The following is a 124,638-nucleotide window of genomic DNA, read 5'->3' on the forward strand; positions in this document are numbered from 1 at the left end:
AACAGACCAACAGATTTGGATGAAATTTTCAGGAAAGGTCAGAAATGACTCAAGGACCAAGTAATTAGATTCTGGCAGTGATGCAGCTTATAGTCTGGATCCATGGATTAGTTAAAGATTTCTGTATCATGACCAGATAGCAGCACGGCGTCACTGTAACCATGACAACCAATGAACACTACATCAGCTGATTGTGATCCTACTACAAATCCACCTCTGAGGACTTATCAGGACTTATCCATCAGAAATGATCCAAGGAACAGCTGATTAAACTGTGGGGGTGTTTCTGAGTCGCCCGTTACATATTTAGGTCACGTGATCCGGTATCCGTACATAACGTACACATGCAGAACACACGCCTGTGCTCAAATCATTTACTGGGTACATCTAGATTAAATGGAGCCATGATTTCTGATCATTAATAACTAATAAATAGATGCTGTATTTCTGCCATATGAGGGAATGAGCAGCCTTGGAGGAGGACTGATCTCTGAGGGCTCTTACAGTTATTATTATTACCTCCACCAAGGAGGGTATATTTTTGCCGCCGTTTGTTTCCGAGTGCTTTTCTAGTTGTGATTATTGTTTATAAATGGATTTGTTAAAGATTTCTGTTAGGTTTTTGTCGTTTTGGCAATGATGCGGCCTTGGAGGAGGTCTGCTCTCTGAGTTTGGTGCCTGATTATTAACTGTAGAAACTGGGAGAATATTTCCCTGAACTACTCATCTGTGACGTACTGTTCTGTTCACAAACCACATCTACTCTTAGCTTCCTTTCACTTTATTAGAATCGCTTTGTTCTGCGTGTCCTCCCTAAAATGAAGTCATCAGTGACTCGGCTCTGACCAGCAGTCACCTGAACAGTCCTCGGAAGAACAGCAGTTTGATCCAGTTGTTGGAGGATCCAGTCAGCATGGTGAAACATCTGTGGTGGTAGCGGCTGTTAAACATGCCTGTAGTTCTCTATACACGGCTTCAACGCACACAGCGCGACTCACATTTCCGGGTTCATTATTACACACAGAAAAAAATATTCCACAAAAAACGGCCATAATCCAACCTTTTACATCCAGATGACACAAGCCAGGAAACTATTTTGTCCAAAACATGTCCTGAAGTCGGTATAAAATCCACGAATCGGTCATTTTCAAGGAAATGCACCTCGCGACGTGCGTCCAATATTCCCTGTATTTTTCGTAATTTTTTTAATTTAAAAATAGAATATTAGCGATTTTTTTTTTGTACTGAAAACGGCTGGAATTGACTGAAGCTTAAAGGGTTAAATCATACAGTACACATGTGCAGCGTTAGAATCCACTGGCTGGTTTACTGGTGTCTGAGTGGAGCTAAATGCATTTAGCATGACAGTGATGGCAGAGATGTTCTTCACACATGTTGGTTTTTATGTAGAAGTTATTCAGTATAGAATAAGATTAGTATGAAGTCTGTTTAGGTTTTCAACATCAGGATGTTCTGGACCGATGTCATGGTAACAACAGAGAGGTGTTTGTACAGAGCTGTACATGGAAGTACTACTGAAGGGAACCTGCAGTATGGCTTCATAGCAACTGATCTCAGTGATTATAAATTAATTACAGTTAATAATTTGAAAATGTATCAACCAATAAGACGGAAGAAGAAGGTTGTGATGTCCGTGAATGTAGATCAGCTGTAGTTCCTGGTTGTTCCACAAGATTTTATGTCTCGTTTTTGTCATTTTGTGTCTCATTTTTGTCATTTTGTGTCTCGGTTTTGTCAGTTTATGTCTCATTTTTGTCATTTTTTGTCTCATTTTTGTCATTTTTTGTCTCATTTTTGTCATTTTTTTGTCTCGTTTTTGTCAGTTTCTGTCTCATCTTTGTTGTTTTGTTTCTCATTTTTGTCTTTTTATGTCTCGTTTTTGTCATTTTGTCAAATTTTTGTCTTTTTTTATTTTGTGCCTCGTTTTTGTCATTTCTCATTTTTGTCATTTTGTTTCTCATTTTTGTCTTTTTTTGGTGTCTCATTTTTATCGTTCTTAGTCTCATTTTTTTGTCATTTTATGTCTCGTCTTTGTTGTTTTGTGTCTCGTTTTCTGTCTTGATTTGGCGTTTTGTGTCTCGTTTTTGACGTTATCTGTCATTAATAAGTTGAAGCTGAAGAAGAAGGTCATGCATGTTATTAAATGTACATCAGCTGTAGTTCCTGTAGCAACAAGCTAATGCTGATGTTGGCTAACTTGTATGGTAACCACTGAAGCTAAAGTCACGTGGCACAATGACATCACAAAAACGACAACAAATGAGACCGACACAAAACAAAACTAAAAGAGAGCAAAAATTAGACGAAAATGAGACACAAAGTGACAAAAACCTGAGTCTGTGAAATGAAACGTTTCTATCAGAGGAACCTGAGCAGATGTTTGACAGAACATCTGTAATCAAACACCACAGCTCAGATGCTTTCAGATAAACCACTGTTTCCTCTCTCAGGGTCCATGTTGATTGTTGGGAATCGAGAAAGGCCGATAATCAATATTTGGAACCGATATTTGTTATTAAAGGTTTGTATTGATAGGATGTGATCATTTATATCGAGGTTTATTGATTGTTCTGGTTCCATTCTCTGTTTCCCGTTGAGGTCCAGATCTTACAGCATTCTTAGTTGTTGTTTATCAGACCCAACTAACTGCCTGTTAATCTAGCTGCTAGCTATTAGCATAGCATTAGCCTCTGTGTAAGCAGCTAGTGTCCTGATTTGTGGAGATGTTTGATCTTTTCGTTCAGTTTTTGCAGGTTGTTCTTTTCAATCAAGAGTGTTAAAGTTAACCGGACTTTGGAAACATGCTACACTACTCCAGATAGCGTTAGCTGCAGGCTAGGGGGCACAGCTAACCTCTTAGCAGTAGCCATAGCCTAGCACTGTCAGCGCAATCTGTTCAAACTGCACTACTTAACACCTAAAAATGAACTCACAGTGAGTCAAAATGAATCGAAATGGGTCCACAGTGAGTCAAAATGAGTCCACAGCTTTTGGTTTAGTGTTAAAAAGGAAAGCCGTGTTGTAAAGATGGAGGTTGTTCTGTGGAAACGTACGTTAGTGATTCTACCCGGTCAGTGAAAGCACAGCTGGCTGCTCCAGCTGTTGGTAATTTATTCCTGCATCCGATAGCTGGGAGGTTTAACAGTCTTTGTAGAAAACAGCAGCAGCAGCAGCAGCAGCGTGGTTAATGGAGGACTGAGGGAACAGGAACAGGTCTACATCAGAGTTTTATAGTCTCTGGATAAAATAAATCAATACCAGAAGCTGCTATCAGGATATTTGTCTTCATTTAGATTTATTTTCAGTCAGAAACACTGAAATTTAACTTTCCTGACGGTCTGTATAAACACAGAACAGGTTCCTGATGTCCTTCATCTGTTTGAGTCCAACAGAAACCCTAAAGAACAAGAACAACACGCAAAGATGCACAATGACACAAAACGTTGTAAACAAGTCACACAAAGACACAAAACTGACACAATAGATGCCCTGACTAGTGGTACTATGACTCCTTCTGTGACTCCTGATTAGTGGAACTATGACTCCTTCTAGACCTCCTTATTAGTGGTACTATGACTTCTTCTAGACCTCTGATTAGTGGAACTATGACTCCTTCTAGACCTCCTGATTAGTGGAACTATGACTCCTTCTAGACCTCCTGATTAGTGGAACTATGACTCCTTCTAGACCTCCTGATTAGTGGAACTATGACTCCTTCTAGACCTCCTGATTAGTGGAACTATGACTCCTTCTAGACCTCCTGATTAGTGGTACTATGACTCCTTCTTGACCTCCAGATTAGTGGTACTATGACTCCTTCTAGACTTCCTGATTAGTGGAAGTATGACTCCTTCTAGACCTCCTGATTAGTGCTACTATGACTCCTAGATTTCCTGATTAGTGGAACTATGACTCCTTCTAGACCTCTTGATTAGTGGACCTATGACTCCTTCTCGACCTCCTGATTAGTGGAACTATGACTCCTTCTAGACCTCCTGATTAGTGGACCTATGACTCCTTCTAGACCTCCTGATTAGTGCTACTATGACTCCTAGATTTCCTGATTAGTGGAACTATGACTCCTTCTAGACCTCTTGATTAGTGGACCTATGACTCCTTCTCGACCTCTTGATTAGTGGTACTATGACTCCTTCTAGACCTCCTGATTAGTGGAACTATGACTCCTTCTAGACCTCCTGATTAGTGGACCTATGACTCCTTCTAGACCTCTTGATTAGTGGTACTATGACTCCTTCTAGACCTCCTGATTAGTGGAACTATGACTCCTTCTAGACCTCCTGATTAGTGGAACTATGACTCCTTCTAGACCTCCTGATTAGTGGACCTATGACTCCTTCTAGACCTCTTGATTAGTGGACCTATGACTCCTTCTCGACCTCCTGATTAGTGGAACTATGACTCCTTCTAGACCTCTTGATTAGTGGTACTATGACTCCTTCTAGACCTCCTGATTAGTGGATCTATGACTCCTTCTAGACCTCCTGATTAGTGGAACTATGACTCCTTCTCGACCTCCTGATTAGTGGAACTATGACTCCTTCTAGACCTCCTGATTAGTGGTACTATGACTCCTTCTAGACCTCCTGATTAGTGGACCTATGACTCCTTCTCGACCTCCTGATTAGTGGAACTATGACTCCTTCTAGACCTCCTGATTAGTGGTACTATGACTCCTTCTAGACCTCCTGATTAGTGGAACTATGACTCCTTCTCGACCTCCTGATTAGTGGACCTATGACTCCTTCTAGACCTCTTGATTAGTGGTACTATGACTCCTTCTAGACCTCCTGATTAGTGGACCTATGACTCCTTCTCGACCTCCTGATTAGTGGAACTATGACTCCTTCTAGACCTCCTGATTAGTGGTACTATGACTCCTTCTAGACCTCCTGATTAGTGGACCTATGACTCCTTCTAGACCTCCTGATTAGTGGAACTATGACTCCTTCTAGACCTCCTGATTAGTGGACCTATGACTCCTTCTAGACCTCTTGATTAGTGGTACTATGACTCCTTCTAGACCTCCTGATTAGTGGTACTATATTTTCACATTGTGTAGTCGTTGTGGTACTGATGGTTGTGCATCAGTGTCTGGTTTTGCTGCTGTGTTGCATACTTAATTGTGAGTGCTGAATACTTTATTTGCTGTTTTCCCAATTTTTGAGTTACTCTCTGTAAAGACGTCTGAGTCGAGCTTGACGATTATTTCGTTTGTTTGTGGTCTGATATCCGCTTCTGAGCAGAATGTGTCATCTCAGCTGGAGAACAGTGGAACATGAAGACGCTCTGGAACTTTTCATTAAGTTCTGAAAATCAGAAAAGGTTGTTTGTAGCTGTATGGACACTGGCAGTATTTAGTTTGGACTCACCTTCTCATTTATTTCTTTATCTTCATGACTATTTCTATTGTAGATTCTCATTGAATGAATGAACACATCTGGAATTACGTAGTAAAAAAACCTAAAACAAGTCAGAACATGTTTGATATTTTAGATTCTTTGCTTTGGTTCCTGCTTTGGACACTCTTATTCCCTGGATGAGCTTCATGAGGTAGAACCTGAAATGGTTCCACTTCACAGGTGTTCCTTGTCCAGGTTCATTAGTGGAACTTCTTCCTACTTAATGGAGATGGGACCATCAGAAGTCAGGTTGGTCCACAGCTGACAGCCCTATTGGACAACTGTTAGAATCCATATTATGTCAGCAACCAATCAGATTTTTGAGTCATCATTGTTAATTTTTTTCCCAATTGAATAATTTTGAAAAAACTTTGAGTTTCTTGGGCTTTGTTTAGGATTATCTGGGACTCATTTGGGACAAGATTTAATTCATTTTTGACCATTATTAACAAGTTCTGTAAAATTTGTAAGTAGTTTTGAGCAGGTTTCAAGTTATTTTGACTTAATTTCAAGGCATTGTCATTTTTTATTCAAATTGAATCATTTGAAGAATCTAAAATATAAAGCACGTACATAATACGTAATTCCTGATGTGTTCATTCATAATTTTGATGCCTTCATTGAGAATCTACACTAGAAGCTGTCGTGAAGACAAAGAATTAAATGAGAACCCAAACTAAGGAAAGGTAGTGTAGGTGTAGAACATGAACTACAGGGTGGATGATAATCATGATGTTGGTGTTTTTATCTCCCATCGTCCTGCTTTGTGTGTCTGCTGCATCAAATCAGACGCTCCCTAACAGACCAATCAGAGGCTTTGTGTCAGCTGATTAACTGCACGGCTGCAGCTGATGAAAAATAAACAGAACCTTTATTATAATATCTGAGGTGGAAAATCACAGACGAAGGACGTCTCTACCTAATTATGGTCTGCTGGTTCTCTGCTGCTCCTCTGGGATGTTCCGCTGGAGAAGCTGCAGTAAAAACCTCATCGGTTTCCGTTCGTTGATTCTAACGGGGCTGTGATTGCAGGTCGCCAGCTGCTTCCTGCAGAGCCAAACACTCCACCAATCAGGGCAGCCGGGATTAGCCTCCAAGCTACAATCAGGAAAAACGCTGCTGATGAAGTGGCGACTGAAATGATGAAGAAGGGAGTGAGATGGAAGCAGCTGCAGGAAACTGAAAGGAAAAAACAGTCCTAGGAGCTTCAGTGGACGTCAGCTGGACATCTTTGATAGGTTCTTGAAGACGTTCCAAATCTCATCCAAGGTGAGAGGTGGAACGTCTTCAAGAACCTACCAGAGAAGTCCAGTTGATTACCCCTATGATCACCATGACCTGGATGACTGGAGAATCTAACTGAGCGTGAGCAGAGTGGAATTATCTAAACAAGAAAAGCGAGAGCAGTCCTCCTCCAAGGCTTTATTAGTTATTGATGATCTGAGATCACAGCACCATAGAATGTGTCCATTTAACAAAGATGTTCACACAAACAAAATGACATTACTCTGAACACAGGCGTGTGCACGTTATGTACGGATACCAAATCACGTGACCTAAATATGTAGCAGGAATCGGGAATTGATGGGACTCAGAAACACATCTACAATTTTATCAGTTGTTGCTGGTATCATTTCCGCCAGATAAGTCCCGATAACAAAAACAAGACACAAAACAACACAAATGAGATGTAAGATGACAAAAATGAGATGCAAGACCTCAAAAACGAGAGGCAAGATGACAAAAACGAGAGGCAAGATGACAAAAACGAGAGGCAAGATGACAAAAACGAGAGGCAAGACGACAAAAACGAGACGCAAGACGACAAAAACGAGACGCAAGACGTCAAAAATGAGACGCAAGACGTCAAAAATGAGACAGAATACAACCAACACAAGCTGCAAGACGACAAAAACGAGGCAGAAGACGACAAAAACGACAGAAGACCAAAATGAGACAGAAGACGCATAACAAGACAGAAAGCAACAAAACGAGACGCAAGACAACAGAAACGAGACGGAAGATGACAATGAGACAGAAGACAACCAACACAAGACAGAAGACGACAAAAACGAGACAGAAAACTAAAAAAACGAGACGCAAGACGACAGCAATGAGACAGAACACAACCAACACGAGACCACAAAAAAAAGAGAAGATGACAAAAACGAGACAAAAGACAACCAAAACAAGATGCAAGACAACAAAAATGACAGATGACAAAAACGAGACAGAAGACGACCAAAACGAGATTCAAGACGACAGACAACCAACACGAGATACAAGACGACAAAAACAAGAAACAAGACGACAAATGAAACACAAGACAACAAAAACAAGAAGTACGATGACAAGTGAGGGTTTTATATTTAAAATGTTCTTGCACTTAAATTTTTCATGTTAGATAAAAAGATTAGAAGCATTTGTGGAGTAAGTTGAATTCTAATATTTTACCTGATAATTGTTATTTATCATAATCATTACTATTGAAGGTCAGCGTTTTGCCATGAAACAGGAAGTCCTGTCTAACTCTCCTGAACATGCTCCAATCTGCCTCAAACTTTACATGTATGATCAGACTCTGGCCTCCATCACATCTTTTGGCCAATATTCACTCTGTTGCAGCGCCACCTGATGGACATGCTTGGATTCACCGACCAGCAATGATGTGAGAACCCGTTCAACGCGCTTGCAGCTTTAATTAGGATCTGAAGACCCCATTGAAACCCATGGGTTTTTTAATTTTTATTGTTTTGCCCGACAAAACAATCTCAAATTTTGCAACCTAAATATATTCAAACGCGTGACAATTGCCACACGTCAGGTGAAAAATTTTATATTTCGGGTGCTGCTTGCAGCTTTAATTTAATTTGTGTCTCATCATAGTGGTTCAATAATGAAACGTCTTTCTCTTGATTCTGGTTTGTGATAAATGTTGTTTATTTCTGTAGAAAAAGTTTCTCAGGTTGTTTCCGTGTCTGTTTCCAGCTGCAGCAGCTAACGAGGTTGGTTCGATGGAGGTGTGGAGGTTCAGGTGTGAAGGTCGCTATGCTTCTGTTGCCGTCAGCTTCAGTATTTCTGCTGTTCCTGTCTGGCAGTAAACCAGCTTCTCCCCGGAGCTTTCATCCACCTTTTAAACCTCCATCTGTGTTCACAGCTGCAGCTTTGCCTTCATGTTCACGTCTTCTTATCCAAGCATCTCACTGCCAGCTCAGCTGCACAGCTTCAATTCATAGTGGAGAACATCACCAGAACGTGTTTGGAAACATCTTTGATTTCCAAATTCAGTTAGTGCTGAGTAAGAAACAGAAATATTAAAATTTGTGTTAAAAGTAGTTTGAACAACTTTGGGATTAACTTTGTCAGGACACGTCTGGAGTTGTCCAGGAAGTCCATCCATTCTCTATGCACTTCTTTATCATCTTTTTTGTGTTGGCCTGGGAGGGCTTAGCCCTGTTAGCCCATTTATACCAGCCTTCCCTGAATCCATCCATTCTCTATCCACCACTTTATCCTCACTCGGGTCATGGGGGGTGCTGGAGTCTATCCCAGCTGACTCGGGCGAAGGCAGGGGACACCCTGGACAGGTCACCAGTCTGTCACAGGGCTACATATACAGACACACAATCACACCTACGGACAATTTAGAGTAACCAATTAACCTCAGCAGATTTTTGGACTGTGGGAGGAAGCCGGAGTACCCGGAGAAAACCCACGCATGCACAGGGAGAACATGCAAACTCCATGCAGAAAGATCCCAGGCCGGGATTTGAACCGGGGATCTTCTTGCTGCAAGGCGAAAGTGCTAACCACTACTCCACTGTGCAGCCCTCCAGGAAGTCTTACATCCTTAAAATGGAGAAGGAAGGAAGCACGCCCAAATATGGAAACACCATAGCAAGAAGGAAACATTTCCTCGATTTATTTTACAAAACAGTAAAAACAACACAAACTGAACTCAGCATGTCCCAAATTTTTTTAAACCGTTTAATTTTACCAATATTTAGTCTCATTTATGTTGTTTCTCCTCATCCTGTAGATGTTTTTCTACCTCTACTCTCTCAGTCATCCAGGTCCTGGTAGTTGTAGGAGCTTCAGGAGAAACCAGCTGGAGGTTCTGGAAGATATTTCTAGAAATGTCTTCCAGAACCTTCAGCTGGCTCCTCCTGAAGCTCCTACCATCTCCTCATCCTGTAGATGTTTTTCTATCTCCAAGTTTCCTGTCTACTCTGCTCATCATCTGTAGACGATGTGTCACCATGCAGGATGGATCTCCAAAAACTAGATCCTCTGTTCTGTTTCTCAGCCATCCTAACTTTATTTTATTGATCCAGTAGCTGTGGTTTTCCTGATCATTTTGAGCACATTTTGTTCTCTGGGGTTGTTCTTGTTTTCCTCAGTTACAGATTAATATTAAATCAGTTCTTGTCCGACCAAATGTTGCTCATTTCGTGGTCAGATATCAGCATAAGGACATATCTTTCCTGTACTCTAACATCTAGAAGTGTGATTCCATCTGACTGAATCCTTTCCATTTTTCCTGCAGGACTACAAACATGGCTGACACGGCACGAGGTCCCGTGGTCAGCCGGCCATCGGCGTTCACCAACGAGGAGCGGAGGGCGATTCACTCCTGGTCCCGGATCTCATCAGCGGGACACAACGTCCTCCTGGACGCGATGAAGATCCTCAGCCCCATGTCCCGGGACCTGTCCAGCACCGAGGAGCTGGTGAGCTTCCTGCAGGAGCTGAGCGAGGAAGGACATAAGCCCACCGTGCTGCGCAGCAAAGACGTCTACGCCTACCGATCCTGCACCAACCAGCCGCTGACCCAGGACATGCTGAAGCCGCTCAGCAGGAACGTCAGACCCACCGCCAAGAGGAAGGGCAGGCGGCCACTGGCCAAGAAGAGGGAGGTCCACCCGTCCTGGATCACCTCCGACAGGACCAGCCCCCGGATCCAGGGGGTCCGACCGCCAGAGCTGCTGGTGGATCACCGCGCCATCATCTGCAGCCGGACGGCCAGCTGGACGGCGGACAGGTCGCCGGTGGAGCAGCCGTGCCTCAGACTGACCAACATCGAAGGTCTGTCCGGCTTCCACACAGCCAGACTGCAGATTCACACCACCTGGGACTCGGAGGCCTCTGCTGCCTTTTCGCAGCAGCAGCAGCAGCAGCATCCTTCAACGCTTTCAGGAATACCTTCACAGCCTTCTCAGAACGGTGGCGGGACGCCCACCAAAGCCGTGGCCTTGTTCAGCCAGAAGAGCCTGTCCTGCCCCATCCGGCTGGACGGTGCCCTCATCGGAGACTCGGCGCCGGTGTTCTACGCCAACGGCCGGGCATTCCCTCAGACTCTCACAGAGCTGCCCAGCAACGGCTGGAGGAGCAACGGTCTCCACCGGGACGCCCGAGGCCCCAAGGACCTGAGCCCGCCGACCCGGCAGAGAAGCAGCTGGAAGGACAAGAACAGTTTTAGGTGGAAGGTGATAAAGGTGGACGACTCGCGCTCAGTGACCGAGGCTTGCAGGAAGGCCCAGAAGATCCTGCAGGTCAACCTGTCTCCAGTGATTCAGATCCAACCTCTCAACCATGTGCTCAGAGACTTCAGATACCAGAACAAGTGATGCCTCCACCACTCCTTTAGTGTTAGCTTTTCCATTCATTAGCCTCCACCGGCTGAGTCCCGTTCGTGTCCGAGGGTTCTGTGACAGCTGCTGATGGCTGATGGAGGTCGGTGGAGGTTCTGGTTCTGACAGGGAAACCCGGCTGAAAGACGTTTGAAGTGACGTGATGTTTTCCTAGCAGGCTGGGAAATGACTGCCGATATGAGTTCACGCTTCACCTTGTTTCAACCCAAAAGGATTCTGCTGTGAGCTGTTTGATCAGGAAGCAGAATCTGAACCAACCAGTCCAAGAACTCCAGCATAGTTAATGACTTTCTACCTTCATGCTATGAATATTTGAAGACTTCCAGATCCTTGGAGGACATAGAGGCGGGTCCAGTCCAGCAGATAGACACACAACATTCAAGAGGAAATGATAAAAACTTCTGATTAAAAACTGACACCAGATCAGTTTTACATCCATCCAGTCATCACAGTCTGAACAGGATAAATCTGGACCCACCTCCATGGACTTCAAGGACCTGGAATGTTCTAAGTGAGACTAAACTTAGAGACTGGAAGCAGGAAAGGAGAATGTCCCCTGTAGAAAGTTCTAGAGTAGACCTACCGACAAATGTTAAGATCGCTGATTAATATCTCCGATCTTGTTTTCTTTTAAGCCTGAGCTATTGTCGGTAGGTCTATTCTAGAACTTTCTCCGGGGGACGTTTCTCCTCTATGGACTTCAAGGGCCTCAAACTCTGGAAATATTCCCACCATAAAGGTAAAACTGTGATCGTTGAGTAAGTTACTGGAGATGAAGAACCAGATGTTCTGAGGAGGTCAGAGTTGGTTTATCTTCCTGGGTTGAGCTTGTTGGGAATATTTGATGTCTTCTGGTGACAAACATGTATTTGAGATCATCTGAAGGAGGAACCGCTCTGGGTTTAGTCTTTCAATCTAAATGTTCTAAGAGGCCCTCAGACCATCTCTGACTTGGATCTCCAAAGTTTAGTCCTAATTAAAATTGAATCTGAATAATGTTCTGCTGGTTTGTTTAAGTTCAACACATTAATTTGGCTGATTTTCAAAAGTTTTTCCTCCCAGCAGAACAGATTTGAGTTTATTTGGAGGAAAAATCCCCAGACTGGGTTTTTGTTTGCTTCAGGTGCTAATCTTTCGGTGCTGAATGAAAAGAATGTCGAGCAGTTCTTCTTCTTCTGGTCCAGACTGTTTCAGAGCTGCAGGTCAAACCGAACCTCCTGTTCTGTCTGAAGGTTCTGAGAGGAACCGAGTCAATGTTCATGTCGTCATCTGTGACCAACGTCTGTCTCTGTCAGCTGAACCAAACCCACTCCAGCTGTTTGAATCTGGTTTTCTGGAGGTTTTACTCCCATCAAATCCAGAAAAGCTCCAGAAAAAAACAGTCTGTCAACCTTTAGCTAGCTTAAAAAAAGTCAGAACACGTCTTCTACAGCAGAACTGAACATCTCATCATGTTTCTGTTATGAAACGTCTGGTAGAACCGATGAGATCTCCTGTTGGAACCAGCATTTGTTGGTTCCACGTCTCCTTCTGTGAATTTCTTTTGGTTCTGGGAGTTTGTTCTCCGTCGGTCTGTTGGCGGTCATCACCTTTTCTAGATCTTCTTTCTGTTAGTCTTGTTTGTGCAACACTTGTATGATATTGTATTTCCTACATGATCTTTGAAAATGTTTTTGTTCAATAAAACTGATCTGAAAACAGCTGGATGTTCTCCGAGTCTAAGATGTCTTTGGGAAGTTTTTTTCTTATATAGCAGCAAAAATAACTCCTAGTCACTCCACTAAGCTAAGCGCTAGGCTAACAGCCTACCTACCATCTCCTCCCAGCAGAACAGATTTGAGTTTATTGGGAGGAAAAATCCCCAGACTGGGTTTTTGTTTGCTTCAGGTGCTAATCTTTCAGTGCTGAATGAAAAGTGAAACAGATTTCTATAATGTTAATGAAAGAAAATTATATAAATGAAAATAATTGTATAATTATTCACCCCCTTTTTAATTTAATGGTCTAATTCAATAGAGGTCCATCAAATTGTTGCCAATAGTCTCACAATTAGTGAAATGAAGATCACCTGAGTGGTGTGGGTGTGTTTCAAGTGATTGATTTGTAAAACAGCTGTCTGAAGGGTCCAGAGAGTGGTTGATCAGTATTCCTGGCTACCATTACACCATGAATTCAATTCAATTCAATTTTATTTATATAGCGTCAATTACAGTCAAATCGTCTCAAGACGCTTTACAGAACCCAAATGCCTGACCCCCAGAGCAGCCCAAAGGAGACAGTGGCAGGAAAACACCCTTTTAACAGGGAAGAAACCTGGAGCAGAACCCGGCTCTATATAGGGGGGACCCATCTGCCTGCTGGCCGGGGGGTTGAGAGGGACAGAGGAGGGCAAGGGGGAGGGATGGGAGAAGAGGGAGGGGTGGGAAAGCAAGGAAAACACAACACACATTTGGATACATGCATGACAGGATATGTGACACAGACAAAGTATAAGCTAACATTGAAAACTGACTCATAGTTTACTCTGATGATGTACGGCTCTGACATTAAACATACTCCATATATAGCTAGCAGTAAAATTCAAACAGTATGTAAGTTAGCATAACAGTATAGTGAAGGCAATGCAGAGTTGACTGGTGGAAAAAGGGAGCTGGAAGCAGAGGGCTGGAAGAAGGTCAGCAGCAGCATCCCACAGTGGACATGGTGGAGACTGGACCAGCTGGTGGAACATCAACCACAGATCTGAAGCATCCAGCTCTGGGACCAGGGACACTCGGAGAAATAGCACAGGGGGAAACAGAGTGAATGTACTGCAATAACGGTATACATATTAAATGTAAAGGTAGATAGAGAAGGGCTCAGTGCGTCAAGAAAAGTCCCCCAGCAGCCTATAGGCCTATAGCAGCATGACTAGAGGCAGAACGAAGGGACGTCCAAGAGGGAGTCAGCTGTGCAATGAAGACACAAGCCGAACCCCTGTGGGTCACCCAGTCAGCCCCAACTATAAGATTTGTCATAAAGGAACGTTTTAAGCCTGGTCTTAAAAATAGAGAGGGTGTCTGCCTCCCGAACCCAAACTGGGAGCAGGTTCCACAGGAGAGGCGCCTGATAACTGAAGGCTCTGCCTCCCATTCTACTTTTAGAAATTCTAGGAACAACAAGTAAGCCTGCAGCTTGAGAGCGAAGAGTTCTACTAGGATAATATGGTACTATCAGATCTTTAAGATATGATGGAGATTGGTTATTAAGAGCTTTATATGTCAGAAGAAGGATTTTAAATTCTATTCTGGATTTAACAGGAAGCCAGTGAAGAGAAGCAAGTATAGGGGAAATATGATCTCTTTTGCTAACTCCTGTCAGTACTCTCGCAGCAGCGTTTTGGATCAACTGTAGATGTTTGAGAGAGCTATTTGGACAACCCGATAATAAGGAATTGCAATAGTCAAGCCTGGAAGTAACAAAAGCATGAACTAATTTTTCTGCATCACTCTGAGACAGAATGTTCCTGATTTTTACAATATTACGCAGGTGAAAAAAGGAAGTCCTACAGACTTGCTTTATGTGTGAGTTAAAGGACATGTCCTGGTCAAAAATAACTCCAAGATTCCTCACAGTAGTACTGGAGGCCAATGTGATGCCATCCAGAGTAACTATTTGCTTTGAAAGCGAGTTTCTAAGATGTTTGGGGCCAAATACAATGACTTCAGTTTTGTCTGAATTTAGCAGTAGGAAGTTAAAAGTCATCCAGGTTTTAATGTCCTTAAGACAATCTTGCAGTCTAGCTAACTGATCAGTTTCATCTGGCTTCATAGATAAATACAATTGTGTGTCATCTGCATAACAATGGAAGTTAATACAATGCTTCCTAATAATATTGCCTAAAGGAAGCATGTATAATGTGAAAAGTATCGGTCCTAAGACAGAACCCTGAGGAACTCCATGATTAACTTTAGTATGCTCAGAAGAGTTATTGTTGACATGCACAAACTGGAACCTATCTGATAAGTAGGATTTAAACCAGTCCAGTGCTGTCCCTTTAATGTCAATTGAATGTTCTAGACGCTGTAATAAAATTTTGTGGTCGATTGTGTCAAACGCTGCACTAAGATCTAACAAAACAAGTATATATATATATATATATATATATATATATAAAGACAGAAGAACACTCTAAGCAACTCAGGGAAAGGGTTATTGAGAAGTACAATTCAGGGGATGGTTACAAAAACATTTCCAAGGCACCGAACATCCCCGGAGTTCAGTGAAATCAATTATCAAGAAATGGAAGGAATATGGCACTTGTGTGAATCTGCCTAGATCAGGACGCCCTCGTAAACTGAGTGACCGTGCAAGTAGGAGACTAGTGAGAGAAGCCACCAAGACCCTACAACTACTCTGAAGGAGTTACAAGCTTCAGCTGCTGAGATGGGAGAGACTGTGCATGTAGCAACTGCTGCCCGGGTTCTTCACCGCTCAAAGCTTTATGGGAGAGTGGCAATGAGAAAGCCACTGTTGAAGAAAAGTCATATTAGATCTGGACTAGAGTTTGCCAAAAAGCACGTGGAAGACTCCATGGTCAAGTGGAAGAAGATTCTTTGGTCTGATGAGACCAAAATTGAGCTTTTTGGCCATCAGACAAGACGTCATGTTTGGAGGAAACCAAACACTGCACATCACCAAAAACACACCATCCCCACTGTGAAGCATGGTGGTGGCAGCATCATGCTGTGGGGATGTTTCTCAGCAACTGGACCTGGAAGGCTTGTAAAGATAGAGGGCAGAATGAATGCTGTAAAATACACTGAAATCCTGGGGGACAATCTTTTTCAGTCTGCAAGAGAACTACGTCTTGGGAGAAGATTTATTTTCCAGCAAGACAATGATCCAAAACATACTGCAAAAGCTACACAGGAATGGTTAAAAAAGAACCAGGTAAATGTTCTGGAGTGGCCGAGTCAAAGCCCAGACCTCAATCCTATAGAGAATTTGTGGCTGGACTTGAAAAGGGCTGTTCATGCCCGATACCAGCACAACCTGACAGAGCTTGAGCAGTTTTGCAAAGAAGAATGGAGCAAAATTGCAGTGGGCAGATGTGCAGACTGATTGAGACCTATCCACACAGACTCACTGCTGTGATTGCAGCCAAAGGTGCAGCTACTAAATACTGACTTGAAGGGGGGTGAATAATTATGCAAACAATTATTTTCATTTATATAATTTTCTTTCATTAACATTACTTTATAGAAATCTGTTTTCACTTTGACATTAAAGAGATTTTCCAATATTTTTTTTTGTTAAAAAAGTTAAATTTTATTGACCATGATTGATTTATGAAAGCAATAAAAGAGTAAAACATCAAAGGGGGTGAATACTTTTGATAGGCACTGCATATCTCAGTGTGTGTGTTGTAAAATGTGGATGATTTTCCATCTAGACTGAGTCACAGTTGATCAGTTAAAGGTCTGGAAGGTGAAAGATTCTTCCAGTTTTTCACTTTGTGTCTGATGAAAGATTGAAGCTGAAATGTTATCTGGGGAAGCAGCAGAAAGCAGCGTCTGATGAGGCTGTTTTTACCACTGAGGTCGTCTCTCTGCTCTTTTCTTCATGACGTCCGTTTAAATGGAGTCTTGCTGATGTGAGATGTTGCTGCCATGGCGATGGCTTCCCTCTGTCCTGCAGTTTATTGACCTGCAGTCAGAACACAGCAGTTGTTTAGAGACGTGTTGTTGTCTTTAGGGGTTCCAGGGAAGTTCTCCAGAACCAGGTCAGGAACATCCAAGGATCCGTCAGCTTGAACTCTCAAACACTTATTTTGAGAAGAGTCCAGTCGGTCGTGAAGACTTTGCGTGAACAGCACAAACTAGCTGGAGCTGCTTCCAGGAACAGATTACCTGGAGATGATACATCACCTGCTATTATTCTGGCGAGACTGGGGAAACACTTCCTCGTTTGGGCCAAACCAGTGGGTCCAGTTAATCTGGGATTCATTCATTCTGTTAATCAGCCTGAAATTGAGTAGTTTCTGAATCTCAGTAACAGAAGGATCGTGAAGTCAGTAAATGGACCATAGGTCAGCTGTAGTACCTAGGTGTTCCACCATGCATAACCTGTTTAAATATTCATGGTTTACTCTGGGGGGCTGCACAGTGGAGTAGTGGTTAGCACTTTCAACTTGCAGCAAGAAGATCCCCGGTTCAAATCCCGGCCTGGGATCTTTCTGCATGGAGTCTGCATGTTCTCCCTGTACATGCGTGGGTTTTCTCCGGGTACTCCGGCTTCCTCCCACAGTCCAAAAATCTGCTGAGGTTAATTGGTTACTCTAAATTGTCCGTAGGTGTGATTGTGTGTCTGTATATGTAGCCCTGTGACAGACTGGTGACCTGTCCAGGGTGTCCCCTGCCTTCACCTGAGTCAGCTGGGATAGACTCCAGCACCCCCCATGACCCTAGTGAGGATAAAGTGGTGGATAGAGAATGGATGGATTCAGGGAAGGCTGGTATAAATGGGCTAACAGGGCTAAGCCCTCCCAGGCCAACACAAAAAAGATGAGAAAATTATTTTTTAAATAACTTACAACAGATTGTTTTAGGTTTAAGTGAAAACAAAGGCATCAACAGCACCAATGAGTGAAAAGAAAAACATAGAATATCTCTAAATGGGCTTATTTTTTACAGTCCCAGCAGATACAGTCTGCTTTCATTCATTTCATTCTTGTAAGTGATTGACAGGTGTCATGTCCCGCCTCCATGATTTACTGATCATTTGGGCTAACTTCAGTCAGCCCACAGGCCTTTGACGCAGCGAGAAAAGGTTAAGCTATGGCGGGCGTTAGCATGAACGAGGTGGATTATTTGCTTTCATGTTCATTTCCCTCAATGTCTTTGGAGGAAAAGCTGGAAGTTAAGAGACTGGGATCATATCGGCCGTTGATGTGAGCTTCTTTTCAAATAAGGTAGGCCCATGTTGACCTGTTAAAGGACTGTGACACCTTGTCGCCAAACAGTTGTAAAAAGACAGTTGTAGCATGCTATCTGTGGGCAGTCGTTATATGGTCTGTATGGTTGTATTTATATAGCACTTTTATCCAAAGCGCTTTACATGATACATCACATTCACCCATTCACACACTGATGGTTAACCATGACCCACCAGGAACAATTAGGGGTTCAGTGTCTTGCTCAGGGACACCTCGACGTGAGCTTGACGAGCCAAGGATCAAACCGGCAACCTTCCAGTTACAAGACAGCCACTCTACCCACTGAGACATGCCGCCCCTCAGTCGTTCAGTCGTTGCAGTTGGAACACGTTTTGTAGTGGTGTGTGTGAGTGACTGAGTGAGAGAGAGAGAGTGTTGATGTAGAGTACTAATAAGTACAGTGCAGCTGTAATTGATGTAACTGTGTGTATCATAGGTGATGCTGCTTTTGCAGCTGTGTTAACCATTTAATTGGTATTATGCATTTGTTAGCCCACCCAACAAATTTCACCACCAGCCGCCACTGGATGGATTTACTTTGATTTAAGTTTCATCAGAACTTTATTTAAAGCCAGTTTGTTGATATTCAGGAACAGGAGAGAAATTCTGAAAAGAAGACTTTGTTGAAACAGAAATCATCTGGACTTCTCTGGTAGGTTCTTGAGATGTTCACTTCTGAGGTCAAACCTCTGAAGAACCTACCAGAGAAGTCCAGATGATTTCTACTGATGCTCCTATGACTACCATGACCCGATGACTGAGAATCTCCACATTCGGTCCAAATATAAATTCACAACATTTGCTGTTTAGTTTATGGTCAAAAAATCGTCATAGTATATAGAATGTGGCTAAAAAAAATCATAGTATAGCATGTAGTTTTCAGTTCAGTAATTCAGTCCTTCGGCTAATTAGACCAAGAGACACTGAAGGACTAATAAAATAATAAATGATCATTAAATGATCGGTGCTGGTTTTAATGAACTTTATGTTCAACTTCAGAGTCAGATATAATGTGAGCAGTGAACCCTAAGAATTGGTGGAGTTTATTTGTGTGTGTTGACCAGAGAAGTGCCGCCAGATGAAGGAGCCTGGCAGCTGGCATCGTGATTGGACGGTACTTTGGTCTGATCCAATCCAGCTTCAGCTCCAGAGACGGCAGGAGGGACGAGTCAACGGAGGCCGGGTGGACGAAGGCATGAAGCTGAGAACAATCCAGAAAACACCAGAGGAGGAGAGCAGGGCCCAGAGAACTTACTTCAGCAGAGTTTGAAGCTGTCCCACCTGATTATCCTGGAGAACTTCAAACGTCTTTTAAACACTATGGAAAAATCATCTTTGAGGACTTATTCTTGTTCTTAGTGTTTTTACATTTCAGCTTCATTGCTCGGCACTTTGCACATCCATTTTAAAGTCTATGTTGTGTTTTGTCATGACCCTGTTTGTCTGGAACTCAGTGTTTTATTGTGTTGTTATATTGTCTAGTATAGGTCCCTTAGTGTTGTTTGTCAGTGACTCAGTGTTGTCTTGCAATGTTATCTAAAGACAGGTCTCTCTTGATAATGACACTCAGTGTCTCAATGAGATTACCTGTATAAATAAAGGCTACATAAAATCAAATCAAAACAGAGTAACATACTATGTCTCTGAGAAAACATCATAGCATAGCCTTTGGTATGAAAAACACCATCAACTCCAAGATTTTAGATACTTTCATTCACTGCAAATGAATATCTCCTCCAGATGTCTCACTAATAATCATTATCAGCCTTAAAAACCCACAAACACCCCCCTCTATAACATTTTGGACGACATACTAAACTATAACGTTTTGGTCAAATTTTGGACAACATACTAAACTATGATGTTTTTGTCACATTTTGGACAACATACTAAACTATGACTTTTTTGTAATGTTTTGGACGACAAACTAAACTATGACGTTTTTGTCACATTTTGGACGACACACTAAACTATGACTTTTTTGTAATGTGGACGACATACTAAACTATAACGTTTTTGTCAAATTTTGGAAGACATACTAAACTATGACTTTATTGTAATTTTTTGGACGACATACTAAACTATGACTTTTTTGTAACGTTTTGGACGACAAACTAAACTATGACATTTTTGTCACATTTTGGACGACATACTAAACTATGACTTTTTTGTAATGTTTTGGACGACATACTAAACGATGACGTTTTTGTCACATTTTGGACGACATACTAAACTATGACTTTTTTGTAATGTTTTGGACGACATACTAAACTATGATGTTATTGTCAAATTTTGGACGACATACTAAACTATGACATTTTTGTCAAATTTTGGATGACATACTAAAGTATGTCATTTTTGTCACATTTTGGACGACATACTAAATTGTGACGTTTTTGTCACATTTTGGACGACATACTAAACTATGACTTTTTTGTAATGTTGTGGACGACATACTAAACTATGACTTTTTTGTAATTTTTGGACGACATACTAAACTATGACGTTTTTGTCACAATTTTGGACGACATACTGAACTATGACTTTTTTGTCACATTGTGGACGACATACTAAACTATAACGTTTTGGTCACAATTTGGACGACATACTAAATTGTGACGTTTTTGTCACATTTTGGACAACATACTAAACTATGACTTTTTTGTAATGTTTTGGACGACAAACTAAACTATGACGTTTTTGTCACATTTTGGACGACACACTAAACTATGACTTTTTTGTAATGTTGTGGACGACATACTAAACTATAACGTTTTTGTCAAATTTTGGAAGACATACTAAACTATGACTTTATTGTAATTTTTTGGACGACATACTAAACTATGACTTTTTTGTAACGTTTTGGACGACAAACTAAACTATGACATTTTTGTAATGTTGTGGACGACATACTAAACTATGATGTTTTTGTCAAATTTTGGACGACATACTAAACTATGACGTTTTTGTCACATTTTGGACGACATACTAAACTATGACGTTTTTGTCACATTTTGGATGACATACTAAACTATGACGTTTTTGTCAAATTTTGGATGACAATCTAAACTATACGTTTTAGTCACAATTTAGACGACATTCTAAATTATGACGCTTTTGTCACAATTTGGACAACATACTAAACTATGATGTTTTTGTCACAATTTTGGACAACATACTAAACTATGTCCTTTTTGTCACATTTTGGATGACAAACTAAACTAGGACGTCCTTGTCATTTTTTGGACGACAAACTAAACTATGACGTTCTTGTCACATTTTGGACGACATACTAAACTATGACTTTTTTGTCACATTTTGGATGACATACTAAACTATGATGTTTTTGTCACATTTTGGACGACAAACGAAACTATGACGTGTTTGTCAAATTTTGGACGACACACTAAACTATGACTTTTTGTCACATTTTGGATGACATACTAAACTATGACCTTTTCATCACATTTTGGACAACAAACTAAACTATGACGTTTTAGTTACAATTTGGACGACATACTAAACTATGACGTTTTTGTCACAATTTTGGACAACATACTAAACTATGTCCTTTTTGTCACATTTTGGATGACATACTAAACTGTAACGTTTTTGTCACATTTTGGACGACATACTAAACTATGACGTTTTTGTCACATTTTGGATGACATACTAAACTATGACGTTTTTGTCACATTTTGGACGACATACTAAATTGTGACGTTTTTGTCACATTTTGGACGACATACTAAACTATGACTTTTTAGTCATTTTTTGGATGACAAACTAAACTATGTCCTTTTTGTCACATTTTGGATGACATACTAAACTGTAACGTTTTTGTCACATTTTGGATGACATACTAAACTATGACGTTTTTGTCACATTTTGGACGACAAACTAAACTATGATGTTTTTGTCACATTTTGGACGACACATTAAACTATGACTTTTTTGTCATTTTTTAGATGACAAACTAAACTATGACGTTTTTGTCACATTTTGGACGACATACTAATCTATGACTTTTTAGTCATTTTTTGGATGACAAACTAAACTATGACGTTTTTGTCACATTTTGGACGAAATGCTAGACTATGGTGTTTTTGTCAAATTTTGGATGACATTCTAAACTATGACGTTTTAGTCACAATTTGGACGACATACTAAACTATGTCGTTTTTGTCACATTTTGGACGACACACTAAATTCTGATGTTTATGTCACATTTTGGATGACATACTAAACTATGACGTTTTTGTCACAATTTTAACGACATTCTAAAATATGACGTTTTTGTCACATTTTGGACGACATACTAAAATATGTCCTTTTTGTCACATTTTGGATGACATACTAAACTATGACGTTTTTGTCACATTTTGGACGACATACTAAACAATGACGTTTTTGTCAAATTTTGGACGACATACTAAACTATGATGTTTTTGTCACATTTTGGACCACATACTAAACTATGACGTTATTGTCACAATTTTGACGACATTCTAAAATATGACGTTTTTGTCACATTTTGGACAACAAACTAAACTATGTCCTTCTTGTCACATTTTGGACGACATACTAAACTATGACGTTTTTGTCACAATTTTAACGACATTCTAAAATATGACGTTTTTGTCACATTTTGGACGACATACTAAAATATGTCCTTTTTGTCACATTTTGGATGACATACTAAACTATGACGTTTTTGTCACATTTTGGACGACATACTAAACAATGACGTTTTTGTCAAATTTTGGACGACATACTAAACTATGACGTTTTTGTCACATTTTGGACGACATACTAAACTATGATGTTTTTGTCACATTTTGGACGACATACTAAACTATGACGTTTTTGTCACAATTTTGACGACATTCTAAAATATGACGTTTTTGTCACATTTTGGACAACAAACTAAACTATGTCCTTCTTGTCACATTTTGGACGACATACTAAACTATGACGTTTTTGTCACAATTTTGACGACATCTTAAACTATGGCGGTTTTGTCACATTTTGGACAACATACTAAACTATGTCCTTTTTGTCACATTTTGGACGACATACTAAACTATGACGTTTTTGTCACATTTTGGACGACATACTAAACTATAATGTTTTTGTCACATTTTGGACGACATACTAAACTATGTCGTTTTTGTCACATTTTGGACGACACACTAAATTCTGATGTTTATGTCACATTTTGGATGACATACTAAAGTATGACGTTTTTGTCACATTTTGGACGACATACTAAACTATGACGTTTTTGTCACATTTTGGACGACATACTAAACTATGGCGTTTTTGTCACAATTTGGACGACATATTAAAGTGTGACATTTTTGTCACATTTTGGACGACATACTAAACTATGACGTTTTAGTCACAATTTGGACGACATACTAAACTATGTCGTTTTTGTCACATTTTGGACGACACACTAAATTCTGATGTTTATGTCACATTTTGGATGACATACTAAACTATGACGTTTTTGTCACAATTTTAACGACATTCTAAAATATGTCCTTTTTGTCACATTTTGGATGACATACTAAACTATGACGTTTTTGTCACATTTTGGACGACATACTAAACTATGATGTTTTTGTCACATTTTGGACGACATACTAAACTATGACGTTTTTGTCACAATTTTGACGACATTCTAAAATATGACGTTTTTGTCACATTTTGGACAACAAACTAAACTATGTCCTTCTTGTCACATTTTGGACGACATACTAAACTATGTCGTTTTTGTCACAATTTTGACGACATATTAAACTATGGCGGTTTTGTCACATTTTGGACAACATACTAAACTATGTCGTTTTTGTCACATTTTGGACGACACACTAAATTCTGATGTTTATGTCACATTTTGGATGACATACTAAACTATGACTTTTTTGGATGACATACTAAACTATGACGTTTTTGTCACATTTTGGACGACATACTAAACTATGTCGTTTTGCTCACATTTTGGATGACATACCCAACTATCACATTTTAGTCACATTTTGGACGACATACTAAACTAGACAAGCACTCAGAGAGTGCAAACCTCTGCTAAGGATAGAAAGGAAAACAGGAACCCCATGCAGTAAAGGATGGTGAACTGGACTCGAACTCTGACACAGTTCTATTAACGAATCACCTTCTTAACCAATTGACCTATCTGGACACCTTATCCCAATTTGTTGGACGACATACTAAAGTATGACATTTTTATAATTTTTTTGGACGACATACTAAACTATGATGGTTTTGTCACATTTTGCATGACATACTAAACTATGACATTTTTGTCACATTTTGGACGACATAATGAACAAGACAAGCACTCAGAGAGTGGAAACCTCCACCAAGGATAGAGAGGAAAACAGGAAACCCATGCAGTAAAGGATCATGAGCTGGGCTCGAACCTGCGTCTCTGACACAGTTCAGTTTACGAATTACCTTCTTAACCAATTGACCTATCTGGACAACTTGTCCCAATTTGTTGGATGACATACTAACCTCTGACGTTTTTGTCACATTTTGGACCACATACTAAAAAATTCAAAGTGATCCAGAATCCAGGATCCTTTCTGGATTGCCACCAAAATTACATCAGCTCTTCCTCTTACCACAGTGTCCATCCCCTCAAAATTTCATCTGAATTTGCCCAGGTGTTTTTGAGTTATCTTGCTAAGAGACAGAAAGACAGACAGACAGACAGACACACAAACGCCGGGTGTCACATAACCTCCTTGGTGGAGGTAATAACTATGTCGTTTTTGTCACATTTTGGATGACATACTAAACTATAATGTTTTTGTCACATTTTGGACGTCATACTAAACTATGACGTTTTTGTCACATTTTGGATGACATACTAAACTATGACGTTTTTGTCACATTTTGGACAACAAACTAAACTATGTCCTTCTTGTCACATTTTGGACGACATACTAAACTATGACGTTTTTGTCACAATTTTGACGACATCTTAAACTATGGCGGTTTTGTCACATTTTGGACAACATACTAAACTATGTCCTTTTTGTCACATTTTGGACGACATACTAAACTATGACGTTTTTGTCACATTTTGGACGACATACTGAACTATAATGTTTTTGTCACATTTTGGACGACATACTAAACTATGTCGTTTTTGTCACATTTTGGACGACACACTAAATTCTGATGTTTATGTCACATTTTGGATGACATACTAAAGTATGACGTTTTTGTCACATTTTGGACGACATACTAAACTATGACGTTTTTGTCACATTTTGGACGACATACTAAACTATGGTGTTTTTGTCACAATTTGGACGACATATTAAAGTGTGACATTTTTGTCACATTTTGGATGACATACTAAACTATGACGTTTTAGTCACAATTTGGACGACATACTAAACTATGTCGTTTTTGTCACATTTTGGACGACACACTAAATTCTGATGTTTATGTCACATTTTGGATGACATACTAAACTATGACGTTTTTGTCACAATTTTAACGACATTCTAAAATATGACGTTTTTGTCACATTTTGGACGACATACTAAAATATGTCCTTTTTGTCACATTTTGGATGACATACTAAAGTATGACGTTTTTGTCACATTTTGGACGACATACTAAACTATGACGTTTTTGTCAAATTTTGGACGACATACTAAACTATGACGTTTTTGTCACATTTTGGACGACATACTAAACTATGGCGTTTTTGTCACAATTTGGACGACATATTAAAGTGTGACATTTTTGTCACATTTTGGATGACATACTAAACTATGACGTTTTAGTCACAATTTGGACGACATACTAAACTATGTCGTTTTTGTCCCATTTTGGACGACACACTAAATTCTGATGTTTATGTCACATTTTGGATGACATACTAAACTATGACGTTTTTGTCACAATTTTAACGACATTCTAAAATATGACGTTTTTGTCACATTTTGGACGACATACTAAAATATGTCCTTTTTGTCACATTTTGGACGACATACTAAACAATGACGTTTTTGTCAAATTTTGGACGACATACTAAACTATGACGTTTTTGTCACAATTTTGACGACATTCTAAAATATGACGTTTTTGTCACATTTTGGACAACAAACTAAACTATGTCCTTCTTGTCACATTTTGGACGACATACTAAACTATGACGTTTTTGTCACAATTTTGACGACATATTAAACTATGGCATTTTTGTCACATTTTGGACAACATACTAAACTATGTCCTTTTTGTCACATTTTGGATGACATACTAAACTATGATGTTTTTGTCACATTTTGGACGACACACTAAATTCTGATGTTTATGTCACATTTTGGATGACATACTAAACTATGACGTTTTTGTCACATTTTGGACGACATACTAAACTATGGCGTTTTTGTCACAATTTGGACGACATACTAAACTATGTTGTTTTTGTCAAATTTTGGACGACATATTAAAGTGTGACATTTTTGTCACATTTTGGACCACATACTAAACTATGTCGTTTTGCTCACATTTTGGATGACATACCCAACTATCACATTTTAGTCACATTTTGGACGACATACTAAACTAGACAAGCACTCAGAGAGTGCAAACCTCTGCTAAGGATAGAAAGGAAAACAGGAACCCCATGCAGTAAAGGATGGTGAACTGGACTCGAACTCTGACACAGTTCTATTAACGAATCACCATCTTAACCAATTGACCTATCTGGACACCTTATCCCAATTTGTTGGACGACATACTAACGTATGACATTTTTATCATTTTTTTGGACGACATACTAAACTATGATGGTTTTGTCACATTTTGCATGACATACTAAACTATGACATTTTTGTCACATTTTGGACGACATAATGAACAAGACAAGCACTCAGAGAGTGGAAACCTCCACCAAGGATAGAGAGGAAAACAGGAAACCCATGCAGTAAAGGATCATGAGCTGGGCTCGAACCTGCGTCTCTGACACAGTTCAGTTTACGAATTACCTTCTTAACCAATTGACCTATCTGGACAACTTGTCCCAATTTCTTGGATGACATACTAACCTCTGACGTTTTTGTCACATTTTGGACCACATACTAAAAAATTCAAAGTGATCCAGAATCCAGGATCCTTTCTGGATTGCCACCAAAATTACATCAGCTCTTCCTCTTACCACAGTGTCCATCCCCTCAAAATTTCATCTGAATTTGCCCAGGTGTTTTTGAGTTATCTTGCTAAGAGACAGAAAGACAGACAGACAGACAGACACACAAACGCCGGGTGTCACATAACCTCCTTGGTGGAGGTAATAACTATGTCGTTTTTGTCACATTTTGGATGACATACTAAACTATAATGTTTTTGTCACATTTTGGACGTCATACTAAACTATGACGTTTTTGTCACATTTTGGATGACATACTAAACTATGACGTTTTTGTCACATTTTGGACGACATACTAAACTGTGACATTTTTGTCATTTTTTGGACAACATACTAAACTATGTCCTTTTTGTCACATTTTGGATGACATACTAAACTTTGACGTTTTTGTCACAATTTTGATGACATACTAAACTATGTCCTTTTTGTCACATTTTGGATGACATACTAAACTATGACGTTTTTGTCACATTTTGGACGACAAACTAAATTCTGATGTTAATGTCACATTTTGGATGACATACTAAACTATGATGTTTTTGTCACAATTTTGACGACATTCTAAAATATGACGTTTTTGGCACATTTTGGACAACATACTAAACTATGACGTTTTTGTCACATTTTGGACGACATACTAAACTGTGACATTTTTGTCATTTTTTGGACGACATACTAAACTATGTCCTTTTTGTCACATTTTGGACGACATACTAAACTTTGACGTTTTTGTCACAATTTTGACGACATACTAAACTATGTCCTTTTTGTCACATTTTGGATGACATACTAAACTGTGATATTTTTGTCATTTTTTGGACGACATACTAAACTATGTCCTTTTTGTCACATTTTGGATGACATACTAAACTATGATGTTTTTGTCAAATTTTGGACGACATGCTAAACTGTGACGTTTTTGTCACAATTTGTTGGACGACATACTAAACTATGACGTTTTTGTCACATTTTGGACGACATACTAAACTATGACGTTTTTGTCACATTTTGGACGACATACTAAACTATGACTTTTTTGTAATGTTTTGGACGACATACTAAACTATGACGTTTTTGTCACATTTTGGACGACATACTAAACTATGACGTTTTTGTCACATTTTGGACGACATACTAAACTATGACTTTTTTGTAATGTTTTGGACGACATACTAAACTATGACGTTTTTGTCACAATTTTGACGACATTCTAAACTTTGATGTTTTTGTCAAATTTTGGACGACATGCTAAACTGTGATGTTTTTGTCACAATTTGTTGGACGACATACTAAACTATGACGTTTTTGTCACATTTTGGACGACATACTAAACTATGACGTTTTTGTCACATTTTGGACGACATACTAAACTATGACGTTTTTGTCACATTTTGGATGACATACTAAACAATGACGTTTTTGTCACAATTTTGACGACATTCTAAACTATGATGTTTTTGTCAAATTTTGGACGACATGCTAAACTGTGATGTTTTTGTCACAATTTGTTGGACGACATACTAAACTATGACGTTTTTGTCACATTTTGGACGACATACTAAACTATGACGTTTTTGTCACAATTTTGGACGACATACTAAACTATGATGTTTTTGTCACAATTTGATGGACGACATACTAAACTATGACGTTTTTGTCACATTTTGGACGACATACGAAACTATGACTTTTTTTAATGTTTTGGACGACATACTAAACTATGACGTTTTTGTCACATTTTGGACGACAAACTAAATTCTGATGTTAATGTCACATTTTGGATGACATACTAAACTATGACGTTTTTGTCACAATTTTGACGACATTCTAAACTATGATGTTTTTTTCAAATTTTGGACGACATACTAAACTGTGATGTTTTTGTCACAATTTGTTGGATGACGTACTCAACTATGACGTTTTTGTCACATTTTGGACGACATGCTAAACTATGACCTTTTCATCACATTTTGGACAACAAACTAAACTATGGCGTTTTTGTCACAATTTGGACGACATACTAAAGTATGTCGTTTTTGTCACATTTTGGACGACACACTAAATTCTGACGTTTATGTCACATTTTGGATGACATACTAAACTATGTCCTTTTTGTCACATTTTGGATGACATACTAAACTATGACGTTTTTGTCACATTTTGGACGACATACTAAACTATGACGTTTTTGTCACCATTTTTGACGACATTCTAAAATATGACGTTTTTGGCACATTTTGGACAACATACTAAACTATGTCCTTTTTGTCACATTTTGGACGACATACTAAACTATGACGTTTTTGTCACATTTTGGACGACATACTAAACTATGACGTTTTTGTCACAATTTTTGACGACATTCTAAAATATGACGTTTTTGGCACATTTTGGACAACATACTAAACTATGTCCTTTTTGTCACATTTTGGACGACATACTAAACTATGACGTTTTTGTCACATTTTGGACGACATACTAAACTATGACGTTTTTGTCACCATTTTTGACGACATTCTAAAATATGACGTTTTTGGCACATTTTGGACAACATACTAAACTATGTCCTTTTTGTCACATTTTGGACGACATACTAAACTATGTCCTTTTTGTCACATTTTGGACGACATACTAAACTATGACGTTTTTGTCACATTTTGGACGACATACTAAATTATTACTTTTTTGTATAGTTTTGGACGACATACTAAACTATGACGTTTTTGTCACAATTTTGGACGACATACTAAACTATGATGTTTTTGTCACATTTTGGACGACATACTAAACTATGACTTTATTGTAATTTTTTGGACGACATACTAAACTATGACTTTTTTGTCACATTTTTGACGACATACTAAACTATGACGTTTTTGTCACATTTTGGACGACATACTAAACTATGGCGTTTTTGTCACAATTTGGACGACATACTAAACTATGACGTTTTGTCACAATTTTGACGACATTCTAAAATATGGCATTTTTGTCACATTTTGTACAACAAACTTAACTATGTCCTTTTTGTCACATTTTGGATGACACATTAAATTGTGACGTTTTTGTCACATTTTGGACGACATACTAAACTATGACGTTTTTGTCACATTTTGGACGACATACTAAACTATGACGTTTTTGTCACAATTTTGACGACATATTAAACTATGGCATTTTTGTCACATTTTGGACAACATCCTAAACTATGTCCTTTTTGTCACATTTTGGATGACATACTAAACTATGATGTTTTTCTCACATTTTGGACGACACACTAAATTCTGATGTTTATGTCACATTTTGGATGACATACTAAACTATGACGTTTTTGTCACATTTTGGACGACATACTAAACTATGTTGTTTTTGTCAAATTTTGGACGACATATTAAAGTGTGACATTTTGTCACATTTTGGACCACATACTAAACTATGTCGTTTTGGTCACATTTTGGATGACATACCCAACTATCACATTTTAGTCACATTTTGGACGACATAATAAACTAGACAAGCACTCAGAGAGTGCAAACCTCCACTAAGGATAGAAAGGAAAACAGGAACCCCATGCAGTAAAGGATGGTGAACTGGACTCGAACTCTGACACAGTTCTGTTAACGAATCACCTTCTTAATCAATTGACCTATCTGGACACCTTATCCCAATTTGTTGGACGACATACTAAAGTATGACATTTTTATCATTTTTTTGGACGACATACTAAACTATGATGGTTTTGTCACATTTTGCATGACATACTAAACTATGACGTTTTAGTCACATTTTGGACGACATAATGAACAAGACAAGCACTCAGAGAGTGGAAACCTCCACCAAGGATAGAGAGGAAAACAGGAAACCCATGCAGTAAAGGATCATGAGCTGGGCTCGAACCTGCGTCTCTGACACAGTTCTGTTTACGAATTACCTTCTTAACCAATTGACCTATCTGGACAACTTGTCCCAATTTGTTGGATGACATACTAACCTCTGCTGTTTTTGTCACATTTTGGACCACATGCTCAAAAATTCAAAGTGATCCAGAATCCAGGATCCTTTCTGAATTGCCACCAAAATTACATCAGCTCTTCCTCTTACCACAGTGTCCATCCCCTCAAAATTTCATCTGAATTTGCCCAGGTGTTTTTGAGTTATCTTGCTAAGAGACAGACAGACAGACAGACAGACAGACACACAAACGCCGGGTGTCACATTACCTCCTTGGTGGAGGTAATAACTATGTCGTTTTTGTCACATTTTGGATGACATACTAAACTATAATGTTTTTGTCACATTTTGGACGTCATACTAAACTATGACGTTTTTGTCACATTTTGGACGACATACTAAACTATGACGTTTTCGTCACATTCTGGACGACATACTAAACTATGTCCTTTTTGTGACATTTTGTACGACAAACTAAACTATGACGTTTTTGTCATTTTTGGGACGACGTACTAAACTATGATGTTTTTATAAAATTTTGGACGACATACTAAAGTGTGACATTTTTGTCACATTTTGGACGACATAATAAACAAGACATGTACTCAGAGAGTGCAGACCTCCGCCAAGGATAGAGAGGAAAACAGGAAACCCATGCAGTCAAGGATCGTGAGCTGGATTCAAACCTGCATCTCTGACAGACTTCTGTTCACGAATAACCTTCTAAACCAATTGACCTATATGGACACCTTGTCCCAAATTGTTGGACGACATACTAAACTATGATGTTTTCGTCATATTTTGGACAACAGACTAAACTATGTCCTTTTTGTCACATTTTGGATGACATACGAAATTACGACGTTTATGTCACATTTTGGACAACATACCACGAGTATACGAGTCCAAATAGAGCACTTCAAACGTGGAGTCCTTGTCTGCCGGTGTGGAGATCGGCACCAACACTATGACGTTTGTGTAAGATTGTGGACGACATTCTAAAATATGATTTTTTTGTCATTTTTTGGATGACAAACTGAACTATGACTTTTTTGTCATTTTTTGGATGACAAACTGAACTATGACTTTTTTGTCATTTTTTGGATGACAAACTCAACTGTGACGTTTTTGTCAAATTTTGGACGACATACTAAATTATGACGTTTTGTCACAATTTGGATGACATACTAAACTATGACGTTTTTGTCAAATTTTGGATGACAAACTAAACTATACGTTTTAGTCACATTTTGGACGACATGCTAGACTATGATGTTTTTGTCACAATTTTGGACGACATTCTAAAATATGACATTTTGGTCACAATTTGGACGACATTCTAAACTATGATGTTTTGTGACATTTTGGACGACATACTAAATTGTTACATTTTTGTCACATTTTGGACGACATACTAAACTATGTCCTTTTTGTCACATTTTGGACGACATACTAAATTGTGACAATTTGTCACATTTTGGACAACATACTAAACTATGACGTTTTTGTCACAATTTTGACGACATATTAAACTATGGCATTTTTGTCACATTTTGGACAACATCCTAAACTATGTCCTTTTTGTCACATTTTGGATGACATACTAAACTATGATGTTTTTCTCACATTTTGGACGACACACTAAATTCTGATGTTTATGTCACATTTTGGATGACATACTAAACTATGACGTTTTTGTCACATTTTGGACGACATACTAAACTATGTTGTTTTTGTCAAATTTTGGACGACATATTAAAGTGTGACATTTTTGTCACATTTTGGACCACATACTAAACTATGTCGTTTTGGTCACATTTTGGATGACATACCCAACTATCACATTTTAGTCACATTTTGGACGACATAATAAACTAGACAAGCACTCAGAGAGTGCAAACCTCCACTAAGGATAGAAAGGAAAACAGGAACCCCATGCAGTAAAGGATGGTGAACTGGACTCGAACTCTGACACAGTTCTGTTAACGAATCACCTTCTTAATCAATTGACCTATCTGGACACCTTATCCCAATTTGTTGGACGACATACTAAAGTATGACATTTTTATCATTTTTTGGACGACATACTAAACTATGATGGTTTTGTCACATTTTGCATGACATACTAAACTATGACGTTTTAGTCACATTTTGGACGACATAATGAACAAGACAAGCACTCAGAGAGTGGAAACCTCCACCAAGGATAGAGAGGAAAACAGGAAACCCATGCAGTAAAGGATCATGAGCTGGGCTCGAACCTGCGTCTCTGACACAGTTCTGTTTACGAATTACCTTCTTAACCAATTGACCTATCTGGACAACTTGTCCCAATTTGTTGGATGACATACTAACCTCTGCTGTTTTTGTCACATTTTGGACCACATGCTCAAAAATTCAAAGTGATCCAGAATCCAGGATCCTTTCTGAATTGCCACCAAAATTACATCAGCTCTTCCTCTTACCACAGTGTCCATCCCCTCAAAATTTCATCTGAATTTGCCCAGGTGTTTTTGAGTTATCTTGCTAAGAGACAGACAGACAGACAGACAGACAGACACACAAACGCCGGGTGTCACATTACCTCCTTGGTGGAGGTAATAACTATGTCGTTTTTGTCACATTTTGGATGACATACTAAACTATAATGTTTTTGTCACATTTTGGACGTCATACTAAACTATGACGTTTTTGTCACATTTTGGACGACATACTAAACTATGACGTTTTCGTCACATTCTGGACGACATACTAAACTATGTCCTTTTTGTGACATTTTGTACGACAAACTAAACTATGACGTTTTTGTCATTTTTGGGACGACGTACTAAACTATGATGTTTTTATAAAATTTTGGACGACATACTAAAGTGTGACATTTTTGTCACATTTTGGACGACATAATAAACAAGACATGTACTCAGAGAGTGCAGACCTCCGCCAAGGATAGAGAGGAAAACAGGAAACCCATGCAGTCAAGGATCGTGAGCTGGATTCAAACCTGCATCTCTGACAGACTTCTGTTCACGAATAACCTTCTAAACCAATTGACCTATATGGACACCTTGTCCCAAATTGTTGGACGACATACTAAACTATGATGTTTTCGTCATATTTTGGACAACAGACTAAACTATGTCCTTTTTGTCACATTTTGGATGACATACGAAATTACGACGTTTATGTCACATTTTGGACAACATACCACGAGTATACGAGTCCAAATAGAGCACTTCAAACGTGGAGTCCTTGTCTGCCGGTGTGGAGATCGGCACCAACACTATGACGTTTGTGTAAGATTGTGGACGACATTCTAAAATATGATTTTTTTGTCATTTTTTGGATGACAAACTGAACTATGACTTTTTTGTCATTTTTTGGATGACAAACTGAACTATGACTTTTTTGTCATTTTTTGGATGACAAACTCAACTGTGACGTTTTTGTCAAATTTTGGACGACATACTAAATTATGACGTTTTGTCACAATTTGGATGACATACTAAACTATGACGTTTTTGTCAAATTTTGGATGACAAACTAAACTATACGTTTTAGTCACATTTTGGACGACATGCTAGACTATGATGTTTTTGTCACAATTTTGGACGACATTCTAAAATATGACATTTTGGTCACAATTTGGACGACATACTAAACTATGATGTTTTGTGACATTTTGGACGACATACTAAATTGTTACATTTTTGTCACATTTTGGACGACATACTAAACTATGTCCTTTTTGTCACATTTTGGACGACATACTAAATTGTGACAATTTGTCACATTTTGGACAACATACTAAACTATGACGTTTTTGTCAAATTTTGGACGACATACTAAACTATGATGTTTTTGTCAAATTTTGGATGACAAACTAAACTATGACGTTTTTGTCACATTTTGGACGACATACTAAACTATGACGTTTTTGTCAAATTTTGGATGACAAACTAAACTATGTCATTTTTGTCACATTTTGGATGACATACTAAACTATGACGTTTTTTTTCAAATTTTGGATGACATAATAAACTATGTCGTTTCTGTCACAATTTTGGACAACATACTAGACTATGTCCTTTTTGTCACATTTTGGATGACATACTAAATTGTGACAATTTGTCACATTTTGGACAACAAACTAAACTATGACGTTTTTCTCACATTTTGGACGACATGCTAGAGTATGACGTTTTTGTCACATTTTGGACAACATACTAAACTATGTCCTTTCTGTCACATTTTGGATGACATACTAAACTATGACTTTTTGGATGACAAGCTGAACTATGACGTTTTTGTCACATTTTGGATGACATACTAAACTGTGATGTTTTTGTCACAATTTTGGACAACATACTAAAGTATGTCCTTTTTGTCACATTTTGGACGACATACTAAACTATGACGTTTTTGTCACATTTTGGACTACATACTAAACTATGATGTTTTCGTCAAATTTTGGACGACATATTAAAGTGTGACATTTTTGTCACATTTTGGATGACATGCCCAACTATCACATTTTAGTCACATTTTGGACAACATAATAAACTAGACAAGCACTCAGAGAGTGCAAACCTCCACCAAGGATAGAAAGGAAAACAGGAACCCCATGCAGTAAAGGATGGTGAACTGGACTCGAACTTGCGTCTCTGACACAGTTCTGTTCACAAATCACCTTCTTAACCCATTGACCTATCTGGATACTTTGTCCCAAATTGTTGGACGACATTCTAACCTCTGATGTTTTTGTCATATTTTGGACCACATACTAAAAATTCAAAGCGATATAGAATCAAGGATCCTTTCCGGATTGCCATCAAAATTAAATCAGCTCTTCCTCTTACCATAGTGTACATTCCCTCAAAATTTCATCTGAATCTGCCAAGGCGTTTTTGAGTTATCTTGGTCAGAGACAGACAGACAGACAGAGACACAAACGCCGGGTGTCACATAACCTCCATGGCGGAGGTAATAACTATGTCGTTTTAGTCACATTTTGGACGACATACTAAACTATGTCGTTTTGGTCACAATTTGGACGACATACTAAACTATGGCGTTTTTGTCACATTTTGGACGACATACTAAACTATGACGTTTTCGTCACATTCTGGACGACATACTAAACTATGTCCTTTTTGTGACATTTTGTACGACAAACTAAACTATGACGTTTTTGTCATTTTTGGGACGACGTACTAAACTATGATGTTTTTATAAAATTTTGGACGACATACTAAAGTGTGACATTTTTGTCACATTTTGGACGACATACTAAACTATGACGTTTTTGTCAAATTTTGGATGACAAACTAAACTATACGTTTTAGTCACATTTTGGACGACATGCTAGACTATGATGTTTTTGTCACAATTTTGGACGACATTCTAAAATATGACATTTTGGTCACAATTTGGACGACATACTAAACTATGATGTTTTGTGACATTTTGGACGACATACTAAATTGTTACATTTTTGTCACATTTTGGACGACATACTAAACTATGTCCTTTTTGTCACATTTTGGACGACATACTAAATTGTGACAATTTGTCACATTTTGGACAACATACTAAACTATGACGTTTTTGTCAAATTTTGGACGACATACTAAACTATGATGTTTTTGTCAAATTTTGGATGACAAACTAAACTATGACGTTTTTGTCACATTTTGGACGACATACTAAACTATGACGTTTTTGTCAAATTTTGGATGACAAACTAAACTATGTCATTTTTGTCACATTTTGGATGACATACTAAACTATGACGTTTTTTTTCAAATTTTGGATGACATAATAAACTATGTCGTTTCTGTCACAATTTTGGACAACATACTAGACTATGTCCTTTTTGTCACATTTTGGATGACATACTAAATTGTGACAATTTGTCACATTTTGGACAACAAACTAAACTATGACGTTTTTCTCACATTTTGGACGACATGCTAGAGTATGACGTTTTTGTCACATTTTGGACAACATACTAAACTATGTCCTTTCTGTCACATTTTGGATGACATACTAAACTATGACTTTTTTGGATGACAAGCTGAACTATGACGTTTTTGTCACATTTTGGATGACATACTAAACTGTGATGTTTTTGTCACAATTTTGGACAACATACTAAAGTATGTCCTTTTTGTCACATTTTGGACGACATACTAAACTATGACGTTTTTGTCACATTTTGGACTACATACTAAACTATGATGTTTTCGTCAAATTTTGGACGACATATTAAAGTGTGACATTTTTGTCACATTTTGGATGACATGCCCAACTATCACATTTTAGTCACATTTTGGACAACATAATAAACTAGACAAGCACTCAGAGAGTGCAAACCTCCACCAAGGATAGAAAGGAAAACAGGAACCCCATGCAGTAAAGGATGGTGAACTGGACTCGAACTTGCGTCTCTGACACAGTTCTGTTCACAAATCACCTTCTTAACCCATTGACCTATCTGGATACTTTGTCCCAAATTGTTGGACGACATTCTAACCTCTGATGTTTTTGTCATATTTTGGACCACATACTAAAAAATTCAAAGCGATATAGAATCAAGGATCCTTTCCGGATTGCCATCAAAATTAAATCAGCTCTTCCTCTTACCATAGTGTACATTCCCTCAAAATTTCATCTGAATCTGCCAAGGCGTTTTTGAGTTATCTTGGTCAGAGACAGACAGACAGACAGAGACACAAACGCCGGGTGTCACATAACCTCCATGGCGGAGGTAATAACTATGTCGTTTTAGTCACATTTTGGACGACATACTAAACTATGTCGTTTTGGTCACAATTTGGACGACATACTAAACTATGGCGTTTTTGTCACATTTTGGACGACATAGTAAACTATGATGTTTTTGTCAAATTTTGGACGACATACTAAACTATGATGTTTTTCTCACATTTTGGACGACATACTAAATTGTGACGCTTTTGTCACATTTTGGACAACATACTAAACTATGACGTTTTCGTCACATTTTGGACGACATACTAAACTATGACGTTTTTGTCACATTTTGGACAACATACTAAACTATGATGTTTTTCTCACATTTTGGACGACATACTAAACTATGTCCTTTTTGTCACATTTTGGATGACATACTAAATTGTGACGTTTTTGTTACATTTTGGACGACATACTAAACTATGATGTTTTTGTCACATTTTGGACAACATACTAAACTATGACGTTTTGTCACATTTTGGACAACATACTAAACTATGACGTTTTTCTCACATTTTGGACGACATACTAAATTGTGACGTTTTTGTCACATTTTGGACGACATACTCAAGTATGACTTTTTTTAATTTTTTGGATGACATACTAAATTGTGATGTTTTTGTCACATTTTGGACGACATACTAAACTATGATGTTTATGTCACATTTTGGACAACATACTAAACTATGACGTTTTTGTCACGTTTTGGACGACATACTGAATTGTGACGTTTTTGTCACATTTTGGACGACATACTAAAGTATGACTTTTTTGTAATTTTTTGGATGACATACTAAACTATGATGTTTTTGTCAAATTTTGTGACAATTTTGTTTTTGTCACAATTTTCAACAACATACTAAACTATGTCCTTTTTGTCACATTTTGGATGACATACTAAATTGTGACGTTTTTGTCACATTTTGGACGACATACTAAACTATGACGTTTTTGTCACATTTTGGACAACATACTAAACTATGATGTTTTTGTCACATTTTGGACGACATACTAAATTGTGACGTTTTTGTCACATTTTGGACGACATACTAAAGTATGACATTTTTGTAATTTTTTGGACGACATCCTAAACTATGATGTTTTTGTCACAATTTGGACGACATACTAAACTATGACGTTTTTGTCAAATTTTGGACGACATACTAAACTATGACGTTTTTGTCAAATTTTGGATGACAAACTAAACTATATGTTTTAGTCAATTTAGACGACATTCTAAACTATGACGTTTTTGTCACATTTTGGACAACATTCTAAACTATGATGTTTTTGTCACATTTTGGAGGACATACTAAATTGTGACATTTTTGTCACATTTTGGACGACATACTAAACTATGACTTTTTCTCACAATTTTTGACGACATAGTAACCTCTGATGTTTTTGTCACATTTTGGACGACATACTAAATTGTGACGTTTTTGTCACATTTTGGACGACATACTAAACTATGACGTTTTTGTCACATTTTGGACGACATACTAAATTGTGACGTTTTTGTCACATTTTGGACGACATACTAAAGTTTGACTTTTTTGTAATTTTTTGGATGACATACTAAACTATGATGTTTTTGTCAAATTTTGTGACAATTTTGTTTTTGTCACAATTTTCAACAACATAATAAACTATGTCCTTTTTGTCACATTTTGGATGACATACTAAATTGTGACGTTTTTGTCACATTTTGGACGACATACTAAACTATGACGTTTTTGTCACATTTTGGACAACATACTAAACTATGATGTTTTTGTCACATTTTGGACGACATACTAAATTGTGACGTTTTTGTCACATTTTGGACGACATACTAAAGTATGACATTTTTGTAATTTTTTGGACGACATCCTAAACTATGATGTTTTTGTCACATTTTGGACGACATACTAAACTATGACGTTTTTGTCAAATTTTGGATGACAAACTAAACTATATGTTTTAGTCAATTTAGACGACATTCTAAACTATGACGTTTTTGTCACATTTTGGACAACATTCTAAACTATGATGTTTTTGTCACATTTTGGAGGACATACTAAATTGTGACATTTTTGTCACATTTTGGACGACATACTAAACTATGACTTTTTCTCACAATTTTTGACGACATAGTAACCTCTGATGTTTTTGTCACATTTTGGACGACATACTAAATTGTGACGTTTTTGTCACATTTTGGACGACATACTAAATTGTGACGTTTTTGTCACATTTTGGACGACATACTAAAGTATGACTTTTTTGTAATTTTTTGGATGACATACTAAACTATGATGTTTTTGTCAAATTTTGTGACAATTTTGTTTTTGTCACAATTTTCAACAACATAATAAACTATGTCCTTTTTGTCACATTTTGGATGACATACTAAATTGTGACGTTTTTGTCACATTTTGGACGACATACTAAACTATGACGTTTTTGTCACATTTTGGACAACATGCTAAACTATGATGTTTTTGTCACATTTTGGACGACATACTAAATTGTGACGTTTTTGTCACATTTTGGACGACATACTAAAGTATGACATTTTTGTACTTTTTTGGACGACATCCTAAACTATGATGTTTTTGTCACATTTTGGACGACATACTAAATTGTGACGTTTTTGTCAAATTTTGGACGACATACTAAACTATGACGTTTTTGTCACATTTTGGACAACATTCTAAACTATGATGTTTTTGTCACATTTTGGAGGACATACTAAATTGTGACATTTTTCTCACATTTTGGACGACATACTAAACTATGACTTTTTCTCACAATTTTTGACGACATAGTAACCTCTGATGTTTTTGTCACATTTTGGACGACATACTAAATTGTGACGTTTTTGTCACATTTTGGACGACACACTAAACTATGACGTTTTTGTCACATTTTGGACAACATTCTAAACTATGACGTTTTTGTCACATTTTGGACGACATACTAAAGTTTGACTTTTTTGTAATTTTTTGGATGACATCCTAAACTATGATGTTTATGTCACATTTTGGACAACATACTAAACTATGACGTTTTTGTCACATTTTGGACGACATACTAAATTGTGACGTTTTTGTCACATTTTGGACGACATACTAAAGTATGACTTTTTTGTAATTTTTTGGATGACATACTAAACTATGATGTTTTTGTCAAATTTTGTGACAATTTTGTTTTTGTCACAATTTTCAACAACATAATAAACTATGTCCGTTTTGTCACATTTTGGATGACATACTAAACTGTGATGTTTTTGTCACATTTTGGACGACATACTAAACTATGACGTTTTTGTCACATTTTGGACAACATACTAAACTATGATGTTTTTGTCACATTTTGGACGACATACTAAATTGTGACGTTTTTGTCACATTTTGGACGACATACTAAAGTATGACATTTTTGTAATTTTTTGGACGACATCCTAAACTATGATGTTTTTGTCACATTTTGGACGACATACTAAACTATGACGTTTTTGTCAAATTTTGGACGACATACTAAACTATGACGTTTTTGTCAAATTTTGGATGACAAACTAAACTATATGTTTTAGTCAATTTAGACGACATTCTAAACTATGACGTTTTTGTCACATTTTGGACAACATTCTAAACTGTGATGTTTTTGTCACATTTTGGACGACATACTAAACTATGACTTTTTCTCACAATTTTTGACGACATAGTAACCTCTGATGTTTTTGTCACATTTTGGACGACATACTAAATTGTGACGTTTTTGTCACATTTTGGACGACATACTAAACTATGATGTTTTTGTCACATTTTGGAGGACATACTAAATTGTGACATTTTTGTCAAATTTTGGATGACAAACTAAACTATACGTTTTAGTCAATTTAGACGACATTCTAACCTATGACGTTTTTGTCACATTTTGGACAACATTCTAAACTATGATGTTTTTGTCACATTTTGGAGGACATACTAACCTATGACTTTTTCTCACAATTTTTGACGACATAGTAACCTCTGATGTTTTTGTCACATTTTGGACGACATACTAAACTATGACGTTTTTCTCACATTTTGGAGGACATACTAAGTTGTGACATTTTTGTCACATTTTGGACGACATACTAAACTATGACTTTTTCTCACAATTTTTGACGACATAGTAACCTCTGATGTTTTTGTCACATTTTGGACGACATACTAAACTATGATGTTTTTGTCACATTTTGGACGACATACTAAATTGTGACATTTTTGTCACATTTTGGACGACATACTAAACAATGACTTTTTTGTAATTTTTTGGACGACATACTAAACTATGGAGTTTTTGTCACATTTTGGACGACATAGTAAACTATGATGTTTTTGTCAAATTTTGGACGACATACTAAACTATGATGTTTTTGTCACAATTTTCGACAACATACTAAACTATGTCCTTTTTGTCACATTTTGGATGACATACTAAATTGTGACGTTTTTGTGACATTTTGGACGACATACTAAACTATGACGTTTTTGTCACATTTTGGACAACATACTAAACTATGATGTTTTTGTCACATTTTGGACAACATACTAAACTATGATGTTTTTCTCACATTTTGGACGACATACTAAATTGTGACGTTTTTGTCACATTTTGGACGACATACTAAAGTATGACGTTTTTGTCACATTTTGGACGACATACTAAATTGTGACGTTTTTGTCACATTTTGGACAACATACTAAACTATGATGTTTTTCTCACATTTTGGACGACATACTAAACTATGATGTTTTTGTCACATTTTGGACAACATACTAAACTACGTCCTTTTTGTCACATTTTGGATGACATACTAAATTGTGACGTTTTTGTCACATTTTGGACGACATACTAAACTATGATGTTTTTGTCACATTTTGGACAACATACTAAACTATGACGTTTTGTCACATTTTGGACGACATACTAAACAATGACTTTTTTGTAATTTTTTGGACGACATACTAAACTATGGCGTTTTTGTCACATTTTGGATGACATAGTAAACTATGATGTTTTTGTCAAATTTTGGACGACATACTAAACTATGATGTTTTTGTCACAATTTTCGACAACATACTAAACTATGACGTTTTTGTCACATTTTGGACGACATACTAAACTATGATGTTTTTGTCACACTTTGGACAACATACTAAACTATGACGTTTTGTCACATTTTGGACAACATACTAAACTATGACGTTTTTCTCACATTTTGGACGACATACTAAATTGTGACGTTTTTGTCACATTTTGGACGACATACTCAAGTATGACGTTTTTGTCACATTTTGGACAACATACTAAACTATGACGTTTTTGTCACATTTTGGACGACATACTAAATTGTGACGTTTTTGTCACATTTTGGACGACATACTAAACTATGATGTTTATGTCACCTTTTGGACAACATACTAAACTATGACGTTTTTGTCACATTTTGGACGACATACTAAATTGTGACGTTTTTGTCACATTTTGGACGACATACTAAAGTATGACTTTTTTGTAATTTTTTGGATGACATACTAAACTATGATGTTTTTGTCACATTTTGGACAACATACTAAACTATGACGTTTTTGTCACATTTTGGACGACATACTAAATTGTGACGTTTTTGTCACATTTTGGACGACATACTAAAGTATGACTTTTTTGTAATTTTTTGGATGACATCCTAAACTATGATGTTTATGTCACATTTTGGACAACATACTAAAATATGACGTTTTTTTCACATTTTGGACGACATACTAAATTGTGACGTTTTTGTCACATTTTGGACGACATACTAAAGTATGACTTTTTTGTAATTTTTTGGATGACATACTAAACTATGATGTTTTTGTCAAATTTTGTGACAATTTTGTTTTTGTCACAATTTTCAACAACATCCTAAACTATGTCCTTTTTGTCACATTTTGGATGACATACTAAATTGTGACGTTTTTGTCACATTTTGGACGACATACTAAACTATGACGTTTTTGTCACATTTTGGACAACATACTAAACTATGATGTTTTTGTCACATTTTGGACGACATACTAAATTGTGACGTTTTTGTCACATTTTGGACGACATACTAAACTATGACGTTTTTGTCAAATTTTGGACGACATACTAAACTATGACGTTTTTGTCAAATTTTGGACGACATACTAAACTATGACGTTTTTGTCAAATTTTGGATGACAAACTAAACTATATGTTTTAGTCAATTTAGACGACATTCTAAACTATGACGTTTTTGTCACATTTTGGACAACATTCTCAACTATGATGTTTTTGTCACATTTTGGAGGACATACTAAATTGTGACATTTTTGTCACATTTTGGACGACATACTAAACTATGACTTTTTCTCACAATTTTTGACGACATAGTAACCTCTGATGTTTTTGTCACATTTTGGACGACATACTAAATTGTGACGTTTTTGTCACATTTTGGACGACATACTAAACTATGACGTTTTTGTCACATTTTGGACAACATTCTAAACTATGATGTTTTTGTCACATTTTGGAGGACATACTAAATTGTGACATTTTTGTCACATTTTGGACGACATACTAATCTATGACTTTTTCTCACAATTTTTGACGACATAGTAACCTCTGATGTTTTTGTCACATTTTGGACGACATACTAAATTGTGACGTTTTTGTCACATTTTGGACGACATACTAAACTATGATGTTTTTGTCACATTTTGGAGGACATACTAAATTGTGACATTTTTGTCACATTTTGGACGACATACTAAACTATGACTTTTTCTCACAATTTTTGACGACATAGTAACCTCTGATGTTTTTGTCACATTTTGGACAACATACTAAACTATGACGTTTTTCTCACATTTTGGACGACACACTAAACTATGACGTTTTTGTCACATTTTGGACGACATACTAAAGTATGACTTTTTTGTAATTTTTGGACGACATACTAAACTATGGAGTTTTTGTCACATTTTGGACGACATAGTAAACTATGATGTTTTTGTCAAATTTTGGACGACATACTAAACTATGATGTTTTTGTCACAATTTTCGACAACATACTAAACTATGTCCTTTTTGTCACATTTTGGATGACATACTAAATTGTGACGTTTTTGTGACATTTTGGACGACATACTAAACTATGACGTTTTTGTCACATGTTGGACAACATACTAAACTATGATGTTTTTGTCACATTTTGGACAACATACTAAACTATGATGTTTTTCTCACATTTTGGACGACATACTAAATTGTGACGTTTTTGTCACATTTTGGACGACATACTAAAGTATGACGTTTTTGTCACATTTTGGACGACATACTAAATTGTGACGTTTTTGTCACATTTTGGACAACATACTAAACTATGATGTTTTTCTCACATTTTGGACGACATACTAAACTATGATGTTTTTGTCACATTTTGGACAACATACTAAACTACGTCCTTTTTGTCACATTTTGGATGACATACTAAATTGTGACGTTTTTGTCACATTTTGGACGACATACTAAACTATGATGTTTTTGTCACATTTTGGACAACATACTAAACTATGACGTTTTTGTCACATTTTGGACGACATACTAAACTATGACGTTTTTCTCACATTTTGGACGACATACTAAATTGTGACATTTTTGTCACATTTTGGACGACATACTAAACAATGACTTTTTTGTAATTTTTTGGACGACATACTAAACTATGGCGTTTTTGTCACATTTTGGACGACATAGTAAACTATGATGTTTTTGTCAAATTTTGGACGACATACTAAACTATGATGTTTTTGTCACAATTTTCGACAACATACTAAACTATGACGTTTTTGTCACATTTTGGACGACATACTAAACTATGATGTTTTTGTCACATTTTGGACAACATACTAAACTATGACGTTTTGTCACATTTTGGACAACATACTAAACTATGACGTTTTTCTCACATTTTGGACGACATACTAAATTGTGACGTTTTTGTCACATTTTGGACGACATACTCAAGTATGACGTTTTTGTCACATTTTGGACAACATACTAAACTATGACGTTTTTGTCACATTTTGGACGACATACTAAATTGTGACGTTTTTGTCACATTTTGGACGACATACTAAACTATGACTTTTTTGTAATTTTTTGGATGACATGCTAAATTGTGATGTTTTTGTCACATTTTGGACGACATACTAAACTATGATGTTTATGTCACCTTTTGGACAACATACTAAACTATGACGTTTTTGTCACATTTTGGACGACATACTAAATTGTGACGTTTTTGTCACATTTTGGACGACATACTAAAGTATGACTTTTTTGTAATTTTTTGGATGACATACTAAACTATGATGTTTTTGTCACATTTTGGACAACATACTAAACTATGACGTTTTTGTCACATTTTGGACGACATACTAAATTGTGACGTTTTTGTCACATTTTGGACGACATACTAAAGTATGACTTTTTTGTAATTTTTTGGATGACATCCTAAACTATGATGTTTATGTCACATTTTGGACAACATACTAAAATATGACGTTTTTGTCACATTTTGGACGACATACTAAATTGTGACGTTTTTGTCACATTTTGGACGACATACTAAAGTATGACTTTTTTGTAATTTTTTGGATGACATACTAAACTATGATGTTTTTGTCAAATTTTGTGACAATTTTGTTTTTGTCACAATTTTCAACAACATCCTAAACTATGTCCTTTTTCTCACATTTTGGATGACATACTAAATTGTGACGTTTTTGTCACATTTTGGACGACATACTAAACTATGACGTTTTTGTCACATTTTGGACAACATACTAAACTATGATGTTTTTGTCACATTTTGGACGACATACTAAATTGTGACGTTTTTGTCACATTTTGGACGACATACTAAACTATGACGTTTTTGTCAAATTTTGGACGACATACTAAACTATGACGTTTTTGTCAAATTTTGGATGACAAACTAAACTATATGTTTTAGTCAATTTAGACGACATTCTAAACTATGACGTTTTTGTCACATTTTGGACAACATTCTAAACTATGATGTTTTTGTCACATTTTGGAGGACATACTAAATTGTGACATTTTTGTCACATTTTGGACGACATACTAAACTATGACTTTTTCTCACAATTTTTGACGACATAGTAACCTCTGATGTTTTTGTCACATTTTGGACGACATACTAAATTGTGACGTTTTTGTCACATTTTGGACGACATACTAAACTATGACGTTTTTGTCACATTTTGGACAACATTCTAAACTATGATGTTTTTGTCACATTTTGGAGGACATACTAAATTGTGACATTTTTGTCACATTTTGGACGACATACTAATCTATGACTTTTTCTCACAATTTTTGACGACATAGTAACCTCTGATGTTTTTCTCACATTTTGGACGACATACTAAATTGTGACGTTTTTGTCACATTTTGGACGACATACTAAACTATGATGTTTTTGTCACATTTTGGAGGACATACTAAATTGTGACATTTTTGTCACATTTTGGACGACATACTAAACTATGACTTTTTCTCACAATTTTTGACGACATACTAACCTCTGATGTTTTTGTCACATTTTGGACAACATACTAAACTATGACGTTTTTCTCACATTTTGGACGACACACTAAACTATGACGTTTTTGTCACATTTTGGACGACATACTAAAGTATGACTTTTTTGTAATTTTTTGGATGACATACTAAACTATGATGTTTTTGTCACATTTTGGACAACATACTAAACTATGACGTTTTTGTCAAATTTTGTGACAATTTTGTTTTTGTCACAATTTTCAACAACATACTAAACTATGTCCTTTTTGTCACATTTTGGATGCCATACTAAATTGTGACGTTTTTGTCACATTTTGGACGACATACTAAACTATGACGTTTTTCTCACATTTTGGACGACATACTAAATTGTGACGTTTTTGTCACATTTTGGACGACATACTAAAGTATGACTTTTTTGTAATTTTTTGGATGACATACTAAACTATGATGTTTTTGTCACATTTTGGACAACATACTAAACTATGACGTTTTTGTCAAATTTTGTGACAATTTTGTTTTTGTCACAATTTTCAGCAACATACTAAACTATGTCCTTTTTGTCACATTTTGGATGACATACTAAATTGTGACGTTTTTGTCACATTTTGGACGACATACTAAACTATGACGTTTTTGTCACATTTTGGACAACATACTAAACTATGATGTTTTTGTCACATTTTGGACGACATACTAAATTGTGACGTTTTTGTCACATTTTGGACGACATACTAAAGTATGACATTTTTGTAATTTTTCGGACGACATCCTAAACTATGATGTTTTTGTCACATTTTGGACGACATACTAAACTATGACGTTTTTGTCAAATTTTGGACGACATACTAAACTATGACCTTTTTGTCAAATTTTGGATGACAAACTAAACTATACGTTTTAGTCAATTTAGACGACATTCTAACCTATGACGTTTTTGTCACATTTTGGACAACATTCTAAACTATGATGTTTTTGTCACATTTTGGAGGACATACTAAACTAAGACTTTTTCTCACAATTTTTGACGACATAGTAACCTCTGATGTTTTTGTCACATTTTGGACGACATACTAAACTATGACGTTTTTGTCACATTTTGGAGGACATACTAAGTTGTGACATTTTTGTCACATTTTGGACGACATACTAAACTATGACTTTTTCTCACAATTTTTGACGACATAGTAACCTCTGATGTTTTTTTCACATTTTGGACGACATACTAAACTATGATGTTTTTGTCACATTTTGGACGACATACTAAATTGTGACATTTTTGTCACATTTTGGACGACATACTAAACAATGACTTTTTGTCACAATTTTTGATGACATCGTAACCTATGATGTTTTGTCACATTTTGGACGACATACTAAACTATGTCCTTTTTGTCATTTTTTGGATGACATACTAAACTATGACGTTTTTGTCAAATTTTGGATGACAAACTAAACTATACGTTTTAGTCACAATTTAGACGACATTCTAAACTATTTCCTTTTTGTGATATTTTGTACGACATACTAAACTATGATGTTTTTGTCACATTTCTGACGACATATTAAAGTGTGTCGTTTTGGTCAAAATACTAAACTATGACGTTTTTGTCACATTTTGGATGACATTCTAGCAGGAATCGAAACCAGGCCGCCGCGTCAGAGACGAGCTCCGATGAGTGGTTCACCCGCTTAACCCATTGAGCTATACGGGCAGCCAATTATGCCGTTTTTGTCACATTTTGGACGACATACTAAACTATGACTTTTTTTAGTGAGATTTTGGACAACATACTAACCTCTGATGTTTTTCTCATTTTTTCAATGACATACTAAACTATGACGTATGTGTCACATTTTGGACGACTAAACTGTGACATTTTAGCATGGTAAATGGTTGCATTTATATTGCGCCTTTTACCCAAAGTGCTTTACACCAGGAGCAATTAAGGATTTTGTGTCTTATTCAGGGATACCTCATCATGAGTTCGACAGGCCAAAGATCGAACCAGCAACCTTCCAGTTACAAGACGGCCACTCTACTCACTGAGCCTTGCTACCCTTAGTATGTTATCCAAAATGTGACAAAAATGTCATAGTTTAGTATGTCGTCCAAAATGTGGCAAAAACGACATAACCAGGGCACCCGTGTAGCTCAATGGGTTAAGCAGTTGAACCATGTATAGGAGCTGATCTCTGACGCAGCAGTCAGGGTTCAATTTCAGCCTGTGGCCCTTTGATGCATGTCTTCAACCGCTCTTCTGCCCCATTTCCTGTCACTTTCTCACTTAGCCTGTCAAATAAAGCCGAAAAAGGAAAAAAAAAATGTCATGGTATAGTATGTCATCCAAAATGTGAAAAAAAAGTCATAGTTTCGTGTGTTGTCCAAAATGTGACAAAAATGTTAAACTCTCCACAAGGATCCAAAAGAAGTTGGACTTCTACATGAGAGCTTTAATTATTCTTCATCTACTTCCTGAAAAGTTTGGTCAATTAAAAAGAAAAACTAATATTTTCAGCTGAACTCAAGACAGACTTTGTGATTTTTCTGCTCAAATGTTGCAAACTTACTCTTTCAACCCCCTGGAAACCAGCATTTGTCCTGTTTTTGTGTCGCTCCTTGACAGCCGGTTGTATTGTTTTTTGAGCAACACATCATGCTGTGAGGTTTTTACAGTGAAGGTTCTACTATGGAACCAGTTTGACATGTTCAGGTGTTCTTTGTGTGAAAACTCAGAGATTTCAGGGATCAGAAGGTGGTTTTCAACTTTCTCTGTTAACTTTCTGTTTCAACTTTAAACTAAATTTCCTTCACTAAGCAGCCCTCTGGACTTCCAGTAAGCTGTGTTCCTATTGGCTGTCCAGGTGGCTGCTTGGTGTTATCAGGAACACCTGAGCAGCTCAGTGTCTTCCTGCTTTATGTCTGCAGTCAAACATTTCCTCTGCTTCTCTTCACTGAACCTTGTTTGGCTCCGTTGCTTTAGTTTGTTCTTTAGGCGTTGGCTTGCAGCTTCCAGCAGTAAAATCCTCTTTAATGTGTTTCTTGGTGTGTTTTAGGTAGTGATGGTGAGATGAAGCCTCATGAGGCATTTAACCACTTGAGCCAATTGGTTCGAGAAAAGGTTCATTTTTTGAAGCTTCTTGAGCACATGAAACCCCCTACTGGTCAAGTGTATAATCACAGGCAGCTGTGTCTGAACCACATGATGCATTGAGTCATTGTTCATTATAGCTGTTGGGAATGACTGAAAAACACAAAAATGTGTGATCAAATAATTTCTATAGATAAATGATCACATATGTGTATAATAAAATATATTTTCATGTATTCTGTGTGTGTAGATTTTCCCCAAAATGTTAGTATCACATAATGTAGCAGGTTGTGTAATAATGTCTGTCTCCTTAGGAAAATGGCATGGCCTTATGCAGGCAGAGGACAGTGGAAGGGTTTGTGGAACTAGGAAGATTGTACTGAATATGCTTGTGTAACTTAGACAAGGATGTACAGGAAAGGGGAGATTTTATTCAGTAACAGGTTTTCTACAGCTTCTGGTTTTAAACAATTCCTTTTTTTGACACACAATAAACACCTCACCTTTGAATTAAACAAGAAATGGTGAAAAATACAGTTATTAATATGCAAACCTAATGTGTCTGTAATAATGTTAGATTTAGCTTACCTTATTAGGAGTTATAAAATCAAAATGTTCCTCACAGGGGAAATTTTCCACTTCCTGGTTGGCTCTAATCCTATACACCGATCTTTCTCTCCTCACTCTCCTAAATCTCCAAACTATCTCTCTCTCTCTCTCTATCTCTCTCTCTCTCTCTAAACTCTCCAAACTATATAAACACTATCCAAACTCTAGTATCCAGACTATCAAAACTCTATCCAAACTGTTGACTGACCACAACTCTCTATCAAAAACCCACATTTTGAACGGAGTCTGAGGGGTTTATTCTGCTGTTTGACCTCGCGGCAAAATCTGAGCCACTTTCTGAAGCAGTCACGTGTTCAGCCAGGCAGCAAAGCTTCGGACGTCATCATTTTTGGCTCCTCCCCTAAATGAAGCAAGCCTCGATATGCACTTTGTGGAAACGCCCCCTCCATTACTCAACACACGCTTCGAAGCCTCAGCACATCTCGTAACATCAATAGTTTTAGGGCTTTGTACTGGATAGTTGTCTTGGTAAATGTGGTTCTTTAGCCACAGTTAGCACATGGTGCTAATGTGTGCAGTGATTAGTGGGTTTGGTGCAGCTGAGTTGTGTCTTTATCTTGGCTGTAGTGAGTCTTTAGAGGTTTTTGGTTGTTTGTGAACCAACGTTGGTTGTCCAGAAGGTAAGAGTTCCTGTCCTGATTCTCTGCTTAAAGAGCTTCTCTGGTAGGCTGCAGGAGACTTTAGCGTTTGGGTTGTGCTAGTTTGGTTTTTGTACGGTTTCATCTGGACGACTATCTTGAGGCCCCTCCATGTGGTTTAGTGAGGTTTTCTGGAACAGTTCTACAAAGCAACCTGCAGCAGAAGAGACTTTGAGAGTTTTTAGGAAGTTCTGGAGACCAGACTGTAGAGCAGCACAAACATTTGTCAGCAGTTTGAGCAGGAGAAGGTGAGCTTCAGAGTAGAAATGAGAAGGAAACCTTGTTGACCCGTGTGGTGAGGTCCTGTACCAAGAGTTTGAGCAGGTTGTGAAGAGTCTGTAGTTCTTTGGTCTGAAAGCAGCAGAAGAGTCGACTCATTAAAGGAGAAAACAGGAGATATTGTTGGTTCTTCTGTCGCTCTGCAAAGTTTGATCAGGATTTCTGAAGAACCCACAGGTGAAGGTCTGAGAAGAACTCAGATGGATGGTCTAAATGTGAAATCAAGACTCATGGTCACAAGTTTTAAGGCTTCTGTTCACCACAAAGTTCAAACTAACACAGAAGTACTGAGAAACTTTTAGAACTTCAGTCCTCAGACTGTCTGAAAGTTAAATCTAACAGAGATCTACTGTGGGACTTAGAAAAATTCAGTCCTCAGACTGTGTGAAAGCTCAGGTCCTGAGGACTCGGGAGGTGTGGAGGCTTTGGAAAGTCTTGGAACTGAGGGTTCAACCCTCCAGCACAAAGGCTGAAGTCCAACCTCCTGAGAAAAACGGTCGAGACGAGACTCGAGTTAAAAAAAAACAAAAAAACTTGAAAACGACAAAAAATCGATGATAAATGCGCAAAAAAAAGAAGACTTAATATCTGAGTGAATAGCTCAGGGGGTAAAAAGAGAGACTACAAAGTGAAAGGTAGCTGGATCAAGACCTACCACTGGTGTTTTTCTTTCTTTCTTTGTCAAAATTTTTCAGAAATTTAAAAAGGGTCTGGTGTTGAACCAGCAACCTGCAGCTCCATAGACAAACCCTTAACTCACTGAGCTACAGATCAGATAAAAAGAAATAAACTCGTCGTTCCTTTGACATCATAGTTTCCAAGTGACCACGTGGGTGGAGCCAAGGCAGAGTCTGGGTGGAGTCAGGGTGGAGAGTAGGCGGGGAAGTGAGTGGCGGCCTTCCCCTTCTACCCCCAACCTTCCCCCACTGCCCCCTCTACCCCCCCACCGCCCACCACACCTTCCCCCGCCCAACGAGTTTTTCGAAAATCCGAGTCTCGACGGTTTTCCCGAGTTTCTTGAGTTTCCACCAGGTCAGAGGCAGAACAAGTTGTCATGAAGAGGTGTTGAAGTCGGCGAGGATGGAGTGACTTTTTACAGCGACTAGAAGGAAGATGACTAGAAGAGCAGGTCTTTAAGCAGCATCCCTAAAATCCATGGAGTCGCTCCAGAGAAATGAAGGGAGGTCAACTTTTATCAGCCTCCATCCAGATGTTCAACTTGATATCTTTACTTTGACATTTTTAGCACCACAAACCTTTAGCATCACACTTTATGATCATTTATCAGGACTTTAATGGAATCCAGCAGCAGATTTAGTTTTTGTTCACAAACTTTATTCTTGTCGTCGTGGGACTGCAGGATTTAAAACTGTTCCTTCTATTTGACCTCATGTTATTAGTTTTAGTGCAGAAAGTTATTTTAATTGTTGATTAGTCTCTTAAAAACCAAATAATAAATTGGATTAGTCAAGAGGTTTAAATTTCTTACTTTGTCATATTTTAAATGACAAAAAATATAAAAATAAAGCGTCTTGAGACAGTTTGACCTGTAATTGGTGTTCTATAAATAAAATAGAATTTAAATTGTATGTATCTTGTAATGTTGAAGGAATTCAGCCATATATGTTGGAAAACACATTTTCTTTGTCCATTAACCTGTTGATTGTTTTCTCCACTAATTCATTTCTTGTTTTGGTTTATAAAATGTCAAACCCAAATATATTCAGTTTACTGTCATAAAAACCAAAAAGATTTACATTCATGATGCAGGAATCAGACAGTTTTTCTCTTTTTATCTTAGTTTAGTCACAAAGATAGACTATATTGCCAAAAGTATTCGCCCACCAGCCTTGTCTCTCATATGAACATCAGTGACATCCCATTCCTAATCCATAGGGTTCAATGTGACGTCGGTTCACCCTTTGCAGCTAGAACAGCTTCAACTCTTCTGGGAAGGCTGTCCACAAAGTTTAGGAGTGTGTTTATGGGAATTTTTGACCATTCTTCTTGAAGCACATTTTTGAGGTCACACACTGATGCTGGACCAGAAGGCCTGGTCAGCTGAGGTGCATAGACCCATTTACTGTTGGTAAACAAAGAGGGCTGCTCAGGCACCCTGGCAATGGAAGTATGGCGGCTAGCAGTGGCTTGTCAAGCAACATGGGTGCATTATTAGTAAAAGATTGCGAACAATACTTTAAGAAGCTCACTTCAACAAATAGCAAGAGGCTCCCAGATCCCTGTACACTTACCAAATGGGACTATGACGTTAGTAAGTGGCCCAGTATTCAGTGGCCTGATATTTATTTGTATTTAGTTGAAAAACCTAGCATGTACACTAGAGAGAAGCTGTGAGCATACAAATCTATGGATGCCTATGATTACACAATTTGTGGACAGGTACAGGAGGCGAGAAACAAGGACGTTGATGAAGAGTTTTGTGTTTTGATGTCTGAAATCCTACCCAGCCAAAGGCAAGGGCGGACGACTACGATGTATGAGGTGTGGGTGATCGTCAACAAAGTAGAGAACTACATACACACAGCAAACTGCATCTGTATGGCAGGGTAAGTGTATTTTGCACTGATTTCACTTTGTTTGCCACAACAGAGCACACGCGTGCATTGTTGATGGTATCCTCTGTCCAATCCACTCGCTTGATAGCCTGGAGCCACAGCCGAGAGCCCCTTGGCATGCGGTAGAACTTAAGTCCTTCTTGAGTTTTTCGGTTTGTACAACCAAAAACAACCTGATATTATGATGCCGACAGTTCAGCGGTAGCTTTTAGTTTTGCTACTCCGTGTGGTGCGAACAATGCCAGGTAAATGATATGAAGCGGTACTTCCGTTGCCTTGATGCACACACAGCTTGTTGATGACGTAGGCTCTGATGGTGTCTATACGACTGCGAGGCTAAGCTAGTGGGGTAAAGTGTCAGAGCATTCTGTTGATGTAGACGGAGTGAAAACAGAAACAAGAAGTTTGCCGTGTCACTGTGCTGCATACATTTACACACTATAATGTACGACTGAGAAAAGGAAACCTGGAATAAATTTTCATAACTAAGAATAGTTTTTGGCTCTTTTCTCATCAAGAAATCTTGTTGAGAGCTTCCAGTCTATGAGCGCTAATTAGTTAGCCACTTGCAAAACACTAACCCGAGCTAACAGCTGGACAACCAAATACCAGAGGATTAATAGCAGCTGTAGTATAGCTGTACAAGCAGGAGTAGTATAAATAGCTGTTAGACTCGTAGAAGCATGTGTACTAGTATTAAAAGTTGTAGTAGCAGTGACAGTATCAGCAGCAGTAGTTGGTGTATTACCCCTACTACCAGTAGTAGTCACATTACTATTAATACCACCAATACTGTTGTAATGTTCATGGAATGAAAACTGAAGAACCTGCACATGAAAAATCAGCTGATTTTTATTACAACATGTTGAGATCCACAAACAGAATGGTTCCATTCACGGCTCATAAAAACTTTAGATTTCTTTCTTCATTAACTGTGAGCAGAGGAGGAGCTGAAGCTCCTGTAGATAGACAGACTGGTTCTACTGGTCCAGGTCCAAGTCCAGAACGTTTGGAGGTTCTTCTGGTTCTGCCAGTTCCTCCTCTGGACTGGACTCCTGCAGGACAGACAGGAAATGAGTTCTCCATTCGAGACATCTCTGAGTTCTCTCCTTCATTCTGGTTCCTCAGAGCTGGAGGACTTTAGATTGAAACATGAAGAAGAGTGAGTTAAAGCAATCAGTGAGGGTTCTTAAGGTGTTCCAGACTCAGCCCAAAGAGTGCAGTGAAAGCTAACATTAGCCACATTACTACTACTACCATCGAAGCTAACGTTAGCCACATTACTACTATTACTTCTTCTTCTTCTTCTTCTTTTCCTTTCAGCTTTTCCCTTCAGGGGTCGCCACAGTGAATCAATTGCCTCCATCTAACCCTGTCTGCTGCATCCTCTTCTCTCACACCAACTACCTTCATGTCCTCTTTAACCACATCCATAAACCTCCTCTTTGGTCTTCCTCTAGGCCTCCTGCCTGGCAGTGGGAAACTCAGCATCCTTCTACCAATATATTCACTCTCTCTCCTCTGGACATGTCTGAACCATCTCAGTCTGGCCTCTCTGACTTTATCTCCAAAGCCTCTAACATGTGCTGTCCCTCTGATGGACTCATTCCTGATCCTATCCATCCTGGTCACTCCCAAAGAGAACCTCAGCATCTTCAGTTCTGCTACCTCCAGCTCTGCCTCCTGTCTTTTCCTCAGGGACACTGTCTCCAGACCAAACAACATGGCTGGTCTCACCACAGTTTTGTAAACCTTTCCTTTCATTTTAGCTGAAACTCTTCTATCACACATCACACCTGACACTTTTCTCCAGCCGTTCCAGCCTGCCTGTACACGCTTCTTCACTTCTTTTCCACACTCTCCATTGCTCTGGACTGTTGATCCTAAGTACTTACTACTATTACTATTACCGTCAAAGCTAACATTAGCCACATTACTACTACTACCATCGAAGCTAACGTTAGAAAAATGTAAAATGGTCCACAGTGGGTTAAAATGATCAGTGAGGGTTCTCAAGGCATTCCGGACTCACCCCAAAGGGTTCTGTGAAGGCTCTGGATCCGCTGTAAAGAGGGTTTGGGATCGACACCAGCGTCGGCTTCATCCTTCCACTACCGTCCTCATCATCGTTCTGTCACCATGGAAACAAGGAATCAACTGTTAGAACCTCTGATCATCATCTGGTGGTTTTAGACGTCGGCGACGCCAACGTTTTATTCATATCAACAGAATATGAAACATTTTTAGTTTCATTTTAAATATATCTGAGCTTCCTGTTTGCTACATTCTAACAGCAGTTTCTCATGTTTATTGTCATTAATTATACATTCATTTTAAATTTACAAGTTTAAACAGCAGCTGAATTTATTCAACATTATTGTGTAGCTTAGATTAATTTTAGTGTCAAGTTTCTTGAGAATAATCTAGAAAGACTATTTAATACGTAAATAAAGAGTATTTAATACATAAATAAAGACAATTCAATACATAAATAAAGACTATTTACAGTTTTTTTATTGCTAACACACATTGGTCCAAACTGAATTGACATGTTCAAAACTCTTAACAGTCTGCAAACAGCAGTCCATGTGGACCGAACTGTGAATCACTTTCACACAAAATGCATTCAGTGACCACAGTCACCAAAATTCATGAACTCTTTTCTCAGTTACTAGTTCACCACCTGCAGAACATTAGACTTTTACAGCACATTTACAAACGCTAACACACTGTTTTCAAAGCAGTTAAAACACAATCAACAAAGAATGATGGAGGAGAACCATGAGGAACCTCTGCTGCAGATACACTGAAACCTATGGAAAATCATATCAAAGTATTGACAATAAAAATATGTAAAAAGATGATGTAATTCCAAACACAGCTAAGTGTAGCTGTCAGCGTAAAACTGATTCAGGTGATCTGTGTTTGGCCTCATCACAAACCATATAAAAGGAGTGGCTTCTGATTGTTTTCCCTTTGGAAATATGGAACAAAGAGCACCGGCTCAGGTTGGTAGAGAGAGAAGAGTAGCCAGGAGAGGAGGAAGGAGAGGAAGAGCAAGAGCTGTGGTCTCTGATGGAATTCGGGCCACAGTGACTGAACATGTGGTAAATCATGGGTGCAGCCAAACTTGCATTGTTCACTGCACATCCCAGGATGTCTGAGCTGTTTTTACCTCCATATTCATACTTTTTCAGCATGGAGGTGGAACGTTTATGATCACTCTCCTTGCTGGATGCAATGAATGCTGGGTGTGGAGATATTTCTCCTAAAGCCTGTTAGGGGTGGATCAGACACTCAGAGAGGTTCTACCCACAATGCATCTCCAGAGAAGACATCAGATGTAATGGATGGAAACATGAGGCCAAATGCAGACGGCAGGGTGTGAATGTTACAGTTTACATGTGTGGTTGGTTTTTGAGTTTCATCTCCAGATTTCTATTCTGCCCCTGAATTCTGCATTTCTTTTGTTTACAGTAAACTTTTTATTTTTTGTAGGGTCCCAAAGCACCGATGCAAAGGCACAGAGAAGATACGTACATGTTGAAGTAAACTGCTGCGTTCCTGATTCATTCAATAATTTAGAGCAGTCAAATGCAAAGATCTTATTTTACAATAACATACTGATGAATCTAAGAAGAAATCATTCAAACTTGAAACAATAAACTTTATTTCCTGTCATGCTCTCTGTTGTTGGTATCTGTGTGCTCAGAGTGACAGCGTTTGTTTCCAAAGTGAGACTGTTTGCTGGTGTTGATGTTCAATGAGCTTATTGTGAGACATGAATGTGTGTTTCTGTTAGAAGAATTATGTTTAGAATGCTTATAGTACTTATGTTAGGAGAAATATACTTATAGGATACTTAGAATACAATACGTGCTTTTAGATGATCATTAATTTATCACTGAGTGACTGTGAAACATATGTGCCTTTTAAACCATGATTCTACGTGAACTTTATGGCAGAAACATGTAGACACAGCACACACCGAGAGGCGACCAGAACTAGGCCTTCTAGGTGATGAAGATAACAAAGAAAGCAGACACAAATACCACATGTCTGCCTCTGAAGGTCTTTCTGTTCGTGAAGAAGGTTTTTCCATTGTCATCTCATGCTGAGTCATGGTTCCACCCTCTGTGTTACATTCCTGTCTGAAACAAATACAAAGACGCAGAGGAGACTCAGGCTCTTTGGAGTTGGGCGGCTGATGCTACGGTGTGTACAGCCGGTCTCTCCTTCCCTCTGCTGTCTCTGTGTTTTTCAGGGTTTGAACCCAACAGTTTTATTGGTGAGAAACAGTTTTGGGGATGAGATTAACTGTTTAGCTGAGATGCATGATGGAAATACAGGCTGTGTGAAGAGCTTTGAACATGTGACTTCAGTTCGACCAGCGCTTGCTAGCAAATGAAAAAACTGTAATACATAAAGACTATTCAATACATAAATAAATACGATTCAATACATATTTACTATCTACATTTACCTGCTGCCTCAGCTGAATATGAAGCCTAACACCCTGAAATAATAAATTCATACGAGTTTAATTTGAATATTCCAGCTGAAGCCCTTTAATTACAAATATGCATCGTTAAATATTAACAATTAGACTCTGTAAACATTCTGGACTCATTTAAACATTAACTTTAATTACCTTAACCATATGTATGTGATTCTGAAATAAAATCCTTTCCTGTATTGAGCCAAATCCACAGCTGTGTTTGTTTATGTCCAGGTGTGTTTGTTTATGTCCAGGTGTGTTTGTTTATGTCCTCATGTGTTTATGCCCAGGTGTGTTTGTGTCTCACTCTGAAGTAGTGGAAGCGGAAGGCGTCGGTCTTGTGTTTGAAGACGTAATATCCGAGTGCCGCCAGCAGAAAGGCCAGAAACACCGACACCAAGATGGCCGACACCGGGCCGCTGGAGTGGGCGTGGCCACGGGAGGCGTGATGGGACACCTGGAGACAACAGGTACGACACGGTAAACAATGGTTATCTGTACGCCCGCGATCACCATGGCAACACCCTCAGCTCCACTGTAACCGTGGAGACATGGCCAGCAGTCGATGACTCACCGGAGGGGGCGGAGCCTTCAGCGGCGCCTCGATGACATGGATGATGCCGTTAACGGCGGGAATGTCCCAGTCGAGCAGCAGCAGCCTGTTCACCAGTTTACAGCTCTGAAACACACCAGTTAGACCAGTTAATAAACCAGTTCATAAACCACATAAACCAGTTAAAAACAATTAATAAACCAGTTAACAAACTAAATAAACCAGTTAATAAACCAGTTAACAAACCAAATAAACCAGTTAATCAACCAGTTAACAAATCAAATAAACCAGTTAGTTTTTGATGGCGCCGCCCTCTAGTGGCAGCCAGTTACAGCAGCTCTTGCTCATTGAGTAATCTTTTTCTGTTTTTACTTTCTTTCTCTTGCTTTTTTCTTTTTCAGAAGTTGCACTAGTAATCAGTGTCAATAATGGGCACGGAATTAGCGCAGTTTGCTCTGATTTTTCTTCTGTTTTTGAATCTGCTGTCCGCATCGGTGACTGCAGATCCAGTACACAGTGGTGACCTCGTTGTTTACTCTGGAGACCAGCTGTTAGCCCTCCATAGCCCTGTGAGGCTAACCGGTGAGAGGCCTGATGTCCCCCACGAGCTTAAGAGGGGGAGAAGGGGAAGCTGTGCAGGGGCAGAATGCCAAAACAGGAGGAGACGGTACAAACCCGTCCTCCCCTCAGTCATCACTGGGAACGTAAGATCCATCTGCAACAAGATGGATGAACTTACGGTGCTGACACGACACCAGCGGGAATACCGGCAGTGCAGCATCATGCTATTCACTGAGACCTGGCTAACGGAGGTAACAGCGGACTCTAGCGCTGTGTTGGACGGCTTTCAGCTGCTGCAGGCAGACAGGACTAAGGAGAGCGGTAAGAGGAAAGGAGGGGGACTGGCTGTGAATGTTAATGATAGATGGTGTAACCCTGGACACATCACTATCAAGGAAAAACTTTGCAGCAACAACATTGAACTGTTAGCATGAGACCATACTACCTGCCGAGGGAATTCTCGCATGTTATCGCGATAGCTGCGTACATTCCTCCCTCTGCTAACGCTAATTCTGCTTGTGAGGTCCTTCACTCAGTAACAAGCAAGCTGCAGACAGCACCCACAGGCCCTCTTCCTTATTACTGGGGACTTTAACCTCTCTGTCGTCCACACTACCCACCTTCACACAATATATCACCTGCCACACCAGAGACAATAAAATACTAGACCTTTTCTATGCCAACACCGAGGAGGCATACACATCATCTCCTCTTCCACCACTTGGTAAATCTGACCATAACCTGGTTCACCTCCTTCCTGTGTACAAACCTCTGATACACAGACAGCCAGCTGTCACCCGCATGGTCAAGAGATGGTCTGAGGAAGCTGAGGAGCCTCTCAAGGACTGTTTTGACACGACTATGTGGGAAGTGTTCTGTGAGGATCATGGGGAGGACATAGACAACCTCACTCACTGCATCACAGACTACATCAACTTCTGTGTGGATTACACTGTGCCCACCAGGACTGTACACTGTTTTGCCAACAGCAAACCCTGGATTACTCCTGATATAAAGGCTCTCCTAAAGAACAAACGGAGGACTTTTAGGTCAGAAGACAAGGAGGAGATGAGATCTGCACAGAGAGAACTGAGGAGAAAGATCAGAGAGGGGAAATGCAGCTACAGGAAGAGGATGGAGGACCAGCTGCTGCAGAACAATGTCAGCGAGGTCTGGAGGGGCCTGAAAACCATCTCTGGCCACAAGGATCCCAAGACAGAACTGAGACGGGACCAGGAGTGGGTGAATGATCTGAACACCTTCTTTAACAGGTTTGAACAGTCAGCCACCCCTCCCCCGGACCAGTCCACCCTGCAGCAGCCACCTCTGCATCTGTCTGCACCCCCCGCTGACTGTACCACCCCCTGCTGACTGTACCACCCCCTGCTGACTGTACCACCCCCGCTGTATTCCCCCTCCCTACAGCTCCACAGTTCTCCTACCATCACACCTCCCCTCCTCCACAGGGCCCCACACTCACAACCAGCACACAGCCCCCCTGCCCCAGCTTGTCCCTATCAACATCCCAGGTGAAGAAAGAACTGAGCAGACTGAAGATCAGGAAGACTACGGGTCCTGATGGCATCAGCTCCAGGATCCTCAAGTCCTGCGCAGATCAGCTGAGCAGGATTGTGGAACATATTTTCAACTTGATCTTGAAGCTGGGGAGAGTACCACAGCTGTGGAAGACATCCTGCGTGGAACCGGTGCCGAAGATATCGCACCCCAAGGACCTCAACCACTTCAGGCCGGTGGCACTAACATCCCACCTGATGAAGACCCTGGAGAGGTTGGTCCTTTGTCATCTGCGACCCCTGGTGAGCTCATCATTGGACCCACTGCAGTTTGCCTACCAGCCCGGCATCGGGGTTGATGATGCAGTGATCTACCTCCTGCACAGATGTCTCTCTCACCTGGAGAAGACAAAGAGCACTCTGAGAATCATGTTCTATGATTTCTCCAGTGCCTTAACCACCATCAAGCCTGCGCTTCTGGGGGACAAGCTGGAGCAGACAGGAGTGGACTCTCACCTCACAATGCTGCTCGGCCACAGCTTGTGAGGGCAGGAGACTGTGTGTCCGACACTGTGGTCTGCTGTACGGGGGCCCACAGGGGACTGTCCTTGCCCCCTTTCTTTTCATCCTCTACACTGCACACTTCTCCCATCACACCACAAACTGCCACCTTCAGAAGTTCTCTGACGACTCTGCCATCGTCGGCCTCATCACAGACGGAGATGAGGAGGAGTACAGAGAACTTAACCGGGACTTTGTGGACTGGTTCCTGATGAACAGCCTCCAGATCAATGCGGTGAAAACCAAGGAACCGGTGGTGGACTTTAGCAGGAACAGACACACTTCTCCTACACCAGTGAACATCCAGAGAACGGACATTGAGATTGTGGACTCCTACAGGTACCTGGGTGTTCACTTAAACAAGAACCTGGACTGGACTACTAACACCAGCGCACTTTACAAGAAAGGTCAGAGCAGACTCCACTGCTCAGAAAACTGAGGTCCTTCGGGGTGCAGGGAGCACTTCTGAAGACCTTTTATGACTCTGTGGTGGCATCAGCCATCATGTATGGAGTGGTCTGCTGGAGCAGCAGCATCACGGCTGCAGACAGGAGGAGACTAAACAAACTGGTAAAGAAAGCCAGTTCTGTCCTGGGCTGCCCCCTTGATCCTGTGGAGGTGGTGGAGACAGGAGGATGATGACAAAGCTGTTGTCTATCATGGAGGACACCTCCCACCCCTGCAGGAAACAGTAAGATCAGTGGGCAGCTCCTTCAGTGACAGACTGCTTCACCCGCGGTGTCTAAAGCAGAGATACTGCAGCTCCTTCCTTCCTGCTGCAGTCACACTTTACAATCAAACTCCCAGTAGTTTCTGTTCACCCATTTACAAACTGCAATAAAAATGTAAATACTGATGCTGTGCAATTACATGAAAATCTTGCTGTAAATAAGTGTTCTATTTGCTGCTGTACACTGTAAATTTCCCTGCTGTGGCATTAATAAAGGTTTAATCTATCTATCTATCTATTTATCTATCTATCTAATAAACCAGTTAACTAACCAGTGTGTGTGTGTGTTTGTTTTAGTGTGTGTGTTTTGTACCTGGTTGTTACCGTGGGTAACCGTCAGATTGACTCCCAGCTGTGATGTGATCACTTCCTGGTGTCTCAGATCCTTATAAGGTCGCATGCTGTGATTGGCTGAGACGTGGTACTGAAGGTCTCTGAGGGACAGAGTCTGAACAGGACAGAACAGGATCGGGTTCAGAATCAGAACCAGAACTACTGGGACAGAAATGAGCGCTTTGGGTGGAATAAACCTTTAAATTAAAGGTCCCTGTAAAGCTTTGCTGACCGTCCTGGCCAGTAGGTGGCACTGCAGCGACAAACCCAGCAGCCTCACATAGGAAAAGTTAAATAATCACGTTTGGATGAAAATGTAAAAATCTGTGTCTTCTAGTGGACCTTCACAATAAGAGTCTTCAGAAACGAGGATCTGCTTCAATAATTCTGTTACTAGCTTATTATCTTTATGATGAGAAAATGAAAGTATCAATCTATAAACCTGATTAGTTTGATGAATAGACCAGTCCTACCCGGTAACAGATGATGGCGTTTGACGGCGACCAACCACTGGGACTCTGATTTTTTATTTTTTCTGTTTTCATTGGTTAGTTTAAAACACTTTGTTCTGACAGACTAGAACCTTTTAAAATGTTTCTGTTCCACTGGTGCAGAGCCTCACCTGGTTCTGGGAGAATCCAGCGTTATGAGGAACAAACAGAGTCACTTCAGACGTCCTGTGAGACAGAAAGTCCAGCAGCTCTCGGCCCTCAGAGGAAGAACCGCTGGAGTCCAAGAGAAGCTGCAGAGAAACAAGATGGATGGAAGTCCAAAGAGGAAGACACTTCAGTTGAGCTTCTGCTCCTTCACGATGTTGGTGTTTCTAACATCTGATCCTCAATGTTCTCCATGGTGTTGGTGTTTCTATCAGGTCAATAAAGTTTCTCAGTTTCATCCTCGTTCTGCTGTCTGACAACAGAGACATATGTAAATGAGAGCAGCTTTACCGCAGTTCAGCTGTATTAAAATGCAGTTTAATGAGCACAGAGAGCAGGAGAGAAGCTAACAGATGCTAACATGAAAACATCAAAGCTAATGTTAGCCACATTACTACTACAACTACTACCATCAAAGCTAACATTAGCCACATTACTACTACTACCATTGAAGTAAGCTAAAGTTAGCCATATCACTACTACTACAACTACTACTATCAAAGCAAGCTAATGTTAGAAATATTACTATACAACTACTACCATCAAAGCTAACATTAGCCACATTACTACTGCTACCATCGAAGTAAGCTAGAGTTAGCCACATTACTACTACCACTGCTTCTATCAAAGCAGGCTAATGTTAGCCACATTGCTACTATAGCTGCTACCATCGAAGCAAGCTAACATTAGCCACATTACTACTACAATTACTACCATCAAAGCTAACATTAGTCACATCACTACTACTACTATCAAAATAAGCTAATATTAGAAACAATACTACTACAACTGCAACTCTCAAAGTAAGCTAATGTTAGTCACATTACTGCTATAGCTACTACAATTGAAGCAACCTAACATTAGCCATATTACTGCTACTACCATCAAAGCTAATGTTAGCCACATTACTACTACAACTACTATACCATCAAAGCAAGCTAATGTTAGCCACATTATTAGTACAATTACTACCATCAAAGCTTACATTATAAATATTACTACTACCTTCAAAGCTAACACTAGCCACATTACTACTACAACTACTACTGTCAAAGTAGGCTAATGTTAACCACATTACTACTATAGCTACTACCATCGAAGCCAGCTAAGGTTAGCCTCATTACTACTACTACATCAAAGCTAGCATTAGCCACATTACTACTACAACAACTACCACAAAAGTTGAAGTTAGCCACATCGCTACTACAACTACTACTATCAAAGTAAGCTACCATTAGCCACATTACTACTACAACAACTACCACAAAAGTTGAAGTTAGCCACATCGCTACTACAACTACTACTATCAAAGTAAGCTACCATTAGCCACATTACTGATACAACTACTAATATCAAAACAAGTTAACATTAGCCACATTACCACTACAACTACGAACATCGAAGTAAGCTACTGTTAGCCACATTACTGCTACAGCTGCTACCTTCTAATCAAGCTAATGTTAGCCACATTACTACTACAACCACCAACATTGAAGCAAGCCAACATTAGCCACATTACAACCACTACTATCATCAAAGCTAATGGTAGCCTCTTTGTTACTACAAATATTGCTACTACCACTGCAGCCGCGACTGCTACTGCTACTACCACTGCTACTACTACTACTACCATTGTGACTTCTACTACTGCTACAACTACGACTATCAAAGCTGTTGTTAGCCATATTAGCTACATGATACTCTAACACTAAGGATTCTCCTATAGTTATGGCTAACTTTCTGGTGCTAACATTAGCTACAACTATTGGAGGATCCTTAGAGTTAGCATGCTCTAGGCTACTGTGGCTAACATTAGCATTGTCTACAACAATAAGAGGATACTTAGAAGCAGAGCATTATGCGGCTAATGTAGCTAACATTAGCATTAGCCACAAGAATAAAAGAATCCTTAATGCTAGTGCACTGTACGGCTAATGTGGCTAACGTTAGCTTTGATGATCAGGTCTCTGAATAAACTGTAGCACTGAAGGACATTCAGAGACTGGACTGGGTTCCTGGGTGGGTTACTGTGTTTTCATGTTAGCATCTGTTAGCTTCTGCTAGCTTCTCTCCTGCTCTCTCTGCTCATTAAACTGCATTTTAATCCAGCTGAACTACAGTAAAGCTGCTCTCATTTCTAGATGTTTCTGTTGTCAGACAGCAGAACGAGGACGAAACTGAGATTTTATTGACCTGATGGAAACGCCAACACCATGGAGAACGTTGAGGATCAGATGTTAGGAATTCTCACCTTGTAGAACACGGAGAAGTTGCTGTACATCGCCAGAATGTCGGTGAGAACGCCGTGACAGAAATCTCCGTTTCCGATGTAACCATCAGGACACGAACACGAAACATCTGCAGAACAGCAGCAGCACAGTTATATGTTATTTTGTTTGTTTACAGGTTTTACGTCAGTATTTCTGCAATGGATTCTACAATTCCACAATTTCATTTAGCAGACGCTTTTGTCCAAAGCGACGTACAACACAAGCAAGAATTCAGACATAAGGAAAAACCTGTAGTAAGAGCAAAAAGTGCTTCAAGTGCGATTGGTCAAAGGTGTTGCCATCAAGTTGCAGAAAAATTGCCAACCACCTCCCCCCCCCCTTTTTTTTTTACTTTGTCAGCTCTAAATAAGTGCTGGGTTTTGGACCACCTGACTTATTCTACCCCTAAGGTGGAGTCAGATTAAGTGCTTAGGTGTTCTCTGAACAACTGAGTCTTCAATGGATGAACTGATCAGTGGTTCAAGTAACAACTAAAAGCTGCGGTTCTGTTGGGTTTTATTTTTCTAATCCAGTTGTTCGCTTCCGGATAATCTGGTGTTTCTTCACTTGATACCCGGGGTTCTGGGTTTATGGGTAAATTAAAGTCAGAGAACAACATAAGCCCGTTTTTAGTCCTCTGAAGGAAGAAACCAGACAAAAATGTAAAAAAAAATAAATCTGTCTGGATGACTGGACTTCACCTGCAGCTTCCATTTCTACATGAATCAACCAATCCAGGATTTAATTGATCATCTGGCTTCACTAAACCCACTCAGTTGGTTATTAAATGTTATTAACGCGTTATTAACTGTTATTAGCTGTTAGTAACTGTTTTTGACTAGTTATTGACTAGGTATTATGATAAACAGGTGCTAAACAGGTCTTGGACAGGTATAAACTGGTCTTGGACAGGTGTTGGATTGGTATCAACTGGTGTTGGACAGGTTTTAAACAGATGTTGGAAAGGTGTTAAACAGATGTTGGACAGGTGTTGGACAGATGTTGGAAAGGTGTTAAACAGATGTTGGACAGGTGTTGGACAGGTGTTGGACAGGTATTAACTAGTGTTGGCTAGGTGTTAAATAGGTGTTGGACAGGTGTTAAACAGGTGAGCTGCTGTAGTACCTCTGAGCCTGTAGCAGTAGGCGTCGTACAGGTTGTTCTGATCCACTGGATCTTTGTACATGACCAGACCTACATGGTTGTCTCCACACCTGACTGAAGGGAAGCGGGTCGGATATCCAACCTTTCCCCCGTCCAGCCAGCCGGCTACACACAGATGCATGCCCAGCTGAGAGGAAGAAAACAATGGAGTAATGAAATAATACAATAATAGAGTAATAAAAAAATAGAACAATACAGTAATACCATAATTACAAAAAATAGAATAATAAAATAATTGAATACTAAAACAAGAAAAGCACTCGGAGATCAGTTCTCCTCCAAGGCTGCTCAGTCATCAATGACAAAAATAAGACACAAAATGACAAAAACGAGACACAAAACAACAGACAAAACAACAAAAACAAGATGCAAAATGACAAAAATAAGAAACAAAATGACAAAAACGAGACACAAAAGGACAAAAACGAGACAGAAATCTTGAGCAAACAGGACGTGGACTCAACTGGACTTAGATCTTGAAGATGTTTCACCTCTCATCCAAGCCTTGTGCCATTACTGATCTTGCAGAACATTGAGGATCGTCACTAACGCCGCCTTCCTCAGCAGAGTAAAACAAAATAATAAAATGTATGTGTGCATGTTTACCTGCTGAGCGTGTCCCAGCTGTGTGACAGTCGCCAGCGTAGCGCCATCCTCCTGACAGGAAGCTGCTGCTCTGCTGAAGTTCATCTTGTATTTTCCCTCCGGAGAGCGAAGATGGAAAACTCCAGCTGTGTTCTCTGAGAGACCAGAACAGGTTAGCATCACCTACACACACTCACCTGGTGACACCAGACAGACTAACTAGTTCTTATGTGTCTGTTTGCGCTCATTCAGTGTTTCAAAGGTGTTAAATGGAGTTATTATTGTTGTCGTTGTTGTTGTTGTTATCATTGTTATCATATGGATGTGATGACCTGAGGCTGATTATTGTACAGCTGCTCTTTGATTGGCTGTCAGACTTAACGAGGTCTGTTAACGAGCTCATCTGATCTCAGGCTTATCACGGTTCAAACCCAGAAACCAACAGACACCGTCCTCAAGGTGTTGCCGTGGTAACGGGGATGCAGTAAAGGTCAGCTGCTGTGTATTCCGCAGTTACCGTGACAACAGTGGATCAGCAGCGTGACGCCAACATGGCTGTCAGCTTGTGGCTTCTGGTGTGTTGCCACGGTAACATGAGATAGGCTACATTACATGGTGGGTGTTATGGGATGTCTGACATGCTCAGTCTGTTACAGATGTGTTGCCATGGTAACAGTGATTATTATGGATGTGATAAAGTACCACCGGAAATAAACACAGGCAGGTGCGTTACCATGGAAACAAGTCAATACAGATCAGACGATCTGAAAATCTGTGAAAATGTGCAAATAACAGACACTACAGACGTGTTACCATCTAACAACAGACACTATAGATGTGTTACCATGGTAATAACAGACATGTTACAGTGGTAAAAACAGACACTACAGACGTGTTACCGTGGTAATAACAGACGTGTTACAGTGGTAATAACAGACGTGTTACAGAGGTAATAATAGACGTGTTACAGTGGTAATAACAGACGTGTTACAGTGGTAATAACAGACGTGTTACCGTGGTAATAATAGACGTGTTACCATGGTAATGCAGGTCCTTGCAGGAAGCCACAGCAGCACAGCCGCCGTTGGCTTCCAGGCAGCGGTCAACAGGGGGCACCACCTTCTGCAGACACTGGACTCCATTACCCACGTACCCCGGCAGGCACTCACACTCACGCTCATTCTGGAGTAATCAGATTACCAGAATTAGACTCATTAAGCAGCAGGAAACAGGAACGGCATCATGTTGAAGTAATCAGATTACTTCTAAGTACAGCAGAGGAGTTCCTTTAATGAATAACAATAAACCATGAAATAAAAAAACAAACTGTTCATAAAGACAATAGTTAAAATCCAGGCTCCCAATTAGAAACTCAAACCGAGTCCAGCTGTGATTCCAGTCAGTCTAACTGATGAACATGGTTCTAAATGAGCTGAGAACAGCAGAACCTTCTTAGTTTTGGACCTATGGACTGGGTCTATCTATGTCTGCATCATGGCTCCACATGGAGAAGAACTGAGCAGAGGAAGAGAAACATCTGAGGAGTCATAGTTCCACTATTAAGGAGGTCTAGACGAAGTCATAGTACAACTAATCAGGAGGTCTAGAAGGAGTCATAGTTCCACTAATCAGGAGGTCTAGAAGAAGTCATAGTTCCACTAATCAGGAGGTCTAGAAGGAGTCATAGTTCCACTAATCAGAAGGTCTAGAAGGAGTCATAGTACCACTAATCAGAGCTCCTAAAATGACTTCACAGACAGTGAACTACTTTCTCCATCCAGCTGTAAAAACAGACATCAGCTGCTTCAGACTTGGTTCAGGGGTTCTCCATGGAAACCAGAGTTAGTGTGAAGCTCAGACAGTGTGAAGGAACCTTCAGAACATCAACCTCTATGGACGGAGGACCAGAACTAAACTTCCACATGAAAGTTTGTTGAAGAACATGAGAAGAAGCCTGATGGATGATGGAGAACATTCTTTGGTCAGATGAAGATCAATGAGTTGGGCTCAGACGGAGTCCAGATGTTTGGTGAGAACCTGACCAGGAAATACTCTGATATTGCACTCACAAGTAATCAGATTACTGTACACTTACAGGCAATTCTGCTGTAAACAGAATATTTCAGGTTTGGACTCACCGGTCCGGTGAACTTGCAGGAAGCAAAGTCGCTGCAGCCTCCATTGTTCTCCTCAACACACCTGGAGAACAGAAGAACATCAGATCAGAACCAGAACATCGGCTCAACAGTTGACCTACTGACAACTTTACTCTAGAACTTTCTCCAGGGAACGTTCTCCTTTCCCGCTTCCAGTCTTTAAGTTTAGTTTCACTTCCATAGAGGTGGGTGCAGATTTATCACTTTTTAATCGACTTTTTCCATCAACAGCTCTAAAACAGGAAGTGGGGCTTCAAACCCACCTGTTGATTGGCTCGCAGGAGTATCCGTCTCCTTGGTAACTGCTGTGACAGGTGCAGTTCACCTGCAGGTCCGTCTGGTTGCAGTCGGCGTTCAGGTGGCAGCCGCCGTTATACTCGGAGCAGAGATCTGGAGCTGCAGACGGATCAGAGAACTGGATCAGAACTCCAACATTCAGAGGACAAAACAGACTTTTATTCATCAGATAATCCAGACTATAAACCTCCAGTATTAGTAAATAATCTGAGGAGTTTGAGCTGCCAGTCTGGTGTTTCTGAGTCTCCATCTGAGGTTTAGCTCCATGTTCTTCACTCACGAGGTTCTGGACTGCAGAAGGTTCCGTTCCCCTGGAATCCGGGTTTACAGCGACAGCCGAAGCCGGGCTCGCAGTCAGCCTGAGGGTGGCAGCGTCGGCACTCCTCCGGGATCGAACCTGGACAGGAAACATGGGAAACAGGCCTTCAAAATAAAGGTCAGGGTTAGGGTGAGGGTCAGTCAGAACAAACGGTAACCTGCATCTAAACCGGAACCTCATTATCAGACGTTAAAACCAGATCAAGTTCAACCGTAAAGTCACCAGTTACTGAGCTGTGACAAAAACCCAAGGAGCTGGCAGTAGATAAAAATGAGTCCACAGTGGGTAAAAATGATACACAGTCGGTAAAAATGAGTCCACAGTGGGTAAAAATGATACACAGTCGGTAAAAATGAGTCCACAGTGGGTAAAAATGAGTCCACAGTGGGTAAAAATAATACACAGTTGGTAAAAATGAGTCCACAGTGGGTAAAAATGAGTCCACAGTGGGTAAAAATGATACACAGTGGGTAAAAATGATCCACAGTGGATACAAATGAGTCCACAGTGGGTAAAAATGATCCACAGTGGATAAAAATGAGTCCACAGTGGGTAAAAATGATCCACAGTGGGTAAAAATGATCCACGGTGGGTTAAAATGAGTCCACAGTGGATAAAAATGATCCACGGTGGGTAAAAACGATCCACAGTGGATAAAATTAGTCCACAGTGGATAACAATGATCCACAGTGGGTAAAAACGATCCACAGTGGGTAAAAATGAGTCCCCAGTGAGTAAAAATGATCCACAGTGGGTAAAAATTATCCACAGTGAGTAAAAATGAGTCTAAAGTGGGTAAAAATGAGTCCACAGTGGATAAAAATTAGTCCACAGTGGATAACAATGATCCACAGTGGATAAAAATGAGTCCACAGTGGGTAAAAATGATCCACAGTGGGTAAAAATGATCCACAGTGGGTAAAAATGATCCACGGTGGATAAAAATGAGCCAGGAAGTTAAAGCGTCCACAAACTTGGTGGGATTCAGGGGAGTTAAAGATCCTTTTTCGTAATGAACCTTGAAACCTTTTGAACTTTCCGGTTCTGGTCAGAACCAGCTGTTGGTTGTGGACTCACCAATATCAATCTGACAGCGTTCTCCCTCCCAGCCGGGCCTGCAGACACACTGTCCAGAACCTTCAACACCGTCGTCACACCGGCCTTGTACTCCACACATACAGGCTGGAACAGAACCAGAACATCATCATCATCCAGCAGTCTGGTTCTCATCAGTCCACTAAGAAGTGATGAATCTGGACCCGCCTCTACGGACTTCAAGGACCTGGAATGTTCTAAGTGAGACTAAACTTAAAGACTGGAAGCAGGAAAGGAGAACGTCCTCTGGAGAAAGTTCTAGAGTAGACCTACCGACAGCTGAAGAAAGTTCTAGAGTAGACCTACCGACAACTGGACAAAGTTCTAGAGTAGATCTACCGACAACTCCAGTTGTCGGTAGGTCTACTCTAGAACTTTCTCCAGAGGATGTTCTCCTCTGTGGATTTCAAGGACCTGGAACTCTGGAATTATTCTCAGTCTGAAGGTAGAACTCTGATCATTGAGAAAGTTACTGGAGATGAAGAACCAGATGGTTCTTTGGGGTAAATCTGATCCATTTAGTGGAGATTTGATGTCTTTTTGAGGGATATTCACAGATTTCTGTCGTGATTTTACCTCTTTTGTGGTTCTTTTGGGTCTTTTGGTTGAGTTTTTTTAGCAGACTCATTATTTTGGTGGTGATTTTGGGCGATTTTGTGATAATTGTTGGACTTTTTGTGGTAATTTTGCATCTTTCAGTTGAGATTTTGTCGTTTTTTCTGGCATATTTACCTGTTTTTTGTTGTAATTTTGCATCTTTCTGTGCCGATTTTGTGTGTTTTTGTGGAAAATTTGCTTCTTTTGGTGGAGATGTTGTGTCTTCTTGTGGTGATTTTTGGTCTTTATGTGCTGATTTAGTATTTTGTTGTGGCAATTTTGGCCCTTTGTTGGTGATTTGGTTTCTTTTTGGGGTTGTTTTGCACTTTTTTGTGCTGGTTTTGCATCTGTATATGGCAGTTTTGGGCTTTTTGTGGTCATTTTGCATCTTTCAATGGAAATTTGGTCTTCTTGTGCTGTGATATTGTTTTTTGTTGTGGTGATTTTGACCATTTTGGTGATTTAGTATCTTTTTCTGCCAATTTTTGAGGCTTTGTACTTATTTTAGTGTCAGTTTCTATCAGAACTCGGATGTGTTTTTCCTCCTAAAATGTCATGTGTCTGTCTGAAATGACGTTAAAGGTCCATGACGACGATAAAGAGCAGATCTGAAGCCGATCAGCAGCTGTCGGTGTTTTCAGAATCTGGGCTGTCAGGTCGGTCCGGCACTGGATGAACGCCCAGCTGAGGATGTGGAGTCTGGAGCGTTACCATGGCGACAGACTGCCAAGACCGTCTGCCGACTCTGAGCTCTTATTTTGGCGGATGTCAGGGTCAGGGCAGTGGTGGAGAAATAAAAGAACAGGATTTACACAGCAGGAGCAACTCAATAAATCCCGTTTTATGGTTTCTGCTTTATTTTCACAGCAAACATAAAACACAACCTGCTGCAGCTAAACTGAGCTCATCCTCCGTGTTCCACCAGCACTAAGACAGCTCATTCTGTAGCGTAGAACGGTCTGACTGCCCCTCTATCATTATGGAGAATGCCTGATTGTACCTCACTATCATTATGTAGATTGGTGTGATTGTACCTCTATCCATCCAACCATCCATCCTCTATACACCGCTTCATCCTCACTAGGGTCATGGGGGGTGCTGGAGTCTATCCCAGCTGACTCTGGTGAAGGCAGGGGACACCCTGGACAGGTCACCAGTCTGTCACAGGGCTACATATACAGACACACAATCACACTCACATTCACACCTACGGACAATTTAGAGTAACCAATTAACCTCAGCATGTTTTTGGACTGTGGGAGGAAGCCGGAGTACCCGGAGAAAACCCACGCATGCACAGGGAGAACATGCAAACTCCATGCAGAAAGATCCCAGGCCGGGATTTGAACCGGGGATCTTCTTGCTGCAAGGCAAAAGTGCTAACCACTACAACACTGTGCAGCCCGATTTTACCTCTATCACTCTGTAATTCTGTGGCGTAGAATGGTCTGACTGTACCTCTCTATCATTGTGTAGAATGGTCTGACTGTACCTCTCTATCATTGTGTAGAATGGTCTGACTGTATCTCTCTATCATTGTGTAGAATGGTCTGACTGTATCTCTCTATCATTGTGTAGAATGGTCTGACTGTATCTCTCTATCATTGTGTAGAATGGTCTGACTGTATCTCTCTATCATTGTGTAGAATGGTCTGACTGTACCTCTCTATCATCCTGTAGTATAGAATGACAGACTGACTTTTTGAGTCATTTTGAACAAAGTTAGTGTAATTTTAGAAAAGGCTTAGGTAATTTTGGAACTGTCTTGAGTCACTTTAATCTTTAATAACAACATTTCTTGTGCTCTTACATTTTGATCCTTCAGTTTGGGTCAAACACGGTGTTCTGGTTTGGTTCTACCTGTGCAGTTGGGTCCGTAGTATCCACGGCTGCACAGTTCGCAGGCTTTTCCTCTGAATCCTCTGAAGCACGTGCAGCTTCCTGAACCGTGCATTCCGTCGTCACAGGTCCCGTGGTTTCCACAAGGAGCCTCCAGACCTCCAGGACACACTGAAGACAGAGAACCGATGGTCTGAGAGGGAACTTTGTTCTACAACATTTATCAGATTAACAAACTGAGAACAGAACATTTCTGTCAGAACACCTGACCAAGCCTAAAACTGTTCATTCTGGATTATGGTCTGAGATTTAAAGACTGGAAGCAAGAAAGGGGAACGTCCCCTGTAGAAAGTTCTAGAGTAGACCCACCAACAAGAGATGTCAGTAAGTCTACTCTAGAACTTTCTACATGGGATGTTCTCCTCCATGGACTTCAAGGACCTGGAACTCTGGAGATATTCTCAGTATGAAGGTTGTTGATGGTAGAGATTTTTGTGTATTTTTGTGGCAGATTCATGAGTTTTGTGGTGATTTTGCTGCCGTTTTGTGATAATTGTTGGATTTTTATCATAAACTGGACTTCTTTCACCACAAACCATAAATTTGCAGACATTTTCGCCCTGCTACATCTCTACACTTTTTAAACGTATTTTTTCAAGCCACTTTATATTGCATTGTCTTACAGTGTGTCAATACTGCACTATTTCATCCTCATTTCTCATCCCTGTATATAAGTAAATATTATTATTATTATTATGATTTTACTATGATTTTATTTCTATTACTACCTTTATTGCTACGTAAACTACTGTGACAATGTGAATTTACTCATCTTGTCTTTTTGTGGTAATTTTGCATCTTTCTGTGGACATCTTGTCACTTTTTGTGGTACATTTACCTTTTTTGTGGTGATATTGTGTCCGTTTGTGCTGATTTAGTCTTTCTTTGGTAATTTTGGCAATTTGGTCTCTTTGTCTGGTAATTTTCCAGCTTCTGTAGTAATTGTAGTTTCAGTTTTACCAAACCTCAGATGTGTTTCTCCTCCTAAATGTCATGATTCTATCTGCTGGACTGATGAAGTTCTGAGGCTCAGAAACGATGGAAAAAGTTAATCAAAAAGTGATAAATCTGGACCCACCTCTACGGACTTCAAGGACCTGGAATGTTCTAAGTGAGACTAAACTTGAAGACTGGAAGCAGGAAAGGAAAACGTCCCCTGGAGAAAGTTCTAGAGTAGACCTACCGACAACTGGAGAAAGTTCTAGAGTAGACCTACCGACAACTGGAAAAGTTCTAGAGCAGACCTACAGACAACTGGAGAAAGTTCTAGAGTAGACCTACAGACAACTGGAAAAGTTCTAGAGTAGACCTACCGATAACTGGAGAAAGTTCTAGAGTAGACCTACCGACAACTGGAAAAGTTCTAGAGTAGATCTACCGACAACTGGAGAAAGTTCTAGAGTAGACCTACCGACAACTGGAAAAGTTCTAGAGCAGACCTACAGACAACTGGAGAAAGTTCTAGAGTAGACCTACAGACAACTGGAAAAGTTCTAGAGTAGACCTACCGATAACTGGAGAAAGTTCTAGAGTAGACCTACCGACAACTGGAGAAAGTTCTAGAGTAGACCTACCGACAACTGGAGAAAGTTCTAGAGCAGACCTACCGACAACTGGAGAAAGTTCTAGAGCAGACCTACCGACAACTGGAGAAAGTTCTAGAGTAGACCTACAGACAACTGGAAAAGTTCTAGAGTAGACCTACCGATAACTGGAGAAAGTTCTAGAGTAGACCTACAGACAACTGGAAAAGTTCTAGAGTAGACCTACCGATAACTGGAGAAAGTTCTAGAGCAGACCTACCGACAACTGGAAAAGTTCTAGAGTAGACCTACCGATAACTGTAGGAAGTTCTAGAGTATATCTACCGATAACTGGAGAAAGTTCTAGAGTAGACCTACAGACAACTGGAAAAGTTCTAGAGTAGACCTACCGATAACTGTAGGAAGTTCTAGAGTATATCTACCGACTACTCTGCAGTTGTCGGTAGGTCTACTCTAGAACTTTCTCCAGGGGACGTTCTCCTCTATGGACTTCAAGGATCAGAAATTGTCAAAGTGAGTCTTTTTGGAATCTGAGTCATTTTGATCAACAGGAAGCTGCAACATCACAAAATGTGTGAGAAGTGAATGAAGGTTCTTTATCATCGATTTTTACAGAACAGACAGGAACTATTCATTCGTTTGTGGAACTTGTATCAGAAAAGTTGTCAGGAGCTATTTTTTTGTGATTCTGGAAGAAAACTGAATAATTTTGGACAAATTTGTCAGTGTTATTAAAACAAATGAGTCATTTTGAACCATTTGGAGTAAACATTGTGACACTGCTGGGGTTCTGCAGTAGAACATGGTCCTCCTCACCCTGACAGTCCCGGCTGTAGTGGTTCTTGCAGCACTTATAGACCCAGGAGGGGAACCAGCATTTTCTCATGCACCTTCTCCGGTTGAAGGTGTCGTCCAGGTCGTCGTACCAGCGGCTGCGTCGGTATCCGTATCCGAATCCGTACCTGCTGCGGGAGTTTAAGCAGCGTTCTGTGGTTCCCTGGAGAACCCGGCAGAGACATTCATCTATACAGACTTCTGGTCTGGGCTGAGGTTCTGAAGTCTGAGACAGATCTTACCGTGTCGAAGTGTTTGAGGGGACACGACGGAGGCATGAAGCAGCTTCCACAGCGACCCTGAAACGTTCAACACGAGAACCTTCAGTCCAGGAACCAGAGCAGGGTTCTATAGGGCATTGTTTTGTACTATTTTCTGAGTTGTACTTTCTCTCAGCTATCACGGCTGTAAACAGCAGTAACAACAGTGGTACTAACTGTACTGATTACTATTGCAGTAATATCATTAGCAGTAGCATTAGCATTAGCAGTACTAACGTTGGAAGTTTTGTTCTCGATGCTGTCGCAGAACGCTCCGAGGCCCGGCGGCTCCAGCAGCTGGTCGATGCCGTAGGCCAAACCCTCGCTGAAGGACAGGAAACGCTCCACAACTCTGGCATCATTATCATTGATCAATACGGCACCCTGACCGCACACAGACACACAATCAATACGACTTCACAATACCAGCAGAGTCAGTGAAACACAACAACAACAGCACAGGAAGGTTGGAAAATGAGACAAAAAACTATGAGAATCAGACAAAAATTAGACACAAACAACAAAAATTCCACACAAATGACAAAAATTAGACACAAAATGACAGAAATTAGACAAAAACAACAAAAATTAGACACGCACAAAAATAATTTCTTAAAAAAACAACAAAAATTGACACAAAAAACAATAATTAGTTAAAAAACAACAAAAAATAAACAACCAACTAAAATTAGACACAAAATGACAGAAATTAACCAAAAAATTAAAAATATACGATAAAAAACTATGAAAATATAACACAAAACTACAAAAACGAGAAACAAATATATTAGAAATGAACGACAAAAGTGAGACAAAAAAACAAAAATGTGACACAAAATGACAAAAAAAAACAAACATGGTTCAAATAAGACACAGAACAACATAAAGAAGTTTGGTCTGAGTTTTTTCTCACCACGAGGCTTCGGTCACAGCGATACTTGATGGTCGATCCATGCATGGAGCGAAACGACGACGAAGAAGTGGGCTGACCCACAGTCGTCAGCTGCAAACACAAAAGAACACAATAACACACACACTGACACACACCATCATGCTGACTACATTAACCATCTGTACACGTCCTAAAGTTTCACAGAAAACACCCCAAAATGTCCATAACCCTTTGCGCTTCAGTGCGTCGTAGGTGTACCGCCGGCGGTACACCTACTAATTTGCATAGGAATTTCAAGAATGTCCGACGGCTGCAAACGCGATTATACAAACACTATACGCCGATGGAAAGCTTAGATTCTCATGAATCCGCCGGTATAAACCACTTTCAGATGTGATTACCACAGCGGGTGAGAAAAACACATTTGTCCGACAAAAACGAATATCCATCCATCCGTTCTCTATACACGGCTTCAACGCACACAGCGCGACTCACATTTCCGGGTTCATTATTACACACAGAAAAAAATATTCCACAAAAAACGGCCATAATCCAACCTTTTACATCCAGATGACACAAGCCAGTAAACTATTTTGTCCAAAACATGTCCTGAAGTCGGTATAAAATCCACGAATCGGTCATTTTCAAGGAAATGCACCTCGCGATGTGTGTCCAATATTCCCCGTATTTTTCGTCATTTTTTTAAATTTAAAAATAGAATATTAGCGATTTTTTGTACTGAAAACGGCTGGAATTGACTGAAGCTTAAAGGGATAACACATCAGAAAATGATTAAAAAAGAAAATTCTTCAGATTCACAGAAAACAGCCCAGAGGGTGAAACTGAAGCACAGTGGGTAAAAACGCTGCACCGATCATCTCTGACCCTCTGTCGAATCACCACCTCATCGCAGTGAAGACGTTTGAGTGTCTCAGTGATCCTGGGAGCTTTGTTGCCCTGGTAGGGTCTCTCAAGGAAAACTGTCCCTGAGGGAGGGACAGGACAAAGAACGATTCAGAAAACCTCGATGACAGGCCAAAGAGGAGAAGCTGCCACCTCACCAGGGTTTGAGAAACCAGGGCCTCTCCCTGGAGCCCTGAGGGGAGCTCAGCAGAGAGCGTCTGGTGGCCAAGCTTTGTGATCCCGTGGGGCTGGACATTGGAGAAAGCCTACGACAGATGCAGATGATGAAGTTCTGTTGGTTCCTCAGACCTTCAGCAGCACTGGAGCAGTTTGCAGCCGAGTGTGAAGAGGTAGGGATGAAGATCAGAACCTCCAAGTCTGAGGCCATGGTTCTGTGCTGGAAACCGGTGGATTGCTCCCTCTGGGTCAGGGAAGAACTGCTTCCTCAAGTGAAGGAGTTCAAGTATCTCAGGATCTTGTTCATGAGTGATGGAAAATGGAGCTAGAGATGAACAGGAGGATTGGTGCAGCGTCAGCAGTAATGAAGGCGTTGTACCGAACCATCGTGGTGAAGAAGGAGCTGAGCCTCTAGGAGAAGATCTCAGTTTACCGTCCATCTACATTCCAACCCTCACCGATGGTCATGAGCTCTGGGTAGAGACCCAAAGAATGAGATCATGGATACAAGCGTCTGAAATGAGCTTCCTCTGTAGTGTGTCTGGGCTCAGCCTTAGAGATAGGAGGAGAAGCAATGGTAAAAGTGGAAAAATGTGTAAAAATATTTCCATTTTCATTGCTTTGTGTCAGATGTTAGTTTTTAACCACTGTTTATCTGTTTTGTGGTTATTTCAGGTTTTTAGAAACTGTTTAATGCCTCTGATTTAAGATCAAAGGTTTTCAGAGACGCTGAACCTGATGACCTCAGATTTAATGATCCCAGATGAAGTTCTTCACGCAGTTTTAACAACTGTTTCCTTCTGGAACCAACATCATTAGCCACCACCTACTCTGGAGTTCCGGACGATGTGGGCCTTGATGGTTGCAGCCAGCTGGTCCCGGTGGTCTGGACTGGTCAGCCAGCGCTGCCTCTCAGCCGGCAGGGCCTCCAAAGCCCGGTCTGTGGGCCAGAACACAGTGAAGGGCTGGTGGATGGAGGTCTGCAGCACCGGCAGCATCCCGGAGTCCTGCAGGGTTCAAGCAGCACCAATTCATTTCAACTTTAGAACTCATATGTCTGAACCACCGGGGTCATATGGAGTATTACATGTACAGTACCGCTCACCAGTTAGAAAGGTTTTTTTAATGACAAAACAAACAAAAAGACTGAAAATGACAAAAAACAACAAAAGATTGAAAATGACAAAAAACAACAAAAAGATTAAAAATGACAAAAAAATGCTAGAAAAATACAAAAGGTTTGAAAATAACAAATAAATTGACCAAAAAACAACAAAAGATTGAAAATTACAAAACAATGACAAAAAGCAACGAAAATGACAAAAAAGAGAGAAAAAAAATACAAAAAGTTTGAAAATGGCCAAAAAATTGACAAAAAAAGATTGAAAACAACAAAAAACAGACAAAAAACAACAATAACATTAAAAACGACAAAAATGAGCAAAAAAAACAACAAAAAGATTAAAAATGACAAAAAGTTTGAAAATGGAAAAAAATGACAAAATGAGTAAAAAAATACAAAAACATTAAAAGTGCCAAAAAATCTTCTTTTTTGACATTTTAAGTGTTGTTTTCTGTCTCATTTTGTGTCGTTTTGTGTTTTGTCTGTGCCATGTTTAGGGTCCAACGGTGGAAGGAACCTCTTGGAATCCATGAGTTTATTTGTATTATTGCCTTATTCTTTTAGTTTAGTTCTACTTTCATTTCATTTTTAGCATTTTTTTTAAAGATTAAGATGTAAAATGAAGCAATTTTGATCAAGTATGACTTTAAACTCAGATTTAAATCATTTTCTCGACAAAATCAAATCTCACAGATGATGTGTTGAAGGACGGTTGGAAAGCTGAAAATCAAAGACTTCCCTTTGTCTCTAAGGTTTCTGGCTGATAGACGGGCTTCAGAGGTTTAAACGTAATAAAGTGTTTGATGGAGTTTGATCTCACCTCCACCAGTTTGTAGAAGCGTGTGTAGCCATAAAATGTAGCTGCTGAGGTGAAGTTCATCTAAACACAAAGAGACACGGATCAGCTGTGAGTTCATTTGTTCATCCTTCGAGGTTCCAGACTCGACTCACCGTCCGAGTCTGAAGCTTCGGTTTGTCCTTGAGGCTAAACGGCGTCAGCAGCTTATCAATTTGGTGAATGACTCCGTTGAAGGTGGTGTAGTCGCTCTTCACAATCCTCGAACTGTTGTTGATCCAAATGGAACCCTGCAGGAGGAAACAGCAGAACCTTCTCAGTCCTGGAGCTATGAACTGGGTCTATCTATGTCTGCACTAGGGCTGCAACAACGAATCGATAAAATCGATAATAATCGATTATTAAATGTCATGTTGCGGTTGCGGAGCCGTCTACTTCAGCTGCAGAGCGAGTTGAACAGAGCGAGGTGGAGGCAGAGCAGAGGAGGTATTTTCAAAGGGAAGTAAATTCAACAAATGAAACATGACCAGCACGGAGAAAACAGTTTGACCGAAGTCCTCAAAAGTATGGCAGCATTTCACGCTTCACAAAACAAAGACATGCTGCGTGTCCACTACATGCGAATGCACGCATCTGAAAATCGCACTGATGCCAGATGGTCACGAGCGGGCCGCTATGTGGTCACATGACTGCAGTAGGGGCAAGACCGATTTGTGGCACTGGCAGCTAGAAGTGACACTTTTTGTGGCACCGCCGGATGCCACGGTTAATGCCACTGTTTGGGTGAGATGCCACTGCTGCAGCGGCATTTCCAGTGGCCTCTGGAGATGCCAGCAGAGATGCCACGGTTAATGCCACTGTTTAGAGGATACCACGGTTAATGCCAGTACTTTTACCGCTGCTTAGGTGAGATGCCACGGTTAATGCCACTGTTTAGAGCACATGTGTCAAACTCAAGGCCGGCGGGCCATATCCGGCCCGTAATACAATTATATCCGGCCCCCGAGATTATTTTACATCGATTTATTATCATTGTTATTAATGGCCCGACGATACGAAGCGCTGATAACACACAAACTACAGATCCCATAATGCAGTGCAACAGCTGCCTTGCCGAATGATAGGTTACCTGGGAACAGACCCGGCTTCCGTATCGCTGCCACCCGCTGTCCGCTCCGAATGAGACGGAGCGCCCCTATAGCAGACAACGTGGGAGCTGCAGTTTGATCAAACAAATGCAGTAGTAATGTAGGTCATCATTTTTTGAATATTTTTTGACATTGCAGATGTATTCTGCGGGCCGGGTCGGACCCCTGGCGGTCCGGTACGGGTCTGCGTCCGTACGTGTGACCCCTCTGCACCAGGGGTGAAAGCAGTTTTAAATTCTTGCCGGAACTATTAGTAATAGTTCCGGACCGTTCCGGCTTACTTTCACCCCATTCCGTCGATGCTAACCATTGTAAATCCTGTTGAAAGTTTTTCAGCCAATCACAAGAACGTGTGGAATTTCAGGTGTAATTTATTGCTCGCCCCAGTGCAATAAATCAAGCGCACCTATTGGCTATTGGCTGCTACTGGCCATAACAATCGCTGTGTTACGGAAGTAGACACGCATGCGCACTCACGTACTGCTGAGTGAACTCCGGTCGATATCTATGGATAGCAGGCAGGCCGGGCGGCGTACCGGCGTACCCATAGATACCGGTGGAAGAGCGGCGTACCGCCAGCAGATCTTTTCCCGGAACTGCGTTCCGCCACCAGATCTTTTGCCGGTACGCAGTTCTGGATCGTTCCGGCTTACTTTCACCCCTGCTCCGCACACAGTATACATTACAAGTAATACTCTGAACCTGCATGCATACATACGCTTACGTTCATACGTGCATTCAAGTTGAAGCTCACATTGTGAGAGACGCAGCTTGCAAGCGGTGCCGCTGCTCATTTCTCAGTACAAGGACAAGTTTACGGGATTGCTGTGGGAGTTTGAGAAACGATTTCAGTTCTTTAGCGAGCTCCAGACAGAATTGGCAGTTTTTCGTTCACCATTCACAGTGGAAGCTTCTGATGTGCCCTCTGACATACAACTTGAAATAATGGATTTGCAGTGTGATGTAGACCTGAAGGACAGATTTGCCTCTGTGGGCTTGGAAACATTTGATCAGCGTCTCCTTCCAGGCTACCCTAAATTAACAGCACTGGCTGCAGAAATGTTGTGCACGTTTGGGACGACCTAACTTTGTGAGCAAGTTTTCTCAGTAATGAACATTAATAAAACAAAACTCACACATAAGCTCTTCACTGACACGCTGAAGCTGCTGCTGCTCAGGATGCCTGATATTGATGCACTTGTGCAGGCTAAAAGATGTCACGTTTCAGGAGCAAATAGAAGCCAGAATAAATCCTGTAAAATGCTGCTTTAAACATTGTTGCCCTAGGGAAAAAAAACAGCTGCTAAATGAAAACTTTCTGCAGTAAATACTGTGAAACTCAGTGTTGGTCATCAGATGCACTACAGAAGTGTTTGGTTGAGTGGAATATTATTTCTAATAGATGCATCCATGTTATGTTGTAGTTTTTTTATCTATATTTTACATTTTCTACATAAACAAGGCGGGTGACAGCTTTACTTTAACTGTCTGTATAAAATAGCTGCTGCTGAAGATTTAAAGGTGTGCAGAGTTCATTTAGGTGTTCAATTACTTTCCAGATGTGGAAAACGGACTTCAAAAAATTTCTACATCTTGATAAGTTTGATTTGTTTTTTAAATTCCAGGACTATGTTTTTAAGTTCCACACCTGTGACTAAATATGTTGTGCCATTGTACAATCACTGTGATCAGTTGTAATGCACACAAATAAATGTTAAACTGAGTCATAGTGTTGTTGAAATTGCATTTACTTTAATCTCTGGTTGTTTCTAATATAATTTTAAAAGGACAGTTCATTACATATAAAGATTTTTCTCATAGACTTGTTCTCCTTTGCACTAAAACGTCAGAGAAACTTAGACTTATTGTTACTTCTCAGTAATTTTGCTGTAAGTTTACTGGTCCCTTTGAGATCAAATGAGGCCGTATGCGGCCCCTGGACCAAAATGACTTTGACACCCCTGTTCTAAGGACATCAGAAGAAACCAGATCCTCACTGACTGCTGGGAGACTCCACAGACAGAACATCAGCATCTTCAGCATCTGGACCAGCAGGATGCTGCTCATGGAAACTGAAGGGGATTAAATGCTTAAATATATTTAAGTATTTTGCAATGAAATATATTTCAACTGTGTTCAAAAAATGAATTGAATTGCTGAAGCCAGAAGTAAATGTTCCTCTAATATCAGACCAGTTTGATCAGACACTGCTGATGTTGGAGAAGATTTCTGTTTATTACCTGACAGGCAGAAGAAGAGCTCACCTGTATTCAGGTTCTGAGTACAGCTGACATGAAATATTCTCTCATTAATCAGTGATAATGTTCAGCGTACAGAAGTCCTGGTGATCACATTAAAGTGTGGTGATGTTTGTGTGTGTGTCAGACTATAAACCTCTGGATGTTGAAGGACAAACATCAGGGACGTACAGTGGGTATAAAGAGTCTACAAAATCTGACTCCCCCTACAACTTCTCTCCTGTGACGACTACATACTTGATCCTTCACACAGCAGCAGCAGAGGTACAGATGTTGTAGCTGAGAAAGTTTGGAGAAAGTTTGTCACTTATTGCATTCCCAAAATAGTAGGGAGTCAGATTTTGTTAAGTGGCCCAGAAAAATCTGACTCCAGATTTTATTTCATATCATACAATCTGCACAGTTAACTCAACCTGCATATTTCTGTTAAAGTCCTAGTTTTGAAAAAGTCTGTCTGTTCTTAATCTGCCATACTGAGATCATTTAGCCCCTTATTTTATTATTCTGTTCTTACAGACTGTAATTTACTAGGTTATTTTTTAAAAAATGTTGTAATTAGGTGTTTTAGCTGTTGTAGCAAATAATTTCCCAGGTGTGGGATAAATAAAGAAATTCAATTCTATTATATTGTTAACTGGCCCAATAAAAATAACAACAATAACAAATGCCGCGATACCGCGAGCAGCGGAGCCTCGGCAGCAGCCGACCACGCGAGTTTCATGTTGCGGTGACGGACTGGCTTGGCTCTGTGCCAAATCAAAATTTCAAAATCATCTGGCGGGCCAGATATTATTCCTGACAGGCCAGTTTTGCTCCGCGGGCCGCCAGTTGCCGACCACTGCTCTAAACAGTGGCGTTAACCGTGGCATCTCTACTGGCATCTCCAGAGGCCACTGGAAATGCCGCTGAGGCAGTGGCATCTCGCCCAAACAGTGGCATTAACCGTGGCATCCGGCGGTGCCACAAAAAGTGTCACTGCTCGCTGCCAGTGCCACAAATCGGACCTGCTGTCTCTCCGTGACCGCGCTTTCAGCTTGACGGTCCGGTAGAAGAGTCTGACAAAGACAGCGGCTGGGCCGCAAACTTTCTCTATTATTTTGAAAACACTTCAGGGAAAAGTATTTCTAAAGCATTTGAGGTGAGAAATAATCTGTGCAGCAGCTGAACCTGTGCTGGTTTTAGTTCACCGACGGCTAGTTTAGATGTTTAAGGACAGTAGAAGAGTCTACTTTATAAAAATGAGCTGCAGGTAAACACACCGGATCACAGCTGGAAACGCACCAACCGGCCACATGTGATGTGTCGCATCTAGTGGACACGCTCCTTAAGTCACTGCATTATCCTACATTTGTTCCGTTTTAAAGTGAGGAAACGTAACATCAGTCTCTCTGGTAGCTTGTCTGATGCTAGGGTTAGCTTATTAACTGATTAATGACAGAGATGGGGCGTGTGACTGTGAGAGGTTTTATTTCACTTTCATCAGCTTAAGCAGGGTTTGAATATGCATTACAAATAAATGGAACTTGCACACTATAGTGGTAATAATTTGAAGATTAAGCCTCAAGTTTTAATTTTCTGACAACATCTGAGTGAAGACATTGGTCTGTGTTGGAGTGAGGCAGGATGAATTACATTAACAGGCTTTATGATGAGAAAGACATCATTTCCACCACAGCAGGCAGCTGACTGACTGAGTGCATCCTCAGCATGACCGTCACTGACATGAGGCCTCTGATGGTTGAAGACAAAGGCTTCACTACAATCATCTTATTTGTTCTGTCATTCCAAATCTTCTATTTCTGAATGAAGAAGTAGAAATTAAATTTTTTTTATCCGATTCATCGATTAATCTAAAAAATAATCGGCCGATTAATCGATTATTAAAATAATCGTTAGTTGCAGCACTAGTCTGCACCATGGCTCCACATGGAGAAGAAGTGAACAGAGGAAGATAAACATGATGGATGCTGGAGAACATTCTTTGGTCAGATGAAGATCAATGAGTTGGGCTCAGATGGAGTCCAGATGTTTGGTGAGAACCTGACCAGGACTACCACAGTGGATGGATGGTCCTGATGGTGAAGCATGGAGGTGAATCCTCCTGTTAACTAACCTATAAACCTACACTTACTGCTGATCGATAAATCGATCAGTTCTGTGGTTCATCATTGTGTGTGTTTGTTACCTTCTGCAGGTTGAAGTAGATCATGTGACCTGACACTGATACGACTTTCTCGGTGGTTTTCAGGTCACTGACGGTCAACTTCTCACAGGTGACGATGTGGTACTGAACCAGAAGATTGAGTCGACCCGACTCCTTCCATTCATCCACCTGAACCCACAGGAACACACATCAGGTGTTACAGTTCCATAGATGTTCTGTATCAGGTGTAGTGACGGTGTGGTTACTGGTGTAGTGACGAGTGACGGTGTGGTTACAGGCATAGTGACTAGTGACGGTGTGGTTACAGGCGTAGCGATGGTATGGTTACAGGCGTAGCGACGGGATGGTTACAGGTGTAGTGACGTGTGTTTACAGGTGTAATGACGGTGTGGTAACAGGTGTAGTGACTAGTGATGGTGTGGTTACAGGCATAGTGACGGTGTGGTTACAGGTGTAGTGACGAGTGACGGTGTGGTTACAGGCGTCGTGACGGTGTGGTTACTGGTGTAGTGATGGTGTGGTTACAGGTGTAGTGACGGTGTGGTTACTGGTGTAGTGATGGTGTGGTTACTGGTGTAGTGACGGTGTGGTTACTGGTGTAGTGATGGTGTGGTTACTGGTGTAGTGACGGTGTGGTTACAGGTGTAGTGACGGTGTGGTTACAGGTGTAGTGATGGTGTGGTTACAGGTGTAGTGACGGTGTGGTTACTGGTGTAGTGATGGTGTGGTTACAGGTGTAGTGATGGTGTGGTTACAGGTGTAGTGACGGTGTGGTTACAGGTGTAGTGATGGTGTGGTTACAGGTGTAGTGACGGTGTGGTTACTGGTGTAGTGACGATGTGGTTACAGGCGTCGTGACGGTGTGGTTACTGGTGTAGTGATGGTGTGGTTACAGGTGTAGTGACGGTGTGGTTACTGGTGTAGTGACGATGAGGTTACAGGCGTCGTGACGGTGTGGTTACTGGTGTAGTGATGGTGTGGTTACAGGTGTAGTGACGGTGTGGTTACAGGTGCAGTGACGGTGTGGTTACAGGTGTAGTGACGGTGTGGTTACAGGCGTCGTGACAGTGTGGTTACTGGTGTAGTGACTAGTGACGGTGTGGTTACAGGCGTAGTGACGGTATGGTTACAGGCATAGTGACTAGTGACGGTGTGGTTATAGGTGTAGTGACTAGTGACGGTGTGGTTACAGGCATAGTGACGGTGTGGTTACTAGTGTAGTGACGTGTGTTTACAGGTGTAGTGACTAGTGACGGTGTGGTTATAGGTGTAGTGACTAGTGACGGTGTGGTTACAGGCATAGTGACGGTGTGGTTACTAGTGTAGTGACGTGTGTTTACAGGTGTAGTGACTAGTGACGGTGTGGTTACAGGCATAGTGACGTTGTGGTTACAGGGGTAGTGACGGTGTGGTAACAGGTGTAGTGACGAGTGATGGTGTGGTTACAGGCGTAGTGACTAGTGATGGTGTGGTTACAGGCGTAGTGATGGTGTGGTTACTGGTGTAGTGACTGTGTGATTACAGGTGTAGTGACGGTGTGTTTCACTCACGGTGGTCTGGTTGTTGGTTTCCTCCACAGGAACAAACACCGTGTACGGACCGTCACCATAGATCCGGGTGTCAGACTTCTGAACAGGAAACAGTGAGTTTAAACTGATCCTCTATCAGTTCAGTACCTGGAAACTTCAGTCAGGAATTAGCTGCTATTCAGAACATTTAAAAAAAAGTATTTTCTGCCCCAAATACTAAAACCAAAACCTGCCGGTGCGTTAAAACACATCTTTAGAAATTATCACATCATTTATCCTCCCAAAACTGTACTGCAGATTTCTGTCTTGGTCGTTTTGTGTCTTGCTTTGATAGTTTTGTGTCGCTTTGGTTGTTTTGCATCTCAATTTGGTTGTTTTGTGTCTTGTTTTGGTTGTCTTGTGTCTCGTTTAGGTCGTTTAGCGTCTCGTTTAGGTCATTTTGTATCTCGTTTAGGTCGTTTTGTCTCTCGTTTTGGTCGTCTTGTGTCTCGTTTAGGTTGTTTTGTGTCTCGTTTAGGTCGTTTCACGCCTTGTTTAGGTCGTTTTGCGTCTCGTTTAGGTCATTTTGCATCTCGTTTAGGTCGTTTTGCATCTCGTTTAAGTCGTTTAGCGTCTTGTTTAGGTCGTTTTGCATCTCGTTTAGGTCTGTGATGATCTGTGTGTTAAATTTTCAGAAGGTTTCTGGGTTGAATCAGCGCTACTCACCATCATCATGGATTTAAAGAAATTGAACTGAGGCTGTCGGGAAATCTCCTGCAGAACAGAAACACAGTGTGAGGGGGCGGGGCCTATGGCTGAAAGTGTGATGTCAGAGGTCATGTGACTCACGGTGTGGGTGGATCCTCGGCAGTCGAGGCCGTCACCGATGTAACCAGACCGGCAGGTACAGTTCCTCTGCCCCTGACCCAGGTACTCACAGCGAGCGGATCTATGGCAGCCGCCATTATCCTGCAGACAAACCGACCAATCACATCACAGCGCTGACCTCAGCAGGTTTTCCTTTTCTGTGACATCACTGGTGATGTTTCTGACGCCTCTACAGCACAGAACATCAGCTCCCCTCGTCTTCATGTACCCTTCAGAGAAGAAACAGGCAGGACTACCACAGTGGATGCAGAGGAAACGGAAGAGTGTAACCCGCCTGTTGTCCTCATTTATGGGCACCAAAAAATGTTGGTTCTTTGTCTGAAAAAAATCCAAAAATTCAGCAAAAAAATTCCCCAAATTCCTGAACATTTCGAAAACCTTCAAGAAGAAAATTCCAGTAATTCCTTAAAAGTTTACCCTAAAAGTTTTATTTAAAAAAATAAATTTGGCAAGAAAATTCAAGGAAACATTTTCAAAAAATGAATAAAAATCTTCCAAAAAATCCTAAAAATATCTAAAGTGATTCCATATATATCAGTAAAACTTCTGATATTCTCTTAAGAACATTCACATAAAAATCGAAATTGACTTTTTCCCCGAATGTTCTTAAAGAAACATTTTTTTTAGCATTTCTTTTGTTGCACCAAAAGATGTTTACCAAAAAATGTTGAAGATGTGGAAGTTTTCACTGTGAAAATATATATTTTTACACATTTTCAAATTTTAAAATGGGTCGATTTGACCTGCAGGATGACAAGAGGGTTAATTGTCTCTTATCTTGTCTCTTAATACGGGACCTTTAGAACTTACTCTTGTAAAAAAGGAAAGCGAGGCTGAGGGTACAGCAGGAGAACGTACCGTTCTGCAGGGGTTCACTGGGTAGCAGTACCAACCAGAACCCTGGAAGCCCAGCCGACACCTGCAGGCCGTCTGAGGAACCAAGCAGAACATCACAAATCAACTTCTACTGTGTTTACAGCAGCAGAAATATCAGTATTTATTGTAGAGTTCTGGTATTATTTCTGACAAAATAACAGAAATAAGTATGATTTTATACAATCCCCCAAAAACTAATTTTAATACTGATCTAACATAAAATATATAGTTTAAAGACTTCTTCTCTGTTAGTTGAAAGAAAAATGTTTGTATGACGGGTAAAAAATGGCAAAAAGTCCTAAAACATTTTTAAAAAACAGCCTGAATGTTTTGTTATTCATAACAACAAAAACAACGATAGGGCAAATCTGTAAACAACATACATGTTGAAAATATGCATTTTTACGAAGAGTTGTTTTGGTTTTGTTTTATTTTTTGGATGTATGTTGGATATATGATGGATGTATGATGGATGTATGTTGGATATATGATGGATGTATGTTGGATATATGATGGATGTATGATGGATGTATGATGGATGTATGATGGATGTATGTTGGATGTATGATGGATGTATGTTGGATGTATGATGGATGTATGATGGATGTATGATGGATGTATGTTGGATGTATGATGGATGTATGATGGATGTATGATGGATGTATGTTGGATGTATGATGGATGTATGATGGATGTATGATGGATGTATGTTGGATGTATGATGGATGTATGATGGATGTATGATGGATGTATGTTGGATGTATGATGGATGTATGATGGATGTATGTTGGATGTATGATGGATGTATGATGGATGTATGTTGGATGTATGTTGGATGTATGTTGTATGTATGATGGATATATGTTGTATGTATGATGGATGTATGTTGGATGTATGATGGATGTATGTTGGATGTATGTTGGATGTATGTTGGATGTATGTTGTATGTATGATGGATATATGTTGTATGTATGATGGATGTATGTTGTATGTATGATGGATGTATGTTGGATGTATGTTGGATGTATGTTGTATGTATGATGGATATATGTTGTATGTATGATGGATGTATGTTGGATGTATGTTGGATGTATGATGGATGTATGTTGTATGTATGATGGATGTATGTTGGATGTATGTTGGATGTATGACAGTCAGACATGTAAAAACATAACATTACAGAGTGAAAGCAGCCTGACATGTTCCTCAGCAGCAGCCGTGTTCCTACCATGTTGGGTCCTGTCCTGATGCAGTCTGCTGACTGGTGGCAGCCTCCGTTGTTGAACAGACATCCGTCCGCCTCTGAGGACAGACAGCAGATTAAACACCAGCGCAGATAAAATGTGTTTTTACATCTTCAGCTTTAGAGGAAAACAATCTCCCGAAAAGATCTAAACTGTAAAAAACACAATCACTGAACCTCAAACGTCCAGAAGGTCCTGGAACCAATCATCTGCTGTCAGAACTTCTCCAACTCTGAGCTCAAAGCCTGAACATGGTTCTGTTCTACAACTCAGCCAAAAATAGTTCAGACCAACAGGATTCTGAGGTTCTGGTTCCTCAAGAGAACCAGGAAGAACCTCCAGGTCTGGAAGAGAGGTCCACCAGATGAGATAGCTAGGTAGATGTCAGGAGGTTCTGGTTCTAGTTCTGGTTATTGTCTAGGTTCTAGTTCTGGTTCTGGTCCTTGTCTAGGTTGTGGTTCTAGTTCTGGTTCAGATTCAGATTTTGTTTGTGGTTCTGGTTTTGAAGGTTCAGGTTCTGGTTCAGGTTCTGTTTCTGTCTAGGTTCTGGTTGTGGGTCACGTTTTGGTTTTGGTTCTGGTTCTGGTTCTTGTCTAGGTTCATGTTCTGGTTCTGGTTCAGGTTCATGTCTAGGTTCTGGTTCTCATCTAGGTTTTGGTTCAGGCTCTGGTCTAGGTTCTTGTCTATTTTCAGGTTCAGGTTCTGGTTCATGTCTAGGTTCTTGTCAAGGTTCTGGTTCATGTCTAGGTTTTAGTTCTGGGTCTGGTCCAGGTTCTTGTCTAGGTTCTGGTTCTGATCTACGTTCATGTCTAGGTCCAGGTTCTGGTCCAGTCTACCTACCCAGGCAGACCACTCCGTCTCCAGTGTATCCTTCCTTACAGCTGCAGGTTCTTTCTCCGGCTGAAACCGATTGACAGACGGCGAATTCAGAACAACCTCCATTGGACCGAGAACACAGATCCAGTTCTGAGAGAACAGGAGAGACAGAACACGTGATGATGTATGATGGATGTATGATGGATCTATGTTATCTGTATGTTGTCTGTGTGTTCCATGTATGTTCTTTGTATGTTGTCTATATGTTTGTATGTTATCTGAATGTTGTCTGTATGTTTGTATGTTGTCTGTATGATGCATGTATGTTGTCTGTATGTTGTCTGTATGATGCATGTATGCTGTCTGTAGGATGCATGTATGTTGTCTGTATGTTTGTATGTTGCAAGTATGTTGCCTGTATGATGTCTGTATGTTGTCTGTATGATGCATGTATGCTGTCTGTATGATGCATGTATGTTGTCTGTATGATGCATGTATGTTGTTTGTATGTTGCAAGTATGTTGCCTGTATGTTGTCTGTATGTTGTCTGTATGATGCATGTATGTTGTCTATATGATGCATGTATGCTGTCTGTATGTTGCCTATATGTTGTTTGTATGTTGCCTGTATGTTGTTTGTATGTTGCAAGTATGTTGCCTGTATGGTGCATGTATGTTGTCTGTATGATGCATGTATGTTGTGTTGTACTTTTGCAGTAGGTCCCGTTTCCCTCATATCCAGCCACACAGAGGCAGGCAGCAGCTGATCCTTGAGGTCCAGTGATGCAGCTGCAGGACAAACAATCCACACATCAAGAATATGTTTAACACGACAGTTCCATCCATACGTCAAGATCATGTTTGACAAGCCAGTTCCATTCACACGGAAAGATCATGTTTATTCTGACTTACTTTGCATTCTCGTCACAAACTCCTCCACAGGCGTCGTCCTTGATCTCTGAGACACAGGTCAGGTGAGTTCAGGTGAATCAGAACACAGAGTGCTGACAGGTGTGTGTGTGTGTTTGTGTGTCTCACCTGCAGAGCATGAAGCTCCTCTCCAGCCTTTATAACACACACACCTGCCGCTACCTGCCAGACCATCGTCACACTTCCCATGATTGCACACACACTCTAGAAGAAACACACCCCTGATGAAGATTGGATGGCTGCAGGTACAGGAAGATTCATAGTAGCACTAATCAGGATGTCTAGAAGGAGTCATAGTTCCACTAATCAGGAGGTCTAGAAGGAGTCATAGTTCTACTAATCAGGAGGTCTAGAAGGAGTCATAGCTCCACTAATCAGGAGGTCTAGAAGGACTCATAGTTCCACTAATCAGGAGGTCTAGAAGGAGTCATAGTTCCACTAATCAGGAGGTCTAGAAGGAGTCATAGCTCCACTAATCAGGAGGTCTAGAAGGAGTCATAGTTCCACTAATCAGGAGGTCTAGAAGGAGTCATAGTACCACTAATCAGGAGGTCTAGAAGGAGTCATAGTTCCACTAATCAGGAGGTCTAGAAGGAGTCATAGTTCCACTAATCAGGAGGTCTAGAAGGAGTCATAGCTCCACTAATCAGGAGGTCTAGAAGGAGTCATAGTTCCACTAATCAGGAGGTCTAGAAGGAGTCATAGTTCCACTAATCAGGAGGTCTAGAAGGAGTCATAGCTCCACTAATCAGGAGGTCTAGAAGGAGTCATAGTACCACTAATCAGGAGGCCTAGAAGGAGTCATAGCTCCACTAATCAGGAGGTCTAGAAGGAGTCATAGTTCCACTAATCAGGAGGTCTAGAAGGAGTCATAGTTCCACTAATCAGGAGGTCTAGAAGGAGTCATAGCTCCACTAATCAGGAGGTCTAGAAGGAGTCATAGTTCCACTAATCAGGAGGTCTAGAAGGAGTCATAGCTCCACTAATCAGGAGGTCTAGAAGGAGTCATAGTTCCACTAATCAGGAGGTCTAGAAGGAGTCATAGTTCCACTAATCAGGAGGCCTAGAAGGAGTCATAGTAGCACTAATCAGAGCATATATGTTTAAATTTCTACAGATTTTGTGTTGCTCACTGGAGGAACAGTTGACTCCGTATCGTCCTGCCTCACAGTCCTCGCAGGCAGTGCCATGGAAACCCTCGTAGCAACGGCACTCCCCATTGCCGTGGTTACCGTCCTGACACTCGCCGTGATTGGAGCACCAGCTGCCGTCATCTCCGGGGCATTTGAAGCACTCGTGACCGTAGAAACCAGGACAGCAGGTGTGATCCTGCAGACACACCGGGGCAGGGTTAGTCTGATGGAGAACAGGCTGATAGATCCTAACACTGACTCTGTTCTCTTCAGAACAAACGACAGAACCCAGCAGAGAGAAAATGCACAAACAGGAGAGTTTACTAGAAAAAATAAACAGCTGGAAACATCTCAACAGTCACAGTGATGTCATTTAGAAGAATCTTTGATTTTAGACAAACTTTAAGCCGTTCTGGACCAATCGGGTGAAGATGGAGAATAATGGGGTTCTCATGAGAACTAATTATTATTATGGATGCTATATAATATCCATCCATCCATTTTCTTCCGCTTATCCGGGGTCGGGTTGTGGAGGCAGCAGGCGAAGCAGATCGTTCCAGGCATCCCTCCCCCCAGCAATGCTTTCCAGCTCTTCCTGGGGGATCCCGAGGCGTTCCCAGGTCAAACGAGATATATAATCCCTCCAGCAAGTTCTGGGTCTACCCCAGGGTCTCCTACCAGACGGACGTGCTCGGAAAACCTCCAAAGGAAGTCTCCCTGGAGGCATCCGAATCAGATGGCCAAACCACCTCAACTGGCTCCTTTCGATGCGAAGGAACAGCGGCTCTACTCCGAGCTCCCTCCGGATGTCTGAACTCCTCACCCTATCTCTAAGGCTGAGTCCAGCCACCCGACGGAGGAAGCTCATTTCGGCCGCTTGTATCCGTGATCTTGTTCTTTCGTTCACTACCCAGAGCTCATGACCAAAAGTGAGGGTTGGAACGTAGATGGATGGTAAATCGAGAGCTTCGCTTTACGGCTCAGCTCCTCTTCACCACGACGGTTCGGTACAACGCCTGCATTACTGCTGACGCCACACCAATCCGCCTGTCCATTTCTCGGTCCATTTTCCCATCAATCGTGAACAAGATCCTGAGATACTTGAACTCCTTCGCTTGGGGAAGCAACCCCCCCCCAACCCAGAGGGAGCAACCCACCAGTTTCCGGCAGAGAACCATGGCCTCGGACTTGGAGGTGCTGATCTGAATCCTGGAGGTCACAGTCTGAGGACGCCAACAACACCACATCATCCGCAAAAAGCAGAGAAGCGATCCTGAGGCTCCCAAACCGAAAACCCTCCCCACCACCACTGCGCCTTGAAATCCTGTTCATGAATACCACAAACAGGATTGGAGACAAGGGCAGCCCTGGCGGAGTCCAACACCCACCGGAAACGTGTCTGACTGTGAAGTCAAACTTGAATGTGTGTGTGTGTGTGTGTGGCTGTCGGTGTTGCTGGTGGCTGACGGCACTCATGGGCACAGGTGGGTTGATCACCTCACAGCGTGGCTTCGTTTCACAGGTGTTTTAAATGTTGGTTGATTAGCGGCACACAAAGAAACAGCACTCGCAGAGTCGCGTAGCCTGCTAAGCCTGCTGAGAGTCCGGAGAGGCAGCCGGTAAGAGTTTAATCACTCTCTTTTAGCGAGTCGGGTTTGCGGTGTGAAGCTGAGGTTGGTGTGTGTTAGGTTTCTGATTGTTTGCGTGAGTGTTTAAATGTTTGTGTGGCACACGGCCTCTGTCTTTGAATGAATGAATGAATGAATGAATGGATGTATTTGTGATTTTGTCCCATAGTTTTTGTTATGCGCAGTGGATGGATTGAGTCAGATTGACGGAGTTTATGCGCAGATGTAAATCTAAATGTTAATTGATTACTGTGGAAGTTGTGTGTGCGTGTGTTTGGACTGTAAGATTTATAATAATTTTGCTAAGATGATTACCTATATTTAAAATGAAATTAGTGTATTTAACAGGGTGAATTGTTATATTATTTACATGTTTTATTCTGTTGGTTTGTTGTTTAGACATGTGCTTTGTGTTTCTTCAGGTTTATCACCTGAGCGGCCAATAAGCAGCCATAACTAAATGAAATGAAACATTTTTAATTCCAATTAAAAGAAGAAAAAAAATGGAAAAAGACTGCCTGGCCTGAGTGAATTCCTGCATGACCCCGGACCTTTAAAACAAAACTTCCTTTTCAAGTTAGGAAGAGCAGGCTGTAGAGGAATAACTTGACACTGACTAAATGCCGAGTATGTGGACACAGCTCTCACTTTGGTCATACAGGGACTGAACGGCTAGTAGCAACAAGCTCGGTACCCCATACTCCCACTGCGCCTCCCACAGAGCCCCTCGGGGGACATGGTCATAGGCCTTCACCAGGTCCACAAAACACGTAGACTGGCAGGTCAAACTCCCATGACCCCCTCAGCAGCTCCCACAAGCTTAAAGATCTGATCCACCGTTCCACGACCGGGACGGAATCCGCATTGCTCCTCCTGAATCAAGGTTCGACTATCGGTCAGATCCTCCCTTCCAGCACCCTAGAGTAAACTTTCCCGGGGAGGCTGAGAAGTGTGATACCATGATAGTTGGCACACACTCTCCGGTCCCCCTTTTTGAAAATAGGGACCACCACCCCGATCTGCCACTCCACAGGTACTGTACCCAATGCCCACGCAACATTGTATAGAAGTGTCAACCAAGACAGTCCAACAATGTCCAGAGCCTTCAGCATCTCGGGGCGAATCTCGTCCACACCTGGCGCCTTGCCACAAAGGAGCTTCTTAACTACCTCGGCCACCTCTGCCCCGGATATGGACAAAGATCCCCCCGAGTCTTCAGGCTCTGCCTCCTCCATAGAGGACAGGTTTATCGGCTTCAGGAGTTCCTGGAAGTGCTCTTTCCACCACTCGACGATATTCCCAGTGCGGGTCAACAGTTCTCTACCCCGACTGTACACAGAATGAGCGAAGCCCTGCCTCCCCTTCCTGAGGTGCCGAACGGTTTGCCAGAACTTCCCCAAGGCCGACCAAAAGTCCTTCTCCATGGCCTCCCCGAACTCCTCCCACACCCGAGTTTTAGCTTCCACAACTGCTGCCCTTTTGGCCAGCCGGTACCCCTTCAGCTGCTTCGGGAGACCCCCGAGCCAGCCAGGCCTGAAAAGCCTCCTTTTTCGGCCTGACGGCCTCCCTCACCTCTGGTGTCCACCAGCGGGCCGCCACGACAGGCACCAGTGACCTTCAGACCACAGCTCCTAGCAGCTGCTTCTGCAATGGAGGCTTTGAGCATGGACCACTATATTTATATTAGAGTCAAATCATGTGATAAAAACTGTGAACTTCCATCCTAGAGTGAGAAGTACAACTACAATGTTAGTACAGTGTTACTACAATGTTACTATAGAGTTGCGACAGTGTTACTACAGTGTTTATACAGTGTTACTAGTTGTGTTAGTACAGTGTAACTATAGCATTACTACAGTGTTACTACAGTGTTAGTACAGTGTTGTTACAGTGTTAGTACAGTGTGACTACAGCGTTACTACAGTGTTAGTACAGTGTAACTACAGCATTAGTGCAGCGTTGCTACAGTGTTAGTACAGTGTGACTACAGCGTTACTACAGTGTTAGTACAGTATAACTACAGCATTAGTGCAGCATTGCTACAGTGTTAGTACAGTGTGACTACAGCGTTACTACAGTGTTAGTACAGTATAACTACAGCATTAGTGCAGCGTTGCTACAGTGTTAGTACAGTGTGACTACAGCATTAGTGCAGCGTTGCTACAGTGTTAGTACAGTGTGACTACAGCATTAGTGCAGCGTTGCTACAGTGTTAGTACAGTGTGACTACAGCGTTACTACAGTGTTAGTACAGTATAACTACAGCATTAGTGCAGCATTGCTACAGTGTTAGTACAGTGTGACTACAGTGTTACTACAGTGTTGCTACAGTGTAACATAGCGTTAATGCAATGATACTACAGTGTTGCTACAGCATTAATACAGCATTAGTACAGTGTTACTGCAATGTTAGTACAGTGTTACTACAGTGTTGGTAGTTGTGTAGGGGACCATCAGACCGTGGTCATTCGGAGACACTTGATGACGCAGCCTGGCTTTGACGAAATCCTGGCTCTGACCCGTTTCCTGTATCTGCAGTTGGAGCGCATGTTGGCAGGAAACTGTTCTCTGACCTGCAGAGGAACCAGAGAAACATTCAGAGAGAGACGAAAAACCAAACGATACGACTGAATTCAGCCCCAATGCACGGTGAAGAGAAACAGTTTCTGTGGAGAATCAGTCAGAGTTTGTTCTGCAGATCTTCTTACTGGTTTGTAGCTAGAGTAGCATCGAGGAGGTCCTTCACAGTCTGAGCACCGGCCCTGGTAGACAACATTATTACTATTATTATTATCGTTATTATTATTGATATCATTATTGTTATTATTATTGTTGTTGTTCTTATTCAGGAATTTTAAGTTCTTTTGTTCAGGTATTTTGTTCAGGTAATTTTGGAGGAGTGTTGAGTCAGTTTGGACTCTTTTTGTCTCTTGTTTTGGACTGAAAATAACTTTGGACAGATCTTTTCCTGCTCGACGTTTCTATTCTGAGGCCTGAACATGACAATAATTTGAAACACATCACATCAGGAAACACATCAGGAACCTTCATTAGGAACCACATTAAGAACCATCCCCTAAACAAAGAGGTTCTTCAGTTTCAGTTGGACCTCTGAAGAACCGGGGCATCTTCTAAAGAACCATTTTAGAACATCGGGGTTTTCTTACATCAACCTGCAGAGACACCGGTTTGCTGCATCGGTTGCGTCGGACTTTGAGGACCTGATGGATGAAGATGATGACGCCGTACTCCGTCTCCACAAAACCGCCGTCCAGTGGAACGTCGTTCACGACCGTCTGCAGAACCACAGAACACTCAGATCTCTGTGGAACAACACCTCCACCATCAACTTGCTGCTGGATCTTCACTTTCATTATCGTGTTTCTTTGTTTTTATTCTTTCTACTCAGCATTTCTTCTCAGCACCGTTCCTTCAGGAATAATTAATCTGCATCTTACAGTTGAATCTCTTCTCCCATAAAACACCAAAAATGAAAGCTGAGGACCAGAAACGACACCAGAGCTTCTCCTGATCTTCACTTTTTTCAGATAAGTAGTATAGTTAAAATAGTTAAAAAACAGAACAAAAACAGTTTGATTGTTTTTGATTTTTCATCGTTGGTATCGGATGGGTTCTGGCTCAGGTACCTGGTTCTGGCGGTCCAGGTGGAACTGGACCTGGTAGTCGGCTCCCAGCAGAGTGCTCTTCAGCATCCCATCCACCAGGTGGTCTGGAAACAGTAGCTCATAGGGAACCACGTGGTACCGGAACACATCCGGGTCCTGCACAGAACCAGGAGCAGAGTTCATAGTTCTCATGTTCTGGATGAATTCTGAGACTCTTTTCTATTTTCATCCTCAAAGGAACCTGCAGAACCATGTTAAAGTTCAGTATCTCCAAGAACAGACAGAACAACTTCATCAGATCAGAACCAGTGAATGGATCCAGCAGAAAACAGATTCATCATTGGAGCTTTCATTTATTCCTGTTGGACATGCTGGTTCTGCTTTTTCTTTTCTTTTTTTACTTTTCCCGAGAACAAAATTATTAATTTTTCATTCTGTGTCATAGTGACAGGAAACATTTGACGTAAATTTGAACAGATTTTGAGTAGTTTTTGGCAAATTTTGTAACTGAAATGGTCTTTTCTTCTGATTGAGAAGACCTCTCTGAGTTCTTCTTCATGTTGGTGGATGTTGGTGGATCAGGTAGATGTTGGTGGATCAGATGGATGTTGGTGGATCAGATGGATGTTGGTGGATCAGGTGGATGTTGGTGGATCAGGTGGATGTTGGTGGATCAGGTAGATGTTGGTGGATCAGGTGGATGTTGGTGGATCAGGTAGATGTTGGTGGATCAGATGGATGTTGGTGGATCAGATGGATGTTGATGGATCAGATGGATGTTGATGGATCAGGTAGATGTTGGTGGATGTTGGTGGATCAGATGGATGTTGGTGGATCAGGTGGATGTTGGTGGATCAGGTGGATGTTGGTGGATCAGGTAGATGTTGGTGGATCAGGTGGATGTTGGTGGATGTTGGTGGATCAGATGGATGTTGGTGGATCAGGAGGATGTTGGTGGATCAGGTGGATGTTGGTGGATCAGGTGGATGTTGGTGGATCAGGTAGATGTTGGTGGATCAGGTAGATGTTGGTGGATCAGGTGGATGTTGGTGGATGTTGGTGGATCAGATGGATGTTGGTGGATCAGGTGGATGTTGGTGGATCAGGTGGATGTTGGTGGATCAGGTGGATGTTGGTGGATCAGGTAGATGTTGGTGGATCAGATGGATGTTGGTGGATCAGATGGATGTTGATGGATCAGATGGATGTTGATGGATCAGGTAGATGTTGGTGGATGTTGGTGGATCAGATGGATGTTGGTGGATCAGGTGGATGTTGGTGGATCAGGTGGATGTTGGTGGATCAGGTAGATGTTGGTGGATCAGGTGGATGTTGGTGGATGTTGGTGGATCAGATGGATGTTGGTGGATCAGGAGGATGTTGGTGGATCAGGTGGATGTCGGTGGATCAGGTGGATGTTGGTGGATCAGAAGGATGTGGACCTACCAGGACAGAGGAGTTGGTTGTGTCCAGATGTTTCCTCACAGCTGCATCTGAAGGCAGCAGCAGGGTGAAGGAGTACGTGGACAGCCGATCGGTCAGGTTGTACATCTGAGAAGGAACTCTGAGTTTATAGCAGAACATGAAGACCTGCAGAACCGTGAAGCTGAACTCAGACTTACTACAGCAAACTGTCTGAACAGGCTGAAGTTGGAGGAGGAGTTCAGGAAGGACATGAGGAGGGGAGGCTCAGGAGGGAGGTTCGCTTGGGACGGAACCAGAACCTGAACACAGAAACAGTGGCAGTGTTTACTACAGCTCAGATATTCAGAAAAACGCTCCATGTTTTGGTCATGAAATGGTCCGTCTGGGCACCTGGTCAATGATATGGAGATAGCCATTGATCGCAGGCAGGTTGTGTTTGATGATGGAGGCATTTCCGATCCGGATCACCTGGAACAGAACCACAGGTGAGTGGAACAGCTGACACACTGCACCAGGTCATAAACTATCTACTGAGAATGAACACAAACTCATAAATATGGTTTCTCTCTGAGGAGAACATGATCCAGTGGATATTAAAGCTCAGGTCTGTGTGTTAAAGCTCCATGTTCTCATGTTTGTTGGTTCCTACTCCTCGGAGGATGGACCTCCTGCTGGTCCTCACCCCGCTGCTGTTGGTCACCTCCCACTGGGTCGGAGGGTTCATGGTGTCCAACCTGTGGCCCACCAGCCGGTCCAGGTCCTCCAGTGAGAAGATCCCCGGCAGGAAGAGAGACCTGAGACCAGGAGAGGAACCGAAGAACCAAACATCTGTCAGAACATCATGCACAGCTGGAAGTTAACATTAGAATTATAACCCTCTGGAGACACTGTTGGAACCATCAACCCCACATTAAAGCACCACCTCTGAATCAGGAGGATGTTGGTGGATGTTGGTGGATTATAGTGATAAGGTGGATGTTGATGATCAGGTGGATGTTGGTGGATGTTAAGGTATTCGATGTAACTTCCTGAAACTGGATTCATAACTCATTTTTTCTTCACAGTGAGATCAGGATTTTATTTTGCTGGGTTCATTAAAACACATCTGGCTGTAGGGGAACATCTGGTTCTCAGACTCGGTGTGATTTGTCGGTTGAACGGTGGGTGATGTTTGGGACCGTGTGATTGGCTGACCGTAGGAAGGGAGACAGGTGGTGCCGGCTGGTCCAGAATTTGTACTCAGCAGAACTCAAGTTGTTCAGAGCTTCTCTGGACGGAACCAACACCGTGACGTTTTCACTCAGGGCCTCAGAGAAGGACTCCAGCTTCTGCCAGAACACAACACCACCGACGTCACCTTCAGGAGCTTTAAAACATTGGCTTGAATTACCTATGGCAGGTGTGTGTGGCCCACCTGACTGAATCGATAGAAAGCGAACAGCGTTAAGTGTGTTTCCAGCTCCTGCAAACACACAAACACACTTTTATTGGCACTAAATCACCAGAACGACTCCATTATCAGCCACAAAACACACAGAGAGCTTTTCAATATTCAACTGTCCCACAGTTCTTGAACGCGCCGCGTCTTACCTTCAGGTCCATCTGGAAAATTAACAGAATCTCAGCTTAAAATGGAGATAATTCATCACAAAATCTACAAAAATAAACAGTGTCCTACAAAACACATTCTGTAAAAACCTAGAATTTTTTCCAAACATCCAGAGATTTTCAGGTTGAACTGCAGGCAGTGTTTCCTCAGAGAGACAGAAATAAATGCAGCAGAAACAGAGAACAGAGGAGCAGGTAGTTGGAGATCATCCACCATGGAGAAACATCTTCTACTGATAATGAGTAGAGAGGAAAGCACAACACCACAAACAGACACAAAACAACATAAAGAACACACAAAATGACAAAAATTAGAAACATAAACAACAGAAACAAGATGTAAAACGACAAAAACGAGACAAAAGGACAAAAATAAGACACAAAGCGAGAAACGAGACACAAAACGTCTCAAACACGACACCGCTTTGGGATCCCTGCAGTTGCTTCCACTAAAGCTGCAGCAGCTGGTCCAGGTGAGCTCAGGTGAGTTTTTACCTCCAGTAAGTGTCCGTAGCAGATTTTTCCGTCTCCAGCGTATCCGTCCGGACAGATACAGGTGTGAGACCCGCTCTCTTTCAGCTTACACGTCGCCTGGAACACAAACACACTAAACACCTGGAACACTATAAACATCTGGAACACTATAAACATCTGGAACACTAATAAACACCTGGAACACTAATAAACATCTGGAACACTAATAAACATCTGGAACACTAATAAACACCTGGAACACTATAAACATCTGGAACACTAATAAACATCTGGAACACTATAAACATCTGGAACACTATAAACATCTGGAACACTAATAAACACCTGGAACACTATAAACATCTGGAACACTAATAAACATCTGGAATACTAATAAACACCTGGAACACTATAAACATCTGGAACACTATAAACACCTGGAACACTAATAAACACCTGGAACACTAATAAACACCCAGAACACTAATAAACATCTGGAACACTAATAAACATCTGGAATACTAATAAACACCTGGAACACTATAAACATCTGGAACACTAATAAACACCTGGAACACTATAAACATCTGGAACACTAATAAACATCTGGAACACTATAAACACCTGGAACACTAATAAACATCTGGAACACAATAAACACCTGGAACACTATAAACATCTGGAACATTAATAAACATCTGGAACACTATAAACACCTGGAACACTAATAAACATCTGGAACACAATAAACACCTGGAACACTAATAAACACCCAGAACACTAATAAACATCTGGAACACAATAAACACCTGGAACACTATAAACATCTGGAACATTAATAAACATCTGGAACACTATAAACATCTGGAACACTATAAACACCTGGAACACTAATAAACATCTGGAACACAATAAACACCTGGAACACTAATAAACACCCAGAACACTAATAAACATCTGGAACACAATAAACACCTGGAACACTATAAACATCTGGAACATTAATAAACATCTGGAACACTATAAACATCTGGAACACTATAAACATCTGGAACACTAATAAACACCTGGAACACTAATAAACATCTGGAACACTAATAAACATCTGGAACACTAATAAACACCTGGAACACTATAAACATCTGGAACACTAATAAACATCTGGAACACTATAAACATCTGGAACACTAATAAACACCTGGAACACTAATAAACATCTGGAACACTAATAAACATCTGGAATACTAATAAACACCTGGAACACTATAAACATCTGGAACACTAACACCTGGAACACTATAAACATCTGGAACATTAATAAACACCTGGAACACTAATAAACACCCAGAACACTAATAAACATCTGGAACACTAATAAACATCTGGAATACTAATAAACACCTGGAACACTATAAACATCTGGAACACTAATAAACACCTGGAACACTATAAACATCTGGAACACTAATAAACATCTGGAACACTATAAACACCTGGAACACTAATAAACATCTGGAACACAATAAACACCTGGAACACTATAAACATCTGGAACATTAATAAACATCTGGAACACTATAAACACCTGGAACACAATAAACACCTGGAACACTAATAAACACCTGGAACACTATAAACATCTGGAACACTATAAACACCTGGAACACTAATAAACACCTGGAACACTATAAACATCTGGAACACTATAAACACCTGGAACATTAATAAACATCTGGAACTTCGACTGGTACTGTGTATTGTTGTTGTGTTGTTGTGTCTGTGTTGTTGTGTATATGTGTTGTTACCAGTTCATGACAGCCTCCGTTGTTTGTCAGACAGGGGTCGATGAGGTCGCACACAACTCCGTTTCCCATATAACCAGTTTTACAAACACACTCGCTCTGCAGACGCACAGACACACAAACAGACAAAGAGAGTGACGAGTTGTGAGTCAGTGGATATTAAACTTGTTAACATTTAAACATTCAAACCTTAAAGAGAAAAACATCAACACTCCATAGATGAGTCCTTTCATCACAACTGCTCAACCGGGTTGTGTCGTCAGATGTTGTTGTGTCGTCAGGTGTTGTTGTGGTTTGGTGTCGTCAGGTGTGGTGGTGTTTTTCTTGGGTATTGCGTAGTTGTTGTGTTATCAGATGTTGTGCAGTAGTTGTGTAGTACCTGTCCAGGTCCGATGTGGGTACAGATGGCATTGGGGCTACAGCCTCCTCGAGTCACCAGATCACAGTTGTTGATCTCAACACAAACTTTGCCATCACCTGTCCAGCCTTCAGCGCACGCACAGGTAGCCTCACCTGGACGCACAAACACACACTGGGCCTGCATACGCACACACACGCACACACACACATACACACACAGAGGTAATAATTCTTCAGAAATATAAAGTAATTTTAAAACAGTTTGTCGTACATTTAGACAGGTCTGGCCCCAAACGCTACTACCCTTAACCCTACTATCCCAAACCCTACTACCCTAAACCCTACTACCTCTAACCCTATTACCCCAAACCCTACTACCCTAAACCCTACTACCTCTAACCCTATTACCCCAAACCCTACTACCCCTAACCAGCTGGAGAACTTTAAACTGAACCACAGTGAGTTAAATGAGAGTTCATGTTAGTCTTACGTTGGAGTCACAGCCTCCTCGGTTGTTCTTCATGCAGGGGTTGATGGGAGAACACGAGTGACCATCGCCTTCATATCCATCTCTACATAAACACCTGCAGAACCAACAGTTACTGAGATCAGAACTGACAGGTACCAAAGTCAGAACCAACAGCTACCGAGGTTAGAACCAAACGTTACTGAGACTTCATCTCACACTGACAACATGTAGACAACAAATAAAGACACAACGTTCACCAGTGATGCTGCTACAGTTACAAGAAACCTGGTTCAGACTGGAACCAACTACTGATCACAAAGGGTTATTTATAGGGTTAGTGGGGGTAGTAGGGTTAGGGTTAGGGTTACAATGTCAAAATGTCTGCGTAGTTTCTATAGCTGTGTTTCCTTCGTTGTGTGTAGTCCTGTGTGTGTGTTTCTTATGTTGTGTGTAGTCCTGTGTGTGTGTGTGTGTGTGTTTCTTATGTTGTGTGTAGTCCTGTGTGTATGTGTTTCTTACGTTGTGTGTAGTCCTGTGTGTGTGTGTGTGTGTGTTTCTTACGTTGTGTGTAGTCCTGTGTGTGTGTGTTTCTTATGTTGTGTGTAGTCCTGTGTGTGTGTTTCTTATGTTGTGTGTAGTCCTGTGTGTGTGTGTGTGTGTTTCTTATGTTGTGTGTAGTCCTGTGTGTATGTGTTTCTTACGTTGTGTGTAGTCCTGTGTGTGTGTGTGTGTGTGTGTGTGTTTCTTACGTTGTGTGTAGTCCTGTGTGTGTGTGTGTTTCTTATGTTGTGTGTAGTCCTGTGTGTGTGTGTGTGTGTGTGTTTCTTATGTTGTGTGTAGTCCTGTGTGTATGTGTTTCTTACGTTGTGTGTAGTCCTGTGTGTGTGTGTGTGTGTGTGTTTCTTACATTGTGTGTAGTCCTGTGTGTGTGTGTTTCTTACGTTGTGTGTAGTCCTGTGTGTGTGTGTTTCTTATGTTGTGTGTAGTCCTGTGTGTGTGTGTTTCTTATGTTGTGTGTAGTCCTGTGTGTGTGTGTTTCTTATGTTGTGTGTAGTCCTGTGTCTGTGTGTTTCTTATGTTGTGTGTAGTCCTGTGTGTGTGTGTGTGTGTGTGTGTTTCTTACGTTGTGTGTAGTCCTGTGTGTGTGTGTTTCTTATGTTGTGTGTAGTCCTGTGTGTGTGTGTGTGTGTGTGTTTCTTATGTTGTGTGTAGTCCTGTGTGTGTGTGTTTCTTACATTGTGTGTAGTCCTGTGTGTGTGTGTGTGTGTGTGTTTCTTATGTTGTGTGTAGTCCTGTGTGTGTGTGTGTGTGTGTGTTTCTTACGTTGTGTGTAGTCCTGTGTGTGTGTGTTTCTTATGTTGTGTGTAGTCCTGTGTGTGTGTGTGTGTGTGTGTTTCTTACGTTGTGTGTAGTCCTGTGTGTGTGTGTTTCTTATGTTGTGTGTAGTCCTGTGTGTGTGTTTCTTACATTGTGTGTAGTCCTGTGTGTGTGTTTCTTACATTGTGTGTAGTCCTGTGTGTGTGTGTGTGTGTGTGTTTCTTACGTTGTGTGTAGTCCTGTGTGTGTGTTTCTTACATTGTGTGTAGTCCTGTGTGTGTGTTTCTTACATTGTGTGTAGTCCTGTGTGTGTGTGTGTGTGTGTGTGTGTGTTTCTTACGTTGTGTGTAGTCCTGTGTGTGTGTGTGTGTGTGTGTTTCTTATGTTGTGTGTAGTCCTGTGTGTGTGTTTCTTATGTTGTGTGTAGTCCTGTGTGTGTGTGTTTCTTATGTTGTGTGTAGTCCTGTGTGTGTGTTTCTTACGTTGTGTGTAGTCCTGTGTGTGTGTGTTTCTTATGTTGTGTGTAGTCCTGTGTGTGTGTGTTTCTTACATTGTGTGTAGTCCTGTGTGTGTGTGTGTGTGTGTGTTTCTTATGTTGTGTGTAGTCCTGTGTGTGTGTTTCTTACATTGTGTGTAGTCCTGTGTGTGTGTGTTTCTTACATTGTGTGTAGTCCTGTGTGTGTGTGTGTGTGTGTGTTTCTTATGTTGTGTGTAGTCCTGTGTGTGTGTGTGTGTGTGTGTTTCTTATGTTGTGTGTAGTCCTGTGTGTGTGTGTTTCTTATGTTGTGTGTAGTCCTGTGTGTGTGTGTGTGTGTGTGTTTCTTATGTTGTGTGTAGTCCTGTGTGTGTGTTTCTTACGTTGTGTGTAGTCCTGTGTGTGTGTGTTTCTTATGTTGTGTGTAGTCCTGTGTGTGTGTGTTTCTTACATTGTGTGTAGTCCTGTGTGTGTGTGTGTGTGTGTGTTTCTTATGTTGTGTGTAGTCCTGTGTGTGTGTGTTTCTTACATTGTGTGTAGTCCTGTGTGTGTGTGTGTGTGTGTGTTTCTTATGTTGTGTGTAGTCCTGTGTGTGTGTGTGTGTGTGTGTTTCTTATGTTGTGTGTAGTCCTGTGTGTGTGTGTTTCTTATGTTGTGTGTAGTCCTGTGTGTGTGTGTTTCTTATGTTGTGTGTAGTCCTGTGTGTGTGTGTGTGTGTGTGTTTCTTATGTTGTGTGTAGTCCTGTGTGTGTGTGTTTCTTATGTTGTGTGTAGTCCTGTGTGTGTGTGTGTGTGTGTGTTTCTTATGTTGTGTGTAGTCCTGTGTGTGTGTTTCTTACGTTGTGTGTAGTCCTGTGTGTGTGTGTTTCTTATGTTGTGTGTAGTCCTGTGTGTGTGTGTTTCTTACATTGTGTGTAGTCCTGTGTGTGTGTGTGTGTGTGTGTTTCTTATGTTGTGTGTAGTCCTGTGTGTGTGTGTTTCTTATGTTGTGTGTAGTCCTGTGTGTGTGTGTTTCTTATGTTGTGTGTAGTCCTGTGTCTGTGTGTTTCTTATGTTGTGTGTAGTCCTGTGTGTGTGTGTGTGTGTGTGTGTTTCTTACGTTGTGTGTAGTCCTGTGTGTGTGTGTTTCTTACGTTGTGTGTAGTCCTGTGTGTGTGTGTTTCTTACGTTGTGTGTAGTCCTGTGTGTGTGTTTCTTATGTTGTGTGTAGTCCTGTGTGTGTGTTTCTTATGTTGTGTGTAGTCCTGTGTGTGTGTGTGTGTGTGTTTCTTATGTTGTGTGTAGTCCTGTGTGTGTGTGTTTCTTACATTGTGTGTAGTCCTGTGTGTGTGTGTGTGTGTTTCTTATGTTGTGTGTAGTCCTGTGTGTGTGTGTGTGTGTGTTTCTTATGTTGTGTGTAGTCCTGTGTGTGTGTGTTTCTTATGTTGTGTGTAGTCCTGTGTGTGTGTGTTTCTTACGTTGTGTGTAGTCCTGTGTGTGTGTGTTTCTTACGTTGTGTGTAGTCCTGTGTGTGTGTGTGTGTGTTTCTTATGTTGTGTGTAGTCCTGTGTGTGTGTGTGTGTGTGTGTTTCTTATGTTGTGTGTAGTCCTGTGTGTGTGTGTTTCTTACGTTGTGTGTAGTCCTGTGTGTGTGTGTTTCTTACATTGTGTGTAGTCCTGTGTGTGTGTTTCTTATGTTGTGTGTAGTCCTGTGTGTGTGTGTGTGTGTGTTTCTTATGTTGTGTGTAGTCCTGTGTGTGTGTGTGTGTGTGTTTCTTACGTTGTGTGTAGTCCTGTGTGTGTGTGTGTGTGTGTGTTTCTTACGTTGTGTGTAGTCCTGTGTGTGTGTTTCTTACATTGTGTGTAGTCCTGTGTGTGTGTGTTTCTTACATTGTGTGTAGTCCTGTGTGTGTGTTTCTTATGTTGTGTGTAGTCCTGTGTGTGTGTGTGTGTGTGTGTTTCTTATGTTGTGTGTAGTCCTGTGTGTGTGTGTTTCTTACGTTGTGTGTAGTCCTGTGTGTGTGTGTTTCTTACGTTGTGTGTAGTCCTGTGTGTGTGTGTTTCTTACGTTGTGTGTAGTCCTGTGTGTGTGTGTTTCTTACATTGTGTGTAGTCCTGTGTGTGTGTGTTTCTTATGTTGTGTGTAGTCCTGTGTGTGTGTGTTTCTTACATTGTGTGTAGTCCTGTGTGTGTGTGTTTCTTATGTTGTGTGTAGTCCTGTGTGTGTGTGTTTCTTACGTTGTGTGTAGTCCTGTGTGTGTGTGTTTCTTATGTTGTGTGTCGTCCTGTGTGTGTGTGTTTCTTACGTTGTGTGTAGTCCTGTGTGTGTGTGTTTCTTATGTTGTGTGTAGTCCTGTGTGTGTGTGTTTCTTATGTTGTGTGTAGTCCTGTGTGTGTGTGTTTCTTATGTTGTGTGTAGTCCTGTGTGTGTGTGTGTGTGTGTTTCTTATGTTGTGTGTAGTCCTGTGTGTGTGTGTGTGTGTTTCTTACATTGTGTGTAGTCCTGTGTGTGTGTTTCTTATGTTGTGTGTAGTCCTGTGTGTGTGTGTGTGTGTGTGTTTCTTATGTTGTGTGTAGTCCTGTGTGTGTGTGTGTGTGTGTTTCTTATGTTGTGTGTAGTCCTGTGTGTGTGTGTGTGTGTGTTTCTTACGTTGTGTGTAGTCCTGTGTGTGTGTGTGTGTGTGTTTCTTATGTTGTGTGTAGTCCTGTGTGTGTGTGTGTGTGTTTCTTATGTTGTGTGTAGTCCTGTGTGTGTGTGTGTGTGTGTTTCTTATGTTGTGTGTAGTCCTGTGTGTGTGTGTGTGTGTGTTTCTTATGTTGTGTGTAGTCCTGTGTGTGTGTGTGTGTGTGTGTTTCTTATGTTGTGTGTAGTCCTGTGTGTGTGTGTGTGTGTGTTTCTTACGCTGTGTGTAGTCCTGTGTGTGTGTGTGTGTGTGTTTCTTACGTTGTGTGTAGTCCTGTGTGTGTGTGTGTGTGTGTGTGTGTGTGTTTCTTACGCTGTGTGTAGTCCTGTGTGTGTGTGTGTGTGTGTTTCTTACGTTGTGTGTAGTCCTGTGTGTGTGTGTGTGTGTGTTTCTTACGTTGTGTGTAGTCCTGTGTGTGTGTGTGTGTGTGTGTTTCTTACGCTGTGTGTAGTCCTGTGTGTGTGTGTGTGTGTGTGTGTTTCTTACGCTGTGTGTAGTCCTGTGTGTGTGTGTGTGTGTGTGTGTTTCTTACGTTGTGTGTAGTCCTGTGTGTGTGTGTGTGTGTGTTTCTTACGTTGTGTGTAGTCCTGTGTGTGTGTGTGTGTGTGTGTGTGTGTGTGTGTTTCTTATGTTGTGTGTAGTCCTGTGTGTGTGTGTGTGTGTGTGTGTGTGTGTTTCTTACGTTGTGTGTAGTCCTGTGTGTGTGTGTGTGTGTGTGTGTGTGTGTGTGTTTCTTATGTTGTGTGTAGTCCTGTGTGTGTGTGTGTGTGTGTGTGTGTGTGTGTGTTTCTTATGTTGTGTGTAGTCTGTGTGTGTGTGTGTGTGTGTTTCTTACGTTGTGTGTAGTCCTGTGTGTGTGTTTCTTACGCTGTGTGTAGTCCTGTGTGTGTGTGTTTCTTACGTTGTGTGTAGTCCTGTGTGTGTGTGTGTGTGTGTGTTTCTTATGTTGTGTGTAGTCCTGTGTGTGTGTGTGTGTGTGTGTGTGTGTGTGTGTTTCTTACGTTGTGTGTAGTCCTGTGTGTGTGTGTGTGTGTGTGTGTGTGTGTGTTTCTTACGTTGTGTGTCGTCCTGTGTGTGTGTGTGTGTGTGTGTTTCTTACGTTGTGTGTAGTCCTGTGTGTGTGTGTGTGTGTGTTTCTTACGTTGTGTGTAGTCCTGTGTGTGTGTGTGTGTGTGTGTTTCTTACGCTGTGTGTAGTCCTGTGTGTGTGTGTGTGTGTGTGTTTCTTATGTTGTGTGTAGTCCTGTGTGTGTGTGTGTGTGTGTGTTTCTTACGTTGTGTGTAGTCCTGTGTGTGTGTGTGTGTGTGTGTTTCTTACGTTGTGTGTAGTCCTGTGTGTGTGTGTGTGTGTGTGTGTTTCTTACGTTGTGTGTAGTCCTGTGTGTGTGTGTTTCTTACGCTGTGTGTAGTCCTGTGTGTGTGTGTGTGTGTGTGTTTCTTACGTTGTGTGTAGTCCTGTGTGTGTGTGTGTGTGTGTGTGTTTCTTACGTTGTGTGTAGTCCTGTGTGTGTGTGTTTCTTACGTTGTGTGTAGTCCTGTGTGTGTGTGTGTGTGTGTGTTTCTTACGTTGTGTGTAGTCCTGTGTGTGTGTGTGTGTGTGTGTTTCTTATGTTGTGTGTAGTCCTGTGTGTGTGTGTGTGTGTGTGTGTGTGTGTTTCTTACGTTGTGTGTAGTCCTGTGTGTGTGTGTGTGTGTGTGTGTGTGTGTGTGTTTCTTACGTTGTGTGTAGTCCTGTGTGTGTGTGTGTGTGTGTTTCTTACGTTGTGTGTAGTCCTGTGTGTGTGTGTGTGTGTGTGTGTGTGTGTGTGTGTGTGTTTCTTACGTTGTGTGTAGTCCTGTGTGTGTGTGTGTGTTTCTTACGTTGTGTGTAGTCCTGTGTGTGTGTTTCTTACGTTGTGTGTAGTCCTGTGTGTGTGTTTCTTACGTTGTGTGTAGTCCTGTGTGTGTGTGTGTGTGTTTCTTATGTTGTGTGTAGTCCTGTGTGTGTGTGTGTGTGTGTGTTTGTGTTTCTTACTTTGTGTGTAGTCCTGTGTGTGTGTGTGTGTGTTTCTTACGCTGTGTGTAGTCCTGTGTGTGTGTGTGTGTGTTTCTTACGTTGTGTGTAGTCCTGTGTGTGTGTGTGTGTGTTTCTTACGTTGTGTGTAGTCCTGTGTGTGTGTGTTCTTACGTTGTGTGTAGTCCTGTGTGTGTGTGTTTCTTACGTTGTGTGTAGTCCTGTGTGTGTGTGTGTTTCTTACGTTGTGTATAGATCTGTGTGTGTGCAGTATGCGTGCACATGGCAATGCTCCAGCAGACCGTCAGAGTTGCATGGTGTCGCTGTTTTGTCGCAGAAATCTCCGGAAAATCCGTCTAGACAGGATCCTCTGCGACATATTCCTCCGCTGCCGGGACGGTTGTCACACACTCCGTGAACACAACGACACTCTGAGGACACACACAGGAAGTCCATCAGTTCAGACAGAGAGTCTTCTTCCTGAAGAGGGCGGGGCCAGACACTGAACCAGGATCCTAGTAATGGAGGAATCAAACATCTGACTGAAACATCAGCACAAAGAGAAGCTAACTGGCCGGCTCTAGATCTTCAGATTTATTTGAAACTGTTAACTTCTTTCAACCGACAATTCAGAAAAGTTTGTTACCTTGCTGACATGTTTTGACAGCTCCTGCTGTCTTCCTCAGAGCGTCATCTGACGTTTGGTGACGTGGTCAGTTTGACAGATCTGTCAAAATCTGTCAAACCAACCATGCCTCCCGCCGCCCGGTGGTCTCTGGAGGATGGTGTCCCAAATGTGCGAGAGGATGTAGGCCCCTCGTCCCGGTTCACGGTGTGGCCCGCCCGCTTCCTGATCTCAATAGCTTCCCTGATCCATCGTCTCTGCTTATTGGTCTCCAAAGTGATAATCCTCCCCCCGTCCCAGTCCATAACATGATTTTGTCTTCTGCAGTGGTCTGTGATGGCTGATTTCTTATTTTCTTGTTTGGCTTGCTCTTTTTGTGCTCTTGTGAAGCGTCCAGTTGTTTCCTTTTTACATTCTGTTTGGTGTTCCGTTCTTCCTGTTTTGAATGACCTGCCTGTTTCACCAATGTATGTTTTGTTGCATGATTTGCACGGTATTTCATAGATGATGTTGCATTTATTGTCCAGGTCTATTCTGTCTTTGGGATGGACTAACAGCTGCCGGAGTTTTGTATGTGGTTTTACTGCAGTGTTGATGTGATATTTTCTCATGACGCGTTGTATTGTTTCCGTTATCCCACGGATATATGGAATGACACGTCACCAAACGTCAGATGACGCTCTGAGGAAGACAGCAGGAGCTGTCGAAACATATCAGCAAGGTAACAAACTTTTCTGAATTGTCGGTTTAAAGAAGTTAACAGTTTCATATAGTATATATCGACAAAAATGAACTTAACAGAACTTCAGATTTATTTCTAGAAGTCAGACTGAGGAACATCATGTCCAAGAGGAGTCAAAATAAGGTCCAACGGTACCAAACAGAACCACAGTGGAGACCAGTGGTACCAAACAGAACCAGACTAGAGACCAACGTACTGAAAGGAACCAGAACCTGAAGTTCTTCTGGATCGGACAGTGTGTCACCAGGCTCTGTTCTGTCAGGTTTAGGTTCTGCCGGTACCTTCGTCGCAGCGTTCTCCGTGTTTGTTGGGATCAGAGCAGATGTGGCAGGCGATGCCGCTGAGACCCGGCTGGCAGCTGCACGACCCGTTACCATGGATACCGTCAAAGCACTGCAAGGAACATAGAAACATGAACCTACAGAGAACATCAGCTGGTCAGAAACTCTGACTCATTGATAGAACAAAAAACGTCCTTCCGATGAGTCCTCGTCAACATTTAGTCTAAACATCGAAAAATTGGAACCTTGTCTGGTAAAACTTTAACCCGTCAGATTCTACTGATGTTAAAGCCTCAACAGTTGGAGAAATGTGGACCAAAGACTGTATTTTAGTAGAAACATGGATCCATCCATAGATAGACCCTGACAGGAACTTTATGGAGACAGTAGACCAGCCTGGATAGGAGATTCTAGACTATTTTTCCATTTTCAAGTCCAGTAATTATCCATTATCATCATTTGGACGATTGTGAGTAATGTTGGACGATCTTTTGATTAGATTTTAGTTTTTCTGGGATACAATTCAGATCATTTTTATCTTATTTTGAAGAGATTTTAGTCTTTCTTGGACATTTTTCAGATCTTTTTTTGGATCATTTTTATCTTATTTTGAAGAGATTTTAGTCTTTTTGAAGGTGGTGAAGAATTTGGCGGTTTCTTACGGTTCCTTTGTCGTAGCAGGGATGCTGAAAGCCTCCGATGCAGGGTTTACAGTCGGGACCGTAGAATCCTCTGCAGCACTCCACCACCTGGAGGAACAGCAGCCAGGTGAGATCTGACACCAACCTACCGTCTCACCTGGACAGGTAGAAGATCCTCTCACCTGTTTGGTTGCATTGCAGAACTTAGCGCAGCCTTTACTGAGTGAGGAGCGAAGAGGAGACGTGACGTATTCACAGCCGATTTGATGGCTGTCCTGAACAAACAATAAACACCTGAACAGGTAGCTCATCTACAGCAGTTCTTCTATTATTATGATTACTGTCAATTCATCTACAGCAGTTATTGACAGCCTAAATGGGTATCACAAAGTGACAAAAATGAAACACAAATCGACAAAAATGAGGGTCAAAACGACAAAAACGAGACAAAACAACAAAAACAAGACACAAAAGAATAAACGAGGCACAAAACAACAAAAAGGAGACAAAATAAAAAATGATACAAAACGACAAAAACGTGACAGAAAATGACAAAAACGAGACACAAAACGACAAAAGCGAGACACAAAATCACAAAAACGAGACAGAAAATGACAAAAACGAGATAAAGCAACAAAAATAAGACACAAAATGACAAAACAAAGGAATAATCATGCCAAATATCCTGCTCATTTCACAGTTTGACCCATTTGGCCTGTTTCTACTCCTCTAACAGTGCTGAACTTCATTACTAAAGACATGAATCTGTGTCATAAAAACCGTCCTGGTTCAATAAAGGTCTTCTGGAAATACGACAGCACCTTCTGGGTCAAAAATATATGTTCAGAAAAGCTAATATTTGGCTAAGCGTTGCTTCTGTGGTTCAGAAATGTTGCAGACATATTGATGATAGCTGTTTTTACCATTTCAACAGTGCCGTCGGGACATTGAGTCTCATAGAGGTAACTGCAGTGGACACAAGGACCCTGGAGACAAACAGAGAGACATTAGCTTACTGTTAGCATCTCTGCTAGCTTACTGTTAGCACCTCTGTTAGCTTATTACTAGTATCGATGTTAGCATCTCTGCTAGTTCACTGTTAGCACCTCTGTTAGCTTATTACTAGTATCGATGTTAGCTTACTGCTAGTATCAATGTTAGCATCTCTGCTAGCTTACTGTTAGCACCTCTGTTAGCTTACTGCTAGTATCGATGTTAGCATCTCTGCTAGCTTACTGTTAGCACCTCTGTTAGCATTCATGTTCGCTAACTGCTAAAATCTATGTTAGCTTACTGTTAGCATCTCCGTTAGCATCTTTGTTATCATCTTTGCTAGCTTATTGTTAGCATATATGTTAGCTTACTGTTAGCATCTCTGTTAGATTACTGTTGGCATTTCTGTTAGATTTATCATTAGCATTTCTATTAGCTTAGTGTTAGAATCTATGTTAGTTTACTGTTAAAATCAATGTTTGCTTACTGTTGGCACCTCTGCTAGCTTACTGTTAGCGTCTCTGTTAGACTTATCATTAGCATATCTGTTAGCTTACTGTCATCTCTGTTTGATTTACTTCTAGCTTTAGTGTTAGCCTACTACTAGCTTCACCGATAGCTTGACTCTTAACTTATTAGTAGCCTACTGTTAGATTTAGAATTAGCAGAACTGTTAGCCTTACTGTTAGATTCGGTGTTAGATTTACAGTTAGCTTCATTGTTAGCTGCACTGTTTGTATCTCTAGCTTTACTGTTAGCTGCATCATTAGCTTACTGTCATTTTGCATGTGTGTCTTTGTGTGTGTTTGTTTTGTCCTGTTTGTTTGCCCCAACCCCTGCTCACCACGGTGATCTTGCTCTCGGTGACATCACAGTGGTGGGGGAGGATGGGCAGGATGGAGGGCGGGACCAGCAGCCCGTCAATCATGTGGATGATCCCATTGGATGCCATGATGTTGGTGCTCGCCAGCTGGATCCGTTTATCGCCCAATAAGATCTGACCCTGCAGGAAACACAAACTATAACATGGAACACGTGGAACATGTGGAAGACGTAGAACATGCGGAACACAGGGAGGACCAATCAGAGACACCTACATCATTCGACACGCTGATGCTGATCATCTGATTAGCCATTGTCTGGATGCGAGGCAGAGCGCTGAGATCATCCACCGTCAGCTGTAGACGCAAGAAAAACCTTAAAATATCTGGATGGAACAAAAACATCTGGACGGAACAAACACATCTGGATGGAACAAACATCTGGATGGAACAAACACATCTGGATGGAGCACACACATCTGGACAAAACAAACACACCTGGACACAAACATCTGGATGGAACAGACACATCTGGATGGAAAAAAACACATCTGGACACAACAAACACATCTGGATGGAACAGACACATTTCAATGGAACAGACACATCTGGACACAAACATCTGGATGAACACATCTGTGGTTGTGTTTTCTGAGGCTGGTCTCACCACAGCCTGAGGGAAAACATGATGTCTGAGCAGCTCCTGGAGTTTGTGTTTGGCCTGAAAAGAGGCAAAGATCATGAAATTATCAAATGTTTATTCAATGAAACTCGACATCTGAGACGTCTAAAGACCCACATCAACAGTAAGAGTCAAACAGGTGGATTTTCTGATGATTAAATCCTGAGTGTTCACCAATCAGAGACTTACTGTGTTTAGATTCTGTATTTTTACTAAGTTGTAAATTAATGGGATCTAATCAACCATAAAAAGATCATTTCAGCAGCTGTGCTCCAAAAGTTATGTAAAATAACAGAAAACACCTGCAATAAAATTATAGTAACTTTCTGAAATTAAAAGACACTTTTTAGTCTTATTTTATACCAGATCATGAGTATTATTCTTTTTAATGATTAATTAATTACATTTAAATGCTTAAAAACAATTAAATTACCGATACTATAAACTGTTAAAACAAATGTAAGAAACAGACATGTTTCAGCATCTGGGGTTTCAAAAATAAAGGAAAAGAACAGAAAATGATTTCATAATTTTGTGAAATTAAAATAAATTCTCTTACCTTATTTTTAAGGAGATCGTGTGTATTTTAATTTAACAAACATTGAAATTAGACATAGCTATTTTGTTATATTTCTGCAATTTACAGTTCATAAACAATAAAAGAAAAAAGTCATTTACAGGCAGCTTTAATAGATACTAATTACACTGTTATTATTGGATGGTTAGGTTAAATATTCAGCAGAAAACCGCCTATTCTACAGCAGACGACTGCAATCAAATGATTTATGACAGGAACACAGTTAAAATGCAGTAATCAAAGCAGACAGACTGTCACTGGAGTTTTTGCAATCGTGCTGCAATCACACTGCAATCGAGTTGTAATTGAGCTGCAATCCAGCTACAATCATGCTGCAATCACGTTGCAATCACACTGCAATCGAGTTGCAACTAAGCTTCGATCCAGCTACAATCATGCTGCAATCACGTTGCAATCAAGCTGCAATCGAGCTGCAGGAGTTGTGCGTTTCCTGCAGCAGATCTAACCAACAATATCCATCGAGTCCTTACGTCATGCAGCATGTACAGGATGCTGCCGTCTCGGGCTCGGTCTATCGCCTGGTTGGTTGGGACAAAGACCGTGATTGGACCCGGACCCCTCAGAGGAGGAGGCGACCCACAGTTCTACAGAAACACAGAAACGTAGCTGTGATTGAAGGATTCAGAGTTAAGTTAAATATTTCCTCCTTCAGGTGCAACGACGTCAAAACTTCTGTCAACAAAAACAGCTTCTTTATGTTGCAGTGAAAAATAAGACAGTGAGAGAAAAACAAAGAGTGATTCAGTTTTAGCAGCAGTTTAGGCCGTCTCACTTTGCTGGTTCTGGTTCTGAAGATGGTGAAACAAAACAATTACCTAAGTGTAAATGTGGACTGAAACTTTAATCAAACCTCCTGCTGGTGGTTAGACTTCATGATACTCACGTCCACCAGAGAAAGGAAACGGTTGAATTTTCCATCTTTAGACAGAATCTCTCCGACCGTCAAATCAGCAAACTGGAAAAAAAGAATCAGATGACTTTTCACTTTTTATTCCAGCTGAAGACTCTGAAAGGACAAAAACACCATTTATCTGTCAAATGAACTGAATCAAATCTAAAACTAATCAGTTTATTCTACGCTTCCATGGAAAATGGACCGAAAAGAAATGATTGACTGTACCCAGATACATAAAGAACCTTTTGAAGAACCTCATACAGAGCGAGAAGAAGCATTCCCTTCAATGAACTAAACCCAGCAGATGATCAGAAACAAGAACAGCTGAAGCTCACCTGTTCATCTCGAGCCGCCCTGTCCGACTGCGAGCTGCTGATTGGCCGGTCTATGATGTGAATGATGCCATTGGCTGCCGGCAGGTCCCGCAGGATGACAGAGTAGAACCTGCTGGGTTCCTCCATCAGGATGAACCTCTGTGGTGAAACCAGAAAGTGTCTTCATGTTAGCATCCGTTAGCTTCTCTCCTGTTCTCTGTGCTCATCAAACTGCATTATGAATATTCTGGCCTAGTGAGACCAACTTAAAATCAAATCCTAGGATTATCTTTGTTTGGTTTCAGCTCTAACTCACATATCGATCACTTGGAGACGCAGAAGCAAAGCAGAAAATGAAAAACACCAACTCTATAGAAACCATAGATATCTGATGTAAACAGCAGTGGACCCAGGATGGAACCTTGTGGAACACCTGTGGACACTTATTGATAATTCTGACATACTGAGACTCATTTGACTCTTATTCTCCTGACTGATGGACCATCTCCTGAACCTTCAGAGGTTCCTGGTGGTTCTGCTGGTCCAGTCTCACCTGGTGGTCTTTGGTCCTCAGCTTGGCCCCTCCATACATGTTGAAGTCTCGCCCCTGCAGGTCGGCGTAGAGGAACTGACCCAGGATCAGGTGGTTTTTACACATTAGCTCCTCGTTAATGCCCTGCAGACATCAGAAGCTTCAATTCAGTCTGTGGACTCATCATGTCAACATCACCAAGGCCAGAAACTTTTACTGACATTGGACAGATTTTTATAGGACACAAGTTTTACCCATTCAGGACCAGTTCTGAGTCTCTTTGGACGAGTTTTTAGTGACTTTCAACCTCGTTTCAACTTAGTTTAGACAAATTTGAGTCTTTCTGGATGGATTCATTTTCCTCCAACTTCAACGTGTTCCTGAGTTTTATTGATTAGTTCTATTTTCAGTCACTTCGTTTCTGACTCATTTTTTTTAACTTTAAATAAAAACACGGAGTCATTTGAACATTTTTTTTTGAAAATAAAACTTGTTTAATTTTGGAGAAACTTCTTGGTTTCATCCAGCATCCAGTTAGTCGGTAACGTTCTCAGAACATTCAGATGCCTGAACATCAAATGGTTGTTTTACCACTGACTAATGTCTGGACTATTTTCATGAGTAGATTAATTTAGACAATAAATTCATCTCTAAAAAAGCAAAATGGCGGTTGTATTTACATCTGTGTCATTGGAACAAACTGGAGCTGACTGTAAAAAGCTGTTCAGCACGAAAAAGAACTCAGATTTACAGAATATACTGGATGAAGAGAGTGATTTCTATGAAAGAAATCCAGATTTCTGTGAACAGAGTGCAGAGTCTGTCAAATATCTTCTGGGATCCTCTCAGATTTTAATGGAAGTTATAAATTATTCTGAAGGTTGTTTTTCCTCCTGTGTTTATTGAGTTTTGCCGGAGCAGCAGAATTTAAATCAGGTTTTGGTTTTTACACGCTTAGTTCAGACATGAAGCTAGAAATCCTGACCGTCAGCGGCGTCTTCAGCTGCGGGATGAAGGCGGTAAACGGTCCGTTGTGGCTCAGCAGCAGTGAACATCCTTTTTCTGAAAAATCCAGAGTGAAGACTGAACAGAGGAGCAGAACGTTGTTGATGAACGCTCGGCGGGTTTATTTTACCGAACAGTGCCACTGCTCCGGTCAGGTTCTCCCTCTGGCTGCCGCTTCGGTCCAACTCCATCAGACGCTCCATCAGGTTGCCATAACAACGCCGTCCATCACCAATCTCATTCGCCTCACACACACACCTGAGAGAGAGGGCGGAAACAACAGGTGACCACAAAGTACACATTTTAATTCATGCAAAATGTTCAAATCAGAAAGTTCCTGTAAGCATTTATCTATGGATGGATCTTGAAACGTGTGCGAAATAAGATGAAGTTGGTGTAAAATGACCAAAATTGTCCAAAATGACACAAATTAGTAATTATTAGCCCTTGAAAATGGACATTGGGTGGTCTAGTGTCTCTCAGTGTCTATCTATGGATGGATCCATGTTTCTACTAAAATCCAGGCTTTGGTCCACATTTCTCCAACTGTTGATTGTCCAAAAATAACAAAAACAATCAACAGTTGGAGAAATGTGAACCAAAGACTGGATTTTAGTAGAAACATGGATCCATCCATAGACAGACACTGACAGGAACTTTATGAAGACACTAGACCAGCCTGGTTGGAGGTTTTGGACTTTTTACATGATCAGGAACCAATAATTAAACCGATCCTCTTCTGGATCCATTAAGTGATCTTGATCTGATAGAACTGTTCTGTCTGTTCTCTCCACAGTTCATGGATGTTGGTCTATTTCTTGAGATACTGAACCTTGAGAAATTTCTTTTAGGGTGAAAATGGGAAACTTCTCAGGTCGGAAGTCATGAACTTCTCTGAAGTCAGCAGTGGCGGCTTGTTAATATGGGGCGCTAGGGCGCCGCCCCCATCAAGATTTTGTGAAAAAGGTATTGACACAGTAAACATAAATACGTATTTAAAGTAATTAACACATCTGCACAGTGTTCACTCATATAATGGGTCTCATTTTTATTTTTTTAAGCTTTCCATTCCATATTGTTTTTTTTTTCAGGGTTGTTTTACACATTTCAATAGCGAGGGGCGCCTGCCAAATGAGCGTGCATGTACATTCTAAAACTTTTGGCTTTCATGTGACTTAATACTGGTCTCTAATTGGTTACTTAAAGATTGTCCTCCGGGTGCAGCTCTCTGCGTCTCTGGCGAATCAGCGCGTTTGGGTGGTCATTTTTCATCTGATCTGATTGGTTCATGATACCTGTCAATCAAAGTCTTCCTGGCAGCGTACACAGACACATACGGAGAGAGACAGACAGACCACAACAACAAGACAGAAGATGATGGCGGCAGCAAAAGAAAATTCGGTTGTTTCTTTACGAAATAATCCTTTTATGAGGCGTTTGCTGGAGGAAATAAAAAGGATAAAGGAGCTAGTACCGGAGCAACCTGATTTACAAATCCAGCAGCAGGCAAGTGACCGTGGACGGAGTTCCACCCGGGGCTTCTCCCGCCTGTGTTATGCTAAACACAGCTGGATAGCTGGATGTGAAGTTAGCAATGCTCTGTATTGTTTTCCCTGCTTGCTTTTTCAAAGTGTTGGCACTGAAGTTCTGTGGACAACAACGGGGGTCAGAGACCTGAAACATCTCTCTGAAAATGCAAACGGCATGAAGGTAGCCGTAGCCACCATGACAACAGCATGAAGCTACAGTTTTTTGGCCGTGTTAGCATCGCTGAACAACTAGATGAGGGCTACAGAGTTGGCATTAGAAGGCACAATGAAGAGGTGACAAAAAATCGTCACATGCTGTCCAGGATAATAGACTGTGTGAGATTTTGTGGGGCCTTTGAGTTGGCTTTACGTGGCCATGATGAGAGTGAGAGCTCTGTTAACCCTGGGATATTTCGTGGGTTGGTGGATTTGTTGCCTCTCTGGATGGAGCTTTGAAAGAGCACCTTGAAACTGCCACTGTTTTTAAGGGTACTTCAAAAACGAGCTCCTGGACTGTATGGTGTCTGTTGCAAGGGAGCAAATAATTAAAGAAGCCCAAAAGAGTGTTTTTGTGTCAATCCAGGCAGATGAGACAACAGATATTTCAACACAGTCACAACTTGTGCTTGTACTACGCTACATTGATGACAAACAGTGTGCAGGAAAGATTTTTTGAATTCATTCCTCTGCAGTCAGCTACATCTGAGTCCATTGCTACTGCATTAACAGAGCGTCTGGCTGCCATCAGTCCTGAGGATCAGAAAAGGAAGCTAATCTGAGACACTGCAACGCACTTTGAAGGCCTACCCGATGCTGAATGGAAGCAAGCTGAAGACAGAACTCGGTCTCATCTACAGCAAAGTAGAGTTCAGAGCCTGCTGTGGTGCACTGGACCTATTCCAGCTGTTCATGGAGAACAATCTTGAAGTTGTCTTTTTCAGAAACTGTCAATCTTTTAAGGATCCTGATCACCACACCCATGACCACAGCTGAAGCAGAGAGCTGTTTCTCAACCTTGAAAAGAGTGAAAACTTTTCTCAGAAACACCATGACCCAGGAAAGGCTGAATGCCTTGACCATGCTCTCCATGGAAAAGAGACTTGTTTGTGAAATGACAGATTTCAATCAGAAAGTCATTGATAAATTGAAGGAGAGGAGAGCAAAATTTATGTTCAAGTAATTGTTTTGTTGTGTTGTAATGCCCGTCTGCTAGTGCGCCCCCCCCACAATATTTTATCACCAGCCACCACTGGAAGTCAGCCAAAATATTTCACAGAACTTAGTTTTCGGTCCCAGATGATAAACTGCAAACAGAATCTGATAGGTGGACTTCCTGGTTCTGGACTGGATGAAGATCTGGAGATGAAGACTGACCCAGGACCAGAGTCCAGTTGTGTTACAAAAACAAGACAGAAACGACAAAAATTAGATGCAAAATGAGACAGAAAACGACAAAAATGAGACATAAAATGACAAAAATGAGAAAAACAACAAAATGAGACAGAAATGACAGAAATTAGAGAAAATGACAAAAACAAGACAGAAAACGACAAAAACGAGACAAAACGACAAAAAATAGATGCAAAATGACAAAATGAGACAGAAAATGACAAAAACAAGACAGAAAACGACAAAAATGAGAAAACGACAAAAGAGAGAAAATGACAAAACGGAGACACAAAGCGATAAAAAAAGAGGCAGAAAATGACAGACAGACATAAAATGACAAAAAAGAGACAGAAAATGATGAAAATTAGATGCAAAATGACAAAATAAGACAGAAAACGACAAAAAATGAGACAAAATGACAAAAGCGAGACAGAAAATGACAAAAATGAGACAGAAAGAGTTTCCGCTTGATGGAGTAAGCAAGCAGAGGAGGAGAGCTCCGACTAGCCACATGTTATCTAAATAATTTTAAACCTTCCAATACCGAGAAAACGGAACAGAGCTTAAGTCTTTAACCTCTTGGTAACAGAGCGGTGATATGCCCACATGAAAAGAGAAACAACAAGGGACACAGTCACAGCAAACAATAACTCCGTTCACACGTGGCTGCCTTGGCCAGCAGAACAGCAGCGACCTCACAAGACAAGACACCTTCCCCCGAGGCCGCGCTCTCCCTACAAACGCTCCCGAGAGGGAACTTCCAAACTTCCAGAAGAAGCGGTGCTACACAGATAAAGGCTGAAATCACGGCATCGTCTCAAGGAGTTAAAAAAGACATCGAGTCTCTCCGCGCGCAGACAACAGCCGACATACGAGCTTTACGAGAAGAGTTGACCGGTGAATTGACACAGCTCCGCTCCTCACAGGCTGAGATAGCTAACACACAGAAGGAGACTGAAACCACGCTCAACGACACTATGAACAGAGTGACCGGGCTGGAGGAGGCACAACAGCTAATCATGAAGGATTATAAGAAAATGCAGGAAAGTGTCAGGATCTGGAAAATCGGAGCAGGAGACAAAATGTACGGGTGGTTGGTGTTGCAGAGGGGGCCGCAGGGAGCGACATGATCAGATTCCTCACGGATTTCTTCCCCACGGTGCTCGGAGCTGACAAGTTTATATCTCCATTAGTTATAGATCGGGCACACCGCACACTCGCCCCGCGACCGACCAACGGTGAGAGACCCCGGCCCATCCTCGTCCGCCTGCACTATTACGCAGACAGACAGAAGATACTGGACCTGGGTAAAGCTAAAGGACGGCTGTCATTCAGAGGAGACCAGATACACATCTTCCTGGACATGAGCCCGGAGGTCGCAAAACAACGCGCGGCCTTCAATCACCTTAAGAGAAAACTCCGAGAGGCCAATGTCACTTACAGCTTGTTCTACCCAGCCAGGCTCGCTGTCAGCGTGGACGGCATCAGACACTCCTTTGATTCCCCGGCTGCAGCGGAAGAGTTTTACAACCAGAAGATGGCCAAAAAGGACTGATATGAGAGCAAGTAGTGATAATCTGAATATGACAACCTTTTTGCTAAAACTATAGATGACT

General features: G+C 40.8%; 2 protein-coding genes and 2 long non-coding RNA genes across 13 annotated transcripts in view; 2 read left to right on the top strand and 2 right to left on the bottom strand.

Moving 5' to 3' along the window:
• LOC127534034 (uncharacterized) overlaps positions 1–12,792 on the top strand; it is a 17,077-nt gene extending 4,285 nt beyond the window's left edge. Inside the window, exon 2 of the mRNA XM_051948276.1 lies at positions 9,988–12,792. Coding sequence (XP_051804236.1) covers positions 9,998–11,068 — 1,071 coding nt within the window. The 5' untranslated portion in view covers positions 9,988–9,997 and the 3' untranslated portion in view covers positions 11,069–12,792. The remainder of the gene's footprint in view (positions 1–9,987) is intronic.
• Positions 3,332–5,253, bottom strand: LOC127534036 (uncharacterized). Of its 6 annotated transcripts, XR_007941965.1 has the most exons (5): positions 4,843–5,253; positions 4,623–4,740; positions 4,181–4,282; positions 3,980–4,146; positions 3,332–3,778 (listed from the first exon to the last, which is right to left on the bottom strand). It is a non-coding gene; the product is annotated as an uncharacterized LOC127534036 (long non-coding RNA). The 6 variants fall into 6 exon arrangements; XR_007941964.1 differs by lacking the exons at positions 3,980–4,146; positions 4,623–4,740; positions 4,843–5,253 and adding an exon at positions 3,847–3,979 and having other exon boundaries at positions 4,249–4,501; XR_007941961.1 differs by lacking the exons at positions 3,980–4,146; positions 4,623–4,740; positions 4,843–5,253 and adding an exon at positions 3,847–3,961 and having other exon boundaries at positions 4,231–4,501.
• Positions 12,793–55,689: 42,897 nt separating the features above from the next.
• On the bottom strand, positions 55,690–120,364 carry stab1 (stabilin 1). Of its 4 annotated transcripts, none has more exons than XM_051948261.1 (61): positions 120,235–120,364; positions 120,085–120,161; positions 119,121–119,243; positions 118,589–118,726; positions 118,242–118,313; positions 117,829–117,942; positions 116,746–116,799; positions 116,355–116,435; positions 116,102–116,260; positions 115,188–115,250; positions 114,447–114,539; positions 114,286–114,372; positions 113,624–113,735; positions 112,220–112,406; positions 105,550–105,643; positions 105,079–105,237; positions 104,703–104,798; positions 102,919–103,014; positions 102,230–102,277; positions 102,010–102,143; positions 101,498–101,609; positions 101,206–101,283; positions 101,013–101,114; positions 100,837–100,941; positions 99,412–99,546; positions 98,932–99,060; positions 98,473–98,526; positions 98,224–98,337; positions 94,137–94,332; positions 93,112–93,207; positions 92,986–93,031; positions 92,783–92,862; positions 92,099–92,224; positions 91,243–91,316; positions 89,997–90,068; positions 89,100–89,219; positions 88,977–89,024; positions 88,293–88,367; positions 86,764–86,910; positions 81,328–81,462; positions 81,197–81,256; positions 80,084–80,260; positions 78,195–78,284; positions 77,519–77,665; positions 77,264–77,320; positions 77,004–77,184; positions 74,605–74,754; positions 72,130–72,234; positions 71,014–71,130; positions 70,700–70,832; positions 70,419–70,479; positions 69,318–69,462; positions 68,302–68,435; positions 67,657–67,822; positions 66,513–66,619; positions 64,228–64,347; positions 63,586–63,720; positions 59,928–60,032; positions 59,661–59,810; positions 56,888–56,986; positions 55,690–55,910 (listed from the first exon to the last, which is right to left on the bottom strand). In XM_051948261.1, exons 1-61 carry the CDS (start codon positions 120,305–120,307, stop codon positions 55,836–55,838), a joined length of 6,618 nt encoding a protein of 2,205 aa, XP_051804221.1. In that variant the 5' UTR covers positions 120,308–120,364; the 3' UTR covers positions 55,690–55,835. The 4 variants fall into 4 exon arrangements, 3 of the variants coding, with proteins under 3 accessions (XP_051804221.1, XP_051804220.1, XP_051804223.1); XM_051948260.1 differs by having other exon boundaries at positions 88,293–88,370; XR_007941959.1 differs by lacking the exons at positions 55,690–55,910; positions 56,888–56,986; positions 59,661–59,810 and adding an exon at positions 62,237–62,380 and having other exon boundaries at positions 59,930–60,032; positions 88,293–88,370.
• Positions 69,879–94,092, top strand: LOC127534037 (uncharacterized). 2 transcript variants are annotated; one of them, XR_007941966.1, is made up of 3 exons: positions 69,879–69,915; positions 93,385–93,758; positions 93,827–94,092. It is a non-coding gene; the product is annotated as an uncharacterized LOC127534037 (long non-coding RNA). The 2 variants fall into 2 exon arrangements; XR_007941967.1 differs by lacking the exon at positions 69,879–69,915 and having other exon boundaries at positions 93,358–93,758; positions 93,827–93,894; positions 93,997–94,090.
• Positions 120,365–124,638: the final 4,274 nt, after the last annotated feature.

The sequence above is a fragment of the Acanthochromis polyacanthus genome, chromosome 5, assembly GCF_021347895.1.
Source record: "Acanthochromis polyacanthus isolate Apoly-LR-REF ecotype Palm Island chromosome 5, KAUST_Apoly_ChrSc, whole genome shotgun sequence".
In the NCBI taxonomy this organism is placed as follows: Eukaryota; Metazoa; Chordata; class Actinopteri; family Pomacentridae; genus Acanthochromis; species Acanthochromis polyacanthus.

Coding starts and splice junctions, on each gene's coding strand:
- stab1 (XM_051948260.1), bottom strand. CDS start 120,307: ATGGAGCGTCTGATGGAGTTGGACCGAAGCGGCAGCCAGAGGGAGAAC. Junction 91,317..92,098: donor AGACGGAGTGGTCTGCCTGG/GTAGGTAGACTG, acceptor GTCTGTCCTCAG/AGGCGGACGGATGTCTGTTC. Junction 90,069..91,242: donor TCAGGACAGGACCCAACATG/GTAGGAACACGG, acceptor TTGGTTCCTCAG/ACGGCCTGCAGGTGTCGGCT.